The 143,240-nt window shown below is 47.3% G+C and overlaps 3 protein-coding genes across 3 annotated transcripts; 2 read left to right on the forward strand and 1 right to left on the reverse strand.

Moving 5' to 3' along the window:
• Positions 1-22,238: 22,238 nt before the first annotated feature.
• Positions 22,239-27,125, reverse strand: FAM43A (family with sequence similarity 43 member A). Its single transcript, XM_010372986.2, has one exon. The coding sequence runs from the start codon at positions 24,470-24,472 to the stop codon at positions 23,198-23,200; it is 1,275 nt and encodes a 424-aa protein (XP_010371288.1). The 5' UTR covers positions 24,473-27,125; the 3' UTR covers positions 22,239-23,197.
• Positions 27,126-38,896: 11,771 nt separating this feature from the next.
• Positions 38,897-68,940, forward strand: LSG1 (large 60S subunit nuclear export GTPase 1). The gene is made up of 14 exons (XM_010372987.2): positions 38,897-39,066; positions 40,959-41,085; positions 44,492-44,612; positions 44,772-44,858; positions 45,416-45,502; positions 50,165-50,225; positions 51,173-51,349; positions 56,927-57,337; positions 58,845-58,946; positions 59,033-59,176; positions 61,251-61,374; positions 63,808-63,887; positions 65,322-65,495; positions 67,489-68,940. Exons 1-14 carry the CDS (start codon positions 38,968-38,970, stop codon positions 67,666-67,668), a joined length of 1,974 nt encoding a protein of 657 aa, XP_010371289.2. The 5' UTR covers positions 38,897-38,967; the 3' UTR covers positions 67,669-68,940.
• Positions 68,941-72,510: 3,570 nt separating this feature from the next.
• On the forward strand, positions 72,511-112,896 carry TMEM44 (transmembrane protein 44). The gene is made up of 10 exons (XM_010372988.2): positions 72,511-72,910; positions 75,673-75,799; positions 78,263-78,356; positions 80,718-80,884; positions 81,099-81,185; positions 86,125-86,295; positions 87,695-87,841; positions 90,304-90,408; positions 96,111-96,269; positions 111,927-112,896. Exons 1-10 carry the CDS (start codon positions 72,774-72,776, stop codon positions 111,987-111,989), a joined length of 1,257 nt encoding a protein of 418 aa, XP_010371290.2. The 5' UTR covers positions 72,511-72,773; the 3' UTR covers positions 111,990-112,896.
• The last annotated feature ends 30,344 nt before the right edge of the window (positions 112,897-143,240 follow it).

Below are 143,240 nucleotides of genomic sequence, written 5' to 3' on the forward strand. Positions count from 1 at the left end.
ATCGTCACTGAGTATCACTTAAGTTCCCTGCTCTGTGCCAAGATAGCCCCGAAGTAGGGGGATCTCTGCTCACACCATTAGGTTCACCAGAAATGCCTTCCTTACCCCACAGCTACCACAACTATCCCTTACCCAAACCCATCTCACCTGCCTCTGAAGCTTCCTCAGGCAGCTCCAGCTAACACTGCCCTCGGGACCACCCACAGCAGGAGAAGCCTCAGGTATTTTGGCAGGGGTGTGCTGGTCAATGTTTAACAATGTTTAATGTTTTCTCTGCAGAGAAAAGGCCTTTCTTGACCTCTGTGGTGTTAAATACGTCTGCCGCAGCTGGTTTAAAGCTACCAGCACTGCACCTCTAAGAGCAGAATTGGAAAAAGATGCGCACGATCAGTCTCCCAAGCCAATACCAGCTGCTCCAGCGAAGCCCTGCGCTTCTGGCTCCTTCTTTCTCACTGTCCTCGTGACTACTTTGAAATATCCCTGGAACCTGCCCTTTCCGCATTCCCAGCATCTCTCCCTCAGCCCAGGCCTTCATCCCACCTGGACTATCGCAAGAGCCTCTTTCACCTTCTGTCTGCCTCCAGATCCTCCTCACCCCCATCCTTCCTCCACTCCACACAGCAGGAAGTTCCTATACCATCGCCTCAGGGCACCAGGCCCTCTGTCCTCAAAATCCTTCAAAGCCATGGTTTTCAATGGGAAGGTCAAAGTTGTTGGATATACAAGCTCTTAATGACAGACCCTTGTTTATATCTCATCATCACACACACACACACTTGACCCCAGGGGACTCATCTGATTCCTGTAGCCTAAATGCCTTCCCCAGTCTCTAATCCCACTCTTCCCTCTGGGCTCATGGGCACTATCCTCTTCCCTGCTAAGCATTCCTCCCCCCTCCCGCCCCTGCCCATCTCCACATTCCACTGGCGTTTTGCCGAGAGCTCACTCCCCACGGGGAAGCACCGCCGGTCCTGCGCAGCGCTGACCTTCTCTCCTCTCCCTGAGCCACAGGCTCCTTGAGGACAGGACTGTGTGGTGAGTCTCCCATTCTTCAGTGCCTGGCACAGTGTCCTGGCAGTGGGAGAGCCTTTTGGGATTTAGAGAGGGGGAGGGTAGTAAGGAGGTCAGTGGCGTGAGGCCGTGGGAATGGGGCAGGACCAGAGACTTCTCCCACCCTGAAGCCTAGGATAAGGCTCCGGGCAGAGAGGAGTACAGGCTGTGGGGGTGGGGGGGTGGAAAGAGGAGAGCAGGCAATGGAGCCTCTGGAGTGGCTGAAGTTCCCGGGACCACCATGAATGCCCCACCTGTTTTCTCTGTCCCTCTCGCAGGACTGAACGTGCCACCCTCAATAGTTTGGTTCTATGTCTCTTACGTTGCTTTAAATTGGATAATTGTGGGCTCAACACAACCCTGTGGTCACATGTTAAAGGCTCCGGGCCAGGCTCTGACCCCAAGGAACATTCAAACTGAAGCCACTGATCACATGGTCAGTGTCTTAGATTTCAGGTGGCTTCCTTCAAATAACTGCAAAAACATGCCCTTGGCATGTCGGCTCTGCTCCAGTTATTAGGAGAACTGGGCAAGCCTCTTTGTTCTAGTTGGGTTTCCCATCTGAAAAAGACAGTTTGTAACCAGATGATCACCTGTATCTTTGACACTATGACTCTAAGCCAATCCCCCCTCTCTGTGCCTTAATTTCCTCACCTATAAAAGGGAAGTTATAACATCTGCCCACCTCAAAGGGCTGTTTAAGATCAAATGAGATCATGGACGTAAAATTGTTGTTCTAAGCTGTAACTATGAAATATGGGTTATTATTTGTGAAATTCAATTATTGTGTTATAAGTATTTTATAAACATTCCTGGGTGATTTAAGTAGATTGTAACATGATTGTAGGCATCATGGTGAATGCTAATTTAGGAGAAAAGCAAGAATACATTAAAGGCAGGTCCTCCTAAACAGGGACTCTTCCCATGGCTGAGCAAACTCAGAAACCAGACATCTGTGGGGGGAGCTGTGGACAAGCATGGCAGGCCTGGCCTGAATCAATAGTTTCCATGAGTGTGTTGAATTCCCTAAGATCGACACAAAGGATTGGACATTAAAATCCAGGCATGCCTGTTCTACGGCTTGTCCTGAATGTTCAGTCAGCCTTTCAACAGATACGCTGCAGAGAATTAGAGTTACTCACAGCTGTTTGCCTTTCCCAGGTAGAGCATAACTAGGCCACTGTAATACTTAAAAGCCTCTTCTTTCCATCTGTGCTATTGTTATTATTATTCTTCAGCTCTACAAAAATAAGGTCAAGATCCAGAAGTAAGCCAGATCTCACTTTGATCTTTAAGATCATGGCCACACTCTGCCCAGCAGCCTTCATCCTCATGTCTCCAAGCACAATAAATGTCTAATTAGGAAATCTTTCCAGCGTCCTGGAGAATTGGTATACCCGGAGGGACAGGCAGCATGAGGAGTCCAAGTCATGCCATGGCCTTTGCCTGAAAATGATTGCCGACCTTCTCCAAGCTGCCAGTCGAGGAATGGCGTCCCCTGTAACTTTGCTACAAAGGTAAGCAGTGACATAGAGATAGACCAATCGGCAGAGGCGCTTTTGCAGGTGATATAGGACGTGCAGTTTCTATTGGTCATTCTATTTGATGTTTAGAATCACAAGTTACATCCTGAGCAACTCACTTTTTCATCAATGTGCAATGACTTGATCTATACAGGTGAACAGGAACAGACGGCCTATCCACAGGTTACCATCTGTGTTGCAATAACATCAAAACCCTGGTGTCTGAGATAATGAGCAAGAAAGAACCACTTTCTCCTTTTCACCATCCCAAATGCAAGAGTTAGCCTAGGCTTCCTGTCCACTGACCACAGGTCAGGAACATCCTCTGTATATCTAGAAGGGAGCCCATTGGAAAATAGGCATGAAAACAAAGCCCCCGGTGCTTCTGTGAAGGGATTAAATAGTATTATTATTAACAATAATATAGGCCGGGCATGGTGGCTCACACCTGTAATCCCAGCACTTTGGGAGGCTGAGGTGGGTGGATCACGAGGTCAAGAGTTCAAGACCAGCCTGGTCAAGATGGTGAAACCCCATCTCTACTAAAAATACAAAACTTAGCCGAGCACAGTGGCAGGAGCCTGTAATCCCAGCTACTCAGGAGGCTGAGGCAGGAGACTTGCTTGAACTCAGGGGATGGAGGTTGCAGTGAGCCGAGATGGCGCCACTGAACTCCAGCCTGGGTGACAGAGTGAGACTCTGTCTCAAAAAACAAAAATAAAAATAAAAATAATAATAATATGTTGTCATTATTATTATTATTACTGTAAAGTCATTGATATTTGTAAATTAATTTATACAAAAAAGTCCTTTTCTAATGATTGATATATAATCTGCTACTATAGCCACACTAATTGGTAAAACATTGAATTACTTCCATATCTATTAAACAGCCACCTGTTTACCCAAACCTCACTACAGTACTCCTTCTTGTGTCACCCAGCTACCAAGGGTCTCCTCTGGGAGCGCCCACTACACACACCTGTCCAAGATTCAGCAATCAAAGAGTTAACAGCTGGCTAAGCAGGGGCCCCAGGACCTATTGGCCAGTGCCACCGCCAGTGTCCACTCAGACTGGTGGGTGTCCATGCCACGCTGGTCATTCAAGGTTTCACTGCCTCCTCTCCCTGTCTGCACTGACAGGCTGAGGGCAGAACACCCTGCAAAGTTCCTCTGCACCCCGCACTCTGTTCTCCGGCTCTGCACTAGCCTCAGTGTATGAACACAAGTCAGACGGCCCCAGAACAGCCATGGGGCAGACGCCGAGTGCCCTTCTTTAGTTGTGAGGGAGGAGTGGGGAACCTCCTCAGTGACTAGCACTTAGATGTGACCTCCTTCCCCTTGGCTGAGCCCCAAAGCCCCATGTTGGGTGCCTCTTAAAAACCAGAAATAATAACACCTAACAGCCATATGGGCAAGTATTTAACCTGCCGTCTGTATCAGTTTCCCTCTGTTCAATCCAATGGAGAGGGATAACTACCTATCTTAGGCTTAATTAACATCTGGGCCCTGCTGCTGGGAGATTCCCAAACCCAAGTCTCCCTGTAATTGCAAACCTTTATTTCTTTGGGCACTTTGATGACAGCCACATAATAGGAGCTGTGGCCCCAACCCCACCCACTGCTTCATACTCGCCAACTGCCAACCTCCCTCTCCACCTCCGCTGCCTCTCTCTGTTACTCTCCTGTCTACCCGCCCTCCCCCAGGACCGCTTACCCATAACCCCCTCTGCCTTGTGCCATTCTGCAATACGCAGAATCAGGAGACCAGGACTCCAGCCCCAGTTCTGCCTGTTACTCTCCGCCACGGGAAGCCCATACCTTTGGCCCAGCACTTGGTTTCCATACGGTAGGTTCTAAACACTTAGTGGTCGCTTTCCTTTCTACTCCATTTCACCCCTTAACCCCCAGATCTCTCAAATCTGGAAACTGAGTTACTAATACTGCTCTCTGCCTGCCTCGTTGGGTGATTATGAACATCAGGAAAGAAAGCATCTGAGGGCATCTTTTATAAGTTAAAAGGTGCCACATGCACAGGAGAGCAACCTCCTCAGAAGAAAGGTTTGGAGGCCAGACTATGTGGCTCACGCCGGTAATCCCAGTACTTTGGGAGGCCAAGGCAGGCAGATCACCTGAGGTCAGGAGTTCAAGACCAGCCTGGCCAACATGGCAAAACCCCATCTCTATTAAAAATACAAAAAATTAGCTGGTTCGTGGTGGGTGCCTGTAGTCCCACTTACTGAGGCAGGAGAATGTCTTGAACCCTGGAGGTCGAGGTTGCAGTGAGCTGAGATTGCACCACTGCACTCCAGCCTGGGCAACAGAGCGAGACTTCATCCCTCCCCCACAAAAAAAGAAGAAGAAAAGAAGAAGAAAGGCTTGGAGGGCTGGTGGGGTCACTGGCTAGACACAGCCTCCCAGGGTGGCAGTCCCTTGGTGAGGCTACCAGGTGGAGAGTCTGGCCTTTACTAATGCAGGTCTGAAGGAAATACTTGGTCTCCATCTTCAAGATGTTTTGGGGGAAGCAGGAATCCCAGAAAGCAATTAGAAAAGGAAACGGCAGGCTCAGCTGCTGTGTGGTTAGAATCTATCCCTGGCATGCTCCCTAATTCTGCTGAGACCTAACCCAAGCCTGACCTCCAGGCTCCTCCAGGAGGACAGCAATGAAAATTCCTCACATTTGTACACTTTTCCATAAAAGGTGGCTTAGCTGTATGATTTCCTTTGAATTGCACTATGTCGTAAGGTAGTATAATTGCCCCTATTTACAGTTGAGAGCATAGGACCTCAGAGAATCACACTACCTTGTGCAGTGTCACAGGAGAGCCTTGTAGGACGGGGGTGAGCCCAGCCTCTGAGTCTGAATCCTGCACTGCTCCTCCAGCTGCTGGTTAGCCTCCAAGAAAGATGCAGCTTGCTGCTTTTGCTTTCTTTTGTCTTTCCTCCCTTCTTTTTGTTTCTTGATAATGATATCTTTATTTCAAATATTAACAGATTTATTCCTAATGTTATCAGAAAATAATAATTATAATAAAATTACGCTGTATTCCATTAAAACCCATACCCACAAATTTCCCAGATAGTCCTGCTAGGTACCACAAGCCTTTCTAAAAACACCATTTTCAATCGAAATATCTCTAAAAACGCATTATGCAATTCTTTACTTTTTAATCAGGTTATTTTATTGCAAATGTAACACGCTAATAAACAAAATAAAAATCCAAGCCAGGTGCAGTGGCTCATGCCTGTAATCCCAGCACTTTGGGAGGCCGAGGCAGGTGGATCACCTGAGGTCAGGAGTTCGAGACCAGCCTGTCCAACATGGCGAAACCCCCTCTCTACTAAACATGCAAAAAATCAGCTGGGCATGGTGGCGGGTGCCTGTAATCCCAGCTACTCAGGAAGCTGAGGCAGGAGAATCTCTTGAACCTGGGAGGCAGAGCTTGCAGTGAGCCGAGATCGTGCCACTGCACTCCAGCCTAGACTACAAGAGCGAAACTCCATCTCAAAAAAAAAAAACCAAAAAATCCAAATATTACCATATATTATAAAGCAGGTAAACTTCTTGAGAATGGAAACCCAGTATTTCCCCAGGACCCTCATAACTAAAGGCCAGACTTTGGACCAGAGTGGCCCCACCAAGCAACTGTAAAGGTCCACCTGCCCTGCCCACCCTCCAGGCCAGCATGAAGCATTAGCTAGTTCAAGGAAGTGTTTCTGACAGCGGACAGTGGCTCCTCTGTCACGCATCTCAGTGGGGCCATGGCAGGGGGTGGATTCACTTAGGGGCCTCCTAGAGCGTGCAATGAGTACTCACACCTCTATGCAGGTCTCCCTCTTATCTGGAAAGCAGGTGTCTAGGCTCCCTGGCAAAAGGCAGCTGAGGCCTCCGGGAAAGAAGAGCACAGGCAGCTTCCCTAGGGTGGCTGGGTCTGACAAGGAAGTGGAGTGGAAGGCCTGTCATGGCAAAGTTTCTGATCTGCCCTGCACACTGGGAGAAAACGAGACGACCCACTCTGCAGCTCACAGCGCAGAGGGAGGACCGGTGCAACAGCTTGCAGGAAGACAAGTCTCAGAAGAACTTTCCAAGAATCAGAGCTGTCCTTCCAGGGGCTGGGCTGTCCCGGGAGAAAGAGAGATCTGCTCCTAAGGGCCGTAAGAACTGAGGGACCGCCCCTCCTCCCAATGAAAGACAGTCCAGCTCCAGCGTTCCTTCTAGTCTCGAGCTCACGTGATTTTCAACGTGTTTCTGAGAAGTGACTTGGGCTCTGGGCTCCGACCTGTATTTAAAGCAGCCCCTGGGACCATGTGCAAACTGAGTGATGAACACCTACACAAAGCATAAATAAATGATTTCCCCATGACCCTTCCAAAGCCTTCGTCCATATAAACCTGAGCCAGCGGTCATAAAATGGAGAGAGGACAGGAGAGTAGGTACTTTTACCTACTCTTGTTTGGGACAAGATTTGAATCTCCAGGCCTGGCATGGTGGCTCACAGCTGTCATCTCAGCACTTTGGGAGGCTGAGGCTGGAGGATTGTTGGAGCCAAGGAGTTTGAGACCAGCCTGGGCAACACAGTGAGACTTCCATTTCTACAAAAAATAAAAAATAAAAAATTAGCCAGCCATGATTGCACACACCTGTAGTCCCAGCTACTCAGGAGGCTGAGGCAGGAGGATCACCGGAGCTTAGGAGTTCAAGGCTGCAGTGAGCTATGAGCACATCACTGTACTCCAGCCTGAGTGACAGAGCAAGACCCTTTCTAAAAAAAAAAAAAAAATGAATCTCCAGTGTACATGTAGACTTGGATGAGTAGGCCTGCCCTGCTGCAGAGTCTGCACACTTCTCCAAGCCCATTTCTCCATTTCTCTTTCCTTCTGAGCACACAGCTAGACTACATTTCCCAGCTTCCCTTGCAATGACATAAAGCCAGGAATTGAGTTCTGGCCAATGGAACATGGGCAGAAGTTGTGTGTATCCCTTCTGGACCTGGCCCATTAAAATGTTCTAAATGATCATACACGTTCTCTGTCCACTGGAGGACATTCTTTGGCCAGATGCAGATGTCCCAGAGAGAATTCCAAGACCTTAGAATAGAGATAAACACATTTTTTCTGTAAAGGGCCAGATGTAAATATTTTAGGCTTCTGAGCTACACAGTCTTTGTTGCAACTGCTTTCAGAGTGCAAAAGCAGCCATAAATATGTAAGTAAATGAGTGTGATTGTGTTCTAGTAAAACTTCATTTACAAACAGCTGGCATGCCCAATTTGGCCCATGACTCTTGCCCTAGGAGATGGTGGAGCCACAATGTAGAAGGAGCCTGGGTCTCTGAATGAATGCCTGGCAACCAAGAGTATTCACACTGACTCTTGCATAAGTGAAAACTAATCTTTTATTATGTCAAGCCAGTAAGAGTATGAGATTTATTAAAGCAGCTGGTAATCTCTACCCTAGTTAATTATACTCACCATATTCTATTTTTTTTCTGATGGCCAAGTGCGCAGGTCAAGAAATGGACCAATGAGGAAGAAAACTTGCATGTTTTTCTGAAATGGCCTTTAAAAGTACAGGGCTGGAGAGAGGTTGCAGGTAGGAGATTTCCAAAAACACCTCCCCACCACCAAAAAAAATGTTCCGGAGAATGATGCTTCCTCTAGAACCTTAGTCAGGCAGCTTTGTGACTCCAGGCAGAGCCTTTGAGGAGACCCACTTTGATGGTTAAAGAGAATGAGCATCTCCTCTGTGAAGCCCTTTGTAATCACCCCTCCCTCCCTCCCTTGGGTGGGTTGGCTGCCCCTCCACTAGCTTCCCTCAATACTTTACACATAAACTGACCACGCCTTTCTTTATGTTGGATTAGTCTTACACGCTTTGTCCTTTTCTGCTGAATTACAAGCTCCATCAAAGCAAGGACTGCATCTCGTCTCCCTGGGTTCATCCTCCAGTCCCCTACCTTATCCCTTAATCTTACCCCTTCCCCACACTCTCCCACCTCCCTCCAGAACCAGCACGGTGCTTGGTACACAGTGGATACCTTGGAAATGTCCCTTCAGTGAAGGAGAGAACAGAAATGAATGAATGAAGACACGCGCAGGTTGACAAAATTGCCTAGGTTACAGGGAGGTGGCTATATCATTTATCATTTATCATTTATCATCAAACTGGGACACCCTGAGAGTGAAAGGCAACTCTCCTGTAATTATGTGAGAACATCAGGCATAACCCAGGACTGTGCTGAGCAAACGAATCCACAGTCATCACAGCAGTAGGCATCTTTGAACTACGGTCTCCAGCAATACAGAGCATTCCCAAAGGGAATCAGTGGTTTCGATTTGTATAATCACATTTAATATTAAAAACAAACAAAGAAGAAAACTCAGAGCACAATGGAAAGGAAAGGATGACTGATCTGAAGGGTGTTTTGGCAGAGATCTGGGAGGATCAGCATAGCCCTCTCATTGTGCTATATGTTTTCACAGATCATTTCATACCAACGCCAAGCACAACAGGTTGAGTTGACAATACAGCTCATATCCACCCTAGAGCACAGTCCCAGGCATACCCACAGAAACACAGACACACACACACCACCGTTCTAGCAGGATAAGAGGATTCCACTTGTTCTTGTGTATACTCTCTCTGCATATGTCTCCAAGAAAAACCTCAGAACCTCCACATTTCTAGAAAATAATCAGTCTGAAGAATTACTTTAAGAGGATGTGTGTCCATTTCAGGGGCATCTAGCCATCTATTTGAGAGGTAAATGAAATCACAATTGCAAATATCTGTGGAACGTTTTGGGCGGTTGTGCGTGTGTGTGTGCTTGAGTATAGAACACTAATCACACCAGTAATACTGATACAGGCTGATAATCAAATGCTGACTAAAGGAATCCCATTATATGGAACAAATAAAAATGCAGCCAGAGAGCACAGGGCAGCTGCCATGCTCTCCTGCCACAGCTGAGGGAGGAGACTGGGCTGGAGATGGCCATGCAGCCCATGTGGATATTGAGCATTTCGGATGGAAAGTTAGCCCACAATCTTTCCACATGAAGCCTGCCATTCAAATACCCACCTAGTGCTTCCTACTCTTAACAGATTACTTCATTTTTTTCGGGTTTTCCCACCTTGGGCCATGAGATATGTTTCTGAAAACCTTCCTACCCGTGGGCACACTGGCTCCGTGGGCGACCCTCACTGAAGCTCACTCAGCCAGACTGTATTCTTTCCGTGTGATACTCCAGCAGCAACCACTCCTTTCCTGTACCGCACTTTACGAGGCACCTACTGGTCCAACATTTAGATTTTGAGCCTAAACAGCACCTGAGAGAGAGTTTGATTAGGTACTACCATCTCTATTTCACAGAAAGAATTGGTGCCAAAAGGAAGCCTGCCCAAGGTCAAAGAGTTAATATGTGGGAAAACCAGTGTAAGACCTGGGTCTTAAGTGCCTTTCTCCTTAGCTGTACCTTACAGTCTCACCCACAGGAATATTCCTCCCCCGCTCCTCCGCCATCCAGCCCCTAATTCCACATTTGTCAGGTAACGTTGGACACTTGCTAACACCTGGGGCAGAGGAATGGAGTGGCAGATTTATCGTATATGACTGGAATCTGTTTTGATCTCATCAGTGTGGACACCGCCAAAAGGATCTGACCAGCCATGGACTCTGTAAATTTCCTTCATCTGCAACCACTGCTGCAGACACAAGAGAGGGAAAGCCTCATATACCTGGGTGTGTCTGTGCATCTCTTTCAGACAAGCAGCGTGGTTTGGTGCAGACACAAACAGTAGCACCGAATCACATGCTGGTCTTTCGAAGAGATGAGCTCCTCTACTGGAAATCAGGTGGTGAGCACCAGTGAGGGTTCCCCTAGGAATCAGAGCCACTGGGGGCAAGTCGACATACAAAGATGAAGGCAGGTTTCTCCACAGGGGAAGCCTTGGGGGAGGACAGACAGAAGCTGTGGGTAAGGAATTGCTGATGGTTTTGTAGATCTGTAAATGGTACCTGGGAATCATTGGCAAGCCCTGAACTGGAACACAGAACTGAGAGAGTGCTGATGTAGGACCCAGTGTCCCTACCCACCCTTCCTCCTTGAACTCATGTGACCTTGGACACTTCATTTTCTCTTTCTCTGGGCAGGAGTTCAGCTGCAAGATTGGAACCCTTAGGAATGTGGCTTATGTTGTTAGGAGAACATCTACGAAGTGATGAAAAGTACTCCCTGCACTGAAATATTTGCTACTGCCCACTCTGGCCTCCTCCCATCATGGTGCCTAAAAATAGCCTTAATATTTGGCCTTTTAGCTCTCAAAGACTTTTAATATTCAGGAGTCCCCTACTAAACTGTCTGGTCCATGGAAAGGTCATTTAGGCGAGTGACTGGGATATTCACTGTAGACTGAGGAACAATAGCTTGAGGCGGCAAAAGTGGAGACTTGACCAGTGTGAGAACGGGGAGAGACCTGAGCTTCCCACACATACAACTGCCTGGTGTCCCCAGGGCAGTGGGGCTCCCTGCATTGTTGCTGAGTATCTGAAAGAGGGCAGTGTGGCATCTTAGAAAGAGACTGGAGAAAACAAAACCTGGGTTCTAATCCTGGCTCTGTTGTAAGCTTCCTGTGGCACATGCATAAGTCCTTTCCCCTCTCTGGGCCTCAGTTTCCCTATCTAAAATGAAAGGATTGGAACCAAGGGGTGATGAGGTTGTGTCTGGCTCTCAGGATGAAAGAGGGTACAAGATTTTGAAGTGAGCTGGTGAGTCATGATGGGCTAATCCTGGAGCAGAGGGTAGGGAGACTCCCCAATCACCAGCCAAGACCCAACTGTTTTAGAGAAGGAATCCAGGATGGGGATGAGTCCTGGAGTAGGAGGCGCCTGCTGCAGGACAGACAGGGAAGCATTCCCCAGGCCAACAACTCACTCTTCTTCCCAGACTTCCTCAAGTGGGTCTTGGTCTCCCTTGCCAGAAGCCCCAAACACCCGGGGGCCAGATGCTCTCGTGGCCTTTGATCAGATGCTTAGGCTCTGCCAAGTCTCCTCGGACAGTACCTGGGTTGCCTCCATATTAACTTATCCTCACCTTAAAGGATTCAGGGAAAAGAGTGTAGGACTTGGAGTGAGAGGACTTTGAGTTCTGGTCCCAACTTGCTGAGTAATCTTACGCAAGCGATTGCACGTCTCTGAGCCCTAACTTGGCCCTTGGATTCAGTGCCAGTTCCCGTTTCAGGACCCACCATGGCCTCTACGTTTTGAGGTAATGGAAGGGATATCTACCAGGTGGTTCCTGGCTTGGCCAGGGGAATGTCACTTCCAAACCAGACGTTGGTGAAGGTCCAGGAACGTAGGTCCTGAAGACTAGCTCTGTCCTCAGAGCCCGAGACAGTTTCTAGCCCATAGTCAGAGGCTTCTTCTGGTTTGTCCTGCTCCTCACCAGAGCAGAAGCTGGCACCATGTTTCTTGTACAGCCTGAAGAACCTTAAGCCAAATAAACCTCTTTTCTTTATAAATTACCCAGCCTCGCTGGGCATGGTGGCTCATGCCTGTAATCCTAGCACTTTGGGAGGCCAAGGTGGGTGGATCACTTGAGGTCAGGAGTTCAAGACCAGCCTGACCAACATGGTGAAACCCCGTCTCTACGAAAAAAAAAATACAAAATTAGCCGGGCGAGGTGGAGGATGCCTGTATTCCTAGCTACTCGGGAGGCTGAGGCAGGAAAATCACTTGAACCTGGGAGGTGGAAGTTGCGGTGAGCCAAGATCATGCTATTGCACTCTAGCCTGGGCAACAAGAGTGAAACTTTGTCTCTGAATAAATAAATAAATAAATATAAATAAATTAGGAGCACCCAAGATGGCCAAATAGAAACAGCTCCAGCCTCCAGCTCCCAGCCTGAGTGACACAGAAGATGGGTGATTTCTGCATTTTCAACTGAGGTACCAGGTTCATCTCACTGGGGTGTGTTGGACAGTCGGTGCTGGTCAGCGGGTGCAGCCCAACCAGCGAGAGCTGAAGCAGGGCGAGGCATCGCCTCACCTGTGAAGCACAAGGGGGAAGGGAATTCCTTTTCCTAGCCAAGAGAAACTGAGACACACAACACCTGGAAAATTGGGTAACTCCCACCCTAATACTGTGCTTTAACCAAGGGTCTTAGCAAATGGCATACCAGGAGATTATGTCCCACACCTGGCTGGGAGGGTCCCATGCCCACAGCGCCTCCCTCATTGCTAGCACAGCAGTCTGAGATCTAACTGCAAGGTGGCAGCCAGGCTGGGGGAGGGGCACCCGCCATTGCTGAGGCTTAAGTAGGTAAACAAAGCCACCAGGAAGCTCAAATTGGGTGGAGCCCACCGCGGCTCAAGGAGGCCTGCCTGCCTCTGTAGACTCCACCTCTGGGGATAGGGCATAGCTAAACAAAAAGCAGCAGAAACCTCTGCAGATGCAAATGTCCCTGTCTGACAGCTTTGAAGACAGCAGTGGTTCTCCTAGCACGGAGGTTGATATCTGAGAAAGGACAGAGTGCCTGCTCAAGTGGGTCTCTGACCCCTGAGTAGCCTAACTGGGAGACATCCCCCACTAGGTGCAGACCAACACCTCACACCTCACAACTCACACGGCTGGGTACACCTCTGAGACGAAGCTTCCAGAGCAAGAATCAGACAGCAACACACTGTTCAGCAATATGCTATCTTCTGCAGCCTCCGCTGCTGATACCCAGGCAAACAGGGTCTGGAGTGGACCTCAAGCAATCTCCAACAGACCTGCAGCTGAGGGTCCTGACTGTTAGAAGGAAAACTAACAAACAGAAAGGACACCCACACCAAAACCCCATCAGTACGTCACCATCATCAAAGACCAAAGGCAGATAAAACCACAAAGATGGGGAAAAAGCAGTGCAGAAAAGCTGGAAATTCAAAAAATAAGAGCGCATCTCACCCTCCAAAGGAACGCAGCTCATCGCCAGCAACGGAACAAAGCTGGACGGAGAATGACTTTGACGAGTTGAGAGAAGAAGGCTTCAATCGATCAAACTTCCCAGAGCTAAAGGAGGAACTACGTACCCAGCGCAAAGAAACTAAAAACCTTGAAAAAAGAATGGAAGAATGGATAACTAGAATAATCAATGCAGAGAAGACCATAAACGAACTGATAGAGATGAAAATCATGGCACGAGAACTACGTGACAAATGCACAAGCTTCAGTAACCGACTTGATCAACTGGAAGAAAGAGTATCAGTGATTGAAGATCAAATGAGTGAAATGAAGCGAGAAGAGAAGTGTAGAGAAAAAAGAGTAAAAAGAAATGAACAAAGCCTCCAAGAAATATGGGATTATGTGAAAAGACCAAATCTACGTCTGATTGGTGTGCCTGAAAGTGACAGGGAAAATGGAACCAAGTTGGGAAACACTCTGCAGGATATTATCCAGGAGAACTTCACCAATCTAGTAAGGTAGGCCAACATTCAAATTCAGGAAACACAGAGAACGCCACAAAGATACTCCTCGAGAAGAGCAACTCCAAGACACAATTGTCAGATTCACCAAAGTTGAAATGAAGGAAAAAATGCTAAGGGCAGCCAGAGAGAAAGGTCGGCCTACTCACAAAGGGAAGCCCATCAGACTAACAGTGGATCTCTCGGCAGAAACTCTACAAGCCAGAAGAGAGTAGGGGCCAATATTCAACATTATTAAAGAAAAGAATTTTCAACCCAGAATTTCATATCCAGGCAAACTAAGTTTCATAAGTGAAGGAGAAATAAAATTCTTTACAGACAAGCAAATGCTTAGAGATTTTGTCACCACCAGGCCTGCCCTACAAGAGATCCTGAAGGAAGCACTAAACATGGAAAGGAAAACTGGTACCAGCCATTGCAAAAAACATGCCAAAATGTAAAGACCATCAATGCTAGGAAGAAACAGCATCAACTAACGAGCAAAATAACCAGCTAATATCATAATGACAGGATCCAGTTCACATATAACAATATTAACCTTAAATGTAAATGGACTAAATGGTCCAATTAAAAGACACAGACTGGCAAACTGGATAAAGAGTCAGACCCATCTGTTTGCTGTATTCAGGAGACCCATCTCACATGCAGAGACACACATAGGCTCAAAATAAAGGGATGGAGGAAGATCTACCAAGCAAATGGAAAACAAAACAAAGCAGGGGTTGCAATCCTAGTCTCTGATAAAACAGACTTTAAACCATCAAAGATCAAAAGAGACAAAGAAGACCATTACATAATGGCAAAGGGATCAATTCATCAGGAAGAGCTAACTATCCTAAATACATATGCACCCAATACAGGAGCACCCAGATTCATAAAGCACGTCCTTAGAGACTTATAAAGAGACTTAGACTCCCATACAATAATAATGAGAGACTTTGACACCCCACTGTCAACATTAGATCAACGGGACAGAAAGTTAAAAAGGATATCCAGGAATTGAACTCAACTCTGCACCAAGCGGACCTAATAGACATCTACAGAACTCTCCACCCCAAATCAACAGAATATACAATCTTCTCAACACCACATTGCACTTATTCCAAAATTGACCACACAGTTGGAAGTAAAGCACTCCTCAGCAAATGTAAAAGAACAGAAATTATAACAAACTGTCTCTCAGCCCACAGTGCAATTAAACTACAACTCAGGACTAAGAAACTCAATCAAAACCACTCAACTACATGGAAACTGAACAACCTGCTCCTGAATGACTACTGGGTACATAATGAAATGAAGGCAGAAATAAAGATGTTCTTTGAAACCAATGAGAACCAAGATACGATATACCAGAATATCTGGGACACATTTAAAGCAGTGTGTAGAGGGAAATTTATAGCACTAAATGCCCACAAGAGAAAGCAGGAAAGATCTAAAATTGACACCCTAACATCACAATTAAAAGAACTAGAGAAGGCCGGACGCGGTGGCTCAAGCCTGTAATCCCAGCACTTTGGGAGGCCGAGACGGGCGGATCACGAGGTCAGGAGATGGAGACCATCCTGGCTAACACGGTGAAACCCTGTCTCTACTAAAAAATACAAAAAACTAGCTGGGCAACGTGGCGGGCGCCTGTAGTCCAGCTACTTGGGAGGCTGAGGCAGGAGAATGGCGTAAACCCAGGAGGCGGAGCTTGCAGTGAGCTGAGACCCGGCCACTGCACTCCAGCCTGGGTGGCAGAGTGAGACTCCGTCTCAAAAAAAAAAAAAAAAAAAGAACTAGAGAAGCAAGAGCACACACATAAAAGCTAGCAGAAGGCAAGAAATCACTAAGATCAGAGCAGAACTGAAGGAGATAGAGAAACACGAAAAACCCTCCAAAAAATCAATGAATCCAGGAGCTGGTTTTTTGAAAAGATCAACAAAATTGATAGACTGCTAGCAAGACTAATAAAGAAGAAAAGAGAGAAGAATCAAATAGACGCAATAAAAAATGATAAAGGGGATATCACCACCTACCCCACAGAAATACAAACTACCATCAGAGAATACTATAAACACCTCTATGCAAATAAACTAGAAAACCTAGAAGAAATGGATAATTTCCTGGACACTTACACTCTCCCAAGACTAAACCAGGAAGAAGTTGAATCCCTGAATAGACCAATAGCAGGCTCTGAAATTGAGGCAATACTTAATAGCCTACCAATCAAAAAAAGTTCAGCACCAGACAGATACACAGCCGAATTCTACCAGAGGTACAAGGAGGAGCCATTCCTTCTGAAACTATTCCAATCAACAGAAAAAGAGGGAATCCTCCCTAACTCATTTTATGAGGCCAGCATCATCCTGATACCAAAGCCTGGCAGATACACAACAAAAAAAGAGAATTTTACACTAATATACCTGATGAACATCAATGCAAAAATCCTCAATAAAATACTGGCAAACCAAATCCAGCAGCACATCAAAAAGCTTATCCACCATGATCAAGTGGGCTTCATTCCTGGGATGCAAGGTTGGTTCAACATACGCGAATCAATAAACATAATCCAGCATATAAACAGAACCAAAGACAAAAACCACATGATTATCTCAATAGATGCAGAAAAGGCCTTTGACAAAATTCAACAGCCCTTCGTGCTAAAAACTCTCAACAAATTCGGTATTGATGGAACGTACCTCAAAATAATAAGACCTATTTATGACAAACCCACAGCCAATATCATACTGAATGGGCAAAAACTGGAAGCATTCCCTTTGAAAACTGACACAAGACAGGGATGCCCTCTCTCACCACTCCTATTCAACATAGTGTTGGAAGTTCTGGCTAGGGCAATCAGGCAAGAGAAAGAAATAAAGGGTATTCAGTTAGGAAAAGAAGAAGTCAAATTGTCCCTGTTTGCAGATGACATGATTGTATATTTAGAAAACCCCATCATCTCAGCCCAAAATCTCCTTCAGCTGATAAGTAACTTCAGCAAACTCTCAGGATACAAAATCAATGCGCAAAAATCACAAGCATTCTTATACACCAGTAACAGACAAACAGAGAACCAAATCATGAATGAACTTCCATTCACAATTGCTTCAAAGAGAATAAAATACCTAGGAATCCAACTTACAAGGGATGTAAAGGACCTCTTCAAGGAGAACTGCAAACCACTGTTCAGTGAAATAAAAGAGGACACAAACAAATGGAAGGACATAACATGCTCATGGATAGGAAGAATCAATATCATGAAAATGGCCATACTGCCCAAGGTAATTTATAGATTCAATGCCATCCCCATTAAGCTACCAATGACTTTCTTCACAGAATTGGAAAAAAAAAAACTGCTCTAAAGTTCATATGGAACCAAAAAAGACCCCGCATTGCCAAGACAATCCTAAGCAAAAAGAACAAAGCTGGAGGCATCACGCTACCTGACTTCAAACTATACTACAAGGCTACAGTAACCAAAACAGCATGGTACTGGTACCAAAACAGAGATATAGACCAATGGAACAGAACAGAGCCCTCAGGAATAATACCACACATCTACAGCCATCTGATCTTTGACAAACCTGACAAAAACAAGAAATGGGGAAAGGATTCCCTATTTAATAAATGGTGCTGGGAAAATTGGCTAGCCATAAGTAGAAAGCTGAAACTGGATCCTTTCCTTACTCCTTATATGAAAATTAATTCAAGATGGATTAGAGACTTAAATGTTAGACCTAAAACCATAAAAACCCTAGAAGAAAACCTAGGCAATACCATTCAGGACATAGGCATGGGCAAGGACTTCATGTCTAAAACACCAAAAGCAACAGCAACAAAAGTCAAAATTGACAAATGGGATCTAATTAAACTAAAGAGCTTCTGCACAGCAAAAGAAACTACCATCAGAGTGAACAGGCAACCTACAGAATAGGAGAAAATTTTTGCAATCTACTCATCTGACAAAAGGCTAATATCCAGAACCTACAAAGAACTCAAACAAATTTATAAGAAAAAAACAAACAACCCCATCAAAAAGTGGGCAAAGGATATGAATGAACACTTCTCGAAAGAAGACATTCATACAGCCAACAAACACATGAAAAAATGCTCATCACTCACCATCAGAGAAATGCAAATCAAAACCACAATGAGATACCATCTCACACGAGTTAGAATGGCAATCATTAAAAAGTCGGGAAACAACAGGTGCTGGAGAGGATGTGGAGAAATAGGAACACTTTTACACTGTTGGTGGGACTGTAAACTAGTTCAACCATTGTGGAAAACAGTGTGCCGATTCCTCAAGGATCTAAAACTGAAATACCATTTGACCCAGCCATCCCATTACCGGGTATATACCCAAAGGATTATAAATCATGCTGCTATAAAGACACATGCACACGTATGTTTATTGTGGCACTATTCACAATAGCAAAGACTTGGAATCAACCCAAATGTCCATCAGTGACAGACTGGATTAAGAAAATGTGGCACATATACACCATGGAATACTATGCAGCCATAAAAAAGGATGAGTTTGTGTCCTTTGTAGGGACATGGATGCAGCTGGAAACCATCATTCTCAGCAAACTATCGCAAGAACAGAAAACCAAACACCGCATGTTCTCACTCATAGGTGGGAATTGAACAATGAGATCACTTGGACACAGGAAGGGGAACATCACACACTGGGGCCTATTGTGGGGAGGGGGGAGGAAGGAGGGATAGCATTAGGAAATATACTTAATGTAAATGATGAGTTAATGGGTACAGCACACCAATATGGCACATGTATTCATATGTAACAAACCTGCACGTTGTGCACATGTACCCTAGAACTTAAAGTATAATAAAAAAAATAATAATAATGTTTGGATAATAACGGTTAAAAAAATAAATACATTAAAAAAAATAAATATATAAATAACCCAGCCTCAGGTATTCCTTTATAGCAACACTAAATGGACTAAGACAGTGGCTATGTGCAACAAGCCTGGAGCAGAGAGTGCAGAGCGCCCTGGGCCGAGCACCCTCCTGGCTGCCTGGAGCCCTGAGTAGCTTCCCATGTGTCAGCCATGGCTCCTACCCCAGCAGTCCTTGCACATTTCTAGCTCTGTCATGCATCACTCACCAGCAGATGCTGGGACTACTGATGCATACCACACAGAGGAAAGAGTTCTGCTTATTAAATTACTAAATCCTGTTAGAAAAGACGGCAACTTGCTCCTAATAGAATTTGCATGTTTCTCATAATCCTTGGCAACTCCAATGAGATTCTCCAACATGGCACCAGGGGTAGATTCTACCAACCAGTGGTCTCTCTATTCACAGGCAGAACCCTCAAAAACAGTTCTGTCCCCTGGGAGGGCATTGTGCTTTCTTAGTATAACAGAGTCTTTTTAATTTGTTTAAAAGCTGTTCTGCTGACTGTGGGGCAGTGAGAGGTGTTTCTTTAGGGAAACCATGTATGTGCACACACACGTGTGTGTGGAGGGGGTTCTCTGAAGCTGTAATAGTTGCGAGGGTATGAAATACTACTGTTTATTTTATGCCATTTTATTCCTCCCACCTTCCTGCTCACATATGCAACAAATGGTAGAAGTGAACATGGGATGTTTGTGCTGTGAGAAGTGGATGAATGCCTCCTCCCGGACTCACACTGCCTCCCCCGGGCGACTGCACCGCCGGAAGCCACTCTGTTTCTCATGCAGTCAACACTGCATTATTGAACACGGAGCATGACCTAGGCTGGGAAAGGATGTAGAAAGTGTCTCACTGCATGTAAAGTACCATCAGGTTAAGTCATGGAGAAACAAGAGCCTCACTTTGCAAGAAGGAAAAGCTAAATTTGATGAGTAAACCAGACTTCAGGTGTTTTCTGGAAGGTGTATTTTATCTAATGACTTAGCTTTGCTTTTGTTGCTCCATTCTTTTCCCTCTGAGCTCCAAGAGCAAAGTAGTTTTAGGGTCTTTTATTTTCATTCAAAACATCTCTTCTTACTCTAGTGATATCATCCCTGGAAGACTGAGAAGTAAGAAGAGGTGAATCACGTGTCACCTTTGCATCTATTCTAGAATTACATCAGTCAGAGCTCTGGGGTGCAGTGGGGATCGATGCCAAAAAGCAGAGGGGAGGAAGGAGAGATGGGGAGGGCACAGAGGGAGGAGGAAGGGAGCTGGCTCTTTCCAGCCTGCTTATTTTCTTCTTCCTCCTCCTCAGCCTTCAAGCCCCCCTTCCTATTTATAAATCACATAAGAGGAAACGTCAGACTTTAAAGAGATGGCTGCTTTATATTTATTGATGGTGTTGGTTTCAATGCCATTTGCCTGAACTTTTGGACCAATCACCACATGCCTATCAGTCACAGATGAAACCCAACACTGGTATTCTCACAAGACACTTACACTAGATAAGAATGAAGACGCACAGACCCTGCCCTGCCTCCCAAGTATTAGCCATATTAGCTTCACTCTGTCTCACCTCTTCATTGGTTTCAAACAGCAGAGGAACTTGGCTATGCATGGGAATAATTTCAAATGTGAAATATAGTCACACAGGCTAGTGATGGCCCACACAGCCCTCTGCTTATCAGGTGAGCGCACTGGTGCGGAAGGGCTGGGACGGGCGGGTGGGCTGAGACTGGACTTTCCTGACCTCTCCCTAGCTGGGGTTTTTAATGTCATTCAGTGATGTGTATCTGAGGTATCAGGGAGAGGGATCAGGGCTCACAACCAAGCCAAAATATAATAGATTCAAAGGCCTGGACCTTGTCCTAATGCCCTTAAGAAGAGACTGAATTTTTTTTTTTTTTTTTTTTTTTTTGTAATGTTTGTAACGTTTTCCACTCAGCCGGGTGCAGTGGCTGATGCCTGTAATCCCAGCACTTCGGGAGGCTGAGGTGGGCAGATCATCTGAGGTCGGGAGTTCAAGACCAGCCTGACCAACATGGAGAAACCCAGTCTCTACTAAAAATACAAGATTGGCCAGGCGTGGTGGCGCATGCCTGTAATCCCAGCTACTTGGGAGGCTGAGGCAGGAGAATCGCTTGAACCCAGGAGGTGGAGGTTGCGGTGAGCTGAGGTCGCGCCACCGCACTCTAGCCTGGGTGACAAGAGCGAAACTCCATATATATATCTTTTTTTTTCTACTCGCCCCCTTTGCTTTTCTTTCTTAAAGATAGTTCTATGCCTGAACCATTCCCGTTAATTAGGAAGAAAATCTTTCACCCCGCTTTCCTCTATGGTTCAGTGAATTCCAGACTCCTTAGGATTTCTAGGTCTAGCTGCTTGGAACATATTTATGATGAAAACAAAGCAAAGTGGCCTCAGGACACCAGGGAAGGCCAGGAGTGAGATCCATTTCTGCAACACAGGAAGAGAGGCCCGAAAGGGCAAAAGGAAAATATAATTTGCAGAAGGCACAGTTTTGGCAGCATCTTATTACAACTTCCAGCTGATCGGGTGTAGCCAAACTAGAGACATCTGTTTGGAGTTTACAACAGAAACAAAACACACAGAAAGCACGAAAGCGCTGAAACATGCACACCCAGACCGCGCTCTAACAGCTCCTCTCCACCTTGACCTTCGAGCTATCCCCCACTGGGTCACGCTGGGTTGTAGAAGGGAAGGAAATGGGCTCTGCAGCCTGCCCAGCCACCCGCCCACCTGCACCATGACTCACTCACACCAGGATCGGAACTTGTCAACTTTTCTCTCTACTTGGTTTTCCTCCCAGGAAAAACAGAGATGGCCCCACTCCTCAGAGAATTCCTCTTTGGGTTTCTAGTTCATCTTTAAAGCTCCCTGAGCTGTTTGTAATGGAAAAGATAAGGTAGTCTCCTTACGCTTGATTACTAGCATGGCCCACAGAAGGAGGTGGTAAAATCTCGGCAGACCTGGAAGTCACTCCTCCAAAAATAACCTCACAGGTCTGAGAGTGTGATATGGAACTCACTCTGGCCTCTCCAAAAGACCAGAAAAAGACCACACTCCCACAACTTAATTAGTGAAAAATACAGGATAATACATGAAAAGGCTGGTCCCAGACCCAGCACCCGCAGTTATGGAGGTCCAGGAAGGCCCCAGATGGCGCATAAAGTTGACCTTCCTTTCCTAATTCTCTCCAAGCACAAGAAAGGCCAAAGACCGTCCTATGGCGCCATCCCAGGGTTAGACACAGCCTCTCCCACCCCAACGCAGCAGTTCAGACACTCACCTGCTCTGTTCAATTTTCCTCTTTATTCTCTCCCCACTGACGTGCAAACAGAACCAGAACAGTGCTACTTTTAAAAAATAACAAAATGTTTTATACACATTTCTGTATATACAACTGAACAACATTTTACATGTTTCTTTTGCACAGCAAAAGATATAAACATTCAGCTCTGAGAACACAGTTATGTACAGAAAAAAGTCAAAAATACTTCACAACAGTGCAAAAATATTTTACACAGCATCATGGAGTGAGACCTTTTCAGCAAGAGGAAGGGCGTGTGTGTGTTTCTAAAGGAAAACTCCTTTTTAAGATATTAGATGTCTTTAACTGTAAACAAAATGCAACTCTCCTTCATCTCCCCCCACCCCCCAAACAGTTATGTGAGGAATTTGGCAAAATTTCAGGGGTGTGAGTCTGAGGTAAACACCCGGAGTTCTTACACCAGAAAGAACCGAGGGCTAAAGGGTTGCATAAAGCCTCAAACACCTTGAGAGCAAATTCTTTTTTTTTTTTTTTTTTTTTTTTAATGAGATGTCAGTGACAGCGCAGGGCCTCTCCCGGGGGATAGGAGGAGGAAGTGAACCCCTCCTCCTCAGGCCCCAGTGCCCCACAAACAGGAAACTGGCCAGGCACCTACGGCCTGAGACTAGCAACTTCAGCCAGCATTCCCTCACCCGTACCCCAGAGGGCTGCCTCTCTCTCCCTCCTGGCGGGGTTTTCCCCTCTCACATTTCCCCGCATCCCCACGCGCAATAAAGCCAGAAGTGCTGGGGCGGGAGCAGGGGCGGGAGCAGGGGCGGGGAGGTAGGGGGAAACGGTCAGGGGGAACGCTGGGCCTGGGCTCCAAGTGTAGGTATGGGCCCCAAATGCCCCATTTCCCTTTCCTGGGGGCGGGCAAGGGACAGGGAGGTTGTCGGGACCACGGATGGGTAGCCACGTTGGAGCGCCGGCGACGCGCGGAGCTCAGCCCGAGTGGGGCTCGTCTGCACTGGCGCCGCCGTCGGCCTGGCCGGACGAGTCCCCGGCGGTGGCGGAGGTGGCGTCAGGGCCCCCGCCCTCGATGGAGCTCTCGCTGCCCGTGCTGTCGCCCGACAGCAGGCGCGTCACCCGCAAGTCGGCCTGCAGGGTGCGCACGTCGTTGCCGAAGCTGAGCTCGCCCAGGTCGCTAATAAGTTGCGACAGCTCAGCCTTCATGTCGGAGGCGCTGCCCAGCAGCAGAGGCGGCGGCCTGGCCCCTGGGCCCAGGGAGCCCCCGCCGCCCGCTAGCGCCTCCCCACGGCCATTCTCCAGAGTGTCCAACAAGTCCCCGCACTCAAAGTGCATGGCGACCACCAGCGCCCGCTGCGCCTCGGCCTCCTCTGCTGGATCTCCCTCTGCCGCATGGTTCTCCTCTTCCTCCGGGCAGCCCTCAGGGTGCTCCTCTTCCTCTTCTTCCTCCTGCAGCTCCTGCTCCTGTTGTTCACCAAGCAGGTCCTCGGTGATGGAGCCGAGCTTAGGCGCACTGCGGCTGCGCTCCACTGGCGGTTTATAACAGCAGGGTCCGTGCAGGAGCAGCTTGCGCAGCGGTACTAGCGGGATGGTGTGTGCGCCCACCAGCTCCTGCTGCTGGTGACGCGCGTCGTCCCGCCGCTTGAGGCGTTTAAATTCCGCCAGCGCGTTGGCCGACGTCTGGTAGAGCAGCAGGGCCATAGCCTGCGCCTTTTCGGGCTTGGACACCAGCACGGCGTGGCAGCGCAGCATCACGGCCTTGTGCTTCAGCTCGTGCCGGTACACCCAGGCGAAGACCTTGGGCAGCCGCGCGTCCGCCACGCAGTAGGTGACGCGGTGCAGCAGGTAGAGGTGGCCCGGGCGGCGCAGTGCGCGCTCCTCGGCGTGCACCATGCGGATACCCTGCGCACTCACTGTCAGCTTCATCTTGGTGCCCTGACGGCCCGCCTCGCTCTTGCTCCAGATCTTGCCCACAGCAAGGTCGGTGCAGCCGTCGCCGCGCGCCTGGATGGTTGTGGCATTACCCAGGTAGAGCACGGTGTAAGTTGGGTCCTCGCTGGTGATGTGCAGCTTCTTGCGCTTGGAGCGGAACATGCTGCCCACCCGGCTAAGCGCGCCTTCGGGGCACGCCCGTGCCAAAGAGCTGAGCGCCGAGTAGTGCAGGCTCACAGCGTAGCCCTTGGGCTTGGATGCCTGCCGCGGCGGCGCCTCGGCCAGCAGCTCGAACTTGTGCTTCTTCCACGGTAGCATCTCCGGAGGGCGCCCCGGCGCAGCTGGGCGGCGGCGGCGGAGCGCCGGGTGCGAGGCCCACTGAGCCACCGGCCCCGGCCGGGCTCGGCCCGAGCAAGATCGAAGAATAAAACTGGGAGCGGCCCAGTGGTAGGGAGTTGGGGGGGAGGGGAGGAGACAGAGTGCTTAGGAACCCCGGAGGGGGTGGGGGTAAATTTTCTAAAAAAGAAAATATTCAGCTTCGAGTGTGCAAAAAAGGTTGGCGGGGGTAGGGACACGCGCGCACACAGAATTACCCCAGCCTGGGCAAGGGCGAGGGCAAAGAGTCTCAGGCAAGCAACAAAATGCGAGGGAGAGAGAACGAGCGTGGAGTGGAAAATGTCAGGAAAAAAGCTAGAAGCGCGCGTGCAAATAAATAAAGAGAGCCCCGGCAACAGCACCCGGGATGGTGCGAGAATAATGCGGGAACACCTCGGCGAACGTGAAGAGGATCCCCTAACACACACAACCCCCAGGACTGGGGCCAAAACCCGCAGAAACTCTACAGTGACCGTGCCCAGGGGCCGGTGCTCCCCACCTCCGAGGGGTGCTGGAGACGGAGAGCCCCTCAGCTGGGCTGGTCTCAGAGTCAGCAGCTCGCCCAAAGTGTTGTCGGATGCTGGGTCCGGCTGGCCGCGGCTGGCCCCGCGCAGCAGTCCCGCAGGGGCTCACTGCATCTTCGCTCCACCGGGGACTCGCGCTCGGCCCGCTCACTGTCCGGGCTAGTTTGGCCGAGACAGCGCTGGGCTCCGAGGGCAGGGGGAGCGCATGGCCGGGTCCGGGGACCGCCGCTACCTCATTTCTTCCTTCAAGGCGGTGTCCAGCTCCGCTCCCGGGCTCTCCACGGTCTGCTGCCCGCCTTTGCAGCGCGCCCTCTCCGGTGCTGCGAGCGGTGGCCGGCTCGCCTGCCTCACATCCTTGCCGTCCGGGAGGAAGATCTCGGGTAAATATAGGCCGGCGCGAACCATTCGCCGCGCGGGGACAGGGGAGGAGCAGAGAAGAGGATCTGTTTGGGGCTCAGACGCCGGACGGATTCCTGGACTCTTAAAGGGACCGGGTGACAGCCATTGGTCAAGGGAGCGGGGAGACCGGTCCAATCCGACAATTACATCCCAAATTTACCAGCACCTCTTTTGTCTACGGAAATCACTGGGACCTGGGGTTACCCCGCAGCAAAAAGACTTGAATCCTGACACTCCACCCCCAGGCTGAATTGCAACTCGCTGAATACATGTATGTCTAGATCGAAACTTCTGAGGGAGGTGGCAGAAGATGAGACTACAGATTACAATTTCCTGTGCAAAAAGTTTGGGAAAATAGTGGTTTCTTCCTTGTGTGACGGCTTTCTGAGAATGACTGGGTGCTGTTCAGTATTATTTTCAGAATTGTTTTCCATTAAAGAAAAGAGAGATGCACAGAAAACACCAAGGCTTATCTCTCACTATCTTGAGCTCGTATTCACAGGTAAGCAGCAGACAGTGTAAAGTGAGGTGAGTGGTAACATGATTGGGGTGACTACTGTAGAATATCATCAATGAATAAGGCGCTTCCCCATCCGAACCCCAGCAAGACCCGCTCCTGCTGTCGGGCCTCAGGGTAGAGCAATTTTCTGAGATACACACAATTTCTAAGTAATGCTCGTGTGTAGTTAGGACGTAGTTTACTTTGGCAAGCCGGTCGTGCGGTGTCATTATATCATGGACATATTTTGGATGAGAATTCCTAGTAAAAATTCAAATGACATTTTTTATTTGAGTGACAAATAATGCCTGGCCACCCTCCAATGGGAGTGATAATTGCATCAGTATTGCTTTTATCATGTGCCAACTAGACAGTGTAGTTGTCCTCTGACTGGCTTGACCGTAAGCCAGTAACTCGTTTCTGGGCCCTTGAAACAACCTGCTTGCCTCTATGGTATGGTCAGTCAAAGCAAAAAGACTTAGAGCTGGAGTGGGATAAATGTCCGAATGATCCCGCACCAAAACTCCCAGCCTGGTCCTGGAGGAGGACAGTGATCCCTTCTTCCCATCCCAGTCCACTGGGGATCTTTGATGTCTCTGGCTTCCACACCACGTCTTCATGCCAGAGTCACTGCAACCACTCCTGGAAATTCCCTTGGGATATTCCAACAAAATAAAACTGATCCCTGCCCATCCTCTATCTTTGCCAACTTTTGACCTTCCTTTGAACTCTGAGTTTTCTCAAGAGTCACTGGTGCTGAGTTTCCATTTAAGTTACTTTTCTGACTACCTTTTGGTGCCAGGCGCTGAGCTAGGAGCAGACGGGATTCCTGCCTCCTAATCCAATGAAGGTTGTAAACTCTCTACCCAACTCTGGGCTTCCACTGGACTTTGGGTTCTCTGCAAGTACCCTGTATCCCCAGTGTGGTACAAATAGGCACTCAATAACTAGAATTAACGAGCAAGATATGCATGTGGACAAGAAGACAGAGTGGGCTGAACGCTATGAGAAAGACTCAAAGCACTATGAGAAGCTGGAGGAAGAAAGCATTCATCGTGACTAGGAAAATCAGAAAAGGCTTCATGGAGGTAGTGACCTTTGAAAGATGAACAGAATTTATCCAAACACAAAAAGACTGAAGGACTTTCTGGGTATAAAGGGTAGCAAAATTACAGAAGCATGAAAATGCATGCATAAGGCCAGGCACGGTGGCTCATGCCTGTAATCCCAGCATTTTGGGAGGCCATGGTGGGTGGATCACCTGAGGTCAGGAGTTCACGAGCAGCCTGGTCAACATGGCAAAACACTTTCTCTACTAAAAATACAAAAATTAGCCGGGCATGTTAGTGCATGCCTGTAATTCCAGCTACTTGGGAGGTTGAGGCAGGAGTATCCCTTGAACCTGGGAGGCGGAGGTTGCAGTAAGCTGAGATTGCGCCACTGCACTCCAGCCTGGACAACAGAGTGAGAAAGAAAAGAAAAGAAAAAAGAAAAGAAAAGAAAGAGAAGAGAAGAGAAAGGAAAAGAAGGAGCATACACACGTAGTAATTAGGATGGAGCTTGTAACAATGAAAGAAGAAAGCTTCCTGATTGTGTTTTTTGGCTCTCTTAGACGCCAAGGGAAGGAATGGCCTTTTCATGGCTAACTGGCTCCACAGGGTCCTTCGACCAGAGCTATGATGCCTTACTCCTCAGCTGCACTGATGGGTTAATGGAGGGATACCAGACACGCTGTTGGAATGAGGTAGTTAGTACTATAATGAGCCATTTAAGCCACTATTAATTCCTTAAATTTCTGGACTGCTTTGTAGTGGCAATGAAGGAGATAGTACACACTCTAAAGAACAACAAATTCTGGTAAAAACATATCAAATGAGGCTGTGTTAAGTGACCTTTAGTTGGACCATAATCTTGAACTCCACAAAAGCAGACATCATGTTCAAGCAGTGATCATTTCCAAATGGCTCAAAGTTTCAAGGCTCAAGAGGGTTTGGGGAAGAGGAAGAGGGAGCAGTAGCAGGAGCTAAGGCTGGTCTCAGACTCAGCGAGAGGCACCACTTTGCACTTCATGGAATGGCATGGACACCAGTGGCCCACAGAGGCAGGGAGAAGGAGTCCACTGGTGGGCGGGCTCTTCAGCAGCAGCCAGAGTGCCAGTCCCAGCAGCACAGGCCCACAGAGCTGCTCCTGTTGACGAGGCTATGTCACACCTTGACCGCCTTCCTAATAAGCTTGTTTTCAACCTTGGGAGAACAGAAAGGTTCTAGGCCAATGTGAACATCCCGGTGTGAGTCATGCCCTGGAGAAGAACCCGCTGTCCCCTTGTGGCCTGGACCTGTGCCAGCCTCTAGGGCCCGCCTCACCTTATGAAGAAGCTGGCCACCCCACCTGAAACACACATCACAAATAAGGCTGCATTTCTTCAGCTGGGAGAGCTGGCAGCGCCACGTAGGAGTCTACATCACAGATCTGAGACAGGGCAACTCCAGAACAGACCGTCAGCAAACTGGAGCTGGGAAACAGGTGAGAAACTGCAAAGCATACTTTTTTAATGACACTGCCCCATCTACTGGTAGCAGGCAGACATGCTGCTTGGTGGATGGTTTCTCATCAAACCGGATAAGCTAGTGGATGAAACTACACACAACCCGGTCACAGCTGGAAGGAAACGCTGCGATCAGGAGTCCCAGCCCTAAACTTGACATCCAGGAGTCAGCCTTTCATCTCACAGAGGATTTGGACCAGCTTCCTCCCACCTTATGTCTTACATAATGCTCCTTCCTCTCGCCCCCTCTTCCAACATCCCACTCAGTGGACACTGACTTCAGAGATTACACATGACGAATCTGGAATCTTCAATGTCATCTAGTAAATACTTGTGGAGAGTCTCCCGTGGATGTCACATAGTTGCTGGGGATATAGCACTAAAGAGGACAGATAGAGAGGTCTTTGCCTATAGGGGATTTATAGCCTCTGGTGGAGGCAGGCAGGCAGACAGTAAACAAAAAACTAATGAAATAGCAGATAGTGAAAAGTCTCTGGAGAAAAGGAGGCAGTGCTAGGAGTGGAAGGTGGCTCTGGGCAGAGACAGGAATGAGATGAACCTGCAAAGAGATGGGGAAGAGCACGGCAGCCTGTGTGGCCCAGTACACAGTCACCAGCCACAGGTCGCTGCTGACACTTGAACCATAGCTGGCCCAAATTTAGATGCACTACAAGTATGAACTACACACTGGATTTTCAGGACTTAGTAAAACAAAAATAATGCAAAAAATCTTGATAATATTATATTAATTAAATATCGAATGATAGTATTTGGCTATGTTGAGTTAAATAAATTATTAAGATTAATTTTACCTATTTCTCTAGCCTGGTCAACATGGTAAAACCCCGTCTCTACTAAAAACACAAACATTAGCTAGGCATAGTGGTGCATGCCTATAATCCCAGCTATTCAGGAGGCTGAGGCAGGAGAATCGCTTGAACCCGGGAGGCAGAGGTTGCAGTGAGCCAAGATTGTGTCACTGCACTCACGCCTGAGTGACAGAGTGAGACTCTGTCTCAAAAAAAAAAAAAAAAAAAAAAAAACCTTTTTTTTTGCTTCTTTAAGGTGGCTACCAGACACCTTGGTTTTAGTGCAATGAGGCCCGTGGTGGGCTTCTAACCTGCAGTGCTGCGAATTTGTGGTGATTGAGGCCACTACATTCGTGGCAGTTTGTTCCAGCAGCAGTACACCTCCCATCCAGCCTTCTTTTCCCTTGTCCTGACTCTCTTCCCTCTCCCACTCTCTTCAACACGTACCCTAAATCCTCACTAGTTTCCCAAAGCCACCTGCTCCCCCAGAGCTCAGCAGAATTGACCGGGTGCTTCCCCCGCAAAAATGCAGTTAGAGCAACCTCCAGCCCCTGCCAACCTACAAACAGCACGTCCACACCGCAGCCCGCCTTCCTCCTCCAGGCTCCGAAGTCTCTCCTCCCTTCAACCTGCCCCTCTAACACCACCTTCAATACTTACCAAACCAACATCTGACCTTTTCCCTCTTCCCGTTTTAACCTTCAAAGTGGCTTCGCATCAGCCACAGGGTACACTCCCACTCCTCAGTATAACGTGAGAATGTTCAGGTCTGGCACCTGCCTATGTCTCCAGCCTCATTCTTTTCTCCTGGACTCCTAATTTATGAACCAGCTACAGAGAATAGCCTACGCTTCTCCCCATGCTGGTGAGACTGGTTTTTCCCTTCCTGCCATGACTTATGCAGCTCTATCTACTGATATGACCTCCTCCTGCCATTTCTCCCGGCCAAGTCTTACTCATTCTTAGACAGCCAGCTTGGATACCATTTTCTCCAGGTAAACCACCTAGGCCTACTCATCACCTCTCCACACTCCCTTGTGTGTACCCTTACCTCTGCACTTGCCTTGTTATAATACTGTCTTTCTTTAAGTCTTGCTCTGCTGCCCAGGCTGCAGTGCATGATCTTGGCTCACTACAACCTCTACCTGTCAGGTTCAAGCGATTCTCCTGCCTCAGCCTCTTGAGTAGCTAGGATTATAGGCACCCACCACCATGACCGGCTAATTTTTTTTTTTTGAGATGGAGTCTCTCTCTGTTGTCCAGGCTGGAGTGTAATGGCACAATCTCGGCCCACTGCAACCTCTGCCTCCTAGGTTCAAGTGATTCTCCTGCCTCAGCCTCCTGAGTAGCTGGGATTACAGGCACGCACCAGCACATCTGGCTGATTTTTGTATTTTTTTAATAGAGACGAGGTTTCCCCATGTTGGCCAGGCTGGTCTCAAACTCCTGACCCTATGATCTGCCCACGATGGCCTCCCAACATGCTGGGATCACAGGCGCGAGCCACTGCGCCCGGCCTATAGTATCGTCTTTAACTCTCTGCCTCCCCCACTAGACTACAGGCTCCTTATGGCTATTGACTGTATTTTATTCACCCTTTGTATCCCCAACTTCTAGCATAATGCCAGTCACCAAATTAATGTGTGGCAAGTGTTTGTAGAATGAACATTAACCATGTGTTTATTTTCAAAGTCATGGGACCGTCACGAGCACAGACTGTCAGAACTGGAAGAGCCTTGTCTGGAAGGCCCTTCGAGATAATCTAGTCAACCTCCCCTGGCTTTACAAATGAGGAAACTGAGGCCCTGACAGCACAGGTGCATGGCCATGCAGTAATTTAGTGGCCACACCAATATGAGGACCCATGTGGCCTGAATCTCAATCCAGGGCCCTTTCCTGTGGCTAAACGTAAAGCCAAAAGCTTCTAAACACATATATGTAGAACCCACATCTTTCGTTTGCTCCCCCTCAGGAAGAGCTGCTTTGGGGCTCATAGGTTCATTTGATGACCTGAACAGGAGCACAAAGCCAAACATACTTCCCCCTGTGACTTGACTGAGTGGCCACTCGCTGGACCCCTTAATGAAAAGTGCACTTTGCTAATGGCTCTCACTGCCCCCAAAGACGTTAGAGTCAAGCATGACTGTCACAGGACTCCACCAGTGAGACAGCTCTCTGTAGTGGTGGAGATCGCACTTGGGTCTCTGAGAGTCTGGCAGCCCATTTCCCATTGCAGGAGAAATAACTTGTAATCAAACAGTGCCCAGACCAGGGCCCTCTTTAGGAAGGAAGTGGACTTCAAGCATGGAAGGATGGGCAGACTGCTGAAGACAGAGGCAGCAGAGAGTGGTCCAGAGGAAGAAAAGGGCCCATGCAGAAGGTAGTGTTGAACATCCAACAACTGGGCAAGAGGAGGGAATGCAAAAGTACTGAGCTCCCACCGCATGTCAGACACTGTGCTGAGTCAGATCCGTCCAAATATTTCATGCTCCTAAGAGTGTTGTCAGGTCTGTGCTAGTCTCTTCATTTTTCCGGGGGAAAGCACCACGGCTTGGAGAAGTTAAGAAATTTGCCTAAGATCTCCAAAGCCTATGTTCTTTGTGTTTGGGTCAGGCCAGGGCCTGACTCTGATGGCCCTGAATGGCAGGCGGAGGCGTCTCATAAGCTGTGGTGAGTCACTGGAGGCACTAGAGCAGGGACATGCCATGATCAGAGCCAAGGCTCAGGTACACAAGATTGGCCAAGAAAGAATCTTGACCCCCACCCTCCAGCCCTGACTCACCAAGGGTCCCGGAGCACACTGCTGCTCTTCTCTGCCTATTGGGGAGCTGAGCAAATTCTCATTCATTTCTAAGATCACAGGAAAGCTACAGGTATTTCCTACAGCTGCCATAACAGAGTACCATAAATGAGGTGGCTGAAAACAACAACAATGTATCCTCTCACCGTTTTGGAGGTTGGGAGGAGGCAGCATCCTTCCTTGCATCTTACTGGCTTCTGATGGTTGCCTGTCATCCTTGGCATTCCTTGTTTTTTAGACATATCGCTCCAATCTCTGCCTCTGGCCTCTCCTTCTTTGTCTTCTGCATATGCAGCCACATGTTTCTCTTTCTAAAACAGTAGTTACTGGATTAGGGTCCATCTAATCCAGTATGAGCTCATCTTCACTTGGTTACATCTGCAAACACCCTTTTCCAAACCTGGTACAATGAGCAGCTCATGCCTGTAATCCCAGTATTCAGGAGGCCCAGGCAGCAGGGTCATTTGGGCCCAGGAGTTTGAGACCAAGCCTGCACAACACAGCGGAACCTCATCTCAAAAGACCTCTTTCCAAAGAAAGACACATCCGCAAGCGCTGGAGGTTAGGTCTCGCTCTGTGGCCCAGGCTGGAGTGCAGTGGCGCTATCATAGCTCACCACAACCTCAACCTCCTGGGCTCAAGCGATCCCCCCACCTCAGTCTCCTGAGTAGCTGGAAACACAGGTACACATCACCACACCCAGCTAATTTTTTTTTTTTTTTTTTTTTTTTTTTTTTTTACTTTTCTGTAAAGATGGAGTCTCGCTCTGTTGCCCAGGCTGGTCTCAAACTCCTGGGCTCAAGTGATCCTCCCACCTCAGCCTCCCAAAATGCTGGGATTACAGGCATCAGCCACCAGGCCTGAACATGTCTTTTTAAGGGACACCATTAACTCAAAACAGAAGCCATGTTTCCAACAAAGCTCTCTGAAAATAAATAAATATAAAAGACAAAAGATCAAAACAGAGCCCATGGCAGGAAATTGCAGGAGTGAGAGAGGACCAATAGACAAGTCAGAGGTCTATGACCTCTGGAGGTCACCCTGTGACCAAAGCTCCCAGAAATGTTCTCACCATGCCCCTTGCCTTGGAGCCTCTCCTTTCATGGGCTGCCTGCTTGGAACGTTGGACAAGGCCCAGGCAGAAATGCAAGGGCACTAGAAGGAAGCCAACAGTGATGAAACCATGAGCCTTACAAGCGAGCCTTCTCCTCAGTGCCACCAAAGGCAGGGACCAGTCAATATTGGTTTGTCCCCTCTGAAGATGGAAGGAGGAGAAATCATTACCCCTACATGATTAACTTTAAAGCAGAAACCATGGATCTTTCATTCAAACTGATTATTTTTGACATTTCCATTTGTGTTAGTAGTATCTGTGACTAATGATGGCTGAATTTGCTAAATGGTGGCTCATGGTCCCCTCAACTCTCTCGTGACAATGAGGGCAAACGTACTCTTAAATCATGTTACATGGTGAAGCCACCACCCTGCTTTTGCCAACCTAGGCACCCTGTCTGAGACCATCACTGTTCCCTTGCTATTTCAAATACTGGAATGAGGCAAGGGATAGCATAAAGAGGAAGACAACCTACCAGGGTCAGGAGTCTGTTAAGTACCTTAGCAGTTCTTTATTCCAACACCTACTTTGAGGCTTGAACCTGACTTAGAACATCTGACACCTGATTATCTGGCTTTTGCTTGAATACCTCTGGTGGCAGGGAGCTCACTACCTTACTAACCTGTCCAATATATCTTTGAGCCCCTCTGATTGTAAGAAGTTTCCAACAAATTGAACCTAAAATTGTATCCCTGTGATTTCTACCCATTTGTTCTGGTTGTTCTTGCCTTGTGTCTTCCCAGAACAGTCTTCTTTCCTTTCCCTAGGACAGTCCTCCACATAAATGGAAATGATTCCCACATACCCCCAGAGTCTCCCTCCTTAGACTAGTCTCATTTCTATCGCCTTTTCCTCATACAACATAGTTTTGCATTCCAGCACCATCCAGGTTCACATGCATATATTAGTATATTTATTATGGTGATTTAAGGAGACGGACCACTTTTAGAGACAAAATGTAAAATCCTGGTGGTCAGAGGCCCTCTTAATGGAGTACGGTCTACCTGGTGGTACACCTTCATGGCTGTAACATGACCTGGCTCAAGTGAGCTCTTTAACCCTGGCTGAGTCTATTAGGCTGGTTGCCACTAAAGTGTAAGCTCTTCAGGGCAGGGAGTTTGTCTAGTGCTGAATCCTCAGAGTCCTGTGATGAATGAATGAATGAATGAATGAATGAATGAATGAATGAAGAATGAGTGAATGAATGAGTGAATGAATGAATGAGTGAATGAATGAGTGAATGAATGAATGAATGAGTGAGTGAGTGAATGAGTGAATGAATGAGTGAATGAATGGGAGAAACCTAGGACGTTCCACGTGCAGATTTTAGAGTTGGTGATTATTAATTCTACTTTTAGCCTCCTTTATTTTACTTTTCTTAACTGTATTGAGTCTCAACTTCTACAGCTAAAAGTGCAGTAAAATAACAATACCCTTTTTCACTTGACTGTCAAGAGGGAGAAAGTAACTGCAAAGTCATCTGTGAATAAAAGACACTAGCTATTCCATACATAACACGAGTTGAGAAAAAGTTCATGGGTTCAAATACATAGGATCTTGGGGCCTGTGTCACCAAAGCAAGAGGTCACTTTTCCTCTCACAGACAAGAAATCAATATTTGAGCACAGGGACTCAAATTAATCCATATAATAACCACCAATAAATGTCTGCTGACAGCAGCATGCCTATGGTTGACAATATTGTGTTGTATATTTCAAAGTAACTACAAGAGAGGATTTTGAATGTTCTTACTACAAAGAAATGATAAATGAGGTGATGGATATGCTGAATACCCGGATTTGATTATTACATAATGTATACATGTATCAAAACCACCTCATACATACATACAATTATTATATGTCAATTAAAAAGATTTTTAAAAATCTGCTGAATTATGAAACTCATGCGAGAATCCACCCATTTTCAATAGGGATAAACTGAGAATGGCAGATAATCATAAGAGGGTTTCCCTACTGATTCAATTACACTCTACAGAGGCTGCCAGACATCGATTTTCACAACTCTCAGCCTTATGCAAACTGTTTTAATGTCCTTGTAGAAGGAGGTGGTGTATCATATGGGAAAGAAAGAGAGACCAGGCTGCAAGCTCGCCTTGGAACAACTTTTCTGCCACCAACTCATTTTTGGCCAAAGTATGAAAGGAAAAACAAAACAGAAACCAACCCACTCTTTCCTCTCCTTCCTCAGACAGATGTGGAGCCCAGAGGCACAACAGTGTGGACTTGGAGAGCTGAAAGCAACTCCAAAGTTTGTTGCTGGGTGTGGATTTCAGAGCTTGTAACTACATTTGCTCAGACGCGGTAGAAATCAAGCATTATGCAACCCCATGAATAGGGAACACTCCCTGTGTCACTATTTAGAAGCTGGGTGCCAGGCTTCCAATCCCCAAATCAATGCAGCCTCCTCCAGGAGCCAGCTTGTCAGAGGATCCTGGCTTTAATGGAAGTGTTCAGCTATGTGGGGAATCGGGAGGATCTGACCCAGCTTCCAGTCACCAGCCTGGTGGGTGAGAGTTTCCGCTGGCGTGAGAAAGCAGGGAGAGGGGTCCAGCTAGGTAGTGTTGTTCCTGAAGTGTGTGGGTGAAATGGCTTCTGCAGTTGGAGGGCAGGGACCTGGCCTGATTCATCGTGGCAACCCCCTCACTTGGGCAGCAGCCAGCACCTTGCTCCACCCTTCATCACCACCATCATCACTCCCCCACAATCTTACCTCGTTCCTTTTCATCTGGGTCCCATGATCTTGTCTCATCAACACCCTCAATTCCCTTCCTCCTTGTCCTTCTCACTGAACAATTATCCAGCTGGGCTTTCACCTTCATTGCTTCGTTTCTGGGGAAAGAAAATGTGTTCAGCTGTGCCCAACGGTACTCCCACAAATTACTAGGCAGTGACCTTGCAGCATTATCTCATTTGTTACCTCTTCAGGACAGGAATTGTTATTAACCTCATTAACGAGATAAGAAGACAGAGACTCAATCGTCTGTCACTGGTAGATTTTCATAACGTCCTGGAGAAATACAAGAATTATCTATGCTTTTCTTGTCAGCTAGGAGTAGTTGCTGCTAATTAAATCTTTATGACCTTTTGACTCCTCACCACTCCTGATTATCACTTTGGTTTATTTGGTCAAGATTTATTTTTATTTTTATTTTTATTTGAGATGAAGTTTCACTCTTGTTGCCCAGGCTGGAGTGCAGTGGCGCGATCTGGGTTCACTGCAACCTCCACCTCCCAGGTTCAAACAATTCTCCTGCCTCAGCCTCCCAAGTAGCTGGGATTACAGGCACACCAGGCTAATTTTTGTATTTTTAGTAGAGACGGGGTTTCACCATGTTGGCCAGGCTGGTCTCAAACTCCTGACCTCAGGTGACCCACCCGCCTCAGCCTCCCAAAGTGCTGGGATTTCAGGCGTGAGCCACCACACCTGGTCTTATTTGGTCAAGATTTTTTAAGCCCTTAGAAAAGTAACAATGGAAAACCAAAGTGTTCATTTTCTCCAGAGGTGACAAAATCTGAAAAAGGAAACTAGGATGAAGTCCCAAGTTCCTGGTTGAGCTCTAGGAATGCGATGGCGAGTTTCTTTATCTCACCTAGTATTATTATCAAAATGTGAAATCTACCTAATCGTACTTCATCAGTTAGTTTGATCTTTAACCACTTAGCTCTGGAGAGAACGCCAGGAGCTGTCTACTAATTCTACTTCATGGGTTTTCTTCAAATCTTCCTTCTGGAGATTATGTGTAGGATTTTAAAGATAACACTGTTTCTAAATTGGGAAATGGGAGAAATCATGTTCTGATGCATCCCTTTGCTCATCTGTGAGCTCTGCCTTCTCAAAGGCTTGCCAACTACTTCACAGCTTGTCAGCAGTCCCTTCGGCATTTCCCAAAACTCACTTCAATTCAGTAAGAGGGGTAAGGTGTAGCACACAGAGGGCCTGGCAGGGAATTCAGAATGGGTGGGAGTCTGGACCCAGTTTCGCCTGATACTAACTTGCTATGACCTTTAGCCAGTCCACTTCTGTGTCTTCATTTGCACCAGACAAGAGTGGACTACTCTTGCTACTCAAAGTGTAACCCAGGGACCAGTAACATGGGTATCACCTGGAAGCTTGTTAGAGCCACAGGCCTCACCCCAGACCTTATGAATCAGAATCTGCATGTTAACAAGATTCCAGGGGATTTATATGCACATTAAAGTGTGAGAAGCCCTGGGTTAAATGGATTCTTGATCCTATGATTTCTTTTATTTCTTTTTGGCTGTTGTTTTAATTGACAAGTAAAAATTGTATATAACTTATGTTGTACAGCATGTTTTGATAAATGTGTACATTGTGGAATGGCTAAATCAAGCTATGCTAGGTAATATATGCATTACCTTGATCCTATGATTTAAAAATACATATTTGGTTGGGCACGGTGGCTCATACCTGTAATCCTAGCACTTTGGGAGGCCAAGGTGGGCGTTCACCTGAGGTCAGGAGTTCAAGACCAGCATGGCAACATGGCCAAACCCTGTCTCTACTAAAAATACCAAAATTAGCCGGGTGCGGTGGTACGCGTCTGTAATTCCTGCTACTCGGGAGACTGAGGCAGGAGAATCACTTGAACCCGGGAGGCAGAGGTTGCAGTGAGCCGAGATCATGCCAGTGCACTCCAGCCTAGGGGACAGCGAGACTCTGTCTCAAAAAATATAAATAAATAAATAAATAATACATGTTAACAACCCTCACTCCCCGCCCTCCCCAGGGGTGTACAGGCTAGTGACAAGACTTGGGTTTGATTCCTGACACTGCACGCACTTAGTCTATGACTTGCTCAAGCTGCTTCCTCTCTCTAAACATCAAAACAAAGAGATGGTTCTCTGGATCAACGAGAATGTAGTTCACCAGCACACAGCCAATTCTAAGCTGACTTTCTATTATTCCCATTATAGGGAAATCAAACATTCAAGTGAGGAACAGAAGCCCAGGCCTCTAGGAGTGGAGCTGGCTCACTGTTTTCACTTTCATTTTAATTATTTTTAAAAAGGGTAATGAAATTGTAACCAGAACCGTTAAAACATTTTTAAATTTGAAATAAAGCCTAAGTCAATTCCTGTTAACTTTCCTTACAACCTTGCCAAGCTCTGGAAATACTATTCAGCCTCTCATTCCAAATTCACATCCAGGCGAAGACTTTTCTCCCCACTTCGCAGCTGGGGACGGCTAGGTAAACAAAAAGCCGCTGTGCTGGACCTCGGAGAGACCACACCTTGGGACGCCAGCTGAAAACCAGCGCGGGGAACCTCCCCCGTTCCAGCGCCACCGAAACATTCTTCCTCCGAGTCTCCGCGTCCTTCTGACGGAAGCGGCGGGAGGCGGAGCTAGTGCCGCGAATAGGAACCGCCATGTTTTCGAAGTACGCTAGTTTCTCGCCGGACGCTAAAGACCGACGCACAAATCAAGAATGGACCATTCTTTTAATTCAGTCATTTATCCAAACTCGAGACGTTCGTCAGGAAATCTACAGAAAAGTTCCCAGAACCATTTTTTCACTTATATTCTATAATGCTGGCAAGGTGGAGACGTAAAAAGAGCACTTTAGGACAAGTCATTCTGCTTTCCCCTCTCAAGTTTGAGCCTGAACTACTTGGGCTCGCCTATCGTCACTTCCGGGGATCGAGCTGTGAATCCCGGAAACTGCACGCGCGGAGCGGGGAAGCTTGGTCCAGCGGTCGCGTTGCCATGGGCCGGAGGAGAGCGCCGGCCGGTGGGTCGCTGGGACGGGCCCTTATGCGCCATCAGACTCAGCGGAGCCGAAACCGTCGTCACACTGACTCCTGGGTAAGACAGACCATGTCATCTTTCTTATCTTTTCTGTCTAGCCTGAGTGCTGCAAAATTCGGGGTCAAAAGTCAGGTAAGTTTTGCGGGAGGGACGCCTTAGCCTGATTTTGAAGGATGAGTTGGAGTTTCTGCCAAGCTAAGTAGCAGGCCCTCCTCCTGGCAGGGCCCAGAACACAAAGGTAGAAGAAGCTTCAAAGAAGGGTTAGTGTGTTGATGAGGCGTGGAGTGACAATGAAGAGTCTTCAGTGCCAGGTCTTGAGTACGTTTGTGTTTTGCCCAAGAAGCCACTGAAGTGCTTGGAACTTCCAGAGCAGGAAATAGACATAACGTATTTTTGTATTGATTTGTTCAAAGACTGGATCCTCCAGAAGCGATTGGTTACTGCCAGAAATACAGAATAATTCAGATCCTGGCGAAGCACCCCTTAGTGGTTTAGCTCAAAGATAAATCATTCATTTTTCAGGTGTGACAGGACCTAATATTTTACTAGGCTATAGAAGGATCTTTAAAAAAATGAATCAAGTGATTTGACTTGTGTTAATCATTCTAGTCGTTATTTTCACCATTCATTCCCCCAGGAATGAATGAGAACATTTGAGTTCTAGGATCGTGTACTAAAGTTAAGTGTGCCCCTGGAGCTAACTAACGGTGTGCCACCGTCATACCAGCTGACTTTCATCCATGTAGTCCACAGAGTAAACAGCACAGAGTGCTTATCAGTATTCATCAGGTCAGAGTTATGCTGGAGATTAGATTACTGGTAATTTTTATTAGTTTCGAAGAAACTTGTTATTAATGAAGCCTTTTAGGAAATAGAAGGAAGATTGAACATGAATGGTAAACAATTGAATCCGAATTCCTTATTTTTGCTGATTCTATGACCACTTAAACTTTTGGCCTTTAGTATTTATTTTTTCATCATTCAGTCATTCATTTTCAGAGACAGGGTCATGCTCTGTCACCCAGGCTAGAGTGCATCGGTGTGATCATAACTCACCAGCTCACTACAGTCTCCACCTTCTGGGCACAAATGATCCCCCACCTTAATCTCTGAGTAACTGGCATTACAGGTGCACACCATCAGGCCTGGTTGTTTGTTTGTTTGTTTGTTTGTTTTTTGGAGAGACAGGGTCTTGCTGTGTTGCCCAGGCTGATCTCAAACTCCTGGCCTCAAGCAGTCCTCCTGCTTAGCCTCTTGAGGAGCTGGGGTTACAGGCACAAGCCACCACACCTGGCACTTTTTTTTTATTTGTACCTATACTAAGTATATAGCTTAGGGTGATGGTTATCAAACTCTGGGTTGTGTCTGGAAATCAATTTAGTGGTTTGCAACTAGCTTTTTTGTTTTTATTTTTTCCCCAGCAAGATAGAGAAATATCAGAATGTGTTACATGTAATAGGGTGTGGCTTCAGTATTCTTTTGTTTCCATTACTGTACGGAATGGTACTTGAATGCTTGTATCGTTATATGTACATACAGCTTTGGGTCACTATGTAAAATGTATTTCTTATTGTGGGACTATATCAGATAAAGTTTTAACTAATTTTGACTAGCAGAGTCAATCTGGGTTCAAGTTCTACCTCTGCCATTTAGTTTTCGACTATAGGCAAGTTATTTTATCTGTTGAAGCGTTAGTTTCATCATCAGTGAAATGAAAATACAATAAAATTCACCTCAAAAGTTTTTGAAAATTAATGAAATGGTGAAAGGGAACTGCCTATTATGAGGTAAGAGCATGCTCCCTTAAACATTAACTATGAGTAGTATTGATTCTAAAGGGACTACAACCATCCTCAAGACCATGGACTAGTTGCAAGCAAGTTTAGAGCTTATTGGATGCCAAGAGCAGAAGAGAGCAGCTGTGTTTATCACCCTGTGTTTTTTCATAGTTGCACACAAGTGACCTCACTGATGGCTACGATTGGGGTCGTCTTAATCTTCAGTCAGTGACTGAAGAGAGCTCCCTTGATGACTTCCTTGCTACTGCAGAACTTGCAGGAACAGAGTTTGTAGCTGGTAAGTTGTTTATTGCTGAGTGCATGTGACACTGTCACATTTCCATCTGGGGCTGAGGTTTTGTTTTTTGTTTTTGTTTTTGAGACAGAGTCTCGCTCTGTTGCCCAGGCTGAAGTGCAATGGCGCGATCTTGGCTCACTGCAGCTCCGCCTCCTGGGCTCAAGCAATTCACCTGCCTCAGCACCCCGAGTAGCTGGGACTACAGGTAGACGCCGCCACGCCCGGCTAATTTTTGTATTTTTCGTAGAGACGGAGTTTCACCATGTTGGCCAGAATGGTCTTGATCTCCTGACCTCGTGATCCACCCACCTCAGCCTCCCAAAGTGCTGGAATTACAGGTGTGAGCCACCGCGCCCAGCCTGAGTTTTGAACAATGAATAGATGTTAGAAGGACACATGAGATAAGACCTTTTACACAAACAGGCAGAGGACTTGAGCCAAGATGTGAAGCAGCAGCCGACTTTGTTCAGAAAATGGCTAGAAGTTTGACTTTACTGGTGCAGGGGGCGGGATGTGATGAGCACAGGTGCTGAGCAGGTGGACAAGGGCCAGATTCTGGAGAGAACAAAGGTTTAAGGGAAGCTTTAAACAAGTGTGCAACATGATTTCATATTTCATTTTTCAGTGTTTTTTGGGGGGATGTGTGGGTTCCAGCTTTAATGAGCTATATAATTGGCAACTAAAAATTGTATATAGTTACAGTATATAACGTGAGGTTTGGTTTTGTATTATATATGTAGTGAAATGATTACTAAAATCAAGTAATTAACATATCCATCACCTCACATTGTTTTTGTGTGTGTATGTGGTGAGAACAAGATATATACTCTCTTAGCAAATTTCGTATTAAGTAGTAAATACATTATTATCAACTATGGGCACCAGGCTGTACATTAGATCTCCAGAACTTATTCATCCAGCCTCAGTAAAACTTTACTGTTAGACCAATATCCTCCTATTTCCCCCACTCCCTAATCTCAGGTAACCACCATTTTCTCTCTGCTTCTACGAGCTTGACTTTATTCCACATATAAGTGAGATCATACAGTATTTGTCTTTCTGTGTGCCTGGGTTATTTCGCATAGCATAGTGGTTCATTCATATTGTCACAAGTGTCAAGATTTCCTTCTTTTGTAATGCTAAGTAGTATTCCGTTGTATATATACATATACGACGTTTTCTTTCTTCATTCATACATTGATGGGCTTTGAGGTTGGTTCCATATCTTGGCTATTGTGAATAGCGCTGCAGGGAACATGGGAGTGCAGATGTCTAATCAGTACATGAGATTTCATTTTTTAAAAGGTCACTGATGAATTTTAAGGAAGCAAGATGAGTTAGGAGACCGAATCACTTTAGTCTAGCAAGATGAACAGGCCAGAACTGAAATAGAGGTAGTAGAAGAATGGAGAAGATAAGAGGAACAAGAAAACTTAAGGAGCTAGAGTAAACCAGGCTAATGGAGAGGGTAGCATGAGCGAAAACGAGCGAAGGGACGAAGATAAACTGCTGGGTTTCACAGTGAAATACCACTCCACCCACTCGGCTAGCTAAAATAAAGGAGGCCTATAACAGATGTTGGTGAGGATGTGGAGAAATTAGAACCTCATACATTGCTGTGGGAGTATAAAATGGTGTTGCTGTTTTATAAAAAATTTTGGCAGTTCCTCAAAGGGTAAAACATGGAATTACCATCTGATCCAGCAGTCCCACTCCTGGGTGTCTGCCGGAAAGAAATGAAAGCATGTCTACACAAAAACATGGACGTGTGTGTTCATAGCAGCATTATTCCTAATCACCAAAAAATGGAAACACCAAAAAGTCCTAAACAGGCAAGTCTACAGAGAGTAGATCATTTCCACCAGGTACCTGGGGATGGACAGTGACTGCTAATGGGTAAAGGTTTCTGTTTGGGGTGATGAAAATATTCTAAAATGGATTGTGGCGATGGCTGCACAACTCTGTGAATATACTGAAAATCATTGAATTGTATGCTTTAGTGGGTGGATTGTGTAGTATGTGAATCACATCTTAGTAAAGCTATTTTCTTTTTTTTTTTTTTTTGAGATGGAGTCTCTCTCTTGTCACCCAGGCTGGAGTGCACTGGTGTGGTCTCGGCTCACTGTAACCTCCGCCTCCCGGGTTCAACCGATTCTCCTGCCTTAGCCTCCTGAGTAGCTGGGATTACAGGCATGTGCCACCATACCCGGCTAATTTTTGTATTTTTAGTAGAGACGGGGTTTCACCACGTAGGCCAGGCTGGTCTCAAACTCCTGACCTTGTGATCCGCCTGCCTCGCCCTCCCAAAGTGCTGGGATCCGTGAGCCACCGTCCCGGTGCTATTTTCTTCTTAAAGTCATTAGTAATCTCTGCGAGAACAGTTTTAGTGGAGTGATAGAGCCACAGCTGGAATCTAGAGAAACAGGAAGTGGGAGGTGAGGAAGTCAAGGCATGAGCAAGTTGTATTCTTCTGAGATACTTGACTGTGGCAGGGAAAGAGAAGTGTAAGGGTGTGTGTGAGAAGGATCTGGGTTAATGGTAGTATGTTCTTAGGTTATGGGGTGAGACAGTAGAGAGGGAAGTTGGAAAGATTTGTTTTAGCAGTATCTGTTAGAAGTTGACAGTTGCAGGCCGGGTACAGTGGCTCATGCCTGTAACCCCAGCACTTTGGGAGGCCAAGACGGGCGTATCACCTGAGGTCAGTAGTTTGAGACCATCCTGGCCAACATGGCAAAACCCTGTCTCTACTAAAAACAAAAAAATCAGCCGGGCATGGTGGTGTGGGCCTTTAGTCCCAGCTACTCAGGAGTCTGAGTTGGGAGAATTGCTTGAGGTTGCAGTGAACCGAGACTGCACCACTTCACTCCAGCCTAGGTAACAGAGTGAGACCCTGTCTCAAAAAAAAAAAAAAAAACCAGAAAGCAAGTTTACAGTTGCATATCCTATGAGCCAGCACCTCTGCTTCTCAGCACCTACCCCAGAGCAGCAGAATTGCCCGGAGAACTCTTGAAGACAGATTCCTGGCCCTATCCTCTAGACTCTAGAGCGTCTGATTCAGTGAGTGGGGGTTAGAGCTGCTGCATTTACATTTTTAACAAGCTCCCAGATGATGCTGTATTTTAATAATGAAAACTTGGAAACTGAATCTTCAGTAGTAGAGAAAATGTGATATAGCCACCGTATGAAATACTGTGCGGCAGTCAAAAAGAATGTAGTAACTCTGGATAGTTATTTGGTATAAAACTTCATTTGAGAATAATAATTCATCCAAGGCTAGAAGAATCTAATCAAGAAAGCTTAAGTTGTCTTAGGCTCTCATTTTTAGTTTTCTAAGTTTATCAATATGACCAAACACTCTGTATCTACATTGCCTCTTAAGTAATAGTACTTTTCTTTATTTGAACAGAGAAACTTAATATTAAGTTTGTGCCTGCTGAGGCTAGAACTGGACTACTGTCTTTTGAGGAGAGCCAGAGAATTAAGAAGCTCCATGAAGAAAACAAACAGTTCTTGTGTATACCGAGGAGGTGAGCTGAAGAATTTAGAATGCCACAAAACATACAAGGCCGCTGAGTATTCATTTTTTAAATTGCTTCTTTTTCTCAGCTACCATTATTAGATCCAAATTCCCCATCTTATTTTGGTTACTTATATGAGGAATTTTTTTCCTTCTGTGATTGTTTCAGACCAAACTGGAACAAAAATACTACCCCAGAAGAACTCAAACAAGCAGAGAAAGATAACTTTCTAGAATGGAGACGTCAGCTTGTCCGGTGAGTATCATAGACTCTGTGGCAAGTTACCTTGAAATCCCGAGTTCAGACATTTGGTGTGGTTACACCACCGTTTGCATTTTGAAGTTTTGATTCTTTTAAAAAGGAAATGGTAGCATTCTGCTAACAAGTGCAAATGGATGTGTGCAGAAACAAGATTGCTAGGTGCATATGCGTCCTTGCACAGACAGCGAGTCGGTTACTCTGCGCAGCTCCAGGCCTTTTCCTTTCATTCCCTTCTTTGGCCATTGGGCACCCTGGAGTTGATCGCTGCTCGCCTGCACATTTTTCCAGGAAGAGTGTGGGAAAGAAGTGACTTTGTGTGATAGGGAAACTTCCAGGGCATAAATAGCTTCAGGATAAATTTTGAATCTGGTGGAGTATTGTCTAAATAAATAGTATTTTCATGGTGTCTCAGCAGGAAATATATAAAATAATTTGACTCTGGATATTTGCACACCGTACTTATTTTTAATGTAATGAATTTGAGCATTTATACTGCTAAAAATTGTCTATTATAATCTGGCAAAGATATAAACTTCTCATTCTAAAACTAGGCTAGAAGAGGAACAAAAGCTGATATTGACTCCATTTGAACGAAATTTGGACTTTTGGCGCCAGCTCTGGAGAGTCATTGAGAGAAGGTGAATTCATCATTTTCTTTTGTGTAATAAAGACATTGTGGTGAAGTTATATTCGATTTGGATGTTGATATAGGCTTATAGGCTCAGGGTATGAGGAATTAAGCTATGCAGAGGGTTACTGAGAATTACTATAAAAACACAGTATGATACTACCGTATATTTTGTATAGATTTTTTTGTTATTAGATGAATATGTTGATAAGTGTGTGAGAATAATGAACATTTTCTGTAAGATGAATTCTGAAGAACCTACATAGATATTTTAGCAAATGTATATTTAGTTTCTACTGGTAATGTGGAAAATCTGTACGAAAAAGAGTTAAGTTCCTGCCTGCAAAGAGCATCTATGTTATGGGGAGAGGCGGATGTCAAAGCTCATGTCAGTCGACTGTCACCATGTTCAGCTAAATGCTAAGCACAGCACCAGGAACCAGGGGCACACACATGAATGAAATGCAGTTCTTGCACTCGGAGAACTTCATACGTGGGAAAATACAGAGGGCAGTAGAGTTCCTGCTCTGCGGCAGATAGAAAGGCAGTGGGCTGAGTCATAGCAGAGGAAGGAGAGGTTGATAAGTATTGAGGAAATCATGGGGTGGTTTTTATTTTTTTTAATTGGGCTCTGAAAAGAAGAGAATGATTTTGACAAATTGAGAATGAGAGATTTTTATTCTTTTTCGTGTAACACTAAGGAGAATTCCTGATTGTTGGAAGTTGATGAATCACCTGTCTCTAATCTCACTTCTTTGGTGTAGTTAAGAGGTTTTTGTTTTCCTCAAAGAGTTTCTGAATTACTTTCAAGGATGCCATAAATGAACCTTATATTTGAAATGATGTTTTTCAACAAGGACCCTTCAGGCTGGTTTTTGTTTTCTTTGAAATCTATCAAGTGAACCTAGTAAGAAGACTAGGAAACAGAATGCCTTAATTGGGATTCTCAGAAAAGAACCTTATCACATTTAGCATATTGTTATTAAGAAAACAGGCCCAGCCCGGTGGCTCACGCCTGTAATCCCAGCACTTTGGGAGGTCGAGGCGGGTTGATCACTTGAGGTCAAGAGTTCGATACCAGCCTGAGCAACATGGTGAAACCCCGTCCCTACTAAAAATACAAACATTAGCCAAGCTTGGTTACTACTTGGGAAGCTGAGGCAGGAGAATCGCTTGAACCCAGGAGGTGGAGGTTGCAGTGAGCTGAGATCGCACCACTGCACTCCAGCCTGGGTGACAGCAAGACTCCTTCTCAACAAAAAAGAAAGCAATACTTGGACTAAACTTGTAAAAGTCACTTACATTTCTTATTAGGGTGATGACAATTAAAGTCACTTGAATGCCCCCATCCTCTGCCTCTAGGGGTGTAGAAAGGGCTCGTGGGCTGGGATGTGGGGAGGTCACAGAAGCAAGGCAAATCTCTAAGGCGGAAGAAAGGAAAGGCTTTCTGCAGATTATGGTCCATGCAGGCTCCTTTTACTCAGGCTTGAGGAGGGCTTCGGAAGACCCACAGTCATTCTCCTGGGGAACTGCTGTGGAGCAGAGTAGCCTTCTCTTTGATGCCTCCTTGGTAGTTGAGGCTGTGTACTCCTGAGAATGCCCGTTTTCTCATTTCCAAAGAGAAACGGTAACAAGCGTGGAAGTACTGCAGCCCGGACCTTGAGGGCAGCACCCTCCATCTTCACACTTAATTACAGTTTTTGTTTGGTTTTCACATATTGTCCTACTTCCTATGTGATCTATCTTTCTTCTCTGTTCCTTTTCTTTTTCTTCTGGTTTCTGACTTTTACAGAAGAGGCCTTCCTCAGGTGTCTAGTGATGTTTATCTGTCTTTAAGAACAAAGCATTACAAGGCTGGTTGACAGGCCTACCTGTTTAGTGGAATTTGCCAACTGGTGAGCTTCACCGTAAGGTGCGTGAGCAGGGGTCAGTTTTATTTTGTCGGAATACTCCAAGATGTTAAGATCTATAGGTCTTTTCCCCAGAGCCAGTCAGTTTTGTGTGTGGTTTTGTTTTGTTTTGTTTTGTTTTTTGAGACAGAGTTTTGCTCTTGTTGCCCAGGCTGGAGTGCAATGGCGTGATGTCGGCTCACCACAACCTCCGCCTCCCGGGTTCAAGTGATTCTCCTGCCTCAGCCTCCCGAATAACTGGGATTACGGGCATGTGCCACCATGCCCAGCTAATTTTGTATTTTTAGTAGAGATGGGGTTTCTCCACGTTGGTTAGGCTGGTCTCAAACTGACCTCAGGTGATCCACCCGCCTTGGCCTCCCAAAGTGCTGGGATTACAGGCGTGAGCCACTGTGCCTGGTTCCAGTCAGTTTTTAAAAAGAAGAATGATCTCCTGCCAGGAAGGGGCAGGAGGTTGGATAATACAAGGGTGCTGGCCATCTTCACAGTTCAGTATCTTCATAGGCTTACGCTGAATTCCCCTTTTTGCACTTTGGCAGCTCTTTCCCATTTTCCCTGTGCCTGAGGTCCCAGTCCTGGAACTTCTCAAGTTCATTTTCTCCATAATAAACACTCGCCTTCTGCTATTGGGGTGGGGAATGGGGGCTGTGTGGTGGGTTGCAGTTGCCTCACTGAACGGAACAGAGAAGCCCACCTCCGAGCGCACCGTTGAGACGGATTACAGGCACGGGCCGCAGTCTCGGCCTTGAGAGAGAGAGCTGATGCTTCTAATCCTGGGCTTTCTTGGAAGTCTGGGGCACGAACAGGTTTGCTTCTTGTTGGTTTGACATTTGGTTGCTGCTGTTCTTTTTATCCTAATGGGTTTCAGCCTTTGTTTTTGTGGGTTTTGAGAGGGAGCAGAGGTAACCATCTGTGTTCAGGTTAGCAGGAAGCCTCTCTTACACTGTTTCTGTCCTAGTAATTTCCCAAGTGAGCCTGTACATGTTGAAACTTCTAACTTCAGTTTGGATTTCAGTATTATTTGCTGTCTTATTTTTGTTATGTGATTTTCTCCTTTTTTTAAATAAGAGAACATGTTTTCTAACTCAAGGAATATAGGTATATGAAAGTGGATCTGAGTTACATAGAAATATTTCCTTAAAAATGACTGCCGCTCCATCTTTGAATGGGAAATATTTATTGATGTCTTCTCCACAGCAGATGTCTCCTGTTTGGTAACAGGCTGGCTAAGCCATCTGCCTCTTTACTTCTAATAGTAGTTATCAGAAAAGATTAGATGTATAACATGTCATTGAAATGCAGGAAACTGCAGAGGCACTGAGGGCGGAACACTGTCTTCCAGTAAGATAAGGCATTTCCACCGTGCTGCGTAGAGCCCTTCCTGCTCCATGGCTGGTGCTTTGCTCTGATCCTCACTCAGCACATGAAGCAGCTGTCTTGAAATGTCTTTTCTTACTGGTGTTTCTAAACTGGTCGCTCTTCCTACGTGCTCGGTATGTAGACATAATGTTTGTGGACATCGTGGTTTTAGTTGATTGGCTTTGTCCATTTTTTTGTAATCATTTTTTCATTTACTATCAAATACCCAGTTTGAAAGTGCATTATTACCTTAAAGAAGGAAATACTAGAACCAGCTTAACTAGAGAACTTAAAAAACAATTTGTCCAAAATTAGCAAGTCTGTGAGTTCCTTTGTGTCACAGGATTATGCTGACATTTTAACTATTCTAAAAGAAAATGCACTTTTAATTGTCAAAAGAGTGTCCTAATTGGTAACCTTAATTCCTTGGAATTTAGCATATTTGCAAAGTTGCCTCAGAAAAGGCTGATTAACAGAATAAGGGTTTTGGGGAGACTCTGCCATGAGGTAGTCATGCATCTGTAGCTTATTTCCTTCCAGCAGCAGTCACGGTGGGCCTTTATAACATCTAGCTCAGAGGCTGAAGGAAGGGAGGAGCCTCCCAGAGAAGGGAATTTTTTTTCTCCTGGCCGTGCTGGACACCTGTAGTCCCCACTATATTTGTGAGGGATTTGAGGGGCTTGCACCAGCTGCAGTAAGTTGTCTTATTGCTGTGCCTTCTTATATGTGATAGAAGAAGTTGGACTTGCCATTCCTGCTTCAGCTGGGCAACCTAAGTTAGTACGTTCCTATTTTGTCTTTTTGCCATTTAAATACATTGTTGGAATTGGTGGATAATTTTGCCAAAAATTTTGGATAAGTTTGCCAAAAATATGCTTTCTTCCTTGTTATTCCTGGGTTTAAATAAGATACTAGCTTCAATAGTGGCAGCTGTCAGCAACTGATTTACTACTTTTCTTTTGAGGCTTTAACATGAGTGCAGATTAGGGATTGAATATTTAGTAGACTTCACCTTGGAGTGAAGTGTTTGGAATACTCTTTTATCTCACCAGGAGAGTTGAATAGAAGTACGGTGGATGTCTTAGCAATGAAACATCATCCGAACCTCTCTAGGCTGTATGAGAGCAATAGCACGTTATGATTAAGAGCATCACCTCTGGTCCAGGCTGCCTGGGTTCCCATTCTGGCTGTGTTACTTATTAGCTGGTGGCCTTGGGCAAGTGACTTAACTGCCCTGAGCCTTAAGTCACTCGTGTATAAACCGGGAGTAATTATACCTTAAAAATTAATAGATGTCCAGTGCTTAATATACTGCAGGTGTTTGCTACTCTGGCCATTAATGTGTGGTTAGGAAAATCCCTTTCACCTCACACTGATTCGTCTATCTCGTGTTTGTGTTTCAGTGATATCGTGGTCCAGATAGTAGATGCTCGAAACCCACTCCTGTTTAGATGTGAGGATTTGGTAAGTCAAGTTTGACAAAATTCAAACATCAGTCCTTTGAGTAGCTGTGAGAGGACCACATCACTCAGCAGTGACTGTAGGCACACATTCTGCCCGCTCTGGCTTTGTTAATGAGGCCTTCCCTCCTTCCAAGGTCGGGAGCTTGCATGATGCCACTGTTGAGACAGATGTTTTCTCAAACAATGATTTCCATCTGCAGGAAGGCACAGACACGTAAATGAGCTTTCTAGCTTTTAGTTTAGAAGCCACTTAAGGCATTTGCTGGTTTCCCATTTTTCAGGAAAGACCAGTGGAAACAGTATTTTATTTATTTTAGCATATTGCCAGTCACTTCACTTTTTAATTCATCCCATAAAGTTCTCTCTCCTCACACTTTAGTTATGACTCCCTGTGGTATTTTACAAGTGAACTAAGTTTATGAAACACCACAGGTGCTAATAACTAACGTGTGAGACTCCCATGAAATGACGTAATATAGCTTTGGGTTAGTTAACAAAATATTGTATAATATGTGAGGTATTCCTATTTCTTTTTGAGAACCGTAATACATATTATTTGTTTGTTTATTTATTTATTTATTTATTACTATCTTATATATCTAATTTTTTGTAGAGACTTGCCATGTTGCCCAGGCTGGTCTCGAACTCCTGGGCTCAAGCAATCCTCCCTCCTCCGTCTCCCAAAGTGCTGGAATTACAGGCATGAGCCCCCATGCCTGGCCCAGATTATTTTTAAATCTGCTGGTGCATAACAAAAATATTAATGGCGGAACTTCTTTTCAAAGCTTACTGAAAGGATTAGTATAATGCGTCGTGATTAAAACTGTTTAAATTAGGAAATGATTTAAAACTGGGGGCAGTAAAAACTTGTGTTGGGATCTTCAATATGATTAGCCTCATTTTTTAGTTGTTTGAAGAGGTCTTTCTAAATCTCTTTATCTTGCTTAGGAATGTTATGTGAAAGAAATCGATGCCAGTAAGGAGAACGTGATTCTGATCAACAAGGCAGACTTGCTGACTGCTGCGCAGCGGAGGGCCTGGGCCACGTACTTTGACAAAGAAGATGTGAAGGTTATTTTCTGGTCAGCTTTGGCCGGAGCCATTCACCTGAATGCTGACTCTGAGGTAACCTGAGGGACTTTTACAGGTTGGGTTTCCAAGGAGGATTTTGATTTCTCATAATGTGCTTCATTTGTGTTTTGTTTACTCTTACTGGAAATTTGTGGGAATTAGAGTTTTTTCCCCGGTGTGCTGGATTCGGATGACCTACAGAAAGTGAATCACAGTTACTTTCTCTCTGGTTGTCGGACAGTCTGACATCGCCAGTGTTGTTACACACTGATATTAGCTGTATTATTTTTGTATAATTGTATAATTTTTTTAAAGGTTGTAGACAGGAAGTTGTATAGGAAGTTCCACAATGACCCTGTAACTGCTTTTAAGAGAAGTCAGAACACAAGGGTACGACTGAAGGATGTAGTCAGTTCTCAGGACTTGATTAGAGTCTCTTTTGACTTTGTTCTGAAAACAGAAACTAACCCTAAATTAAGATATACCACATTATCTTTTAGCCCATATTTTGCAAAAGTAGTTTGGGCTTTATTTTTACTTTTGAATAAAATAATATCTATAAGAGGGCCAGGCGCCATGGCTCACTCCTGTAATCCCAGCACTTTGGGAAGCCGAGGGGTGTGGATCACCTGAGGTTGGGAGTTTGAAACCAGCCTTACTGACATGGAGAAACCCCATCTCTACTAAAAATACAACATTAGCCGGGCGTGGTGGCGGGTGCCTGTAATCCCAGCTACTCGGGAGGCTGAGGCAGGAGAATTGCTTGAACCTGGGAGGTGGAGCTTGTAGTGAACCGAGATCGCGCCATTACACTTCAGTCTGGGCAACAAGAGCGAAACTCTGTCTCAAAAAAAAAATCATCATCATAATACCAACTATGAAAAGAAATTAGTAATTAGGATCGTAGAGATGGAGAGACTTAAGAAGTACTGTCTTTTTCCCTGTCCTTTTCTCCTCTCTCTGTTTATCAGGCATCTATTGACTGTGGAGTGTGTGTTGAGCTGGGTTATGAATACAGCACCCTCCCCTCCATGAGCTCATTGTATAAACTCTCACCTCTAACTGTGTAAAGGAGTTTCTTCCTCCACCTCCGTATCAAACAGTTGCATATTTCTCTTTGACTACTTTAAGCAACAGGATGCTCGAGACCAGGTAACTCATTTCTTTTTACCTCTGAATGTAGAAAGTTCTTCCATTCAGTGGAACGAAGTCAGCCACCCTACCCTTTGATCTGAGGACTCTTTGTCCCTTTGGTTCTCTCCTGCAGCTGTGCATTTTCAGCTCTCACAGACACCAGCTCCAGGACGCCCATCCTGGGTGCCTGTCTTCTTGCGTCAGGACTGCAGGCAAAACTGGCCACACCTAATTGAATACATTATTCCAGGTGGTGTTTGCCTAGGGCGTATACCAAGCATTCATATTTCTTGTGATCAGGATATTCACATTAATTCAGTTTCTGTTAGTTCATCTCCTTTCAGAAGCTGTTTGCTCTTGGCTCATTGAACCTGTGAGCAACCGAATCCCTCAAATATCAAAAAAATAAAAAAAGACTTACTAAGCAAACCTCATCCCATCTTTACATGGAGAGAAAGATATTTGTTCTGTTTTACTTCAACTTAGAAAAGTACTGTTCCTTTTAAATATGTTGATGGCTTAGTACCAAGGTAGAGTTCATTTTAGAGTGTACAGTTAGCATTTCGTCGCCTTCTAGCTGTGAATTGTCATGTCATTGATAACATCGTTGAACAGGCTAGGACAAGGGATACAACTCTGTGACCTTTTGTGGACTTACTAGCAGCACTCTGTGCCAAGCGTTTTTATGTGAATATAGATGTAGTCACAAGAATATACCGATAATAATTATTACTATAATTAATTAAAACTAACCCATAAAATTAATAAGTTAATAAAAACATAGTCTTTACCAGACACCACCATTCTAAACACTTTATGTATTTTACTCATTTAATCTTCTTGGCAGTAAGTATAGATACTCACCATTGTTAATCTTCTCGGCAGTAAGTGTAGATACTCACCATTGTTAGATAGAAGAATAGTTTGCCCTGTTAAACCATTATTTCTGTTGTTTCCAATCTTTCCTGGAAGTCAGTGTCTTGCTGAAGTTTTAAAATAGATAATTACCATCATACTGCTCTGCCCTAATGCAGTAACCCTACCAAAAATGGGAGAGATGAGTTTCTGCATCTGTGGCCTTCTTGATTTACTAACCAAGCAGTAGATAACAAAGGGAAATGAAATTTTTTGCGTAATCAGTTTTCAGGGAACTCTTACTACCTCCTGTTGATGACTGTCTTATTTTTAGGGCTCACCAGGTCACTTGTGGAATTGTTTTAATGTCAGTGTCTGGCTTAACAGTGTATAGTTTATGGAAGATATTCTTTCCTCCTTTTTAAGACTTAGGCACCATTTGCTTCTCCCAAGTTTTCTGGACTCTTTCTGCTGTTGTCTATGATTTCTCAGGTTGTGAAGTCTTACTTGTAACTCGTTACTAATATCTGTAATTTGGGTATCAAATTACAGAAATACTAGAAGTAGCTTGATATTCACTGTTTTCACTGTTTTCTTGCCTGAAAGGTTGGTTCATCTTCTACAGTTGTTCAATTTCAGTTGTTTGAAAAATGTGAATGTTCTGAAAAAATGTGACGTTTTTCAAAAGGCACAGCCCAATTCTGAGTTGAGTATCTCTGGTTTCCTTCGGTCACCTTGGAATTGCACTGTGCTCCCCAAAAGATTGACTTTTTCCTTCTTGCTTTTAATTTTTAACATAATTATGGCAAAGTCCTTTGATTGTCTTTAGTCCTTTTCCTGAAGCTGAACTGCTCCCCGCTGTAGTTTTTCTACTGCACATTCATGTTCAGTTCACATTCTCATTTTCATGCTACTTTCATGTTTGAAAATGACCCAAAAGAGCCCACAGTGAGGACGCTGACTTCTTTATGTTCACTGCTCATTTACCATAGAAATTGCTTCCGCTTCTGTATTTCTGTCATAAGCCCGGTTTCTTTTTGATTTGCCAGGCTTGATAGTGAAATCATACCTATTTTTCTTGACATTTTGTTTTCTTTCTGCTTTCTTGAGATTTAAGATACATGTTTGGCTGGGTTCATTGTGTCCCCTTCTGTGACTGTTAATTATTCTAACCAAATTACTTGGAAATGATACAAGATTTCCATTACTTTGAAGTCCCAACAAATTCACCCTTATTTCTGCTTTGTTGTCAAGAGGGATTCAGAAGAATTAACACACCCATGAGTAGTAAATGATTTTTACCTTTTGCTTTCCAAAGGGAATCTGTCATCACTAAATAATTTCCACACGTGGAGTTGAGTTTTGCTGCCGCATTTCACACACGGTGATCTGTGTGTGCTCCACGGTGCTTTGACTTCTAAAAGCAATTCTGAGAGAATAGCAGATTTTTTTAAACATGCCAACCACCGTCTTTAAAAATACAAATGTAAAATGAACTGCAAATGGCAAAGTCTGCCCTTGCTTTGTGCAGAGAAGAGTATGTTAAATGTGTTCTTGTTCCTGAGACGTGCTTCGTTTTATTGTGCAGCCCATTGCAAAATAATGTACTGCCAAAGAGTTCAGTTTAACATAAGCTTTTCCCCTTGCTGTCTTTGAAGAGTTTTGTTGTTGTTGTTCTTGTTTTCTTTTGTTTTTGTAGAGACCCAGTCTTGCTGTGTTGCCCAGACTGGTTTTGAATTCCTGGCCTTGAGCCATCAGCTACCTCAGCTACCCAAGTGCTGAGATTACAGGTGTGAGCCATCGCACCCGGCCTAAAGAATTATTTTAAATTATAAAAGTAATACATGTTCTTTATACAGAGTTCAAATAGTATAGAAACATATAAAGTAAAAAGTGAAGGGAAGGTCCAATTCTCCTCCCCTCCAAGAGGGCGCCACCCTCGATGGTTGTCTGTCATGGCACTGAAAGGCTTTCATTGTCTCCTCCCTATATTCACCTTTCCATCTCCGTCGAACTTCGCTTGTCTCCTGCCTATATTCACCTTTCCATCTCCGTCGAACTTCGCTTGTCTCCTGCCTATATTCACCTTTCCATCTCCGTCGGAATTCGCTTGTCTCCTGCCTATATTCACCTTTCCATCTCCGTCGGAATTCGCTTGTCTCCTGCCTATATTCACCTTTCCATCTCCGTCGGAATTCGCTTGTCTCCTGCCTATATTCACCTTTCCATCTCCGTCGGAATTCGCTTGTCTCCTGCCTATATTCACCTTTCCATCTCCGTCGGAATTCGCTTGTCTCCTGCCTATATTCACCTTTCCATCTCCGTCGGAATTCGCTTGTCTCCTGCCTATATTCACCTTTCCATCTCCGTCGGAATTCGCTTGTCTCCTGCCTATATTCACCTTTCCATCTCCGTCGCACTTCGCTTGTCTCCTGCCTATATTCACCTTTCCATCTCCGTCGCACTTCGCTTGTCTCCTGCCTATATTCACCTTTCCATCTCCGTCGCACTTCGCTTGTCTCCTGCCTATATTCACCTTTCCATCTCCGTCGCACTTCGCTTGTCTCCTGCCTATATTCACCTTTCCATCTCCGTCGCACTTCGCTTGTCTCCTGCCTATATTCACCTTTCCATCTCCGTCGCACTTCGCTTGTCTCCTGCCTATATTCACCTTTCCATCTCCGTCGCACTTCGCTTGTCTCCTGCCTATATTCACCTTTCCATCTCCGTCGCACTTCGCTTGTCTCCTGCCTATATTCACCTTTCCATCTCCGTCGCACTTCGCTTGTCTCCTGCCTATATTCACCTTTCCATCTCCGTCGCACTTCGCTTGTCTCCTGCCTATATTCACCTTTCCATCTCCGTCGCACTTCGCTTGTCTCCTGCCTATATTCACCTTTCCATCTCCGTCAGAATTCGCTTGTCTCCTGCCTATATTCACCTTTCCATCTCCGTCGCACTTCGCTTGTCTCCTGCCTATATTCACCTTTCCATCTCCGTCGAAATTCGCTTGTCTCCTGCCTATATTCACCTTTCCATCTCCGTCGGAATTCGCTTGTCTCCTGCCTATATTCACCTTTCCATCTCCGTCGGAATTCGCTTGTCTCCTGCCTATATTCACCTTTCCATCTCCGTCGAAATTTGCTTGTCTCCTGCCTATATTCACCTTTCCATCTCCGTCGAAATTTGCTTGTCTCCTGCCTATATTCACCTTTCCATCTCCGTCGAACTTTGCTTGTCCTCTGTTCATCTTTTTTTTTTTTTTGAGACAGAGCCTTGTCTGTCGCCCAGGCTGGAGTGCAATGGCACCATCTCGGCTCATTGCAACCTCTTCCTCTCAGATTCAAGCAGTTGTCCTGCCTCAGCCTCCCGAGTAGCTGGGATTACAGGTGTGCACTACCACACCTGGCTAATTTTTGCATTTTTAGTGGAGCCAGGGTTTTACCATGTTGGCCAGGCTGGTCTCAAACTCCTGACCTCAAATTATCTGTGCACCTCAGCCTCCCAAAGTGCTGGGATTATAGGTGTGAGCCACCATGCCCAGCCGTCCTCTGTCCATCTTACATAATCAACTTATTAAGTATTTTGACTAGAGTAGAAACTGCAGTTATGTATTTCTGAGCGTTTCTATTATTTTATCAGGAAGAGGCAAGCAAAGATGATAGACAAAGCAACACAACTGAGTTTGAACACTCCAGTTTTGACGAGGCTGAAATTTCTCACAGTGAGACCGAACATCTCCCAGCCAGGCATTCTCCTTCACTTAGTGAAAATCCCACAACTGATGAAGATGACAGTGAGTATGAGGACTGTCCAGAGGAGGAGGAAGATGACTGGCAGACATGCTCAGAAGACGGTCCCGAGGAAGAGGACTGTGGCCAGGACTGGAAGGAAAGCTCTGCTGCAGATTCTGAGGCTCAGAGCAGGAAAACCCCACAGAAGAGGCAGATACACAATTTTAGCCATCTAGTATCCAAGCAGGAGTTACTAGAGCTCTTCAAGGAACTACATACCGGGAGAAAGGTGAAAGATGGGCAACTTACGATCGGACTGGTAAGATGACATATGTCATAACATTGTTGCCGCATGATTGTCTTTAATCCCCATTTTTTCAGTAGCTACACGACCCCAGAGACTAACCAGGCTTCCGGCATCATAGGGAACATTGCCCTCTTGTTGCCCACTGGCATCACGGGATTAGGCAGTAGGATAGACAGGGCCCAACTCAAAGGAATCAACTTCCTCAAGGCTTATATTGTAACATACCTATTCACATTAAATGTATTCTCCAGTCTCCTTTCAGTTCAGCTTTTTCTGCCGTGTGAAGTACCGAGAGAGCAGAATGAGAGAGATGTTAAGGTTGTCTTCAGACTTCAGCCCAGTGTTCTTTGGGCACCCTGTGATCCTTGCCAGCTTACGCTGTAAATGTTCAGATGCTTAATAGGGAGAATCCCAGCATCTTGGGGCTGGACAAAATATGACAAATGCATTGGTTGCATAAACACCGCATAGTAGATAGGGGAAATTAGGTCACATCCCCAGCTTTATATACGCTAATTCCAGACGTGGCTGGCTGCGGAAGTGCGCAAACTCTGAGGGGCTACAGCATGGCTCTAGATGGCCCCATCCTTAGCTAAGGAGATGTGAGATGTTAGAGAAGGTATTTATTATACAGATCTATCCAGAATATAACAGTGAGGGAAAGGAGATCATGGCACGTTTAACATCTTCTAGCTTTTCAGTTACATGCTCAGTATAGCTAATCCTAATTAGTTTTGAGCCCCCTTCTCTCCTGCCCCAACCCCCTGCCCCAAAATGCCTGTTTAAAATGACTAAAGTAGATTACCATCTTATAGTGTAGTTAAAAGAGCTGTCTGTGGAATCAGACAGACCTAGGTGAAATTCCCAATTCAGCACTAGAACTTGTTAGGAACACTGGGGAAATTGCTTATAATGCCTCTAAGCTTTAAAGCTTCATTCTTTATATTGTTGCTAAAAATTCGTATCAGAAAGTTCAGCTTCTCTACATGTGTTCTCACATTTATGGAAAAACTGAGCATCCTCCCTCATTTTCTGAATTTCTTACTCTAGAAATTCTGCAAACACTTATTGATCACCTGCCACATGCCAGACATTCTGCTTGGCTTTAAGTAAAAATGACTGAAAATTAAAAATAATTGTGTGTTGTGATTATTCAAATGTCCATCCGATCAGCCTCACCCAGTGTGGAAGATGTGATGGAAACCGCTGTCTGTAGATGGGGCAGTGAGGGAAGGCTGGGGACAAGGGGATGAAATTTTCTGTAGCATCTGCTGTTAACAGCAAAACCTATAAAATTAAAATGTACATAGCCTGACCATTTGTCACTGGAGACATGTCTGAATAAATATACCCACACCACAGGAGAAAAAAGATGTCTCAGCAAATACAGAGAGCATGGATTTCAAATAATTTTCAAAGTAACCAGACGCTTAATGCTAGTCTTGCCATCATCTATGTCATATCTTTGAGTCTTCTGATGTACTGTTTTACTATTTGGTAACTTCTGAGTCTCTTCTAGGTGGGCTACCCTAATGTTGGTAAGAGTTCAACAATCAATACCATCATGGGCAACAAGAAAGTATCTGTGTCTGCCACACCTGGTCACACGAAGCACTTTCAGGTATTTTTGTGGTTCCTTGCCACTCGTGTGCAGCTGTTTCTTCCTTTCATCTGTTGTGTACCCAGCTCAAAACTCTTGTCTTCCAGACTCTCTACGTGGAGCCTGGTCTCTGCCTGTGTGACTGTCCTGGCTTGGTGATGCCGTCTTTCGTGTCTACCAAGGCCGAAATGACTTGCAGCGGAATCCTCCCAATTGATCAGATGAGAGATCATGTTCCACCTGTATCATTAATATCCTTTCTGCTTTGGAAACACTCTAGTTATTACGTGCATATTAGGGCTTCAGGTTTAATGTGGGCATTCGAGGGATTCTGATTTGATGAAGAATTGAAAATACTAGTGATCTGCACAAGTTTAAACTGTGAGAGAGCATGAGAACTTCCAAATCAGAACCTGATTTCCTGATTTCCGCAGTGTAGCCTTGAAGAAATGGGAGAATCCAGGTTTCAGATACTCGGTTCCAAGTTGCAAACCTATTTAACATGCCATGTAACCATGTGAGTGACCTTGGAAAACTTGCTTAACCTTCCCAAATACTTCCTTTTTCTCTAAGTGGGGGAAAAGCATCTATCTCACGGTTGATTATATTTAATCAATATAGCTAACATATATTGAATACTTGCTATGTGCTTTTCTAAACCCTAACCAAATATCTTTTAATCCTCAAAAAGCAACCCTTAAGGCAGATACTGCTGTTATTCCCGTTTCCTCAAACTTGAGGAGACTGAGGCACAGAGAAGTTAAATAATTTATCTAAGCTCTTACAGCTAGTAAGCAGTAAATTAGGAACTCTGCTACCTCAGCAGCATAATGAATTAACTTACGTAAAGCATCTAAGACAATGCCCGGCATGAAAAAAGGACTCAAAGATGGATTTGTTAAGAACTATGCAGGGGCCAGGTGTGGTGATTCATGCCTGTAACCCCAACACTTGGGGAGGTCGTGGTGGGCGGATCACTTGAGGCCAGGTATTTGAGACCAGCCTGGCCAACATGGCAAAACCCTGTCTCTACTAAAAATACAAAAATTAGCTGGGCGTGGTGGTGCACACCTGTAGTCCCAGCTACTCAGGAGGCTGAAGCATGAGAATTTCTTGAACCTGGGAGGCGGAGGTTGCAGTGAGCTGAGGTGGTGCCACTCTACCCTCCAGCCTCGGCGCCAAAGTGAGACTCTTGAAGAAAAAAGAAAACGAAAGAAAAAAAAACTGCTCAAGGTCTGAGATTTTACTGTACTTACAAGCTAGCAAGTTAGCCTGTTACTGTTCTGTAGATACTAGCAGAAAACAGGAGACTTCATGAAATTGGCACACTAATCCGCTGGCTTGTAAGTAGGGTAAAATTTCCTTCATAACTACACTTAAGGCCACAGCTTATTCATAGATACATATGTATGAAAAAGTATATATAGCTTTTTTTATTTTTGAGATGGAGTCTCACTCTGTTACCCAGGCTAGAGTGTAGTGGTGCGATCTCGGCTCTCTGCAACCTCCACCTCCTGGGTTCCAGCAATTCTCCTGTCTCAGCCTCCTGAGTAGCTGGGATTGCAGGTGTGCACCACCACACCCAGGTAATTTTCTGTTGTTGTTCAGTGGAGATGGGGTTTCACCATGCTGACAGGCTGCTCTCAAACTCTTGACCTCAAATAATCGCCTGCCTTGACCTCCCAAAGTGCTGGGATTACAGGCGTGAGCCCGGCCTTTTAAGTTTCTCAGTAAATTAATAGTGAGACATGAATTATTTATTGCAGGTAGCCTTAGGTTAGGTACTGTGGAAGATAGGGCATAAATAGAGATGGCTACTGCCCTATACAAAGCATCAATTTGTTAGGGACACGTGAGGTATGTATGTGAATAACTGTAACTGTAGTACAAGTAGAATATTGTTAGTGGCTTAAGGAAAATTCAGACAAACTATGAGAGATTAGACAAAGGAGGAAAAGTAATCCTGCATAATTGTAGACATTAGAAACAGACTCCCCTTGCTTTATCTCTACATTAGAATCACAAATGCGTAATCTCCTTTTCAGTTTAAAAATGTGTCATCTTTAAAGTCAGTTTCAGAGATATTTTAAATTATTATTTTAAAAGAATTCATATGGAAGAGTCGTGGGAGCTTAAGGCCTTGTTTAAAAGGAAAAAAAAAACAACTGAGTCTTTTAAAATTAATCGATAACCATACTCTTCCTTTGGAGAGGAGAAAGAGTGTTCATCATACAAGTGATGAAGTGCCATGCTCTTAGAGGCATGTTTCATGTGCCTTGGGGAGGAGGGAGTCAGTTCAAGAGAGTGGATTCCCTGACAAGCTACGTTTGCCAGAATATTCCAAGACATGTTTTAGAAGCTACCTATGGCATTAACATCATAAAGCCTAGAGAAGATGAAGATCCCCACCGACCTCCAACATCAGAAGAACTGTTAACAGCTTATGGATGTAAGTTGTGATTCATTAGAAAACGTGAACAAAAACAAGAGTATAGCTAATGAATAGAAATAAGAATAGTAATGGTACTAGAAATGTTATTCTGCAAATACATAAATTTGTCATATTTTTTTAGCATTTTTCAAGTCATCTTCCAGGGTTAATGTTTTTGTCTCTGCGGGCCTTGCCTACGAAGTAACCTACAGTGCAAAAAGCTTTTAGGACATTTGCTGCTTTGATGGTACCCACGTGCAGGCACAGGGGTTCTCATCGGAGGCTGTGTTGGCTCTTTCTGGAGTCTTCTCCCAAACAAGAAGAAAGGGGATGTGTGGAAGAAAATGAATACGTGCACCACAGCGAGACAGGAGAGTTAGGAGGGGAGCACCAGAAGGGAGACCCCTCAGAGACGGGGACAGAGTGGAGCTTGGTTAGGACAGGGGCACAAAGCATCCTCCTTCCTCTCCCATCAGCCCCTGTAAACTTATTTGACATTAAAATGAGACCACAGCTCTCCCACCTCCATGTTTTGTCCCAGTTCCACATGAGGACCTATGATTTCTTGCCTTAAATGTAAACTTTAAAGGTGGCCTGAAGAACCTTGTGTCTACCTAAAAAAAAAAAAAAAAAAGCAGCGTGAGAAACATTTCTGTGCGTGTATGGCTTGCCTTGAAGGGGATTGCCACTGGCTGGGAAGGAGTTCAGCTTATTCGAATATTTACTGGCAGAGAAAGGTGGAAGGTGATTTGATAGGAATCACACTTAAACCTTGAACTTAGAGACTCTAAAGAGGATAAATACTAAACACTTGTGGTAAGACTATTCTAATTAGAGTCATAGAACAAGAAAAGACCTTAGAGATTACCTCACCTCCTAGCCCCTGCTTTTAAGAAGAAGAATCTGAACCCAGAGCCCAAGCTGACCCAAGGTGAGGTGGCTGGTCAGTGGAATAGCCTGGGTGAGATCTCCCTCTAGGATGTTAGCCTGGAAAATGCAGAAAGGTGGACTTCCACCAAACTTTCAGTCTGATTGTACTTCCGATAAAACTGAAAATAATGTGAGTCTTTTAAGATGTTTCATCTAATGCTGCCTGATAAAATCAGAGTAAGGAAAAAGCCAGTCTGTAAAAACAAATGACCACACGTACAGTTGCTAAGTTCACTATCTGCAAGTCCATATAGAAGAAAATCTCGACAGTAAATGTTCAAAGATATTGCCAGATTACTCTCATTTTACTTTGTATTTCTTTAAATACTAGTGAAGTTGAGCATCTTTCCAAATGTTTTGTGACTATTTATATTTCTTCTGGGAATCACATTTTCCTATATATGGTTCTGTCTTAATGATTTGTAGAAGTTCGTTGTTGTATGTGCTACACATTTTTTTCCAACATTAATTATGGTTTCTTTGGCCCCCAAAGAAGTTGACAATTTTAATAGACTATATTTTTCCTTTTTGGTTTGACTGGGTTTGGTGTTTTACTTGGGAAGGTCTTCTGCATCCCAAAAAGATAAAACTATCTTCCTGTAATATTTACTTTTTTAACATTTAGATTTTTAATCTGCCTAAATTTATTTTTGTGTATCATGTGAATCAGGATTCTAACTGTTTTCTTCTAAACTGGAAAAGCCAGTCGACAGCTAGTATGTGAGGGGCTGAGTTTGGAACGCAGCCTGTCTGCTGAAGCCATATTCTTAACACTGTGTTTTGCTGCCTTCTGACTGAGTTAGTATTAAAGGGATCTTACTGGGGAAAAAGTGGGGGTACATCATTCAATAAGAAAACTTCATCTGTTGCTTTCTGTTTTGCAAGTAGTATTGACAGTGTAGCATTCTCCTACAGGTAGCCTCCATGAATAAATGTTTAAAATAAAGAGGCTGGGCGTGGTGGCTCACGCCTGCAATCCCAGCACTTTGGGAGGCCAAGGCAGGCAGATCACCTGAGGTCAGGAGATCAAGACTAGCCTGACCAACATGGTGAAACCCCGTCTCTACTAAAAATACAAAAATTAGCTGGGCATGGTGGCGGGCATCTGTAATCCCAGCTCCTTGGGAGTCTGAGGCACCAGAATCGCTTGAACCCGGGAGGTGGAGGTTGCAGGGAGCCAAGACTGTGACACTGCACTCCAGCCTGGGCAACAGAACGAGACTCTGTCTCAACAAAAAAATAAAATAAAGAGGTAGAAGAAATAACTGGAGCAGAGAGAAATCAAATTTGTCTTTCATAGCATGGTGCTAGGTGGTTGCTAAGATATCAGATACAAGTAAATATTCTCCTGGATGATCTGGTGTTTTTAATGCTAAACAATACATATTCTACAATGATACCTAATTTGTTTAAAGCTAGGAGTAAGAATGCATAGTTAGTAATAGAAGCTACATCACCTCAGTTGCCTTTGTTGTGATATTCTGTCATCTAAGATTTTGCAGAATTCTTTTCTCTTTACAGATATGCGGGGATTCATGACAGCGCATGGCCAGCCAGATCAGCCTCGGTCTGCGCGCTACATCCTGAAGGACTATGTCAACGTAAGTGCACCCTGCCTCATACTGTCCGATACCCACGTCTTTTCCCCAGTCTGTGTTCTTAGAGAATGGCAACCTGTTCAATCATAAAGGAAATACTTTTTCACTGAAACTGGAGTTGTGATCTTGAGGTAGGGTAGTTAACATTATATGGATTATAGAGATTACAAAAGATGGAGATCTCTGAACACCTATTATGAGTGAAAATCACCAATTTATGCATCTGGTTTTTTTGTCTCCTACAGCCCTTTGCTTGTTATGATTGCAACTATTGTCACAGTCTTCTTCATAGTATAGCTGTTTATATGCCTATCTCTATATTTGTCTAGTAACGATAATAACAGCTAACATTTTTTCAAAGGTAACCCTGCTAGAAATAGTTCTGTTTTACGTGCGTCTTCTCAGTGAAAATACGTAACAAGTCTGTGAGATTATTATTTCTCCTTTTCAAATGAGAACATGCTATTTGGGGGTTTCCCCATAGTAAAATGGATATGAACAGGGCCTATCTCATGAGATTATTATGGGAAATAAATGAAAACTATGTGTGTGTGTGTGTGTGTGTGTGGCACTAAGCTCAATGCCTGGCACATAATGAGCCCCCGGTAATAGTTATCAAGTTTCTTTCCACAAATAAGCATTACAGGGCCCTGTTAATAACCAGTTGTGAGGATTTGGCTTTATTTCCTCCTCTTCTCAAGACCACATCAGTGGAGCTTTTGGAGCATAGTGGCAACCGTCTATGGGCTCTGCCTTCAGTTCAGGAGGAAAGCAGTTCATACTATTGGTATGGATAAGTCATGTATTCATTTACCATTTACTGTGGAGGATGTAAAGATGAGGTAAAAATTGTCACAGGCTTCAGATCATTTATGATGGAAAGAGGCAGACTTGCCCCCAGGGAGCAACCCCACCTACAGGAGTCGAGGAACTCTCCTGACTGTAATAGTCTACCCGGCATTACCGCGAACTCTCCTGACTGTAATAGTCTACCTGGCATTACCGCGAACTCTCCTGACTGTCATAGCCTACCCGGCATTACCGCGAACTCTCCTGACTATATATAATAGTCTACCCCGACATTACCGTGAGTCGTAACTGCCCAGTTGTGTCTTGAGTTTTGTTTTGGAAAATATTCACCATAAGTATAACCACGTCAGTATACTGAAGAATACTTAAGTGGGAATGCAAACGAGAAAAGAAGAAAGAAATTTCATCCTAGTCTGGGGCACCATGGGAAGAGTTAGGTCTTTAGAACACTTTGACCATTGATGTGTTAGAAAAAGGACTCTTCAGCTGCAGTAGACCAAAGCTCCACTCAGCTAACTTAACCAGAAGGCGGAGAGCTCCATCAGAGTGTGACTGGGTGGGGATGTCTCCTCTGAGGCCACAGATGGCTCTTAGGATGCACTGTCGTCATTCATGCTGTCTTTGTAGGGTAAGCTGCTGTACTGCCATCCTCCTCCTGGAAGAGATCCTGTAACTTTTCAGCATCAACACCAGCGACTCCTAGAGAACAAAATGAATGGTGATGAAATAAAAATGCAGCCAGGCAGAAATAAAAAAGTAAAGCAGATTGAAAATATCGTTGACAAAACTTTTTTCCATCAAGTAAGTTTTAAAACTTTTCTTAAACTTCTGATCCAACACTCTTTATAACAGCTTTATTGAGTATCACATGCCATAAACACATTTTAATAACCCCAAAAAGGGTTTAATAACCCCCAAAAGAAACCTTATTTATTAGCAGTTACTCCCTGTTCCCCTTTTCCCCCCAGCCCCTGCCAACCAATAATCAATCTTTATTATAGATTTGCCCGTTCTAGATGTTTCTTGTGACTGGAATCATACTGTGTGCTCTTTGCGACAGGCTTCTTCCACTTAGCATGGTATCTTAGAGATTCATCCATGTTGTAGCATGTGTCAGTGTTCCATTCCTTTTTATTACCGAATGGCGTTTTAGTGTCTAGCTGTGCCACGTTGTATCTATCCATCCATGTTGTAGCACGGGTCAGTATTCCATTCCTTTTTATTACCGAATGGCCTTTTAGTGTGTAGCTGCGCCACGTTGTATCTGTGTATCATCTGATGGACGTCTGGGTTGTTTCCGCTTTTTGGCTACTGTGAATAATGGTGTAATGAACACTTGTGCACAAGTTTTTGTGGAGACGTGGATTTCATTTCTCTTGAGTATATACCTAGGCATGGGCTTGCTGGGTCAGACTGTAACTCCGTGTTTAACATTGGAGGTTTAACTCTCCGAAAGTGGCTGTGCTGTTTCACATTACACCCATGATGTGTGAGGTTTCTCATTTTCTCCTCATCCTTGTCAACGTTTATTATTTCCAGTCTTTTTCTATTTTAGCCATCCTAATACCTGGGAAGTGTATTGTATTGTAGTTTTGATTGGTATTTCCCTAATGACTGGTGGTGCTGAGCATCTTTTTCTGTGCTCATTGGCACATGTATATTTTCTGTAGAGAAATGTCTTTTATTAGGTTGTAAGAGTTCTTTATATATTCTGGATACCAGTCCCTTATCAGATTTATGATTTACAAATATTTGCACCCATTTAGTCAGTTGTCTTTTCTCTGAGCCAACACACTTGGTGATAGAAAGTGCTAAAGAAACAGACTTCAAAAATGTGTTCTGCACTTTAAAATATTGATAACTTTAGTTGCTTGTGTCACAGCTACAATTTATAGGCAGTATTTTAAAGGTCAAATCTACATGCAAAAGAGGTAAATCATATAGTTGTACCCAATGTAGTTTAAAAATGTTTTTAAGTGACTACTATAGCAAAAACAGGACAGGGGTTAGGAGGGGGTGATCAGCTGTACCCAGAGAATGTTTTTGTATTCATCCCATGCTTTATCTGCGTGCCTCACACAATGAGCCTGTGATGCAGGCCAAGCAAATATTGTTCCCTGAGGACACTGGCACTGGAAGAGACTGAGTTACCCAAGGGCGCTTGCTTTAAATTGCAAAGCTGGGGCAAAACTTAGATGTTTGTAGCTCCTAGTTTGAATTATTTCCTAGTTGGTACGTACCAGTATTTGGAAGAAAATTTACCAATATGCAAAAAGATGACAAGTTTCTTCTTGGGCGTACAGCTGTCATACAGAACATTTAATTTGAAATTTTAAATGTTTATGGGTTTCTACAGGCTATAATTCATACGTCTCAACCGTAGCCTCTAGAGTAATACTTTACTACTACAAGTAACTTGCAAATCAGAGTGTGCTAATTTTTCTTTTTACTAAGTAAACTTAAAACTTGTTTAGAGTCCATTTCTAATATGGTTGAAGCAGGTTTAGTTTTTCTATTAAGACAAATTTCCAGAAAACAGCTAGTATTGAGTCTAGTTGTAGATGGCATTTGAAAGTATGGGACTAAATAAAGCTGATGAGGGAATAAGGAGGGAGAAGAGATGAAATGAAGACAGAATGCTGGTGGGAGAAAGAGGACCAGTGAAAGGGAGGGGGGGAAATTTACTGAGTGACTGACTCCTTTTTATCTTGAAGTGATCCACTGACAGTACCGTGCATATCCCTTAAAGGATAGCCTGCTGACATCTCAGATAATGTTTTCTCTTACTTCCTAGGAGAATGTGAGGGCTTTGACCAAAGGAGTCCAGGCTGTGATGGGTTACAAGCCCGGGAGTGGTGTAGTGACTGCAGCCACTGTGAGCTCTGAGAACGGGGCGGGGAAGCCCTGGAAAAAACATGGCAACAGAAATAAAAAAGAAAAAAGTCGCAGACTCTACAAGCACCTGGATATGTGAGGCTGGGCTGCATTGTGCAGATGGAAAAGAGCAGAAGCTGCCTGTTGCCTGTGGAACTGTCGCAAGACACTGGCACTGTAGAACGGGCCCTGCTCTTGCGGAGCACAGCTGCACCCAGCAGTCTCCGTGTCAAGACTGAGGGCCTCCTGGAAACACCAACTCTGACGACAAGGAGTCATCTGGGAGCCCTAGAAACCTCCTCCTGGCCAGGCGCAGTGGCTCATGCACCAACACGGTGAAACCCCATCAGTACTACAAATACAAAACAATTAGCCGGGCGCGGTGGTGGGCACCTGTGGTCCCATCTACTCGGGAGGCTGAGGCAGGAGAATCGCTTGAACCCAGGAGGCAGAGTTTGCAGTGAACGGAGATTGCGCCACTGCACTCCAGCTTGGGCGACAGAGTGAGACTGTATCACAAGAAAAAGAATTGCAAGGGATGGTTCATGAGACACATTTGGGACAAAGGTGAAACAGAAACTCCCCATTCTGAGTGTCCTAGTTGGGTTCCTCCGACTCTAAACAAGGGACTTGGGTTCAGTTAGTGCGCAGCGGGGGCTCACTTCCACTGAGGAACGTGTAGAATGTACTCACCGGGTGACAGGGAAGCTGCGGTATTTACTACCTAGCCCTCATCTTCTCTGTTATTCCACTTATTTAAAATGTCCAGAATAGGCAAATCTCCTTATAGAGAAAGTAGACTCGTGGTTGCTTAGGGATGGGAGGAATGGGAAGGTTGAGGCCTTCCTTTTGCAGTGATAAAAATGTCCTAAAATTGATTGTAGCAATGGTCACACAACTCTGTGAATATGCTTAAGACCATTGAATTACACACTTTACATTGGTGAATTGTATGGTATGTAAATTAAATAACATAGTTACAAAATATAATCAAAAGCATGAAAGCACTCTTGATATGGTTTGGATCTGTGTCCTCCCCAAGTCTCATGTGGAAATGTAAGCCCCCTGGTGGGAGGTGGGGCCTGGTGGGAGGTGATTGGATTTTGGGGCAGAGTCCTCACCAATGGTTGAGCACCACCCCCTCGGTGCTGTTCTCCGTGATATGGAGTCTTCGGCACATCTGATTGCTTCGAAGTGTGTGGCACCTCCCCTCGGTCTCCCTCCTGCTCTGGCCATAGAAGATGTGCCTGCTTCTCCTTTGCCGTCTAACATGATTGTAAGTTTCCTGAGGTCTCCCTAGGAAGCAAAAGCTGCTGTGCTTCCTATGTAATCTATAGGACAGTGAGCCAATTTAACATCTTTTCTTTATAAATTACCGTCTCTGGTATTTCTGTTTTTCTTTTTTTCTGAGACGGAGTCTCACTCTGTTGCCCAGGCTGGAGTGCAGTCGTGTGATCTCGGCTCACCAGAACCTCCCTCTCCCGGATTCAAGCAACGTGCCCTCCCAAAAGAGAAAGCTGTTGAGCTGCTGGCCTGTCTCCCCCAGGTGGCTGGGATTTACGGTCACCATTGGCTGCCCACTCCCGTAGCACCGCCCAGGCCGCTGCAGCCCTTCCTTCAGAAGGACGGTGCCTGAGGTCCTGCCACCTCTGCCAACAGGAAATGCCTTTGAGCAGTCACATCACTGCCTAGCGTCCAGGAGGACAAGTGCTCCGGTCCTCTTGTTAGTTTTTCTTTTTGGCTAACTCTGAACCATGGCCAAAAACATTCTCTTTAGCTCCTGGGCAGCTGCTGGACCGCTGAGGAGCCTGGTTAAGGAACTGATTCATTTCCTGAAGGCCGAGCACGTGCAGAGCCCTGTGGAAAGTACAGGGAGAACCTGGGCAGGGTTCTGATGACCCGGAGGGAGGTGGTTAGAAGATACCGTCCAAAGTGTTCGCTGCAGGATGAAGTCCCAACTCCCTCACGACTGAACGCTGACCATCTCACCTCCCTGCTGTGGCCGCTGCCCTGCCTCTGCTATTTGCCTTTCTCCCTATACCATCTCTTGCCGCTTCCAAGGGCCTCTGCAGAGCTGCGGCCATGGCCTTGTTGCCAAAAGCAAACATTCTCCAGCGTTATTTATTGAAAACCTTCCCCCACACATGCCCACCCACAATGCGGGGTGTCATCAATGTACTTTAAACATGCCCCTGCTGTAGTGCATGTCATATTTTTATGGCTTGTTTAAAAATCAGCATATCCGGCCAGGCATGGTGGCTTACACCTGTAATCCTAGCACTTTGGGAGGCCGAGGTGGGTGGATCACTTGAGGTCAGGAGTTCAAGACCAGCCTGGCCAACATGATGAAACCCCGTCTCTACTTTTTAATGGCCAAAAAAAGTAGCTTACTTTTAATGGCCAAAACCGCAATTACTTTTGCACCAAAGTACTTTTATTTTTTGTTTTTTTGAGACAGAGTCTTGCTCTCTTGCCCAGGCTGGAGTGCAGTGACGTGATCTCGGCTCACTGCAACCTCCGCCTCCTAGGTGCGAGAGATTCTCCTGCCTCCGCCTCCCAAGTAGCTGGGATTATAGGTGCCCGCCACCACACCTGGCTAATTTTTGTATTTTTAGTAGAGACAGGGTTTCATCATGTTGCCCAGGATGGTCTGGAACCCCTGACCTCAAGTGATCCACCCGCCTCAGCCTCCCAAAGTGCTGGGATTACAGGCGTCAGCCACTGCTTCCAGCCTGCACCAAAGTACTTTTGATAGTACACAAAACCACAATTACCTTTGCACCAATATAATATCAAATTAGTGATTAGGTTTAATTTCTCCTGAGTGGTTACAACTTTGTTTTGTTCTGAGAGACTAGGGTCTCAAAAATATAGGGGTCCCTATGTTGTCTAGGCTGGTCTCCAACTCCTGGGCTCCACTGATCCTCCCACCTTGGCCTCCCAGAGTACTAGCATTACAGGCATGAGCCTCCTTACCAGGCCAGATCTTAACTTTGAAAACACAATGTACCACTAAAATAGTGCAGCCACTTTGGAAAATAGTCTGGCAATTCCTCAAAACATTAAACACAGTTACCATAGACCCCAGCAAGGACACTCCTAGGTACATACCCAAAAGAACGTGAAACCTGTGTCCACACAAAAACTGTATACAAATGTTCAGAGCAGCATTATTCATAATAGCCCAAAGGTGAAAGCAACCCAGATGTCCAGCTGATGAATGGATCAACGAAATGTGGTATAAAAATACTCATACAATGTATTATGAGCCATAAGCAGGAATGAAGTATTGATACATGCAGCAACATGAAGGAACCTTGAAAGCATGCTAAGTGAAAGTCACAGAAAGGTCACATGGTGGATGATTACACTGATGTGGAGTATCCAAAACGGGCAAATCCTTAGAGAAAGAAGGTAGATTTGCGATTCCTGGGCTGGTAGTGTTGAGGGGAGTGGAGAGTAACTGCCGGTGGGCAGGGTTTATTTTTGGGTGGGGGTGATGAAAATGTTCTAAAAGTAGACAATGATGTTGGTTGCACAACGCTATGCATACAGTAAAAACTGCTGAATTGTACGTTTTATTTTTTGTTTTGTTTTGAGATGGAGTCTTGCTCTGTCGTCCAGGCTGGAGTGCAGTGGCGCCATCTCAGCTCAGAGCAATCTCCACCTCCCGGGTTCAAGTGATTCTCCTGCCTCAGTCTCCGAGTAGCTGGGATTACAGGCACACGCCACCACGCCCGGCTAACTTTTGTATTTTTAGTAGAGATGAGGTTTCACATGTTGGCCAGGCCAGTCTTAAACTCCTGACCTCAAGTGATCCGCCCACCTCAGCCTCCCAAAGTGCAGGGACTACAGGTGTGAGCCACCGTGCCTGGCCAGAATTGTACATTTTAAAAGGACTATGTTGGCTGGACATGGTGACTCATGCCTGTAATCACTTTAAGAGGCTGAGGCGGGTGGATCATGAGGTCAGGAGTTCAAGACCGGCTTGGCCAACATGATGAAACCCCGTCTCTACTAAAAACACAAAAAGTAGTCAGGTGTGGTGGCACGTGCCTGTAGTCCCAGCTACCTGGGAGGTTGAGGCAGGAGAATTGCTTGAACCTGGGAGGTGGAGGTTGCAATGAGCCAAGACCGGCCATTGCACTCCAGCCTGGGCAACAGAGTGAGACTCTGTCTCAAAAAAAAAAAAAAAAAAGATTATGTTTATGGCATATAAATAATATCTCAATAAAGCTGCAGTTTTGTATTTTTTTTAAATTATAAAAAGATGATTTTTTCTCAAATCTGCACCTTCTGCAGAAATATTTTTTTCAAGTCATGTTTTGCTTTAAACAAAGTTACTAAGATCAATAAGGAGATTTTAAAATTACAATGATCGTTTGCTCTCAAGAAAAACAGCCCTGTGTGCTTGAACTGTGAGGCGTGTGGCTGGACAGGAGGCGGCCCGTTCCAGAGATAACAAGCTCCTTGGCTGCCAGGGCTGTGGGTTAGGATGCCATCCAGAAGCCGGGCCTGGGCGACTGCCTGGGGGCGGAGGGTGGTACTGACAGCTTCAGAAAGGAGAGTGAGACGCAGATGTGGGGGTATTGGTTCTCCCGCACGTTTGTTTCCTCCTTCCTGGACTTGCACCCCGCCTCCCCTTTTTACTGCGCCCTGTCCGGGATCAGGACCAGGCCCCCTTCACCTTGGGATCCCAGCACCCATGGGCTTCAGCAGCGCACCTAATTGCTGATGGCTCAGGAAATGTGCGGAATATGCAGGAAGGGACGCCGTGCCTTACAGCGACCGGCAGAGACTCGGCCCTCCCCGAGCCCAGCCGCCCGCCCCGCTCCGGCCAGGATGTTGGAGGTGGGTGACCGCGAAGAGTCGGCGGCGAGCGGGCGCCGCCGGGGGCCCGGGGGCGGGGGCCGCAGTCTTTGTGCCCAGGCAGCTCCCGGCTCCCGCCGCTGGGGGGCGGCCTCCGCCCCGCCGACCCCCGACAATAGCGCAGGGGTGGGGAGCGCGCGGTCCCGGAAACTTTTCTCCGGCGCCTTCGCCGCCGCCGCCCGCGCCCGGGAGCGCGCCTTTCTCTGGCCGCGGTCGGTGCGCTCGGCCGGAGCCGCCGTGGCGGAACGGAACCCAGAGAAGGCGGCGCTCGGGGCTGCCCGCGGCGAGGGAGGCTGCGCCCAGTCACCGGCCCCGCGGAGAGCGCCCAGCCGCGCCATGGGGGAGGCGCCCAGCCCCGCGCCCGCGCTCTGGGACTGGGACTACCTGGACCGCTGCTTCGCCCGCCACCGCGTCTGCATCTCCTTCGGCCTGTGGATCTGCGCCTCCTCCTGCTGGATCGCCGCCCACACGCTGTAATGGGCCGGGGGTCGGGGGGCTGTCGGGAGGGGAAACGGGCGCCACGCCCCTGCTGCTCCCTCTCGGAAACCTAGAGGGGGCCGCGGAAAGGGGGATGAAGGAGATGGCGGAGTCATAGGATCCAATGGAACATTGCTGTGTAGACTGAAGTGGGATCCTTCTTTCCAGATCCCACGCGCAGGGAAGCTGGGCTGAAAGCCAAAGGGAGGAGGCTGGGTAGTGCAGCGGATGGGGCCCCAAGGATACCGCGAGCATGAGTGCCGTTGTCAGCCCTTCCCCATTGACTCGCGGTGTGACCTGGGCAAGCTCCAGAACCTCTCTGGGCCTCCTATGACTGGTGATAATAGGATGATGGGAGGATTCAATGAATCAGTACCGTTAAAGCACTTAGTAAATGCTCATTAAACATCATTTGTATTGCTCCAGCTAGGCCACCAACTCTTAAGGGACCTTGGCAAGTCCCTTGATGTTTCTGGCCTCAGTTTACCCAAAGTCCTCTTAGGCGGGAACGGGCGTGATGATGATCCAGCTGGCCTGTCTTTGCCCTGGCCTGTCCAGCACCTGGACTGGTTTGTCCAGATGCCCACGTTAGCCTAAGTTCTAAGAGTGAATCTCCAGGTCCTCAGCCGCTCTGTCCTAGGCATGGAAATCCACTAGCAGTGCCCAGGATGGTGCCGCCCAAGCATTCCCTGGCAGGGGAGAAAGGACCAGCACCCCTGGGAGAGGTTAGAACTGTCTCCCCGTAGGCGCTCAGTGGATATTCTCGTAAGGCATTTGGTCGTATTGCAGAGACTCTGCAGCCCCACTACCCAGTGACTAGAATACAAATACAAAGACGTCTAGAACATTGACTATGGATCCAGTGGTGCATTCATTAACTTTCAATCCCTGCCTCAGAATATCAGCACCAGGAGGTAGGTACTGTTACCCCCACTTTCAGTAGGGAACCCTGAGGTTCTGAGAGGTTAAATAACTTGTCTGAGCGAAAAGAAAGAACCAAAACCCCAGATCCCACTGGAAAGGGGCAGGCTGGTAAAAGAGATTAAACTGGCCAGATCAGAGGCTGGAAACTAACAAGGCACTGGACACGCATTATCCATTTGTTCCTCACAGCCGTCCTCAGACCAGCACTGTTAGGCACTTTGCCAACCTTGTGGGGCTTAAGAGCGAGCCTCTGCTTCTCACCCTGCCTGGGATCTGGACATACCCATTTGTTTTCAGGGCCTTGCCATCCCTGAATCTCCCCCCTCCAGTTTCTCTTTGGAGAATGTGTGTTCGGTGTGGTGTGTGGGCTGGGTTAAGGTCAGCTGGAACCCTAGCCCCAAGAGCCTGGGAAGTGGCTGAGAACAGGGTGCGGAGCAAAGGCCCTGCGTGTGAAGCCAGAAAACCACCATTAACTCACCTTCTCACCAGACACCTCAGTTTTGTCCTCTCAGATGGGAGGGTTGATATAAATTATTTCTAATTTGGGTCCGCCTCTGGGAGTCTCCAACTTAAGAATCTTCACTCCTTGGTCATGAATTGGTTTTAGGAGCCCAGGGCCCAGATTAAAGTTGGTGTTGCCACTGTGAGCTTCAGGCTTGGGCCAGCAGGTCAGGAAATGTTTAGAAAGCAGGCTTCTGTCCTCATCCACCATTCCCAAGGACAGGCGCTCAGAATCCACCAAATAGTTCTAAGGATGTGGAACGAGTACCATCCTCCGGTGAACCGCAGTGAAGCCGGAGCTGCTGCCCTGCCTCAGTGTCTCCAGCGAAATGTAGCAAGGAGGCATGTACGACAACATGTTTCAGAGGCCCTACCAGTGACGCTGATAGAAACGGCCAGCCCCTTCCTGCCCTTCTGTGCATCTTCTCCGTGGATATGGACTGGGGAGGGACTGTAAGGGGAGAAGCGACAGTGGGGGCACTGAGGGAGGGACAGCCCAAAGTGCCAAAAGGACTCTCTGTGTAAAGAACATGGACACAGGCCAGCAGAAGCCAGCCTGCCCCACTTCACAGATGGTTTAGAAGAATTTCACTTTAATTTATTTCAGAGAAACAAGTTGTCTTTTTAATTAGGCAATTAACTCTGCTCTGCAGTTGTCTGCAGTGGTTGGGTTACTTTTTTTTTTTTTTTTTGAGACGGAGTCTCGCTTTGTCGCCCAGGCTGGAGTACAGTGGCACCATCTCGGCTCACTGCAAGCTCTGCCTCCTGGGTTCAAGCAATTCTCCTGCCTCAGCCTCCCAAGTAGCTGGGATTATAGGCTCTCACCACCACGCCTGGCTAATTTTTGTATTTTTAGTAGAGACAGGGTTTCACCATGTTGGCCAGGATGGTCTAGAACTCCTGACCTCAGATGATCCTCCCGCCTCGGCCTCCCAGAGTGCAGGCGTGAGCCACCGTACCCAGCCTGAGTTACTTTTATAACCCTCCTGTTTCCTTTTCAAAAAATAAAACACGGTGGCTACTGTTTCAGTGCTAAGTGGGGGCCATCAAATGGCGCCGCCCTGATTTGGAGTTGGAAAGTAATTCCTTTTCATTCAAAGAGGCGGTGTCTTCACATCTCATGAGGTCTAGCTCCTGCCGTGGGTGTCTGGACAGGCGGTTCTGGAGTCTTCTGAATGTTTCCCATCTGTTAACTGGGTTCAAAAACACCTCCTAACTACCCCGGGGAGAAAGCACTGCCTGAGGGTGCAGGGTCACAGTTCCCTTTGCAGATGCACGAGTGTGGGTCCAAACTCACGGTTCCTGTGTTCTGTTCACACCCCTGTCACCCCAGGCTTCTCTATCTGAGATGTGCAAAGAAATCCAGACAGGACCAGTCGGCGCTGTGTGCTGCGTGCTGCCTCCTGACCAGTCTGTGTGACACTGTCGGGGCTGTTCTCGCCAGACAGCTCACAATCCAGGTATGTGGGGCCGACAGCTGACAGTGGCTTGGGCCAGCACTAAGAGAGGCCTGGCCTTTCTCTCTGCTGCAGAAGGTGGCTTCTGTCTTGTTGCTTCAACATGTATAGCATAGTGTCACCTCAGAACCTTGCTGTTCTTCCTGCCCCCTCAGAGGCTCTTGTTCCCGATATCCACTTGGCTCCCTGCTTAGTCCTTCAAGTCTTTGCTCGAAAGTCACTTCGCATAGCCGGGAGCGGTGGCTCACACTGTAATCCCAGCACTTTGGGAGACTGAGGTGGGCGAATCACTTGAGGTCAGGAGTTTGAGACCAGCCTGGCCAACATGGTGAAACCCCATCTCTACTAAAAATACAAAAATTAGCCAGATGTGGTGCACACCTATAATCCCAGCTACTTGGGAGGCTGAGGCAGGGAGAATCACTTGAACCTGGGAGGCGGAGGTTGCAGTGAGCCGAGATCACCCCACTGCACTATGGCCTGGGCGACAGAGCGAGACTCTGTCTTGAAAAACAAACAAGCAAAAAAAATGTCACCTTCTCAATAAGACCTCCCCTGCTTATAATGGTGACCCACCTCTTTCACCAGTGTTCTGGATTCCCTTATTCTAATCTGTTTTTTTTTCTATAGCTTAATCCCTAATACACCATATACTTTACCTGTGTGTATTCCTTTTTTTTTTGAGACAGAGTCTTGCTCTGTCACCCAGGCTGGAATGCAGTGGTGTGGTCTTGGCTCACTGTAGCCTCCATCTCCTGGGTTCAAGCAATTCTCCTGCCTCAGCCTCCCGAGTAACTGGGATTACAGGCGCCCACCACCACACCGGCTAATTTTTTGTATTTTTAATAGAGACGGGGTTTCACCATGTTGCCCAGGTTGGTCTCAAACTCCTGGGCTCAGGAATCTGCCTGCCTTGGACTCCCAACGTGCTAGGATTACAGGCCTGAGCCACCACGCCTGACCTGTTAATTACTTCTTGTATATGAACTCCCATTAGAATGTCAGCTCTACAAGGGCGAGGATTTGTTCACTGCTGTATCCCCATCACTTAAAACAGCACCTGGCACCTAGTAGGTGCCCAATAAATAGTAATTTATAGCTTTAACCCAGCCCCAGCTTATGTAGGGGTGGCTGAGTCCTTTCCTAGGTAGTGGTGTAGGCTTTGGGGCAAGTGAGAAGTAGTCTCAAGTTCCCTAAAAGCCCAGGCCCTCAACAAGCCTGTGCAGAAGGCTCCTATCCCAAAACACCTTTCCCCCAGAAAACCTGTTGTGCCCCCCTGTGGAGGCACCTCATGAGATTGGTCTTGGCCTTATGCCCATCCAGGTAGAAATGAAGGAAAGCAGCTCAGTGGGCAGAGCACAGATTTGGAGCATTCTAGACCCTGCTTCGAGCAGTGTTGTCTCAAAAGCAAATCACCTTTCATTTTCGATGCCCATTCTCATTAGCTAATAGAATACAATAGGGCCAGCTGGGCGCAGTGGCTCACACCTGCAATCCCAGCGCTTTGGGAGGGTGAGGCGGGCAGATCGCCTGAGGTCAGGAGACCAGCCTGACCAACATGGAGAAACCTAGCTGGGCATGGTGGCGCACGCCTGTAATCCCATCTACTCAGTAGGCTGAGGCAGGAGAATCGTTTGAACCCGGGAGGCAGAGGTTGCAGTAAGCCGAGATCATGCCACTGCACTCCAGCCTGGACAACAGCAAGACTTCATCTCAGAAAAAAAAAAAAAAAAAAAGAATACGATAAGTCCCAGCTCAAGTCCAATAATAATATTCATTAAAAACTTAACTACATACTTGGCAGTACAGACCTTTTGGTATTGACTCCTGGAATACCAGCATCCTATGACGTGAGTGTCCTCATTATTTCTGTTCTACAGACGTGGAGACTGAAGCATAGAGAGGTTAAGGGTCACCCATCTAGTAAGTAGCAGTGCCAAGATTCCGAGACTCAAACACCACAATGCAAGTTCTTCACCGCCGACTCTACCGTCAGAGTAGCTGGTGCCTTTAGAAGTCGTTTGCTTTCCCCAGACACTGGTCTAAACACTGCCCATGTACTGTCTCAAGTCCTGACAGTCTTTGACGGAGGCACTGTTAGTGTGCTTGTTTTGCAGATGAGGAAACTGAGGGCCAGAGAAGCTCAGTGGGCCAAAGGTACACAGCAGAGACTGCCTCATGCAGTGGGACGTGTGTGGAATAGAGCTGGGGGGCTGGGCTCTTATCCCAACCCTGCTGGTGGGCATCTGCCTACCTTGGGTTCAGTCATATAAACACCTCATCTCCTCATCAGCCAAGTGGAGATGATAGTGGACTTTTCTGGGGTTGGCGGGAGGTGTCCCTGGAGGAACACACGTGGAGACACCGCATCAGTGTAACCCATGTGATACAGGGTCCCGGATGACAGACGCTGTAAGGGCTGAGAAAAGATGCTTGAATGCCAAGACTGTTCCCGTTTGCTCCCAGGTTTTCACTGGTGCCTACCTAGCAGCTGTTGACTTAGTGAACTTTATGTTCATTCTCTTCCCAGTCTGTGGATCCAAATTCAAGTCTAATTCAGGTGAGTGTGTGGCTGTCTTTTCCTGTCTTTATTCACCCATTCATGCATCAGCATGCCGAATGCCTATCCCTTATCACTCCCTGAGTGGGTCCCAGCCAGGCACAAACAAAGGAGAAGGGCCAGATGTGGTGGCTCATGCCTGTAATCCCAGCACTGTGGGAGGCTGAGGCGGGCAGATCGCGAGGTCAGGAGATCGAGACCATCCTGGCCAACATGGTAAAACCCCGTCTCTACTAAAAATAGAAAAATTAGCCAGGCGTGATGGCAGGCGCCTGTAGTCCCAGCTACTTGGGAACCTGAGGCAAGAGAATCGCTTGAACCCGGGAGGCAGAGGTTGCAGTGAGCTGAGATCGCACCACTGCACTCCAGCCGGGGTGACAGAGCGAGACTCCGTCTCAAAAGAAAAGCAAAAATAACACCCCCCCAAAAAAAGAAGGAGAGGGTCCTTCTTTTAGGCTGCCAGCTACTTTTTAAAATGTTTGTAGAGATAGGGTCTTGCTATGTCGCCCAGGCTGGCCTCAAACTTTTGGCCTCAAGCAATCTTCCCAACTCAGCCTCCCAAAGTGCTGGGATTACAGGCATGAGCCACGGCACCACGTGGTTCATCCCTCTTTTTTTTTTTTTTTTTTTTTGAGATGGAGTTTTGCTCTTGTCGCCCTGCGTTAGGGCTGCCAGCTTGGGGGTATGTGCACACTGTGGGCAGCCAGAGGGAGGGAAGGGCTGCCAGTGTCAAGCACGTGGCACTAGAGCTGGGGCCACAGGCAGGGCACTCCAGGCACACAGCGGCATGAGCAAAGGCTAGGAGGAGGCGTGGAGCAGGGCTTGGGCATGAATAGGGATAGCTTAGCCTGCAGGTTTGGGGTGGTCAGGCGAAGCTTCACAGCTACTGGAAGTGGGTGGCAGGAATGGGCACGGGCCACCACAGGCACGGCAGGGGTTGGAAATGGCTGGGCCAGGGTGAGTGGCCCCAGGTATCTGTGGCTGGGGCTTCTTGAGAAGGGTCAGCCATGACCTTGGGCCCTTGTTCAAAAAGGGGATGAGGGACTGGGTGTGGTGGCTCACCCCTGTAATCCCAGTGCTTTGAGAAGCCAAGACAGGCAGATCATTTTGAGGTCAGGAGTTCAAGACCAGCCCGGCCAACATGATGAAACCCTGTCCCGACTAAAAAAATACAAAAATTAGCTGGACGTGGTGGCATGCACCTGTGATCCCAGCTACTTGGGAGGCTGAGGCAGGAGAATCGTGTAAACCCGGGAACTGGAGGTTGCAGATTGCACCACTGCACTCCAACGTGGGCAACAAGAGCAAAACTCCGTCTCAAAAAAAAAAAGAGGGGATGAACCATGTGGTGCCGTGGCTCACACCTGTAATCCCAGCACTTTGGGAGGCTGAGTTGGGAAGACTGCTTGAGGCCAAAAGTTTGAGGCCAGCCTGGGCGACATAGCAAGATGCTATCTCTACAAACATTTTAAAAAGCAGCTGGGTGTGATGGTACATTGCCTGTGGTCCCAGCTCCTTGGGAAGCTGAGGTGGGAGGATCACTTGAGTCCAGGAGGTGGAGGCTGCAGTGCGTGGTGATTGCGCCACTGCACTCCGGCCTGGGTGACAGAGCGAGACCCTGTCTCGAAAATAAATCAGTAAATCCAAGGGGGCTGCGTCAGTGTGTAGTGTAGCGCGCCCTCAGCGGCTCAGTGCTCCCCAGAAGAGAAACGCTCTTTTTAGAGTTTCTCAGGAGAGAGCTGGGCAGTGGCTTCCACCTGGAATCCCAGCCACTCATGAGGCCAACGTGGGAGATCGCTTGAGCCCAGGAGTTCAAGTCCAGCCTGGGCAAAGACCTCATCTCTAAAAGAAAAAATAAACAGAATTGCTCAGAGGAGTGCCTATCTTACACTTCAAGGACAAAGACACCGCTCATTGCTGTTTGCCCTGCGCACAGTTCCCGCTGGTGCCGTCACTGATTCACTGGTCGATGCTTTTACCACGCTTATACCAGTTCTGATCTGTGGAGACTGGAGAAACCACCAGGGGATGGTGCCTTATGCTTAGGAGCTCTAGTCCAGAAGAGGCACTGCTGTCTACATGCAGATGCATATGAGAGAAGATAATGTCATCTCTGCCTAAGGAAGGAGAACAGCACGTTATGGGGGCGGGGTGTGCAATCAATTGGTGGTGGAGAGGAAGGGGCTCCTTGAAGAGGTGGCACAACTACAGAGCCCTGAAGGGTGGGGAGGAGCTGGCCTGCAGAATAACTTGGGAACTCGTTTTGGCATCGTGTGGGGAGCTGACACCAGTTCTTCCCACGCAGCTATCTGACAAGGTCTAGGTTCCAGGAGCCCTGTGGGATTTTGGTGTCTATTGCAGATTGGGAAGCCCGAGAGAGGAAGAGGAGGCGGCAGCTCAGGGCCAGTGTGTTTGCCCTGGCCCTGCCGCTGAGCCTGGGCCCATGCTGGGCTCTCTGGGTTGCTGTCCCAAAGGCTTCAGCCACCATCCGGGGGCCACAGCGGAGGCTGCTGGCGAGCCTGCTGCAGGTGAGGCTGGGCCGCCCTGGGGAGGACTCCGGGTACTGCATGTCCTGCCAAATGCCTGGGGTGGGATGAGGCGGGGGCTAGGGGACTGGGGTTAAGCCTTCCTTTGTTGGAAGAAACCTCTGAAAGCAGAAAAGGAATCCTGAGCTTTGTCTGCTTCTTGGGGCACATGGCCAGTCTCTGCAGAGTGCTAATGGTGGATCACCTGTTCTTGCAGGAAAACACTGAGATCCTCGGCTACCTGCTGGGTAGCATGGCCGCCTTTGGCTCCTGGGCTTCTCAGATCCCCCCTCTCTCCAGAATTGTGAGGCTGGGGTGGGGCTGGGACTGTGGGTCACATGGCAGGTCTCAGGGCACCTGGGAGCGTCCTGAGAGGGTCACGGGACGGGAGTGTGGTGTCACCGTGGGTGCATGCACGCGGACTCAGCTTTTTCTGAAGAGCGTTAGTGTGTATGGCAGCAAGGAGGGGATGTGTGTGGAGAGGGGCAGTCAGCCCAGGGCGTCCTGAGGACGGCGGGAGCCTCTCGGGGAAAGTCCTTGTGTTCTTTCCCATTTCCTGTAGGAAATGAAAAGCAGGCTGTGAGGAAACAGCCCCCGAGGCTGGCTAAACCCACGAGAGAATGAGATTTGAGAGACTCCAGGCAGTCAGGTATGAGGTTCTGTGTAGATCAAGAGTGTCTTAGGCCAGGCGCAGTGGCTCACGCCTGTAATCCCAGCACTTTGGGAGGCCGAGGCGGGTGGATCACTTGAGGTCAGGAGTTTGAGACCAGCCTGACCAACACGGTAAAACCCTGTCTCGACTAAAATACAAAAATTAGCCAGGCATGGTGGTGCATGCTTGTAATCCCAGCTACTCTGGAGGCTGAGGCAGGAGAATCACTTGAACCCAGGAGGCAGAGGTTGCAGTGAGCCGAGATCGTGCCATTGCACTCCAGCCTGGGCAACAAGAGCAAAACTCCATCTCAAAAAAAAAGAGTGTCTTATTGGCAGGCATTCTCCAGGCATCCACATTGAGGGAGGCCCTGTGTCAGCCAGTCCTGTGGGGGATAAGGTGTGCCCAGGGGCGAGCGCTTGCCCTCCAGGAGCTCACAGTCTCATGGAAGACACAGGAACGTGAAACAGCATCTCCTAACGCTTCGAGAAAGATAGAAACAAATGTTTGGGGTGTCAGAGAGAGAGAGAGGGCTCCTACGTTCTTCCAATGAGCAAGGGCGAAAACTGTTTACACTGCCAGCCTGTGGGGTGGTGGGAGACGTCATGTTGCCTCAGGAGGGAACGTGAATTTGAGGACACAGGCTGGGGAAAGGCCATCGGCAGAGGAGAGCACACAGGAAAAGCCCCCATGCGTGAAAGCGCCTGAGAAACTGTGAGACACTGTGGACGTGTGACGGCTGCTCTGCCAAGTTTTCTCTGCAGACGACTCTGAGACAGCTGTTCCTGTCTCACTGACGGAACAGTGGGTAAACCCAGCACCATGACATGTCATAGGCCCATTTAGTCTAAAAAGAATCGGCTGAGTGCAGTGGCTCATGCCTGTAATCCCAGCACTTTGAGAGGCCGAGGTGGGTGGATCACTTGAGGTCAGGAATTCAAGACCAGCCTGACCAGCATGGTGAAACCCCGTCTCTATTAAAAGTACAAAAATTAGCCAGGCGTGGTGGCGGGTGCGTGTAATCCCAGCTACTCTGGAGGCTGAGGCAGGGAGAATCACTTGAACCCAGGAGGTGGAGGTTGCAGTGAGCCGAGATCGCGCCATTGCACTCTAGCCTAGGTGACTGAGCAATACTCCATCTCAAAAAAAAAAAAAAAAAATTACTTGCCCAAGAGTGTCTTGGTTGAATAGCAGCTCCAGGGATACAGCATTCAGCACTGGAGGGTAGTTCGTGGTGGTTGGTGAAGTCAGTGAAGCTGCTTTCTGTGCTGTGACTGCCAGAAGCCTCGCGGGGCCTGGGCCTCATCAGCGGGTGTCCTGTCTTTAGATTAATGGAGGGGAGAGTGGCGAGCACTGGGCTCAGCTCAACAGCCCACCGGGGTGGCTCTCCAGGGTAGTGCCAGAGCTGAGAGACCAGGTTGCATGAAGGCCTTTGAAGAAGCTGGCACTGTGCCCTGACCGCTGGTAGTAGCTCCTTAGGGCTGTCATAACAAAGTGCCACTAACTTTCAAAAACAGAAATTTATTGTCTCAGTGCCAGAGGTCAGAAGTCTGAGATCAAGGTGCCGGCAGGGCCATGCTCCTTCTGCAGGCGCTAGGGAAGGATCTGTTCCAGGCCTCAATCCTCTCCCAGGTTTGGGTAGCTCCTTGGGTTCAAGTGATTCTTCTGCCTCAGCTTCCCGCGTAGCTGGGACTACAGGAGTGCACCACCATGCCCAGCTAATTTTTGTATTTTTAGTAGAGACTGGGTTTCTCCATGTTGGCCAGGCTGGTCTCAAACTCCCGACCTCAGGTGGTCCACCTGCCTCGGCCTCCCAAGTGCTGGGATTACAGGTGGGAGCCACCACGCCCGGCCCCTTCCTGTTGAGTAAAAGGAAGAACTTCAGGGTAAGACACTGCACAGTGCCTGGCATCTGGAGAGCCGCCAGCATTACCCCTGCCTTAGGAGGTGTCAGCTCCCCATCACTACAAGGTATTGAAGCCTGAGGGCCCCAGGCAGGACAAGAGAGTGAAATTGCACTAGGGACTCCGGAAAGGAAACATGCTGTATTTCTAGGTAAGGAGCTGCTGCCGCCTCTCAGTGACTCTGGTTCCAGGAAGAAGAGCCCAGAGCTAGGGTACCCTTCGTAGGGAGAAACCCAGCAGGGTTTGGGGTGTTCTGGGAAGCCAGGTCAGCATGGCTTCAGACCCTGGCTCTCCCAGAAGCTGCTCCTAATTTGGCCATGGTGAGGTTGCCAAGGAGAAAATGGCTAGGTCACTTTGGTGGCAACGTTCCCATTGCTCCAGGAGTGAGTCCTTGAGTGGGCCAAGGGGTATGAAATACCCACAGATGAGTGAAGCGTTGTGCTGACACCAGGAGTCCTGGCAGCTGCAGAGACCATCTGAGGCCTGTCCTGCCTCCAGCCCTTACGTGGATGTGCCAGGCAGCCCAGGCTGGGGCGTGCCTCCGGCCTCTGTCCTGTCTGTAGGCAAGGCCTGCCTAGGCTGGAGAGGGACTGCCACGTCTCGTCCAGTCACAATCCAGTTCCGTTCTTCAAGCAGTGGTTAAGCACCTACTGTATGTCTGGCACTGCAGGTAAATAGAGCTCTCCATTTTTCTCAGGGTCGACCCCAGGACTGACCCTGGGAAAAGACTGCTTTGGAGGACAGTGGTCACTGTCACTGGCTTAGCACGGGAATGAGGGCAGAGGGCTCCCCAGCGCGGTTCATCCTGAGCAGCAGCGAGAGCAAGGCCCAGCCCCACTCTGCCCGCCACCTCCCCCTGGCCGTCACTGTCCTCTCTAACATGGTGGTGGGTGCTTAGGTCGGGGGTGGGGGCGCCAAGCACCTCTAGCCATAGCAGTGCTGCTTCCTGTGTGAGGTAGAAAGGGCCGAAGGGAAAGGGCGTCGTCTCCACCCTCAGCCTCTGGGCGCAGTGGGCCAGGGCTCACCCTCCCAGCTGCTGCTCCCTGGCGAAGCATGCACTGTGCTCTCTCCCCTACGCAGTCTTTTGGGGGCGGGCCAGACACAGGGGGGCCTGGGGACAAACGAGGGGACGCAGATTATTTTTAAGAGTTAAATTTAAAGTGGGGCAAAATTGGCCAAAATGTGCTTTTTCTCTGGAATTTTTCTCATTCCCTAGCCAAGGTCTATATATCTGTAAATACGGTCATCAAATGAACATAGGTAATGAGCATCTAATGAGTTTACATATGTATTACATACAAACTAAATTTTATATGTATTATATATAAACTGAGTTATATATATATAAACTAAATTATATATAAACTTTATATATAGTCTAATTTATATAAAACTAAATTATGTAAAAACTATAATTTATATATGAGCTCATCTAATGAATTATAATTTATAATATGTGAATTAAAATTATAATGAATTATAATTATAATATGTGAATTATAATTATAATATGTGAATTAAAAACTCTAATGAATTTAATATATAAACTGTTTACAATTTTAATTCATATATTTAAATATATAAGTATATAATCAGAAATATATGGTGTTTGTGTATATACATATTCATATATATAGAGTGACTTTCTGCATATAAAGGCTACTTACATATAAATATAAATAGTGCATATTTCCTTTTGTTGAACCAGTATTTTTATTACGTATTTTTCAGAAATGTCCTCTTGGCTTTAAAATTTCCAGAATATCATCTCTCATTTTTTGGATCTTCCCCATGTGACCTGGGTCAGAATCAGCGATCCCAGGGAGAGAAGGGCCAGGTCTCAGCTCTTCTGATTCGGTCTCTGTGTCAGGCTGTTCTTGCATTGCCTCAGGCTGGGTCACTTGTAAAGATGTAATTGGCTCACGGTTTTGCAGGCACCCAATCCCTGACGCCTGCATCTGCTGGGCTTCTGGGGAGGCCTCAGGGAGCTTTTACTCATGGCTGAAGGCAAAGTGTGAACAGGCAGAGAGAGCGCAAGAGGGTGGAAGGGAAGGTGCCACACACACGTTTTTAAACAGCCAGATCTCAGGAGAACTCACTCTCGCGAGGCCAGCACCCAGGGGATGGTGCCAAACCATTCATGAGAAATCCACCTCATGATCCAACCTCCTCCCACCAGGCCCCACCTCCAACACTGGGGATTACAACTCAACGTGAGATCTGGGGGGACGAATGTCCAAACCATCCCAGTCTCCCTCACGTTCTCCCAGCGGACATTGGGGAGCCGCTGCCCAGTGTCAGGTGCTGGGGCCCTGGGATGGCGAGGACCCCCACCCAGCCCTCAGGAGCCCTCTGACTGTATAAAGGGCTGAGTCATGATCAATCAAAGGTACTCTGCTGGAGGGATGTGTTAGGGCTCAGAAAAGGGAGTTGCTTGCTCCCCTTAGGGTTGAATTGGTAAGGGGAGGTTTCCCAGAGTTAAGTTTAAGTCAGGTTCTGAGGGATGAGTAGGAGTCTGATAGGCAGAAAAAGTAACTCGAGCAAAAGCTGGAAGTCTAACAGAAGCATTGCCCTGGGGGACTGGCTGCAGGCAGAGGGCTGGCCCAGCAACCTGCTGTGCCACTGAGGGCCCTGGGTCTTGTGATCTGCTGCTCCTCCCTGCCTAGCCCCTCCCTCTCTCTGCCCAGTGCCGGGGGAAGACATTTCCTTCCATCCACCTGTGGACTCGGCTCCTCTCGGCCCTGGCTGGCCTCCTCTATGCCTCGGCCATTGTGGCCCACGACCGGCAGCCTGAGTACCTGCTGCGGGCCACACCCTGGTTCCTGACCTCCCTCGGCCGCGCGGCGCTGGACCTCGCTGTATCCACCCTAGGCCTGGGGAGTTCCCTGCTTGCAGCCGGAGGAGGCCTGTGTCTCCTCCCCTCACTGCCCCGCTCCCACGCTCCTTTTCTCTTGCTAGATGGAACTCTCCCAGCAGTCAGGGAGTGGTTTGAAGCTTGGGGCCGGCAAATGCAAATGCAATTATTTGTAGTTTTATGTTTCTTTCTTTCTTTTTTTTTTTTGAGATGGAGTCTCACTGTGTTGCCCAGGCTGGAGTGCAGTGACGTGATCTTGCCTCACTGCAACCTTCACCTTCCAAGTTCAAGCAATTCTCCTGCCTCAGCCTCCCGAGTAGCTGGGACTGCAGGTGCATGCCACCACATCTGGCTAATTTTTGTATTTTTAGTGGAGACTGAAAATTTTTGTATTTTTAGATGCTGACTGTGGATAATGGCTATGGCGTGTTGGTGGTGGGGTGTATGAAGGCAAGGCAGGGCCACACCCTCTCTGCAGGCGCTAGAGGGATCTTTGCTTGCCTTTTCCAGCTGCTAGTGGAGTTGCAGGAGCTGCTAGTGGCTCCTGGTGTCCCTTGGCACATGGCAGCATCGTTTTCATTTCTGCCTCGGCCTTCACATGGCCTTCTTCCCTTGGTGTATCTTCGTGTGTCTCCTCTTCTTATAGGGACCCCAGCTGTTGGAGTTAGGGCGCAGTCCAATCCACTATGACTTCATTGTCTAATGATATCAGCAAGGACCCTACTTCCGAATAAGGTCACAGTCTGGGCCAGGTGCAGCAGCTCACACGTGTAATCCCAGCACTGTGGGAGGCCGAGACGGGAGGATCACCTGAGGTCAGGAGTTGGAGACTAGCCTGGCCAACATGGTGAAACCCCACCTCTACTAAAAATATAAAAATTACCCGGGCATAATGGCAGGTGCCTGTAATCCCAGCTACTTGGGACGCTGTGGCAAGAGAATCACTTGAACTGAGGAGGCAGGGGTTGCAGTGAGCCAAGATCATACCACCGCACTCCTGCCTGGGTGACAGAGCAAGACTCTGTCTCAAAAAAAAAAAGGGGGGTCACATTCAGAGGTGGATCTGAATTTTCAGGGATGCTATCCAACCGACCGCATGTATTGTCACTGTAAGCCAGGCCTGTCAAGAAAGATGTTTTACAAAATGCTTTTGTTTCGCAAATATTTACCAAGTCCTTGTTAGGGACAGGGTCACATTGGATGCTGGGCCCTCGTGGGGACATGGGGACAGGAATATCCACCCTAGCCCTGTCTTCAGATGAGCTCCTCTCTGTCCCAGGCAAGATAATACCAGGGAGGGAGGAGAGTAGGTGAGTGGGGAGGGAGGTGGCAGCATGGTGTGAAGGGGTGAAGGGCTGCGCTAGGCTGCTAGAATATTCCTACCTTAACTTCCACCATCTCAGATTATTTTCCTTTCGTGTGTGATGAAGAGCAAGATGAGACAGGCCTTAGGATTTGCCACTGAATCCAGAGAGAGCCCTGACACCCAAGCGCTTTTGACCTGTGCAGAGAAAGAGGAGGAAAACCCGGAGGCGAGAAACGAGGACAAGGTCTCTCTGGCTGGAAAACTCCGGTCCCGCAACAGTATCTTGAGAAACAGCAGGATACTGCGGACGTGTGAAAGCTGCCTGCCGAGTGTTCTCTGCAGGCGACTCAGACAGCTGTCCTGTCTCGCTGACGGAACAGTGGCCAAACCTAACACATGACATGTAACGGGCCCATCCTGTTTACTGGCATGGAGTGGACAGGGGCAGTGAGCCTCCATGAGGGCCGGGGCTTGGGAATTCCGGAAGTCCTTCCCTGCTTGCCCAGTTGGTCACTTTATTTTTATTTTTTTTTAATCGATTGATTGATTGATTGATTGATTGAGATGGAGTCTTGCTCTGTTGCCCAGGCTGGAGTGCAATAGCACAATCTCAGCTCACTGCAACCTCTGCCTCCCAGGTTCAAGTGATTCTCCCGCCTTAGCCTCCCAAGTTGCTGGGATTACAGGCACGTGCCACCACGCCTAGCTAATTTTTTGTATTTTTAGTAGAGACGAATGGGGTTTCACCATGTTGGCCAGGCTGGTCTCGAACTCCTGACCTCAGGTGATCCGCCCACCTTCGCCTTCCAAAGTGCTGGGATTACAGGCGTGAGCCATGGTGCCTGGCCCAGCTGGTCACTTTAAAAACCTGCTGTTTATGTTCAAAGCTAAGGGAACCTCGGATGCCACAGGATCCTCCAGTTTCCCAATTACACAAATGTTTTGAAGTGTTTTTGATCACTTAAAGACTTAATAAATATAACAATGTAGATGAAATAGTCAAATGCCACTTGATGCTTTTGAAGAATTTACTTACTGGTATATAAGTTCACATGCTACATACCTGCATCATTTTTCAATAATGTGATTTTCATCCGGGTGCAGTGGCTCACTCCTGTAATCCCAGCACTTTGGGTGGCCAAGGCAGGTGGATTGCTTGAGCTCAGGAGCACAAGACCAGCCTGGACAACAGGGTGAAACCCCGTCTCTACCAAAAATACAAAAAAAAGTTGGCCGGGTGTGGTGGTGCGCACCTGTAGTCCCAGCTACTTAGGAGGTGCGGCAGGAGGATCTCTTGATCCTGGAGGCAGAGGTTGCAGTGAGCCAAGATGGTGCCACTGCACTCCAACCTGAGCTACAGAGTGAGACCCTATCTCAAAAACATACATTATGTGATTTTCACTCCTATTTCTTCAAAACCTGTATTCCCACTTTCACAAGCATCTTTAACATCCGTGTCGTTCCCACCACCTAACACAGGGCTCCAGAGCCTGTCAGCACACCCAGCTACGTGATCCCGCCTTTGGGGATCGGCTTGTGATGCTGCCTCTAAAAACTCCTCTCAAGCCAGAAGGACCCATTTGCTATCTGTGGTCATTGCAGTGTAACTACTTATTCTGTTCCTTGTTTTTGTTTTGTTTTGTTTTGTTTTGTTTTGTTTTTTTAGTTGATAATGCTAGAGAGCTGATCTTTAAAAGTGTTGTTTTGGGGGTCAGGTGCAGTGGCTCACGCCTGTAATCCCAGCACTTTGGGAGGCCGAGGCGGGCAGATCACAAGGTCAGGAGTTTGAGATCAGCCTGACCAACGTGGTGAAACCCCGTCTCTACTAAAAATACAAAAATTAGCTGGGTGTGGTGGCGGGCACCTGTATTTTTAGTAGAGACAGGTCACCATGTTGACCAGGCTGTTCTCTATCTCCTAACCTCAGGTGATCGGCCTGCCTCGGCCTCCCAGAGTGCTGGGATTACAGGCTTTAGCCACCGTGCCCGGCGCAATCTGTATTGTAGCAAGCCCACAGGGTGCTTCTGATGTGCACCAAGGTTAGAGGACCACAGCTTTGCAAAAGCACTTATTTGGCACCTATTGCAGTGGTTCCCAAACTTTGCCACGTGTCAGAATGACCTGGGGAGCGTTTAAACTATCCACTTCCCAGTTACATCTCGTACCAATGAAATCAGAATGTCTGGAAGTGGGAAGTAAACACTCGTGGTTTTGTTTGTACGATAGGGTCTCACTCTGTCACCTAGGCTGGAACGCAGTGCCTCCATCACAGCTTACTCCAGATCGCTGCTCAGCTGGGGAGCTTCAAAAGCAGAAGAGGCCGGGAGTGGCGGCTCACGCCTGTCATCCCAGCACTTCGGGAGCCCAGCACTTCGGGAGGATCACTCCTGGATCCCTTGAGTGCAGGACTTCAAGACCAACCTGGCAACACAGTGAAACTGGTCTCTACAAAAAAAAATAATAATAATAGATTCCTAATTGATTCTACTGTGCTGCAAAATTTGGGAAATACTGAATTACTGTGACCTGAAAGAGAAAGATAAGACACATAGGAAGCCGAAAGTGAGATGTGCTGTAAAAACAAAAACAAAAAGAGAGAGAGAGAAAATACCACGGGGACCCTTTTGAATAAAATGTGACCTTGTTTTTAGAAAATGCCTCCTGACTGAGAATTCTCCTTTCTGTCTCCCTGCCTTTACTTGCAAGAATTCGGATTGGGTGCCTATCACCACACTGTCACACTGCAAGTCACTGAGGACAATGACAGCAATCAGTCGCTACATGGAGCTGACCATTGAGCCTGTGCAGCAGGTGAGTGGCCATCAGTCACGGCCAGGTGTCCGAGAGGGTGGGAAGCAGTCATGGAAGGCTTCCTGGAGGAGGTGATGCTTTAGCTGAGGGATGGGCAGGAGAAAACAGACAAGCAGGTAAAAAAGAAGGAGCTCTCCAAGGTTGCAATGGAGGGGCAGATGTAGGAGAGTGTTAGAGAGAAAAATATTTTCCCTGTACCCTCATAACTGATGAAACACAGAGTAACAAGAGAGAAAAACAAACAAAAACAACTTTAATTACTCGTACATGGAAATTTACAAAGAAAAATGTGGCTCAAGGAGGTGGCCAGATGATGGAGGCACCCCCATCATACCATATTAGGCTACCATATATACATACCATATTAGGCTAACTCAAGAAAAAGAGGTTTGGGGTTCTGGGGTGGGAGGTAAGGTGAGGGAGGACCTGTGTGGGAAATAAGGGTTGTCTTGCTATGCAAGTGAGAGTCTGTCAGGTGTCAAGATTTGTCTCTGGAAGTAGCTCTCTTCCTGGTGCAGAAATATCTTTACAAATGGAAATTTCCTTTATAAATATAAATTTCCTTTATGAAGGGAAAATGTATCCTCTATTTTCAGGCAGTTAGGGGAGGTTAATAGCTTCTGCTTCTGCTGGTTTTCAAATCCCTTTAGGTCTAAGGAATCCATCTGCTAAAGAGGCATATTTCGGGGTGGTGTATGCTGGTGCCCTTCAGGAGTGAGGGGAGATGAAAGGGCTGGAGGAGGCAGGGGTCGGGTCATTTAGACATGGAGTCTTATCTTTTTTTTTTGAGTCAGAGTCTCACTCTGTTGCCAGGTTGGAGTACAGTGGCACAATCTTGGCTCACTGCAACCTCCGCCCCGCCAGGTTCAAGTGATTCTCCTACCTCAGCCTCCCGAGAAACTGGGATTACAGGCGTGTGCCACCACGTCTGGCTAATTTTTGTATTTTTAGTAGAAACGGGGTTTCACCGTGTTGGCCAGGCTGGTCTGGATCTCTTGACCTCATGATCTGCTGGCCTCGGCCTCCCAAAGTGCCGGGACTACAAGTGTCAGCCACCGTGCCCAGCCGTGTCTATCATCTTGAGGGTGATGGGAGTCAGGAGGCTTGAGTACTGGAGACTCAGGGTCAGGTGTGCATTTTAGAGCCATCCCGGGAAGTTGCAGGTGGCCTGGGGGGAAGGAGAGCAGCAGCCGAGCAGTGGGTCAGGGCCAGTCGGAAGCCCGAGGAAGAGGAAGTGTGACCTAAATGGAGGTTGGAGCAGATGGAGAAGCAGAGATGGAGTTGAGCGAGTTGGGAAGTGGAGCGTTGGAGGGGTGAGGAGGTGCAGGTGAGGGAGGGAGGGCTCCGGATGACTCCCTGAGTTCTGGCCTACACGGGGGGTCCTCAGGAGGAGGAAGATTGGTAAAGAGGTGACGAGAAGTTCCCCCCATGTCCCACTTTCCCCCCAAGACTGTCTTGTCGAGGTCACCGATGACTTCCAAGCTGCTAAATCCACCATCATTCCATTCTGAGATTCCACGCATCCGGCCACCAGCTGCTCCTGGCATCTGTGGCCCCCGCTCTTTTGTGTCTCCTGCCACCCTCACAGGCTCTTCTTTCCCCTTGGCCTCTGCTGGCTCCTTCGGGTAAACTTGACTGTAAAGAGGGAGTCCAACGCCCTGTCCCAGGCAGGCTCCCTGCTCCTCGTGGGCCCTGCAGTCCCACAGTCCCCTCACTCTGCACAGCAGTTCTTGCTAACCCCCACCCGGTTCGTGTCTCCGTCCTTTCCCCTCCCCTCAGTTCCCATCTCAGCTGCCCAGCTGCCCATTCAGCTGTCACCATATGGCGTCTCACACTTACCTCGTCCAATGCCCAGACCAGCTCCTCTCCCCATCTTCCTCATCTTAGTAAATGACACAGTCTATGCAGTGGTTCAAGCCCAGAATTCCTCTCTTTCCCTGGCCACACTCCCATGCCCATCTATTCCTTTTGAGAGTCCTATAAATGCTTTCTTATTTGAACTAGGTCTTGAGTCCAGTGGCCTCCTGGCTATCATCCTCTCCACTTCTTCTGTGGTCCTGCCCTGCCCATCTCTGACGAGCCCCAGAAAGATCATTCACAAATGTAAATTACATCTTGCTCCTGCTGTGTTTAAAACACTCCTCTGGGCCAGGGCTCTTGGTGGCCCACACCTGTAATCCTAATACTTTGGGAACGTGAGATAGGAGTATCACTTGAGGCCAGGAGTTCGAGACCAGCCTGGACCACATAGCAAGACCCCATCTCTTGCGTCCTGTTCACTCCTGTCTCCTGCACAGAGTTTCTCTCCATTCCTCTGCCCAGAATGCTCTCCCTCCCGATTCTTCACACGGCTGCCTCTTTCTTGTCTTTCCAGCTTCAGTGTAAATGTCTTCTTCTCCAAAGCTCTTCCCCAACCATCCAGTCTGAAGTAGGACCCCTCTGTCCTACTACTCTATTTTATTACCTATTGAAATTCTCTACAAAGCACTTACCACAATCTTTTGCTTTGGTTTGTCTGTGTCCTGCTGAGATGTAAACTGTATCTCCTGTCTCACTGACTCCTGGTGCCTGTAATCTTGCAGTCCTGGGCTCTCAGTAAAGGTGTGTTTTGAATACATGGTCCGGTGGTGAGGGCCCCTGCCAGGCTGCCCAGACACACTGGTGCTCGGAGAGAGTCTGGGCCTGAGAGAGAGGTTTTGCTTTTTGCTGTTGTTGTTCCTTGTATCCTGGGTGCGCAGAACCTTGTGTGTGACCTAAGCGAAGTTCAGAGAGATTCAGAGCATGCCTTTGTAGCTAAGAGCCCGCTTCAGCCATTAAACTGTCCTTCCAAAGGGAGGGAGGATGTAGGGTGTGCGGGGAACCCTTGGGGAGACACGGGAGTTCCTGCAGCATCTGGCCAAAGCTTTGCTGGAAAGTTCTACATCATGGAACTTCCAAAGGAGAAGAGTGTAAAAGTTGTATTCACTTTAACCCGTCCAGTAGCTTAGTCTTGAGGGGATTCTTGTTGGGGAACAGATTGCATGAAAGAAGAGTGTGTTCCACCTTCATTCTCTCCCACTGAAGCCCACAAGCGCATCCTTGGGCTTCCACCCAGCTGCTTCCTTCTGTGTCCGTCAGAGGGCAAGAGGGAGCCCCAAGCCCCACTGTCCAGCCGGGCTGGCAGGTGCCTCCCTCAGCGCTAGGGGCACCCCTCCCATCACAGCCTAGCTACTGAGGGTCAAGGACCTGCCAGGCTCTGAGTAAACAATAGCAGCCAACACTTACATGGTAGTTACGGGCTAGAGTACTGGTCTAAGTGCTTTACACAGATTAACTTCCCCCACAGCCGAGCCCTGAGGACTGTACCCATTTTACAGATAAGGAAACTGGGGGTTGGAGCGGTTAAGTGACCCGCTCGAGGTCACACAGCTTGTCGGTGATAGAACCGGATTCAGACCTGTGTCTACCTGAGTTTGTGCCATTGACCTCTATGCTGTACAGCCTTTTACTTGGCATAATGGCTGACACCAAGTAAACACTTGATAAACGGCGATTTATTATTAATAAAATAATACTATTTACCATGTAAGTGTTAATAAAAATGAACCTAACAACCGGATGAGGAAGTGTCCTCGTGTGTTTTACATTGCCATAAAGGAACACCCGAGGCTGGGTAGTTCAGAAAGAAAAGAGGTTTGTGTGGCTCATGGTTCTGCATGTTTGCATGGCGCCAGCATCTGCATCGGTGAGGCCTCGGGCTGCCTCCACTCATGGGGAAGGCAAAAGGGAGCAGGCTCCACATGGTAGGAGAGAGAGGAAGGGGTGCCAGGCTCTTCCTAACAAGCAGTTCTTACAGAACAGAGTGAGAACTCACCCACCAGAAGAGTTCTTCCCCCAGGATCCAGATGCCTCCCACCAGGCCCCACCTCCAACACTGGGGTCACATTTCAACGTGACAAACCACATCCAAACCATAGCAGAGAGATACTATTATTATTTCTATTTTCTTTTTCTTTTTCTTTTTTTTTTTTGAGGCAGAGTCTTGTTCTGTCACCCAGGCTGGAGTGCAGTGGCATGATCTCAGCTCACTGTGACCCACACCTCCCGTGTTCAAGAGATTCTTTTTTTTTTTTTTTTTGAGACGGAGTCTCGCTCTGTCGCCCAGGCTGGAGTGCTGTGGCCAGATCTCAGCTCACTGCAAGCTCCGCCTCCCGGGTTCACGCCATTCTCCTGCCTCAGCCTCCCGAGTAGCTGGGACTACAGGCGCCCGCCACCTCGCCCGGCTAATTTTTTATAGTTTTTAGTAGAGATGGGGTTTCACCGTGTTAGCCAGGATGGTCTCGATCTCCTGACCTCGTGATCCACCCATCTCGGCCTCCCAAAGTGCTGGGATTACCCGTGCTGTTCTCGTGACAGTGAATTAGTCTCAGGAGATCTGATGGTTTTATAAAAGAGGAGCTCCCCTACACAAGCTCTCTCTTTGCCTGCTGCCATCCATGTAAGACATGACATGCTCCCCCTTGCCTTCTGCCATGATTGTGAGGCCTTCCCAGCCATGTGGAACTGTAAGTCTCATTAAACCTCTTTTTCTTCCCAGTCTCAGGTATGTCTTTATCAGCAGCATGAAAACGAACTAATACATTAGATCACATGGTTAATTAGTGGAAGATGCTGGTCGAGAAAGCAGGTTGTTTGCCCTGTCACGTGTCAGTGGAATGACATGAATCCTGTAGGACTTCAAAAGTTCAGCTGGTGGAGCTTTGTAGGTCTCTGGGGGAGCCCCCATGAGCCCATGGGGGAAGCTTTGTTCTGAGATAGATAGATAGATGATAGATAGATGATAGATAGATAGATAGATAGATAGATAGATAGATAGATAGATAGATAGATAGATGGATGGATGGATAGATAGATAGGTAGATAGATAGATGATAGATGATAGATAGATAGATGATAGATAGATGATAGATGATAGATAGATAGATACATACATACATACATAGATACATAGATACACAGATAGATACGTAGATAGATACATAGATAGATACATAGATACATAGAAAATCTCACAAGTTTCTTTCTACCTTAAACCTTTCTAATTCATCCCAACTCACTTTCATCCCCTGCTGGTGGGCATGGGGAAAGCCTCTATGGGGTGCGTTTTTAGCAGTAGCTATACAGATTTCAAACGTACATACTCTCTTTAACCCAGCAATTCCACCTCTAGGAATGTATCCTTTACTCTGAAATCTTGGATGTACAGTGTAATTTACTGCAGTCAGTACTGATTGCAAAAGCAAGAGCCTGGAAACACATGAAACACCCGTTAGTAGGGGATGGGTTAAATAGACTGGGAACACCTAAAATGCTTCCAGAAAGCTCCCAAATCTTCTGATACAGAACTCTCTAAGGCATAGTGTTAGGTGAAAAAAAGCAGGGTGCTTCAGAGAATAGAATGTGTGCTACCATTTTGGAAATCGGGGGAAATATGGGTCTGCATTCGATTGTGTATGTCCAGCGTATCTGGAGGGATACACAAGACACTGGGCACTGGCTGTCCCTGGGGAGAACTGGGTGGCCGGGACAGGCGAGCACAGGGAGATGCTGCGCTGCACACTCTTTTGTACATTTTGAACACTGAAGTATGTGAATGCTTTGACAATTCAACCATCAAAACTAAACTACGTGTCCTTGCCTGCCCTTTCTCATACACCTTGCAGGCAGGCTGCAGTGCCACCAGGCTGCCAGGTGACGGACAGACAAGCGCTGGAGATGCGTTGCTGCAGGAGCCCCCATCGTACCCTCCCGTTCAGGTCATCCGGGCCCGAGTGTCTTCCAGCAGCTCCTCTGAGGTCTCCTCTGTCAACTCCGACCTGGAGGTACATGGCTGTTGCCTGCTGGGTGGGTGCGTGGGTGCCGTTGTTCACTGACACTCGCTGGGTGCTCCTTGGGGCTTGCACAGCTGTTCTCATCTTAGCTACGTTAACCTCACACCTGCTGAATAATGAATGAGGCCGGGCACAGTGGCTCACGCCTGTAATTCCAGCACTTGGGGAGGCTGAGGCAGGTGGATCATCTGAGGTCAGGAGTTCGAGACCAGCCTGGGCAACATGGCGAAACCCCATCTTTACTAAAAATACAAAAATTAGCCAGGCGTAGTGGCAGGCACCTGTAATCCCAGCTACCCAGGAGGCCAAGGCAGGAGAATCTCTTGAACCTGGGAAGCAGAGGTTGTAGTGAGCCGAGATCGCACCATTGCACTTCAGTCTGGGCAACAGAACGAGACTCTGTCTCAAAAAAAAAGAAAAAAAAAAGAATGAACTTCCACGGGGCTCCTACAGTCTGTGTCAGTACTGACAAGGGGTTTCCACGGTCACATTAGTAGCAGGGACACTGCATATTAAGAGTCCGGTCTTCACAGATCACTTGCATGATAAATGAATGAGTAATAAATTTTTAAAAGTCTCGATGGGCTGGGCGAAATGGCTCACACCTGTAATCCCAACACTTTGGGAGGCTGAAGCAGGTGGATCATGAGGTCAGGAGATCGAGACCATCCTGGCTAACACAGTGAAACCCCATCTCTACTAAAAATGCAAAAAATGAGCCTGGCGTGGTGGTGGATGCCTATAGTCCCAGCTACTTGGGAGGCTGAGGCAGGACAATGGCGTGAACCCGGGAGGCGGAGCCGAGATCGTGCCACTGCACTCCAGCCTGGGCAACAGAGCAAGACTCCGTCTCAAAAAAAAAAAAAAAGTCTCGGTGTTGGCTGGGTGTGATGGCTCACACCTGTAATCCCGACACTTTGAGAGGCTGCGGCAGGCAGATCACCTGAGGTCAGGAGTTGGAGAACAGCTTGGCCAACATGGCGAAACTCTGTCTCTACTAAAAATACAAAAATTCGCCAGGCGTGGTGGCTCACACCTGTAATCCCAGCTACTCAGGAGGCTGAGGCAGGAGAATCACTTGAACCCAGGAGGCGGAAATTGCAGTAAGCCAAGATCACACCACTGCGCTCCAGCTTAGCCAACAGAGCGAGACTCCGTCTAAAAAAAAAAAAGTCTCAGTGCTTCTCAAACTAATTTGCCCATGGGAGCTTTTCTCCCCGCTAAGGAGCACCAGCCACATCCTGCTGTGTAGCGCTGCCATACACAAGTGGGCCCTGTGGTGGGCACCATGGCTGATACTGTATAAACTTTACCTCATTTTGAGTTTTTATGTCTGTGAATAAAACACACGTCACAGCTTGGATCACACACACAGGCATAACTCTCAAGTCTGAGCTGTTCTCTCTCGGTCCACAGCTGTGATTCCCATCCCCGTTCAGTGACGAGGCTTCCGTTTGTCGGTGGAAAATGAGAACCACAAGGATGATGTAGTGGCCGCCTGTGTGTCTGTAGACAGTTGCCAGCTGTCTTTTGGTGGGGGGAGAGGACTGTCTTCTGTTTTCAGTTTGTGTCCTCCCAGCTGTTTTGGTGTTAAATGCTGTTTTAGGAAAGAATGGTAATAGGAAGCAGTAGTTGGTGTTGAGTTTTTGGTTTGGGGTTTAATTGGCCTTATTTGGCAAAATAATCAATTAGCCATTGTACGTCCCCTAGATTGGTTGAACTTAAACTGGCCCTTGAAATCTGAAACTCAGATCCACTGACTGGGATAAAGTCTGGACTCCTCAGGGTGGCAGTCCAGGCCTTTCATAGCCTGCCCGGCCTCACACGCCCTCCGTCACCGGGAGCACTGCCTGGCCACGGACTCTTTTCTGGCCCTGTTGCCACAGGTCAGAATCTGACCCAGAGACTAACGGCTCCTTCCTCTTGAGTTCCCTGAGCATATACCTTTTTTTTTTTTTTTTTTTTTTTTGAGACAGAGTTCTCGCTCTGTCACCCAGGCTGGAGTGCAGTGGCGTGGTCTCAGCTCACTGCAACCTCTGCCTCCTGGGTTCAAGAGATTCTCGGGCCTCAGCCTCCCCAGTAGCTGGGATTACAGGTGCCTGCCACCCTGCCCAGCTAATTTTTGTATTTTTAGTAGAGATGGCGTTTCACCATGTTGGCCAGGCTGGTCTTGAACTCCTGACCTCAGGTGATCCACCCACCTTGGCCTCCCAAAGTGCTGGGATTACAGGCGTGAGCCACTGCGCCCGGCCTAGAGCACACACCTTTCTGACACCACTTCCACTGCTGGCCGTGTACCCTGGGAGCCACGGTGGCCTGGGCTACCTTTGCATCTCTCTGTCCCTGCATCCTGCAGCACAGCCGGCCCCTGAGGGCTGGGTTTGAGTTAGGGACTCTGCATCCTTTAGGTTCATGTCATTCTGTGTTGTGTGGTTCTCGGATCCGGTCTCAGAATTTGTAGGACACCCAAAACACGTGGCTGGCAGCCTGGAGCCAGCAGTCTTGGCAGAGATCTAAGCCTAAAGGGGACCGGAGTGAGCATGATGGCAGAGTGCGTTCAGTGAGCAGGCACAGTGAAGTTGGTGACTCAGGGGTGGCGACAGGGAGGGAGAAGGAATATTTGTTCTGTGGAAACAAGGTCCACTCTTGCCACCCACCCTCAGTTGAGGTAAGGACTGCACGGTGAACTTGAAAATTTCAGAAATTTGTCCTTGTAGCTGGTTTGGGCTGTTTTCTTGTTTTGCGGTCTTTGTTCTTTCTCTACTCTTATTTCTCTCTTTTCTAGAAATCTATTGTTAAAAATATGTAAATTCCAGCCGGGCACAGTGGCTCACGCCTGTAATCCCAGCACTTTTTGTGAGGCCAAGTCAGGTGGATCACCTGAGGTCAGAAGTTCGAGACCAGCCTGGCGAACGTGGCGAAGCTCTATCTCTACTAAAAATATAAAAATTAGCCGGGCGTGGCTGGGCCGGGTGGCTCATGCCTGTAATCCCAGCACTTTCGGAGGCCGAGGTGGGCGGATCACCTGAGGTCAGGAGTTCAGGACGAGTCTGACCAACATGGAGAAACCCCACCTTTACCAAAAGTACAAAATTAGCCAGGCGTGGTGGCGCATGCCTGTAATCCCAGCTACTCGGGAGGCTGAGGCAGGAGAATCGCTTGAACCCAGGAGGCGGAGGTTTTGGTGAGCCGAGATCATGCCATTGCACTCCAGCCTGGGCAACGATCGAAATTCCGTCTCAAAAAAAAAAGTAAATTCCAAGAAGACAGGGTCACATACTTAAATTAAGCAAGTGGAAATGAATGCTTTTGCCATGTAAAAGGAATATATTTTTAGAAGTGCAGCTGCAGCCTCCCTCCCCGTAACCACCACCCACTTTCCACCACAGTCTTCCTCCTTCATGCCCTAAAACATACAGATAATACAAATGACAAAGCTGCTGAGGTCCTGTAAAGAGATTGCTTAATACCAAACTAAACATAGATAACAGCAGGTCAAACAGGATTGTAAAGTTTCCAATATAGACTGAATATAGACTTACTAATAAATGAGTAAGAAATCTTTTTTCAGGTTTGTGATCCTCTGGGCCTTCTGGTAATCTATAGTTTCTGTTCTTCTTTTTTTTTCTTTTTGAGACGGAGTCTTGCTCTGTCTCCAGGCTGGAGTGCAGTGGCACTATCTCGGCTCACTGCAAGCTCCGCCTCCCAGGTTCAAGCAATTCCCCTGCCTCAACCTCCTGAGTATCTGGGACTATAGGCATGCACCACCATGCCCGGCTAATTTTTTTTTATATTTTAGTAGAGATGGGGTTTCACCATGTTGGCCAAGATGGTCACGATCTCCTGACCTCGTGACCCGCCTACCTCAGCCTCCCAAAGTGCTGGGATTACAGGCGTGAGCCACCGCGCCTGGCCTATTTTCTGTCCTTAAAAGTAATAAATGTTTCTGGGCTGGGCATGGTGGCTCACGCCTGTAATCCCAGCACTTTAGGAGGCCGAGACAGGCTGAGATGGGCAGATAGCCTGAGCTCGGGAGTTCAAGATCAGCCTGGACAACATGGTGAAACCCCGTCTCTACTAAAAATACAAACCCTGTCTCTACCAAAAATAAAAATAAAAAATTAGCTGGATGTAGTGGTACAAGCCCATAGTCCCAGCTACTTGGGAGACTGAGGTGGGAGGATTGCTTGAGCCCAGAAGGCGGAGGTTGCAGTGAGCCCAGATTGTGCCACTGCACTCCAGCCTGGGCATCAGAGTGAGACCCTGTCTGAAAACAAAAACAAAACAAAAATAAATGTTTTGGTAGAAAATTTGGAAAATGGACTGGGCTTGGTGGCTCACACCTGTAATCCCAGCACTTTGGGAGGCTGAGGCGGGTGGATTACCTGAGGTCAGGAGTTCGAGACCAGCCTAGCCAACATGGGAAAACCCCGTTTCGACTAAAAATACAAAAATTAGCCACGTGCGGTGGCACATGCCTGTAATCCCAGCTACTGGGAAGGCTGAGACAGGAGAATCGCTTGAACTCGGGAAGCGGAGGTTGCAGTGAGCCGAGATTGTGCCATTGTACTCCAGCCTGGACAACAAGAGCAAAACTCCGTCTCAAAAAAAAGAAAAAAAAACAAACAAAAAACAAAACAAAAATTAGCCAGGCACAGTGGCACGCACCTGTAATCCCAGCTACTCAGGAGGCTGAGGCAGGAGAATCGCCTGAACCTGGGAGGTGGAGGTTGCAGTGAGCCAAGATGAAGCCACTGCACCCCAACCTGGACAACAGAACGAGACTCTGTCTCAAAAAAAAAAAAAGAAAAGGAAAATTTAAAAAAAATTGGAAAGTGTAAAAAATGTGAAGAAGAAAATTAAAATTAACCCCCAAGCCTACCAACCAATGACCGCCTCCCACGTGGTGGGGCTGTTCCGGTCTGACATGCCCCCTATTTGCTTGAAGCAATATTCCTTGAAGATCCTGGTTCGTTTGCGGCTGAAGGCGGGCGAGGCGGTGTCTTTGAGCAGATGGAGTGTCACACCACACTTCACCTGGCTGTTGGGTCACTCGTGCAGCACACATTTTCTGCCAGTGGGAATTGGAAGGAAACGTCCGTGAGGGACCGATAGATGGGCCCCAGCCCACCACATAGGGTGACAGGCACTTGGTAAACCAGTCACAGTGGAGAGTATGGTTCTCTGCCTCACTCTTGCAGACCGTACTCTGGAGGGACGTAGCATACAGATTGAAGTCAGGGCCTTACGTCCTCACTTCCTCTGGTTCGTGACTTCTTCTGCTCCCAAGAGAATTGCGTAAATCAAATATTTCATGGCGTTGGGCTCAGACCACCCAGGGCGTCTGTCTCCACTCTTGGACTGCCCTGGCCTGGCTGCCAAGGTGGGCTGCCGTTCCCTCAGCCACCTCCCGTTGTCTGTCTGTCACTGACCAGCTCGGCTTCTGTGTGATCCCTTTGGTTGATGAGTGAATGCTCTCTGACTCCCACTGTCGGGGTCTGTGGGCCTGGGAGCCACTCTGTGTCTTTAAGGTGACGTGTTTCCCTTATCTATGGTCCTTTGTGATTTGGTAACTTAACTCTGGGATGGGGTGGTGGTTTGATGTCCAAGTTCTTGGGGCATGGACTGTTTTGAATACTTCTTGCAGTACGCTAGAGGAAGTGGAGAAATGAGTGGTTTCAACACTCCATGGTACCCACAGCACTCCAGTTCATAAAGTGTTTTAAATCCATTACCAGAAAAGCGGTGCTCATTGCGAATAGTGACTGTGCTAGGCACGGTGTGGGCTCTCCTTTCCAAGCACCGTTTGCCTTAACAGCCTGAGTCAGGAGACTGGGACTAGGTAAGTTTAAGTCACTTACCTGATAAAACATAATAATGGTGATAAGAAGAAGTGGCAGAACTAGGGTTTGAACCTAGTTCCGTCTGCTCTGAAGCCTCTCTTATTAACCACCACACTCCACTGCCTTGGCAGAGACTGGTACCCAGGGAGGTGTGCAGGAGCATGTTTATTATCCATTATTCCCATTTTACAGATGAGAACATGGACCCTCTGCCAGGTGTCTTTTCACTCAGCTGTGCTCTGACTCTGTTGTCAAGGAGTGCCAGAACAGGAGACAGCTGAGACAGACAGGACCCTGGGCATGTGGGGCTCGCATGGAAGGAGAACTTGGCTGCACTGGTCAGAGTACCAGACGAATCGTGTGAGAGCCTTAGTGTGAACAGTAACCGTGTAGAGAGGTCTTTTTCCTGGGCTGTGCAGATTTCTGTACCTCTCCATAGGAGACGGCATACTCCACGGAGACTGTGAATCCATTCATTCATTCATTCACCAGCCCACCCATTCAATACAAAGTCAGCCTCACTCCTGGCAAAGCCATCCGAAGGGCACAATGAACCGGTGGTGAATAAGGGTTCCTGAGCTCAGAGTCCCATGCCTGGGGTCTACATGTAGGTGACAGAGGCCCAGAGAGAGCAGGACTTATGGGAGTGACCATAAGTCACTCCTATAAGTGACTTTCTGGGACAGTCAGAACCTATATCATAAAAGCAGGCTTGACTTCCCCCAGCATTGAAGCCGCAAAGGACATCACATTTCACTCTTCTTTTTACCTAAATGGGTCAGGAGTATGTGTGACAGCAGGGAAGGAACTAAACACTTATGCTGTGAAAGGCCTGAAGTTTGCTGCTCCTGTAGATTTAATTTTTTTTTTTTTTTTTTTTTTTGAGAAAGAGTCACCTAGGTTGGAGTGCAATGGCATGATCTCGGCTCAGTGCAACGTCCACCTCCCAGGTCCAAGTGGTTCCCCTGCTTTAGCCTCCCGAGTAGCTGGGATTACAGGCACGCGCCACCACAGCTGGCTAATTTTTTGTATTTTTAGTAGAGACGGGGTTTCACCATGTTGGCCAGGCTGGTCGTGAACTCCTGACCTCAGGTGATCCGCCTGCCTCAGCCTCCCAAAGTGCTGGGATTACAGGTGTGAGCCACCGTGCCCAGCCTCCTGTGCCTTTTAAAGGCTTCCTTTTCTTTCTTTCTTTTTCTTTCGCTTCTGGGATTCAAGAAAAGGTTCAGTCCACCTTTGTGACAAAAGTACATTGACAGCATCTAGTCATTTTTTCCCTTCTGTGCTTCCCAGCATTGCCAGAGACTGGGTATAAGCTTTATAGGAATTCTGCAAGGACGCTGTTTCTGTCATTGGAACAAAGTCTGCATAGTGAAGAACGCCTGTGACTGCAGCCAGTGCAGTCCTGTGTGGGTGTGCGTGTGCATGCGGGTGTGTGCACGCATGCCCAGTGTGGGTGTACCTGGATGGACTATGAGAACAGTGCCAAATGCCAGATTGCTCTGTCTGAAGAGGGCCAAGTCCCAGGCCCGTGTGTCCCTGTTGATTCTGCGCCTAAGGCCCTTGATAACCCAACTGCTTATTCTCTCCCTCAACTTTCTGGCACCAGCAGATCAGGGTATATTCCCCTGGATGTCTGCCCTTTTTAAAGCCAAATCATTCATTCTGGAGAAAAAGTATGCATGATATAGATGCTGCACTGGGCCCCAAAGAGAAACAGGCTGTGCCGGGGAAAGAACCTTGACCCAGGAGTCAGATGCACATAGGGGCTTTTGAGACAGAGTCTTGCAACCTCTGCAACCTCCACCTCCTGGGTTCAAGTGATTCTCCTGCCTCAGCCTCCCAAGTAGCTGAGATTACAGGCATGCACCACCACGCCCGGCCAATTTTGTATTTTTAGTAGAGATGGGGTTTCTCCATGTTGGTCAGGCTGGTCTTGAACTCCCGACCTCAGGTGATCTGCCCGCCTCAGCCTCCCAAAGTGCTGGGCGTGAGCCGCCACACCCAGCACTGAGTCAGTTCTTACACACAGAAAGGCTTCCATCAGGAAAATGGAAAAGTAAACCACCAGCAGAATGTGTGAATGAATCTTGTAGCGCAGCAGTGCAGGCTGCCGTCTGCCCAGATACCACTCTGGAAGACTTCTGTACTCTTAGTCTCTAGATGCATTTCCAATCTGTCTGCCCCAAGTCCAGGTAAGAGCCTCGTTACTTCCACCTGGACTGGTGCAAGAGCTCCTGATTCCGGTGCAGGAGTGCTCTGCCCTCTTTCATTTCTGTCCTGCAGGGAATACAGCAGGATTTTCCAACACTCGACCCCAGCCCACTGCCTCCCTGCTTGAGGCCTCCTGGGCTCCTTGCTGCTTACAGTTTAAGCCCAGGCTCCTAAGCCTGCGCTCCAGGACACCTCCCGATCTGTGCCATCTTTGCAGGTCCTTCCCCATGCACCCGGCCAGCTCTCTCTTCTCTGGGTTTCTCTGCCTATCTGTCTTCTCCTACCTTTCACTGTCCTGTCTAAATCCCCCTTCCTCCAGGAAGCCTTTCATGATCCTGAGGGCTGTCAGATGTAGCAGGTAAGAAATACAGACCATTGGCCGGGTGCAGTGGTTCACACCTGTAATCCCAGCACTTTGGGAGGCTGAGGCGGGTGGATCACAAGGTGAGGAGTTTGAGACCAGCCTGACCAACATGGTGAAACCCCATCTCTACTAAAAATACAAGAAATTAGCCAGGCCTGGTGGTGCGTGCCTGTAGTCCCAGCTACTCAGGAGGCTGAGGCAGGAGAATCACTTGAACCTGGGAGGTGGAGGTTACAGTGAGCTGAGATCACATCATTGTACTCAAGCCTGGGTGACAGAGTGAGACTCCGTCTCAAAAAAAAAAAAAAAGAGAAAGAGAGAACTGAAGCTGGTAAATGTCTGACCAGTCTTAAAACTTTATAATCCATCCCAAGTCCAGCACCATCTCACCTCCCCAAGACTGCGGAGACGTCACTTCTCCCCAAATGTAAGAGTAAAAAGTTGGACAAATGGTTTCTGAGGCCCCATCCAGCTTCCACAGTCTAAAATGTAAGCCTAGAAAGTGACCCTATTTCTTCAGTAACTTAGACACATCCTAAACTCTTCGGAATTAAAGAAACATGAATACATGCTACATAGACAAAGGCTATAGGATGCTTCCGGATTTCAGAAGCATAGAAAAGTGTGCTTTTTAGATATGAGGCAAATTAAAATGCCGTATGCAGTGGTTTGAGGCGGTGATAGAATCATGTTTCTGAAGATGATTTTAAGGGCAAGTGGAAATGCTCATTGTATGTTAAAGGAGAAAAGCCATTGGCTTTTATTATATTATACATAATACCTACATGTTTCAGAGGGCTGTTTAATCTTTGTAGAGGCCTTCTAAGGATAGAATTATGGTAGATCTTTGTTTTTTGAAAAATGTTCTATAATGAACACATTTGCTCTTGAAACAGGGAAAAGACTATGTAATTTTATTTATTTTTAGTCTGGGGGGTTGAGGAGAGGCTCAGTTACAAAGATTTGGGTTAATTGTACTCCTTAGGCACACTATCATTAGCGGTTTATAAAGTAACTTTTAAAATATTGACTATTCCCACTAGAGGGCACTCTTCTCAAATTTTAGATTGCCTGTAACGCTGAAGATTTAAGGTTTGTAAAGAATTTTCAAGGTTTCATTTCAACAGAGTTGGGGGACTCGAGCCTATTTATTTGTTTGCTTGTTTGCTTGGCTTTTAATAAACTTTTTCACTAAGTTAACTTTTTCACCCTCCTTTGTATCATCGACATTTCTGTCTTTTGCAGAGTGTGTGGAACCATCAATTTAGTAATCTGTATCCCTTCCAATCAATCTTTTTTTTTTTCAGTTTATGTTCCCTCAGCAGGATATTATTAAAAGATGAATGCTAAGGAATTATCACTAATTTTGTTAGGTATAATAATGGCATCGTGCTTAGTTTTTGTTTTTTTTAAGTCATTATCTATGAGATACATTTTGAAATATTTGTGGATGAAATGATTTATGCCTGGGTGGATGCAGTGGCTCACGTCTGTCATCCCAGCACTTTGGAGGTGGAGGCAGGCTGATCACTTGAGGTCAGGAGTTCGAGACCAGCCTGGCCAACATGGTGAAACCCCATCTCTACGAAAAATACAAAATTAGCTGGGCATGGTCGTGGGTGCCTGTAATCCCAGCTACTCCGGAGGCTGAGGCAAGAGAATTGCTTGAACCTGGGAGGCGGAGGTTGCAGTGAGCCGAGATTGTGCCATTGAACTCCAGCCTGCGACAAGAGTGAAACTCCATCATAGATAGATAGATAGATAGATAGATAGATAGATAGATAGATAGATAGATAGACAGACAGACAGATAGAAAATTAGGCCAGGTGCCGTGGCTCATGCCTATAATCCCAGCACTTTGGGTGGTCATGGTGGGAGGATTCCTTGAGCTCAGGAGTTCAAGACCAGCCTGGCCACCATAGGGAGACCTCATCTCTACTAAAAAATAAAATAAAAATCAGCCAGGCATGGTAGTACACACCTGTAGTCCCAGCTACTCAGGAGGCTGAGGCAGGAGGATCAGTTGAGCCCAGGAGATGGAGGCAGCAGTGAGCTATGACCACACCACTGCACTCCAGCCTGGGCCACAGAGCAAGCCCCTGTCTTAAACAATTAAATAATTTTTTTAAAATGAAAAACATAAGGAGTTGAACATGCTTTGTTTTAATGTGATAATAACCCTAAATCCTGTGGGCCATTCGGACTGCCTGCTATCTAATTTAATAGACTTTCCCACATCAGTGTAACAGATATTCATAGATTCTTAGCTCATGTCAGAAACACACATTTCCCAGGCTGCAGGAGGTGATGGAGTAGCAAGGGCAGACGTGATGCCTGCCCTGCAAGAACTTGAGTCAGACATATTTGAGGTTTGGAGTGGAACCAGCCATGCAGTAAACGCTGACTACAAATGAATCTTGGCAAGGCAGGAATTTTATTGGCATCTCAGTTTTATGGGTTGGAGTTGAATCATCTCAGCCATGTGGTTAATAAATGGGACATTTATTATTACTGCTGCTCCTCCTAATAATAATTTCTACTAATAATAATTTTTAAATCTTGATAGATTGTATTTTTTCCCAGGATGTGCAGCCCTTTGTAATTATCATAACTATCTCATTGATCATTTAACTAAATTGTAACTGCTGGTAGCTGCTGCCTTCCTGCTTGCTGAAGTCACCTGTTCCTTTGCCCCCAACCATCTAAGGGCCTGTCTCCGGACTCTCTGAGCAGACAGGGGCTGGCCCTGAGCTCCGCTCTGCTGTGTGATGGTGGCAAAATCTGTCCAACGCTTTTTCTGTCTCTCTTTTTATTCTGCAGCAGAAGTATTGGGAGGCCCTAAACTGGGAGCAGGTATGGACAATCATGCTCTTTCTCTTCCAGGAGGGACTTCCTATGGCTTGACTTCAGTTCCTGTTCTTGTTAGACCTCCTTAGATGGCTGGACCCGTGACACATTCCTTTAGTAAAAAAAAAAAGAATGTCAGGCCAGGCGCGGTGGCTCACGCCTGTCATCCCAGCACTTAGAGAGGCCGAGGTGGGCGGATCACCTGAGGTCAGGAGTTCAAGACCAGCCTGGCCAACATGGTGAAACCCTGTCTCTACAAAAAATACAAAATTAGCCAGGCGTGGCGTCGCATACCTGTAATCCCAGCTACTCAGGAGGCTGTGGCAACTGAATCGCTTGAACCTGGGAGGTGGAGGTTGCAGTGAGCCGAGATCACGCCATTGCACCCCAGCCTGGGCAACAGGAACGAAACTCTATCTAAAAAAAAAGCCAAAATGAGAGGCAAGACTGAGAATCAGTGGGATTTTCAGGGCTCTGTCAGTTCAGAGTTCTTTCTGCTTTGGGGGTATTCAGGTAAGCCCAAGTAATAGGGACCAAGAAGATATGTAACCCAGTGAAGAAACATGGTCTGGAACAACAGTAGTAGTGGCAGGCATGGCTGCAGTAGCTGTTGCAATAAACATTTCCAGACATTGTCATTCTGGGACCCTGGGCAGCCGGCTGCTGTCTCCATGCCACCCTTGCCTCCAAGTGACAGGTGGGCATGTTTTGTGACAACTCCCTGTGCCTGTCATCTCCCAGGATTGTTTCTGATATGAAAATGGATCTTTGGCCGGGCGCGGTGGCTCAAGCCTGTAATCCCAGCACTTTGGGAGGCCGAGACGGGCGGATCACGAGGTCAGGAGATCGAGACCATCCTGGCTAACACTGTGAAACCCCGTCTCTACTAAAAAATACAAAAAAAACTAGCCGGGCGAGGTGGCGGGCGCCTGTAGTCCCAGCTACTTGGGAGGCTGAGGCAGGAGAATGGCGTAAACCCGGGAGGCGGAGCTTGCAGTGAGCTGAGATCCGGCCACTGCACTCCAGCCCGAGCGACAGAGCGAGACTCCGTCTCAAAAAAAAAAAAAAAAGAAAATGGATCTTTTGCTCAGATTCTCTTCATGCCTGGTTTCCAGCAATAATTTTATTATAAAATGAAGTTTTAGACCAGGCACGGTGGCTCACGCCTGTAATCCCAGCATTTTGGAAGGCTGAGGGGGGCGGATCACCTGAGGTCAGAAGTTGGAGACCAGTCTGGCCAACACGGCGAGATCCCCATCTCTACTAAAAATACAAAAATTAGCTGGGTGTGGTGGTGCGTACCTGTGGTCCCAGCTACTCAGGGTACTAAGGCAGGAGACTCACTTGAACCCAGGAGGCAGAGGTTGCAGTGAGCCGAGATCATGCCTCCAGCCTGGGTGATGGAGTGAGACTGTCTCAAAGTAAGTAAGTAAATAAATAATGAAATGAAGTTTTAAAACACATTATTCTAGAGAGTCGGAAAATATAGATTCTAAATGTTTTCTAAGATTTGTACCATTTTATTTTTACTTATTTATTTTTATTTTATTTTATTTTTGAGACAGAATTTCACTCTTGTCGCCCAGGCTGGAGGGCAATGGCATGCTCTCGGCTCACTGCAACCTCCACCTCCCGGGTTCAAGCGATTCTCCTGCCTCAGCCTCCCGAGTGGCTAGGATTACAGGCGCCTGCTACCACTGTGGTAATTTTTTGTATTTTTAGTAGATATGGGGTTTTGCCATGTTGGCCAGGCTGGTCTCGAACTCCTGACCTCAGGTGATCCACCTCGGCCTCCCAAAGTGTTGGGATTACAAGTGTGAGCCACCGCGCCCAGCCTATTTATTTCTTGAGATGGAGTTTCACTCTTGTTGCCCAGGCTGGAGTGCAATCGCACAATCTCAGCTCACTGCAACCTCTGCCTCCCAGGTCCAAGTGATTCTCTTGCCTCAGCCCCCCAAGTAGCTGGGATTAGAGGCGCCTGCCATTACACTTGGCTGATTTTTGTATTTTTAGTAGAGATGGGGTTTCACCATGTTGGCCAGGCTAGTCTCGAACTTCTGACCTGAGGTGATCTGCCCGCCTTGGCCTCCCAAAGTGCTGGGATTACAGGCGTGAGCCGCCGCGCCCGGCCTGCACTAGTTTGAAGAGCTCACTTGATCAAAGCGATAGGTTTCTGTTTGCCGGCAGCTGAGCTGGTCAGGGTTGGCAAGAAGAATTCTTAGCAGCCATTTAAGAAGCTAGAGCAGTGGTTCTCAATCATCAGGGCATCGAAGAATCACCCTAGGAGCTTGTAAAAATGCCAGACCTTAGGTCTCAACCTCCCACCCAGGGGCTAGGGTGGGCCCCGGCATCAGTGTTTTTAGCCAGCACAGCCTGGGTGCTTCTGGTGTGGCTGGTCAAGAACACACTCTGAGAACAATGACCTTGGTCTCAGGCCTCTGCTTAGAAACAGTTTTCATCAAAGAGCACGCTGGCCATCCTCAGAGAACAGAACAGGCCCCACTTCTTTCACTGGGCAGGTGGGTCACGTAGGCTGAGGGGCCTAGTGAGCTCTTTGATTTGGGATCTGATAATGTCAGAAAGGAATCTGGTTAAAGGGGTCCAGCCAAGTCTGCGACCGCAAGTTAATGAGATGTTCACACTGGAGGTGGCTGGCACAGCCCCAGACAGGTACAGGGGATAAGCTGCCCAAATGCAATCACTGCAGGGACACTGAGAATCAGGTGGTCTTTTTAACATGATGGCTTTTAAAGTCGCCAAGTATTAGTACTCGATTATCAGTAAATCACTCACAAACTGGGCTCTTTATTTCTGTCCAAAACAAAGTCACAATGTGTGTTTTATCATTGGCATGGCATGGCCATTATGTCGGGGGCTCACGGAGCCTTCAGGATCTTATCTGGGACCTCTAAGGATGGGAATGTTTGATTCAGCTTGAGTTTGAGCAGCTGTTCGAGCATCTTTCTTGGAGGGTACCATGTCCATGCCTGGGTCTATCATCTCGTCCAAACAGATCATCTGCCCAGGCAGACACATCCTGTGTCACCTTTGCTTCTTGTTTCCTGGTACTGTCAAATGTGACCCTGTGCCTCAGAATCATCATAGACGCTCAGAAATGGGAGAGATCTTCTTATTTAGTTGCCGATCCAATACCACAGCATACACATGGGGAAACTGAGGCCTCCAAAACAGAGGTAAATTAGTGACAGGAGGAAGACTTCAGCCCAATCCCTACTTGCCTCCATGGCTGGAACTTCAAAGGTAACACTAAGGATCCCCGTGGGCTCTTATCCATCATCTTAGAACAACAAGAGGGCTTCTCTGACAGCTTCGTCAATGCTTCTGTGCCCACTTGTTTTAAGCCTTCACTCATTCCTGCACATTTCAACTTCCCAAACTCATCTGAGTCGGTGATGAAATATTCACTGCCAGTGCCCCCCACTCTGAATTGGGTGTTAAGTGATGACAAGTCTACTGAGCCTCAGGTTTAGAGGAAACACCATGTAGGAGGCAGGAGTGAACCTTTGCTCTGTTCCTGTGGAGCTCATCACCTACCTGAGACAACAAGGCAGATGTCCACATAAACGCCAGGGCTGTCCGTGCTCAGGGGCAAATCCGTGGAATAGGTAGTACAAAGAGAGGCAAGTGAGCGCCCAATGGGCTAACACAGTCAGGAAGGCTTCCTGGAGGAAGAGGTATTTACCTGGCCCATAAAGAATAGGTTGAAGCTAGGCATGGTGGCTCAAGTCTGTAAGCTGAGCACATTGGGAGGCTGAGGCAGGAGGACTGCTTAGGTCCAGGAGTTCAAGATCAGCCTGGGCAACATTGCAAGACTTTACTAAAATTAAAAACTTAGCCAGGCATTGTGGTACACAACGGTAGTCACAGGTACTTGGGAGGCTGAAGCAGGAGGATTGCTTGAGTCTAGTAGTTTGAGGCAGCAGTGAGCTATGATTGCACCATTGTACTCCAGCCTGGGCGACACAGCAAGACCCTGTCTTAAAAAAGTAAAAAAGGATTAAGTTTGCTTGGTTTTTTTCCAGGAATGAGGTAGGCATGGAGTCAGGACAAGAAGAACGTGACTCAGTCTCACTAGATAAGGACTTGGTAGAGGCAAAGAATAGTGGAGAAGGAGGGTGGGAAGGAAGGTGGAGCTGTTATGTGGAGGGCGGTTGTTCATTAGTTCCTTGATTTGAAGTTATGCTTGCCTCCTCAGGTCCTAGAAACACAGGCCTGGGCAACTTGGCCTTACCCTTTTGTCCTTGTCTGTGCCTGGATCATGAGAACCAGAACTGGAGCTATTGTTTGGGTCGGGGGTCATAACAGATGAGAAGCAGCGATCTGTTCCACCCAGGTGCTCTTCGTATCTTTTCTCCACAGTGGGACCCTGAAGATGTGAACCTTGAAGGCAGCAAAGACAAGGTGGAGCTGCTCGGATCCTAGGTGCACCGGGACTCTGGGAGGACCGCACACCTGAGTGATGATGATTAACGCCTTCTGGAGCCGGCTCTTCAGCTCCGAGCCCAGGGTCAGGAGTTTGTTGAGTAACACAGCAGGAATCAATCCGCACTGACACCGTGGCAGGAACTGAAGCTGCCCTGGAAAGTGAGGAACCAGGAGCCATCACTGAGTGTGGCTGGTCTACGTGTGGCTGGTCTACGTGGAGCTACGACTTTGGGAACTGCGGACAGACCTGGATAGGCCCAGTGTTTGTTCTGAAGATTACAAGTTCACAGACAGCTCTTGCTTTGTAAAGATAATCCAAAGGACATTAGACCCGCTTTTCCTTTTTCCCTTTATTCCCTTGAGAGTCAGCCATAAACAGAATACCTGCTAGGTTCCAGGAATGAGTTCACCTAACAAATAGCGAATGTGTTTGGTTGGATCTCAGCAGAGCTCATTCTGCAAGACCTGGCTGAGCCAGATGAGAGGGGTGGGGCCTGTGCTGGGGAGCCTTGGGTCACACACAGGAACCAAGACCTGGCTTCTGCCCCCATCACCCACTTGAGTTATCTGCTGAAAGTTATAGATAGGACTGCGTGGCCAGCCAAGTGTTTGTGAGATCACTGACACTGCAAAAACAAAGCAAACTGCTCCGGGTACCAGGACTTCCTCCAACCTAGCAAGGTGTGTGCTGAGGTGGGGTTTGCAGGTGAGGGGTCTGTATGCTTCAGGAACTAAGTAAATGCTTGCAGAGGATAAGAGGCGTGATGGGAGGTGTTCAAGCACAGCAATCCCATTTGGGGGTTATTTTGATACTGCGATGAATGAGGGGAAGGGCGCACAGAATGGGGCTAAGGTGGGAGCAAAGATGGGTGAATAAATTTTTTAAATAAATTCAAGTATGTCACTGTGGAGTGCAGTGGTGAGCATGAATCCCTGCACAGGCACAGAAGTCAGCCACTAGAGGAACTGGAGAAATGCCAAGCAACACAGTTTTGCTCCGGGCTGGCCCACAGCCGCCTATGTAACTCGGCTACAGGAGCCCAGTTTCTCCTGAGGGGTAGGGCAAGTTCCAGCAGCATGAAGGGGGTCCCTTGGGGAAGCAGCTTGGCTCTGCAGGTCTCTGCATAGATCCTAATCCCCCGGGTGACCTCTGAACTACAAGTGATCTTAAAGCCACCTTATTTATCTCCTTTATCTAAACTGTGTTGGTCCCTGGTTGTCCTGGAAAGTTTGCTGAAGTCAGCTTTGCTTTGTGATGTTAACCACGGAAGCTGTACTTCCAGGGAAGAGGAAGATTTGAAGGGAGGCCCAGGATGCAGGGAGAAAAGAGTGTTCAAAGAGATGAAACAGTACAGAAGGCTGGATGCAGGGAAAAGTGGGAGCTAGCAAGAAAGAATCGGAGATGGCCAGAATGGATGATGCAGTGTGGGCTGTAGGGGTGGCAAAGAGGCTGAAAAGGAACCAGACTGTGGAGGCTGGTGAGTCAGTGCTTGGTTCTGTGGCCAACTGGTAGTCATGGAAGATACCAGAGTAGGAAAGTGACTGACTTGCCTCAGGAAGGCCACAACTGATTGGTGAGGTTTTCATCCCTGTGGCTACAACCTTCCAGGAAGCAGAAATATCGTCATGGGTGCAGAATGATCATGGGAACAGGTTTCATCTAGAGCACTGAGTGGTAACAGCAGGGCAGAAGAGCATATCTTTAGAAGGCGGAAGGCATGGGGACAGGATGACCTCTGGAGTCTGCCTTTAGCACATCCTCTGTCTTGAGGGAGCTCTGGATCATGCTCCCTAGGGCAGCAAAAATTGGTTGGATCCAGGTGAAAGTGGCCATTCATCCAAGAACATCAAATGATCTTGGCCAGGGGCAGTGGCTCACGCCTGTAATCCCAGCACTTTGGTAAGCTGAGGCAGGCGGGTTACTTGAGGACAGGACTTCAAGACCAGCCTGGCCAACATGGTGAAACCCCATCTCTACTAAAAATACAAGAAATTAGCCAAGCGTGGCGGCTCGCACCTGTAGTCCCAGCTACTCGGGAGGCTGAGGCACAAGAATTGCTTGAACCCAGCGGGTGAAGGTTGCAGTGAGCCGAGATCGCACCACTGCACTCCAGCCTAGGCAACATAACAAGACTGTCGCAAAAAACAACAAAAACCCTGCTGACTTGAGTAACACAAACTACCTAAGGTCCGGCTATTACCTGTCTCCCTAGATTCCATTAGCCCAGCCTCCTCCCTTCACAAACTGGTTCCTGTCATCATGGTCCCAGCTTGTCTTAGGGTGTCTCAAGCCTCTTCATCCACAGTGACCTACCAAACTGGGAATTTTGGAAGCGAGGTTTGGCTTCACTGTTCAACGAGAATCTTCCTGTGTGCAAAGCTCTAGAACACTGGAGCCTTTGTGAGGAGGTGCCAATTAAAATGCCTTTCTCCTAGTAGGAGGGAGCCTCTGTTGCAGCTTTTGTTTCCAGTCGTTAGAACAAGAGGGCAGTGGGAGCAACTTGCCCTGATGACCCAGTGAGCCGTGCAAGCGCTTACCTACGTGGGGGCGGGGCTTGGGAACAAACGATGTCATCATCGGCTCACTCATCTGGAGACCTGTAATATCGTCTGGTTGTGCTGCCTATCATCTGTGTGGCTTGGGGCATGTTACCTAACCTCTGTGAACTCCTTAGGTAGACTAAGAATAATACCAATCTAGAAAGCCTGTGGTGAAGACTAAGTGAACTAACATGTATGAAAAGGCAAACATAATACCTATTCAATGTAGACTTTGAAGAGGGATTAGTTCCCCAGGCTTTCTGCGCAGATGTACTGTAAGACAGTAACCAAATCATCAGACCAACAGATGGAAGAGATTTCAGAGGCTTGAATTCCCTTCAACACAACCCCAATTAGTGATTATCCCGTCCCTACTTAAGTTCTCTGAAAAAAAAAAGGATTTCAGTTGCCAAAGTCTTTATCATTTAGCAAGAGCTCTGCTAAGATGATGATTATTATTTTTAGACGGAGTTTCACTCGTTGCCCTGGAGTGCATTGGCGCGATCTCAGCTCACTGCAACCTCCGCCTCCCAGGTTCAAGTGATTCTCTTACCTCAGCCTCCCAAGTAGCTGGGATTACAGGCTCCTGCCACCATGCCCAGCTAATTTTTGTATTTTTAGTGGAGACGGGGTTTTGTCATGTTGGCCAGGCTGGTCTGGAACTTCTGATCTCAGGTGATGCACCTGCCTCAGCCTCCCAAAGTGCTGGGATTACAGGCATGAGCCATTGCACCTGGCTAAGATTTTCTTAAAAGCCTGTCTAGATCCTAAAGAACCAATCCCCTTATCTCCCTCCCTCAGTATGACGAAGAGGTTTATGAGCATCATTTGAAGACACATTCATATTGTGTTTCTTTCAAAGGGGTATGAGCTCCTAGAATAAGAAGAGGCATTGGGCCAAGCAGCATGGCTGGGCTCCAGCTCCCAGGTGTGATTCAGTGTGATCTTTGTCATTTCCCTTTCTGTGTCACAGTTTCCTCATCTGTAAAATGAAACTTGGGCCTGATTTTTTTCATTTTTTTCTCTTTTATGAATGTGCCAATTTGTTTCCCACAGAATACTGACATCTTTATAAACTCTCAAGAAAGAGACATTACAAAGACAAATTTCAGGTATACTTTGAAAATAGGCTTCATTATATAACATATACTTCTTTCTGTCTGGATTTTACTATCCACTTAAAAACCTGCATTAATCACTAAGGAAAAGGCTAGAGGAGACTCTTCTATCTCCAGAATAATTTTGCAACAATTCCAAGATTCTCTGCACTTCTTTTTCTGTCCCTTAATTGGCCTCCTCCACATTTTCCAACTATGCAGGTATTGGCTCTACTCTCTTCGACTTTACATTGTTTTCGATACTTTTGCAAGGAGACTCTGCCTTGAATGAACCCAAGATATGGTGCAATGTTGAGGAAGATCTCCAAGGTTACACATGCCTGCACGATGGCCCAAAGGTATCATCAGGTGAAAGGGACGACCTTAGAGATGAAAGAAGTTAGAGGAATGGTGCTACATTAAATGACTTAGCATTAGAAAGCATCTACTTTGCTGCTTCTTTCACCAACCCTGAAAGCCAAATAAGGCACTGGGCATTGAGGACTTCTTTTGAGCAGAACACGTGATTACACAGTTATTCTTCAAGAGTCTCTTAATCTGTCGCCTGGAGAACTCTGCACACTGTCCCAATTCCGTCTGATTTTTCCATCAGCTGCCAGTGTTCGTAGCAGAGGGCTCGGGTCTTCTCGTCCTCTCCTCAGGGTCTGGCAGCTGTCACTACCGTGCAGTCGGTCCAGTTCCCAGAGTCGGGGGCGCTGCCTTTCCCATTTCAGTTGCCAGGAGGCTCATCCACGATCGTGCCAGAAGGGCAGCGAGTGGTCTCCTCGAACTACGGGGGAGAGAGGAGCCACTGTTGGCACGGGCCAGACTGAACGCCGGCTCCCACTGCCTACCTCCTCGGAGCTGCAGCCGCCGACATCTTGCGCCCTATCGCCAGCACCGCTGGGGCGCTTCGGCAAGAAGGGAATAGCGGTTCCGCGCGTGCGCACTCCGCAGCCACCGCCTCCCGCGAGGAGCGAGAGTCCCGCGGCCCCGCCCCGCCGAACCCGCGGCCGCAGGCCGGGGTATGTGGCCGCAGCCCGCGGCGACTCAGCCGGGAAAGAACAGCTGAGGGCGGCTCCGTAGTTCAGTTTTGGTTTGTTTGTTTGAGACAGTCTCTCTGTCGCCCAGGCTGGAATGCGGCGGCGCGGTCTCTGCCCCCTGCAGCCTCCGCCTCCCGGATTCAAGCGATTCTCCAGCGACTGGATAGCTGGGACTACAGGCGCGCGCCACGACGCTTGGCTAATTTTTGTATTTTTAGTGGGGATGGTGTTTCACTATGTTGGTCAGGCTGGTCTCGAACTCCTGACCTCGTGATCTGCCGCCTCGGCCTCCCAAAGTGCTGGGATTACAGGCATGAGCCACCACTCCTGCCGGGAAATTACTTTTAAAACAGATCTATTTGTATGAGATGTTTTCACAAAACTACTTAGAATAGCAAAAACAAACAAAAAAAAAGAATAAAAAAAAGAAGAAAAGAATGGTGACAAAGTTCCCAAACCCCACTGTTGGGCAGAATTAAAATACTTTTAAAAAAAAAAAAAAATTATTTTTTTTTTGAGATGGAGTCTCTGTTGCCCAAGCTGGAGTGCAGTGGTGCCATCTCGGCTCATTGCAACCTCTGCCTCCTGGGTTCAGGCGATTCTCCTGCCTCAGCTTCCCGAGTAGCTGGGACAACGGGCATGTGCACCGCCATGACCGGCTAAATTTTGTATGTTTAGTGGAGACGGGGTTTGCCATATTGGCCAGACTGGTCTTGAACTCTTGAGCCCAAGTGATCTGCCCTCCTCAGCCTCCCAAAGTGCTAGGACTACAGGCATGAGCCACCACACCCGGCCCAAACATTATGCTTTAATGAAGACATGATATTTTGCCATTAAACCTAAAATATCATAGAACCATGGATTGAGGAACAGACATGAATTACCTTGAAATCATCTACTGCAGTGCCTGAGTGGCTTTTGCCTGTTCTCAAAGCATGAATTCCCAGTTCTCACACAGTAAAAAAAAATTATGAAAGATAATGTCAGCTAATAGGCCGGGCACAGTGGCTCACGCCTGTAATCCCAGTACTTTGGGAGGCCAAGTGGGGGCAGATTACCTGAGGTCAGGAGTTTGAGACCAGCCCGGCCAACATGGTGAAAACCATCTCTACTAAAAATACAAAAATTAGCCACACTCCTGTAATCCCAGCTACTCGGGAGGCTAAGGCAGGAGAATTGCTTGAATCTGGAAGGCGGAGGTTGCAGTGATCACTGCATTCCAGCCTAGGCGACAGAGCAAAACTCCGTCTCAAAAAAAAAAAAGAGAATGTCAACTAATAAAAGTAGAACACAAGAGAGCTTGAGCCACCATTCGCAATTATAAGAAAAATTTCCATAGATCAGAAAAGTCTTAGAAGTCGTTAGATTCTGTTGTAAAGGGATTATGTGGATTTTTATAGTAGATGTTTCCTGACTGTGGAAGCACTTAAATACATCTCAAGAGAACAGTTCTAGTTTAAAAGAGTCTGCAGGCCGGGCGTGGTGGCTCAAGCCTGTAATCCCAGCACTTTGGGAGGCCGAGGCGGGCGGATCACCTGAGGTTGGAGTTTGAGACCAGCCTGACCAACATGGAGAAACCCTGTCTCTAGTAAAAATACAGAATTAGCTGGGTGTGGTGGTGCATGCCTGTAATCCCAACTACTCAGGAGGCTGAGGCAGGAGAATTGCTTAAAGCCAGGAGGCAGAGGTTGCGGTGAGCCGAGATCACACTATTGCACTCTAGCCTGGGCAACAAGAGTGAAACTCCGTCTCAAAAACAAAAAAGGGCCAGGCACAGTGGCTCATGCCTGTAATCCCAGCACTTTGGGAGGCTGAGGCGGGTGGATCACCTGAGGTCAGCAGTGTAGTTCGAGACCAGCCTGGCCAACATGATGAAACCCCTTCTCTACTAAAAATACAAAAATTAGCCGAGTGCGGTGGTGGGCGCCTGTAGTCTCAGCTACTTGGGAGACTGAGGTAGGAGAATTTCTTGAACCCAGAAGTCAGAGGCTGCAGTGAGCCGAGATTGCACCACTGCACCCCAGTCTGGACAACAGAGTGAGACTCTGTCTCAAAAAAAAAAAAAAGTCTCCCAGTCGGCCCCATCACGAGATGGGGTCTCCACACATCACCACTGTTGCCAGCAGAGGACCCTGAAATTCGAGGGCTTTGCAAGGAAAGCGCTGGTTACTGGAGACTGCTCTTCAAGCAGCTTCCCAAATGTGGCTGGATTCTGAGCTGACTAACTGTCGTGTGATTTCAGGCCACAAAGGGTGGATAATATCCAGTTTGTCTGGTACTGAGAAAAAAATAGGGCCTATATCTTAGACAGCCCCGATAAGGTGCCTCCATGGATATGAGTAATGGTCAGACCCAGGGGATGACCCAGGACTCAGAAAGCTGGACAATGGAAAGTCTGGGGCACTGTGACAAGGAAATTCTTCCCCTGAATTGCCTTTTCCTATTGAGATAAGATAGTACACAATAAAGCGCCAGGCTCAGAAGTGCTGCTGCCAATCCCAGCCAGAGCAGCCAGCACTCAGCCCTGAGCTGAAGCACATCAGTGCCTGGGGCTGTCCGCACCTGTGTGGTCTCCAGAAGGCCAGCTCTGGTGGGGGCAAGTCCTGACTCCCACCACTCACCAGCTGTGGGACTCCAATTCTTGTTCATAAACAAAAGAAAGAAAGAAAAAAGTGTACTCCTCTTCTACCTGCTTTACTCTGTGTTGGCTCCAAAAACTAAAAACCATGCTGGGCACAGTGGGTCACGCCTGTAATCCCAGCACTTTGGGAGGCTGAGGTGGGCGGATCACCTGAGGTGATCAAGACCAGCCTGGCCAACATGGTGACACCCCGTCTCTACTAAAAATACAAAAATTAGCCGGGCATGGTGGCAGGTCCCTGTAATCCCAGCTACTCTGGAGGCTGAGGCAGGAGAATCACTTGAACCCAGGAGGTGGAGGTTGCAGTGAGCTGAGATCGCGCCACTGCACTCCAGCTGGGCAACAAGAGTAACACACACACACGCAGAACACACACACACACGCAGAAAAAAAACTAAAAGCAAACCATGAAAGGGCCTTTCCACTCCCAAATGCTATAAAGGTATCAGGTTATTATTACTTCCTCAGTATGAAGCAGTTAGTTTTGTAGATTCTCCCTCTTTTTTTTCTTTTTTAAGACAGAGGGTCTGGCTATGTTGCCCAGCTGTTCTCAAACTCCTGGCTCAACGATCCTCCCAGCTTAGCTGGCCTAGTAGCTGGGACTACAGGCACGTGCCACCCAACCCAGGTGCATCCCCTGTTTTAGGTCTAGTTCCATATTTCTTTAAAAGTCATCAGGATGTCTTTTAGGTCCTGAGTACATTTTTATTATGAGATTGTATAAGTAAAGTCCTTTGAACTTCTGAGGAGACAGGATTGAGATACCTTAGATGCTCCACTGTCTCCTGAGTGAGCAGAGTAGCAGAGGCTGTTACCCTTTTAATAGCACCTTAACTGGGAAGTAGACCCCTGTAGGCAAGCAGTGACTCACAGACACTGTCACGAATGAGTCAGCGTCCCAGCCGGGCAGGGGCTGGCAGCCTCCTACTTCAAGGGGTGGGAAGCAAGGCCTAGGCTCAGTGCTGGATATTGGTCTTGTCACATTAGGGGTGGCAGCAAAGAGCCCACAGAGTGGAAAGAAGCTGATGCCTTTGGATTGGTCTTCAAGGGGAGAGGATTGAGCTAACGGGCATGTGATACAGAGAAAGGCTGTAAGTTAGGGTAAGGGAGAGCTTTCATGTGGCCCTGTCTGAGCTGCAGTGGTTGCAGGAGTCATTATTCCCTGTTACTGGAGTAATTCCAATACAGCTTCACCCCACCTATAAAGATGTTTTGGGCCGGGCATGGTGGCTCACACCTGTAATCCAAGCACTTTGGGAGGCCAAAGTGGGTGGATCATTTCGGGCCAGGAGTTTGAGACCAGCTTGGCCAAGATGATGAAACCCCATCTCTACTAAAAATACAAAAATTAGCCGGGTATCGTGGTGCACGCCTGTAATCCCAACTACTTGGGAGGCTGAGGCAGGAGAATTGATTGAACCCAGGAGGCGGAGGCTGCAGTGAGCCAAGATGACACCACTGCACTCTACCATGGGAGACAGAGCAAAATTCCATCTCAAAAAAAGAAAAGATAGTTTGGGGAAGCTGTTACCATTGACCAGAGAGTTGGATAAGATAGCATATCAGGGCTTTTTCAATGTTAAAAATCTGAGCTATGGGGCTGGTGTGGTGGCTCATGCCTGTAATCCCAGCACTTTGGGAGGCTGAGGCAGGCGGATCACGAGGTCAAGAGATCGAGACCATCCTAGCTACCACAGTGAAACCCCGTCTCTACCAAAAATACAAAAAAAAAAAATTAGCCGGATGTGGTGGCGGGCGCCTGTAATCCCAGCTACTTGGGAGGCTGAGGCAGGAGAATGGCGTGAACCTGGGAGGCGAAGCTTGCAGTGAGCCGAGATCACACCACTGCACTCCAGCCTCGGTGACACAGCAAGACTCTGTCTCAAAAAAAAAAAAAGAAATCTGAGCTATTTTTGCCTCACAATGAACTTGCATTAACCCACCTTCTGCCTAGTAGCCACAATCTGAGCTTTTTTTTTTTTAATTTTTTAGAGAGAGAGGGTCTTGCTCTGTTGCCCAGGCTGGATTACAGTGGTGCAATCATAGCTCACTATAACCTCAAACTGCTGGGCTCAATTGATGCTCCTGTCTCAGTCTCCCAAGTAGCTAGGACTATAGAGGTGCATACCACAACACCTGGCTAACTTTTAATATATATATTTTTAAGTGGAGGCTCACTCTGTCACCCAGGCTGGAGTGCAGTGGCACAATCTCAGCTCACTGCAACTTCCACCTCTGGGGTTCAATCGATTCTCCTGCCTCAGCCTCCTAAGTAGTTGGGACTACAGATGCTCGCCACCACGCCTGGCTAATTTTTGTGGTTTTAGTAGAGACGGGATTTCACTATGTTGGCCAAGCTGGTCTCGAACTCCTGACCTCAGGTGATCCACCCACCTCGGCCTCCCAAAGTGCTGGGATTACACGCGTGAGCCACCGTGCCTGGCAACTTTTAATTTTTTGTACAGATCGGGGTTTCACTATGTTGCTAAGGCTGGTTTTGAATTCCTGGCCTCAAGGGCTCCTCCTGCCTTGGCCTCCCAAAGTGTTGGGATTACAGGCGTGAGCCACTGCACCTGGCTCTTTTGGAGCTTTAGCCTCCTCAGCTGCAAAATGGGATTATTAATATCTACTCTAGTTATCTCACAGGGTTGTAATAAGGATCAACAATGATAATAAAAGATTCCTGGTAAAATCATGCATGTTGTTCTCACGTTTCTCTCAGTATCTGTGATCCACAGGTAGAGGGGTGACCGGGTGAGTACCTGGACCAGCTGTCCCATGGGTCAGAGTAAAGATCCCATTTACTCATGGGGTTGGCATTAAATCACATTTCACTGGCCATCCCCCAAACATGGTTACTGCTTTACCCTTTGACTTCTCTGTTCCTCTGCCTTCACTCCTCCCATCTTCCTTTCCCTTATGGTCATTGGACTGACACTTTCTGATGGGTTACTATGTCCAAGAAACCCTGCTGGGGCCAGGGGAACATGGGAATAACTTCCAGTGCTTGTCTGCAAGGGCATCTCAGCCCTGTAGGGAAAGCACAGTGCCCAGGAGGAGAGGCCAGGAGGAGATGGAGGCCAGACAGGGGAAGTGTTCACAAGAAGACATGGCTTCATGGGCCTGGCTTTTAAGACCAGGTGAAGATTCTCCAAGTAGAAAAGGCAGGGGGGAGGGTAAGAACAGAGTGCCTGGGTGTTTGCTTGTCTGTTTCAGGCCTCACCCAGCTCCTTCCTTGGCACATTCTCTTGCCTGTTGAGCAATGTCCGCTGTGTGACAGGAGAGGAGTTCTGCTCAGGTCTCGCATGCAGCTTCTTTCTAAGCAAGAGAATGTGAAAATTAGAAGTTGTTGTTGGAAATGAAACCACCATTGCAAAACTGTAAGTGAGACAGTGAAAGAGACTTGACCTAACCAAGTCCATCTTGCTTCTAATCTCCAGGCTGTCCTTGTTCATTCCTGGGCAAAGATGAACTAACTTTGGGATTAACTTGGTTTATACATTAAAACAAAGACGACAGCAGCCCTTTCCCAAAACAAACCTCCTTCTTGCCTGGGAACCAGACTGTCTTTGTAGGACTAACAAATTAGCCAGGAGATTAGAAATCATGGTTCAGGAGTCATGGGGCTGGAGGCTACAAGATTCTGACCCTCCCTAAACTGCTCCTAAGGTCAGTGCTCGAGATATTTTGCAGATTCTGCCCTTGACAGGTCATCTGGCACCACCTGGATGGATGAACTGGCTCATCTGATCTTGTGGCCCCAACCCAGGAACTGACTCAGCGCAAGAGGACAGCTCCGAGTCCCTATGATTTCATTCCTGACCAATCAGCACTCCCGGCTCACTGGCTTCCCCCACCCACCAAGTTGTCCTTAAAAACTCTGCTCCCCAAATGCTCGGGCAGACTGATTTGAGTAATAATACAACCTCGGTCTCCCGCACAGCTGGCTCTGCGTGGATTACTCTTTCTCTACTGCAATTCCCCTGTCTTGATAAATAGGCTCTGCCTAGGCAGCGGGCAAGGTGAAACAGTGCTGCCTGCTCACTGGGGCCATGCATATGACTGTGAGATAACGCAGTGATTTTCAACCCCGGTTGTACATCAGAATCACCTGTGGTTTGTTTTTGGTTTTGATTTAGTTCAGATTTCCTGGCCCCACTCTTCATGTATTCTGGTTCAATGGATCTGGGATGAGGCCCCCATAATCGGTATGATTTGCTTTCACAAATTTAGAGGGAGAAATAATGGCACAGAATCTTTGTTCTTCCAGTTCTGCACTCAGGAGGGCACATGTTTTATTGCAGGATGCCCAGAATCCCCTATTGAAACTTTCACCTACCCTGAGTTTTCTGAGAACCCTAATGGCTTATTAAGTTCTAAAAAGTGAAGGAGCTGACCGGGCACAGTGGCTCACGCCTGTAATCCCAGCACTTTGGGAGGCTGAGGCAGGCGGATCACCTGAGGTCAGGAGTTCATGACCAGCCTGGCCAACATGGTGACCCCCATCGCTACTAAAAATACAAAAATTAGCCGGACATGGTGGCAGGTGCTTGTAATCCCAGCTACTCGAGAGACTGAGGCAGGAGAATCGCTTGAACCTGGGAGGCAGAGGTTGCAGTGAGCCGAGATTGTGCCACTCACTCCAGTCTGGGTGACAGAGCGAGACTCTTTCTCAAAAAAAAAAAAAAGCAAAAGAGCTGCCATGGAATTAGTCTGAATTAGTCTGGCTTCCACTCCCAGAGGGGAGAGAATGGATGGTAAGCAGTTGCCTGGTTTTCTTCCCTGTGCCTCATTTTCCTTATCTGTGAAGTATTCCCCACCTCGTAAGATTGCGGTGGAGGCTGACGGAGCACAGAGGCCATGACAGGACACAGTAAGTGCTCAGTTAATGACGGCTATTGCCATGAAGGCAGCAAGGCCTCCTGGCTAGAGGTGTGGGCTCCAGAGCCAGACCGCCTGGGTTCACAGACTGGCACAGACTGGCAGCCACTCTAATTGTGTAGCCTTCATGCCTCCATTGCCTTCTCTCCGCAATGGGTATAATAATGACTTCCTCACAGAACTGTCATTAAGTGAATTAGTAAGTGTAAAGCACGTTGATCAGTGCTGGGCAAGTAACACCAAATAACTAGCAGCAGTTATGGTTCCCTGTGCTGTGATCTCTCACTGCCTCATGGTGTCACTGTCGGTCACTGGTCCTGCCCCGTCCTTAGCTTGTACCCTCCAGCTGCTCCTAGCAGCCTCGCAGGGCAGCTGCGAGCCTTCAAGCAGAGACCACCTCCCCCTACCTCTTGCTAATCCGGGCCAAGGAATCCCTACTTGGGCTCCTAAGTTCACCTATACAGCCTCCTCCTGGGACACCAGCTGGCTCTGGAATGCTGTGTCAGACCCCGTTCCCTCACCAGCACAGCCAGCCAGGACCTCCACGCTCTTGCCCGCTCCTCCCCAGAGATCCACCCCAGGGTCTGCAGCTTTTCTTTGGCCACCTTGGAGCCTAAGGGTCTGAGAGCACCCCTTTCTCCAAACACTGAAGCGATTCTTCTAAAGGAAATGACCACAGTAAGTCCTGGGATTCCCAGTCCCCATTCTGTTCAGATGGCTGCCCTCTGTGCCTCCAAGTGACTTAGCTGGGAGATTTCCTCACCAGGTGTCAACATTACACTTCTGGTGATGCCACTGCCTGGGGTTCCAGAGTCATTTGTTTGCTTCCTTAGAGAAGCAGGGCGGGGAAAGCCCGCATGTCTAATCTCTGCTGGGAAGCATATTATGTATAACTTTAAAAACCCCCAGGCATGATTCCAACATGCAGCCAAGGTAGAGAATCACTGAGGTAGGAAGACTGAGACCTAATGGTTATTAAAACACCTGCACAAGTGGGAGGCTGTGAGTTGATTCCCTCCAGGCTGCCATCCCTCAGAACATTTTGATTCTAGAACACTGGCGCTAAGTCAATGGTTAGAGATCAGCTGGCTCAATGATTCTCGGGTTCAGTGGGCGGCAGAATCGCCGGTGTGGTCTGTTTCTCATAAGCTCCTCAGGTCTCAGCTCCTGATCGGTGACGCTGATTCGGTCGGATGGGGGTGGAGGAGTGGGAGGAATCCCAGATCGCAGTGAGATGTGTGGTGAGGAACCCTGGGCAGGGAGGGGGTGGGCAAGGTGGGCGAAGGGCTGCCTGCACAGTCGTGCCTAAGCAGGGAGTTATGAGAAGCAAGGGCAGCGTCTCGGAGGGGCTCAGAGGTGAGGGAATTATCCTCAGAAACTGGAAAAAGTCTGCAGTTGTCAAAGTTAATTGCCAAATCTCTCTCCAAATAATATATCCCCTGACTATCAGGGCCTATTTTCAGATGGAAGAAAATGTGTGTCCGAAGCAGGAATCCCCAGATCAGAACCCTCTCTGGGAGCGGAGGTGAACCCTTGGGAGTGGAAGCTGGGAAGACAATTGCTGCCGACGGTCAGTGAGGAAAGCCTTGGGCTCCAATGACCTCATGCCTCTTTTCTGTCGCCGGTGACAGGACACTCCCTTCCCCTCTGCCCACCTCCACCCACAGGCATATCAGACAGATGACCACATGGGAGCACGGGAAAAGTGTTCCCCGTCGATAACACAGTCTCACGTGCTGCTGCCGCCGCCGCTGTCCGACCTCATCCCCCAAATGTCCCGTGACGTCGGGCTGAGCAAGGCAGGGTGAGGTCACCCCAGAGCTCGTGCTCTTTGTCCCTGGAGACCCAGGAATTTTTGAAAAGTTGCATAAGAGCAAACGCCTGGTCATGCCTTGAATTCTTTGTGTGAAACCTTTAGCTCCGGCAGCCAAGTCTCATTTGTCCCCTAATTCACGGTGTGTGACTTTGTTTTCTCAGCGGTGTTCACCAGGAGAGGGTAAAGAATACTCCCTTATCTCCCCAGAGGGGTCAGCGAGGCAGCCTGATCAGCCGTGAAGCAGGGAGGAGCTGGATCAAACTAGGCTCAAAAGCCACCAGTTCCAGAGCCCACACCTCAGAAGGGATCTTCCCCCACGGGGACAGTGCATTCCGGCAGGGGTGGCCCTGAGGGGTCTGCTTACACCTAAAGTGGTTGTGAGTCCTTCAGAGTTAGTGATAAAGAGCCCAGAGCCTGAGATCACCAAAAACAGCCCTTTCCCTCCCACAATCGTGCTCTCCAGCCTCTGACCCTCCCCAGTCTTCTCAGGCCTCCTACTTGACTAAATATTTGGGAAGCGAAACAATAGCCTCACTAAAGCGGTGGTGGGCAATTACTGGAAAATCACGTGATTGTCCGAATTGAACCAATTTGTCAAAGACCATTTTCCTTTCACTCATCACCTCCCCCACACCCCACGATAAGATAGGGTCCCTGGAGCACAATAATCCTTTCCTGAGATACAATTTAGAGGCTCCTGAGAAAAGAAACAAAAGTGAGGCTAATTTTGGCTTTTCTGAGACTAAAGGAAAGCACACAGGCAGGCCCTGTCCTGCTCGAGGAAGCCAGGGTGGGCCTCATTTCATCCCTCCAGGGTATCTGCTCGGTCACTGGGGGATTTGGAGAACAATGCAAGGGCAGCGAGGGGGAGCTGGGAACCAAGTCCTGGCCCTGGCCACAGTGACCGAAGCCTTGCCTAGGCTCTGAAGAGATCTCTACCACAACAGCCATGGCTTCAGACTTCAACATTCTTTTAACTGCAAATTTCTCACCGCCCTTCCCAGCCAAATTATTTTTTATTTTTTTATTTTTATTTTTTTGAGACGGAGTCTCGCTCTTGTCGCTCAGGCTGGAGTGCAATGGCGCAATCTCGGCTCACTGCCACCTCTGCCTCCCACGTTCAAGCGATTCTCCTGCTTCAGCAGGAGAATCTCCCTAGTAGCTGGGATTACAGGTGCCCACCACCACGCCTGGCTAAAAGTTTCCCCATAAACTTTTCACCTACTGGTGTTTTGGAGTTTGATGATATTTACTCATTCTTTCTGTGTGTGCTTAATAACTCTGCGTCAAGCCCAAAGAGGCAGGTATTATTATCTACAGATGAAACTACAGACTGAAAGGTTGACACTTGTCCAGGTCACACAGTGTGATAATAGCAGAGGCTGCGTCATGGAAACAGATGTCCTGTTTTCCTGGAAGAAAACGTTTTCACTCTGCTTTCCACCATGACTTAGCTGTTGGGAAGCAGCAGGCCTCACTTCTGGTGAACTCCACTGGGCATGGGGGCACACCTGTCCGAGGTGGCGCCTGCCCTCTCATCATCCCAGGAAGGAGAAGAGACAGTACGTTCTAGACAACACTTCCTCTCTCATGGGCCAGCTCTGTCTGTGCTTCGGGCCCTTCAGTCTCACTCCCACGTCTCCCAAGCCCTTTCATATCTTGTCCGCTGGTTTTCCCTGCCCTTGTGTTCCAGCTCGAGCTGCCTCAGGCATCCCCAGCTGCACTCCTCCATCCAGAAAGTCAAAGAGGCAGGAGAGCTTTCACCAGAGGGTGGAGGAGGTGATGAGAAGGAAAAATGTTAGGCTTCCCGTTGTCCTGGGGGTCAGTGAGACAGCTGCAGGGATGCTCCAGCATTTCACTGTAGTGTGACAAAGTGGAAACTCCTGCTGGTTCATGCCAAGCATTTCACATCACAACACATGCATGCTTGTGGCTTTCTGTTGACAAAGGGGAGGCAGACTATTTTTATCCAAATCCACGATGTCATGTAGACTTCTTTTTAGCTTTGCTCAGTGGAGAAGCATTTCCGAAGCCCCGTGGTGGTTTCACTACCCCTTTGCAGTCTGCTCGCAATCTGTTTGCGGTCACAGACAATCTGCTTCTGGAAGCCATGCGTCTAGTAGATGGGTGGCAACCGGAGTGTCCAGTTTAGCCACAGTTCATTGTATGGCCATGCTTTGAGGGTGCAGCGGATGCTTCTCTCTTGGGAAATGATAAACTCCACCCTGTGGAAGGTTATTTGGGCTGATGGAAAATCTAACAGACCGCTTGGCTGGAACAAGCAGGACAGTGAAACCCCTCAGTCAGGCCTGAGCCTTTACCAGTTGCCTGCCCTTCAACTTTCTGTCAATATCATCCAAATTTCTCTTCCTTCGAAGCTGAATTTGTTGATACGACAAAAAATAATATATATATATATATATATATATATATATATTTTTTTTTTTTTTTTTTGAGACAAGATCTTGCTCTGTCGCCCAGGCTGGGGTGCAGTGGCACTATCTCAGCTCATTGCAACCTTTGCTTCCCAGGCTCAAGTGATTCTCCTGCCTCAGCCTCCTGAGTAGCAGGCGTTTGCCACCACGCCCAGCTAGTTTTTGTCTTTTTAGTAGAGACAGGTTTTTGCCATGTTGACCAGGCTGGTCTTGAACTCCTGACTGTGTATATATATATAATATATATATATTTTATATATTATATTATATATTATAATATATATTATATTTTTATAATTTTTTATTTAAAAATTTTATTTTATTTTAATTATTTTTTATTTTGATGTATTTTATATATTATATATACATTATCTTTTATATATTTTTTATATATTATGTATATTATATTATATTATATTATAGATATAGATATATAATTTTTAAAACAGAGTTTCACTCTGTCACCCAGGCTGGACTGCAGTAGTGCGACCTTGGCTCACTGCAACCTTTGCCTCCTGGGTTCAACCAATTCTTGTGCCTCAGACTCCCGAGTAGCTGGGATTACAGGTGTGCATCATGACTAAATCCAGACTAAATCCACCACAACTACATTTTTGTATTTTTTAGTAGAGATGGGTTTTCGCCATGTTGGTCAGGCTGGTCTCGAACTCCTGACCTCAAGACATCCACCAGTCTCAGCCTCCCAAAGTACTGGGATTACAGGTGTGAGCCACTGTGCCTGGCCCCATTTTTTTCTTTCCGTTTTTTTTTTTTTAAGACAAGTTCTGGTTCTGTCGCCCAGACTGGACTGCAGTGACACCATCTGGACTCACTGCAAACTCCGCCCCCCAGGCTCAAGCCGTCCTCCCACCTCAGCCTCCTGCGCCACCACACCCAGCTAATTTTTGTATTTTTTGTAGAGTCAGGGTTTCTCATGTTGCTCAGGCTGGTCTCGAACTTATGAGCTCAAGCCATTCACCTGCCTTGGCCTTCCAAAGTGCTGTGATTATAGGCGTGAACTACCACACCTGGCCTTTACAGCCTTATTTTAACCTAAGCGCCTCTAAACTATATCTCCAAATGCAGTCACTCGAGTACAAGGTGTTATTAAGCTTCAACAACTGAGTTTTGGAGTACACGATTCAGCTCACAGCACGGCCTGGATCGTCTTTCACGTAGTCTCTCTGCCTTCGGCCTTTCCTTCCTTGAAACCAGCCTCCACAGAGCAATCGACGGGCCTACAGCACATTTGTGATCATGTGCATGCATCCTCTGCTGAAAGGCTTTCCACCTTCTACAGGGGACATTGTGATGGTCAATTTTGTTTTGTTTTTTTTTTTTGAGATGAAGTTTTGCTCTTGTTGCCCAGGCTGGAGTGCAATGGCGCAATCTCGGCTCACTGAAACCTCTGCCTCCCAGGTTCAAGCGATTCTCCTGACTCAGCCTCCTGAGTAGCTGGGATTACAAGGATGCACCACCACGCCTGGCTAATTTTGTATTTTTAGTAGAGATGGGGTTGCTCCATGTTGGTCAGACTGGTCTCGAACTCCCGACCTCAGTTGATCTGCCTGCCTCAGCCTCCCAAAGTGCTGGGATTACAGGCATGAGCCCCCGCGCCTGGTGTGATAGTCAATTTTATGTGTCAACTTGGCTAGGCTACAGTCCCATTATTCAATCAAACACAAAGCTAGGCATTGCGTGCAGGTGTTTTATAGATGCGATCAAAGTCCATAATCAGTTGACTTTAAGGGAGATTATCCTAGATAATCTCAATGGGCTTGGTTCAATCAGACCTTGAAAGGCCTTCGGAGCAGAGCTGAGGATTCTCTGAATAAATTTCATCTGTGGGCAGTGTGGCGTTTGGTAATGCCTAAGAAAGTCATACCCTGCTTTTTCTGGTCTGCCCTACAGACATCAGATTTGCCTACCCAGTCCCCACAATCACACAGGCCAATTCCTTGCAATAAATCTCATAACATTTATCTCCTAGTCGTCTTTGTCTTGGTTATAGTCTGGCTAACACAGGCTTTGGTTCTGAAAGTGGTTCTAGAAGAATAGAATCTTAAAAATGAGTATTTATTTATTTATATTTTAAGACAGGGCAAAACCCCATCTCTACTAAAATTACAAAGATTAGTCGGGTGTGGTGGCACACGCCTGTAATCTCAGCTACTCGGGAGGCTGAGGCAGAAGAGTCGCTTGAACCTGGGAGGCAGAGGCTGCAGTGAGCCGAGATCACACTGCACTCCATACACTGCACTCCAGCCTGGGTGACAGAGCGAGACTCTGTCTCAAAAAAAAAAAAAAAGGTGGGGACAGAAAAGGATGAGTTCAGGGCTTCAGATTCCTAGCTCATGTTTTGCATAAATGATCTGAAAGCTTCTCTTTCCGCCCTGAGAAAAATGCTTATCTCCTGTGGTTACAGGACTGAGATTTCTGAAAACAAAATCCAGGGTCTCATCCTCCAAGTAGCTAAATTCCAATGTAAATTCAATTCTCAATCTTGCAGGATCTTTTGTTCAAGCAGGGGCATTGATTGGGAAGGAATGGGATACTGCTAATTGGAATTGGGATGTATAGGCAGATCCTGATGACGTTGGGATCATCAAACCCCTAAATTCTGCCAAGTCTTCTTTGCCAAAAGTAGCCTTTCCCGTCTGAGCAGATTGGCCACACTCTGCTGGAATAAACCGCATAGGCCTCTTCTAAGTTGCCTTGCAAGGTTCTGCTGATTCTCAGGACCTACCCGTGCCATTCCTTAGTTTCTCAACCTATAACGAGACTCAAGTCCCAGCAGGCCCCAAAGGGTAAGGTATAAAGTATGATCCATGAGGAGATATATTATATTCCAAAATCCTGCATGATTTTTCCAATTTCTATAAATAGAAATCTGGGGGAATGTGTATAGATGGATCTTGAAACTCTAGAATTGCCAGGTGTGCTGATGCCTTTAGTCCCAGAAGGTTGAGGCAGGAGGATTTCTCAAGCCTAGTTCACTTGAGGCCAGGAGTTCAAGACCAGCCTGGGAGACATAGTGAGATTCCCCAGCTATACAAAAAACAAAACAAAAACCGAGCAGGTTTTCTAGTGACTCAGTTAGTGGGCCCACGTGAGAATATGTTGCCTCCAAAATCCAAAGAGATAAACTAGGTGTTGTGTCTCGTTTTTGGTTGCAGGAGGGGCCAGATACAACAATTTTTTTTTTTTTTTTTTTTTGAGACGGAGTCTCACTCTGTTGCCCAGGCTGGAGTGCAGTGGTGTGATCTCGGCTCACTGCAAGCTCTGCCTCCCAGGTTCAAGTGATTCTCCTGCCTCAGCCTCCCGATTAGCTGCGACTCAGGCATCCACAACCACACCCGGCTAATTTTTTTGTATTTTTAGTAGAGACAGGGTTTCACTATGTTAGCCAGGATGGTCTCCATCTTCTGACCTCGTGATCTGCCCACCTTGGCCTCCCAAAGTGCTGGGATTACAGGGGTGAGCCACTGTACCCAACCTGAATGCAATGATTTATCTTTCAACTTAAAAGGGATATCTTGACACCATTGGATCCCCTATTTCTCATTGGGGAGTTTCCTATGATCAGTTGGCTGAGAAAGAGAAAAGGGTCCTACATGATGTAGATGTAGGGCACTAGGATTTCATCTGTGAACAGCCACTGTACTCCATCTTTGGCGTCATAGTGAGGCCACCATCTCTAAAAAGCAAAAACCAAAAACTAGAATCAAGGGGGAAGGAATGGAATATAAAGTTGAATCAGACAAAACTTATCAATATGAACCCACTAAAGAGCGATTCCAGATTCAATTTTTTCAACTGAGGGATCAGAAAAGCCTTTAACAGTAGTTGGTTGGCTAAAGCATGAACCCAAGGGTGGCCTACACCAAATAAAGTTAATGCCAGAACTGCTTCGATATACTGTAGAGGAAGCTATCCAAAGACTTAGGGAGACTGGAATGTTAGAACAGATTTATCAAGTAAGACTTGCTGACCAACTCTGGGAGGGTCAACTGCACATCATTTTCACCATGACAATGAGAAAAAAAAATTGTGAAGGGATCCTCAGCATCCTTGAAGAGTTCTGTAGACACTCTTGTCTCTGTGTGTGTGTGTATATATATACATATATATTAGCTGGGATATATACATATATATACACATATATATATATATATATATATATATATATATATATATATGCTGGGACTACAGGCGTGTGCCACTACATCCGGCTAAATTTTTGTATTTTTTGTAGAGATGGGGTTTCACCATGTTAGCCAGGATGGTCTCAATCTCCTTACTCTCTCTCTATATATAGAGAAAGACAAGTAGAATCACCAAACTGGGGTCCCTAAAGCAATGGGGATGATGAGATCCTGGAGTGGCAGGAACCAAATGGCACCACTTAATTACCAAAGAAAAGGTGAGCCTGGTTACCATAATGGACTGGTGAGCCCAAGCAATAATCAGAATAGACTGACTCACAGAGACCTGTGGCATTAACCAGTTGATCGTGGTCTCTGTCTTAGTACATTTTCTGTTGCTTACAATAGGACACCTGAAACTGGGTACTTTACAAAGAACTGAAATTTATTTCTTACTATTCTGGAGGCTGGGAAGTCCAGGGACATGACCTGACGTCTGCTGAGGGCTTCCTTTCTGGTAGGAATTCTCCGCAGAGTCCTGAGGTGGTACAGAAAATCACAGGGCAAGAGAGCTAAGCACACTAACATGCTAGCTTAGGTCTCTCTTCCTCTTCTTATAAAGCCACCAGTTCCACTCCTAATATAACCCATGACTCTGTTAACCTAAGAATCCATTAACCCATGAATGAATTAATCCATTCATGAGCTCTCATGACCTCATCTTCTCTTAAAGGGCCCCCCCTCTCAATACTGCCATATTGGGGATTAAGTTTCTACATGAGTTTTGGAGGGGACATTCAAACCAGAGCAGTCCCTTTGGGGAAAACTGTGAGAAGGAACAGCAGTATAAAAGTTCAGTAGTGTAGCAGGGTCCTAACTGAAGGGGACCTGGACTCTACTTCATTCAAGGGATTCTGGGTCTACAAACAGGCCCAAGTCTGGGAATTGATGGAGAGGCCACGACTCTTTGTTTTGGTGATTTGAGACACACTCTGTTCACTTGACCTAGAACTCTTCTACAGATCAAGTAGGAATATAGTAGACTGCCCACCTATTTCCTTTGTAGGGATACCATGACCAACTAGCCAACACCCTAGGCGTGGGCTGGGAGAGGAAAGCTGAGAAGGTAATGTAGCAGGAATAGGAGCCATAGGCATTTGGATCATTTCCTTATGCAACTTATGTCTGCAGGGCCTGCTCAAGTCTGATCTTATGCATGTCATTTCTATTTGGTAATGGAGTACGGTTGTACATGCTCAAATTTATGGATTGATGGGTCAGACAACACCCAGTTCATGACGGGCAGTTCGGGTCACATGGTAAATTGGTGGCTCATAGTTAGGTGTTCAATCTTCTATTAAGGCTCAGTAGCAAGCCAAAAGCTGTTTCTCAGTAGGAGAATAGTTATCTGCAGAGGACGGCAGGATTTTGTTCCAAAATCCTAAGAATCTGTACTGTGATTCATGTATAAGGGCTTACCAAAGGCTCCAAACAGCATCCCTATCTGCTACTTCAAGCACCATTAGATCTGCTAGATCACAGGGCTCAGGGGACAAAGTAGATTGCAAGGCAGTGTGGACCTGTTGTAATCTGCTTTTCCGGGCTGCACTCAAAACTAGCAGCTTGTACTGGGTGCAATGGCTCATGACTGTGATCCCAACATTTTGGGAAGTTGAGGTAGGAGGATCACTTGAGGCCAGGAGTTCAAGACCAGCCTGGGCAATATAGTGAGATCTCCAGCTATACAGAAAACAAAACAATAGCAATAAAAACCCAGCAGCTTTTCTAGTGACTCAGTTAGTGGACGCAAGTGAGAAATATGTTGCCTCCAAAATACAAATAGATAAACTAGTTGTTGCGTCTCTTTTTTGGCTGCAGGAGGGGCCAGATGCAACAAGTTACCCTTCAACTTAGAAGGGAGATCTTGACATCACTGGATCCCCTATGCCTCATTGGTAAGTTTCCTATGATCAGCTGGCTGAGAAAGATAAAATGATTCTACATGATATACAGGCCATCACCTGAAAGTGGAGAGCTGCAGAGTTACAGCTCATTTCTGGGATATTCCCAGATGGCAGAGCTTCAAGCAGAGCACCTTGGTTGTACATTTTGCCTGGAAAAAGAAATGGCTGGAGGCAAGTATCCATATTGATTTATGGGCTCTCTTAGTTCAGGTTGCTGTAACAGAAATACCACAGGACAGCAGGCCTGAACAACAAACATTTATTTTTATGTATTTCTGGTTTTTTGAGACAGAGTTTTGCTCTTGTTGTGCAGGCTGGAGTGCAGTGGTACAATCTCGGCTCACCACAACCTCCGTCTCCCGGGTTCAAGTGATTCTCCTGTCTCAGCCTCCTGAGTAGCTGGGATTACAGGTGCACACCATCCTGCCCAGCTAATTTTTGTCTTTCTATTAGAGATGGGGTTTCACCACGTTGGCCACGCTGTTCTCAAACTGCTGACCTCAGGTGATCTGCCCGCCTCGGCCTCCTGAAGTGCTGGGATTACAGGCGTGAGCCACCGCACACAGCCGAACAACAACTTACTTCTCACAGTTCTGGAGGCTGGAAAGTCCAAGATCCAGGTGCTGGCAGTTTTGGCACCTGGTGAATGCAGTCTCCTGGTTTGCACACGGCCATCTTTTTGCAGCTTCTCCCATGGTGGGAGAGAGCAGAGAGGAAGCAGGGTCTTTATGTCTCTTTTCCTAAGGAGTGCTGATCCTTTCCATGCAGGCTCCGCCCTCACTGCTTCCTAATACCATCACATCAGGGGTTAGAATCTCAACGTATAAATGTTGGGGAGATACAAACCTTTAATCCATAACATGGGCTATCACCAGTGGTTTGGCTGGATGGCCAGAGACTTGAGGGAACATAATTGGAAAGTTGGTGACAAGGTCTGAAGAAGGAGTAAGCAGAGAGACCTCTCTGAATAGGCAAAAAAAAAAAAAAAAAAAAAAAAAAGTGAAGATGTTTATGTTCCACTTGATTGTTCGCCAAATGGTAACCTCAGCAGAGAGAGAATTTAATAATAGGTGGATGAGATGGCCCACTTTATGGATACCAGCCAGCCTCCTTCCCCAGCCAGTTCTCTCATTGCCCACTGGGCTCATGAATAAAGTGGATCTGGTAGCAGGGATGGAGGCTAAGTGTGGGTGCAGCAGCATCAGCTTCCACTCACCAAGGCTGACCTGGCTGCAGCCAGTGCTGAGTGTCCAGCCTGCTGGCAGTGGAGACCAACACTGAGACCCTGAGAGGACCCCAGGGTTATCAGACAGCTACCTGGTGGCAAATTGATGACACTGAACCATTTCCATCATGGAAGGGCCAGTTATTCTTACCAGAATAGCTACTCACTCTGGATACAGGTTTGCCTTTCCTGTACACAATGCTTCTGCTAAAACGACCCTCCATGGATTTATAGCACGCCTTGTCCACCATCATGACATTTCACACAATACTTCTGATCACAGAACTCAATTCATAGCAACTGAAGTGTGGCAATGAGCCCCAGCTTATGGAACTCAGAGTCTTACCATGTTCCCCAGATCCTCAAGCAACTGGTTTGATAAAGTGGTAGATTGCTTTTGTTTCTTTTTAAATTACAGACAGGGTTTCACTACGTTGTCCAGGCTGGTCTCAAACTCCTGGGCTCAAAAGAGGAGTTACAGCTGGGAGCCACTGTACCCGGCCAGAATGAGCTTTTGAAGACTCAATTACAGTACCAGCCAGGTGGCAACACCTCGTGGACACTGTCCTCTAGGAGGCTGGATAGGCTCTAAATGAGTGTCTAATACATGCTATTGTTTCTTCCATAGCCAGAATTCACGAGTCCAGGATTCAAGGGGTGGAAATGGGAGTGACCCCACTCACCGTTGCCCGTAATGATCCACTAGCAAAATGTCTGTCTGCTTTCCTTGTGACCTTAGGTTCTGCTGGTCTAGAGTCTTAGACTTAAAGGGAGGAATGCTTCCACCAGGAAACGCAGCAATGATTCCGCCGAATTGGAATTAAGACTCAACCTCAACCACTTGAGGCTCCTCATGCCTCTGTATGAACAGGCAAAAAGGGGGTTTACTTTCCTAAGCAAAGAATACGGACATTTCTAAAAAGTTTGTTTAGAAGGGCACATTTTCTAGCAGTCCTTCTTGTAAGAAACAGAAAGAAGAAATAAGCATATATGTGGGATGAGTCCCTCCCAAAGTTCCAAGATAAGTATTTGAGGAATGTGATGGTCTTTTTATGTGTTAACTGGGTTAGGCCACTTTCCCCAGTTATTACTCAAACACGAATCTAGATGTTGCTGTGAAGGTACCATATTTTACAGATGTGACTAAAGCCCATAATCATTGACTTTAGGTAAGAACAGTTATCCTAAATCATCAGATAATTCAAATAGGCGAAGAGTTTTTTGTTTTTGTTTTTCTTTTCAGATAGAGTTTCACTCTGTCACCCAGGCTGGAGTACAGTGGCACAATCACAGCTCACTGCAGCCTCCACCTCTCGGGCCCAGGTGATCCCCTGCCTCAGGCTCCCCAGTGGCTGGGACTACTGGTGCGTGCCACGCCAGGCTAATTTTTTTTTTTTTTTTTTTTGAGATAGAGTCTCGCTCTGTCACCCAGGCTGGAGTGCAGTGGCACGATCTCGGCTCACCGCAAGCTCTGCCTCCTGGGTTCACGCCATTCTCCTGCCTCAGCCTCCCAAGTAGCTGGGACTACAAGGGCCCGCCACCATGCCCAGCTAATTGTTTGCATTTTTTTAGTAGAGACGGGGTTTTGCCTTGTTAGCCAGGATGGTCTCGATCTCCTGACCTCGTGATCCGACCGCCTCAGCCTCCCAAAGTGCTGGGATTACAGGCGTGAGCCACTGGGTGAAAGATCTTAAGAGCAGGGCTGAGGTTTCCCTGAGGAAAGAGAAATTCCACCTGAGAGCTTGCCTGTCCTTCCTGATGGCCTGCCCTGGGGCTTTCAGACTTTCCTAGCCATCCCCCACCATTGCATAAACCAATTCCTTGCACGGAATCCCTTCCTATATCAGCATACATATCCTACTTGCTCTGTTTCTGTAGTTGAACCATGGCTGGTGCAAACACAAAAACCTTTCTCTTTAAAGCCTCTCCCATTTCATACCTTCCCATCCACGGTAGGAACCCAAGAATTAGGCAGGAACATGTGGGCATAATTTCCCCAAGTTAATGGAAAAGCACATTGTGGTGTAGACCTAGGGTTGAGAAGGCAGAGGGACCTCTGTTCTACAAGGGGAAAGATGAAAGCTGTGTTGACAAAAGGAGCGTGAAGTACGTATGCAGCCCCTTTGAAAGTTAACTAATCCTTGAGGTGCAAGATGGGTCTAATTGTTTTCCTAACATATTTGGGGGAGAGCAAACTGCACTCTGAAATGGGAGTCCCTTTTACCCTGAATGTGCTTTTTGTCCACTCTTGGATCTCAGAGCTACCTCTTCTCTGTACCCAGTGGCAGAAAGTGAGGACAGCAGAGAGAGATGCTGGAGGCTGCACAATTTGTAGGGACAAGAGAGAAATAGGGCCAGGAGATTTCTGATAAGAGTGTTGGTGACAGAGAAACGGGGTTGGGAGATGCAGGGACGCCACTAGGGCTACAGAAGAAAGGGGGTACGAGAAGGGAGAAAGGCCAGTGTCGGAAAAGGAAGGGGCAGCCACACGGTTGTAGGGCAGCTCAGTGAGGCCCAGACTTGTGCTCAGGACAAAAGGACAAAGTCTCAGACAAGGGACACAACGCCTCACCTTCCACACTTCCAACTCTCTAGGGTTCACGGTCATCATTGGAGCTTGGAGTACCTATCTGCTTACTCTTGTTCAGGTGCTGAAGTCTAAAATAGGAAAGGACTTGTCACAAGATGGCACTCAAGGCGAAGAAGGAAGCTCCTGCCCCTCCTCAAGCCAAAGCCAAAGCCAAAGTGAAGGCTTTGAGGGCCAAGAAGGCAGTGCTGAGAGGTGTCCACAGGACAAAGCCTCCCGTGCACCTGCCCATTCTCCAGAGACCATGTCATCCACCTCTGGTGGCCCAAGACACTGCGACTCCAGAGGTAGCCCAAATGTTCTTGGAAGAGTTGCCCCCAGAAGAAACAAGCTTGACCACTATGCCAGCCTCAAGTTTCCACTGACCCTGAGGTGACTGCGGGGCTAAGGTCTCTGGAGAACGGGCAGGTGCGTGGGAGGCTTTGTGGTTCTCCTCCCGGAACAAAGAGTATAAAGGGGCCACTGGTGGCCGGGCATGGTGGCTCATGCCTGTAATTCCAGCACTTTGGGAGGCCGAGGAGAGGGGAATCACTTGAGGTCACGAGTTCAAGACCAGCCTGGCCAACATGGTGAAACTCTGTCTTTACTAAAAATACAAAACTAGCCGGGCGTGGTGGCGGGCGCCTGTAGTCCCAGTTACGCAGGAGGCTGAGGCAGGAGAATCGCTTGAATCTGGGAGGCAGAGGTTGCAGTGAGCCGAGATCGTGCCATAGCACCCCAGCCTGGCAACAGAGCGAGACTCCATCTCCAAAAAAAAAAAAAAAAAAAAGAGGTGGGGGGCATTGATGCTGCTGGAGAAGCAGCCATGAAGACAGAAGGCAACACACTGTGTACACTGTGGATTGTTAAAGCCAACAAGAACCAGATGGAGCAGGCTGTGAAGGAGCCAAGGCCAACACTGAGCCGACCTGATGGAGAGAAGAAGGGAAGGAGCTCCATGACACCGATGTGGCCAAGGCCAACACTGAGTCGACCTGATGGAGAGAAGAAGACATGTGTCCACTGGCTTCTAATGACCATGCTTTGGAAGTTGCCAACAAAATTGGGATCATCTCATCTGAGTCTGGCTGGCTAATTCTAAAGATATATATGTATCTTTTCACCAGAAAAAATACAAATAAAATAAAATAGAAAAGGGAAAACCCCCTTCTCCAAGATCAGGGGATTTGAAACACCTTCTCTGAGGTTGCCAAGGGTGCAGGGAAGGGCACAAAAGAAAAGCGTCCTTTGCAAAGTGATCCAGAGAGCAGTAAATGGAAGTTACGAGGTTACAGATTTCAGCTCTGCTAAGAAACACCTTTTGTTTGTTTGTTTGTTTGTTTGTTTTGAGATGGAGTCTCTCTCTCTGTCGCCCAGGCTGGAGTGCAGTGGCGCAATCTCGGCTCACTGCAAGCTCCGCCTCCCGGATTCAAGCGATTCTCCTGCCTCAGCCTCCTGAGTAGCTGGGACTACAGGCGCCCGCCACCATGCCCAGCTAATGTTTTTTGTATTTTTAGTAGAGATGGGGTTTCACCGTGTTAGCCAGGATGGTCTCAATCTCCTGACCTCGTGATCTGCCCGCCTCAGCCTCCCAAAGTGCTGGGATTACAGGCGTGAGCCACTGCGTCTGGCCAAGAAACACCTTTTAAATGCTCATTACAAATAAAGAGAAATGGGCTACCTCGGGAGGGAGGGAGTTTCTTGTCCCCGTAGGTGTTAGTTGACACAGGGTGACCACCTAGCAAGGGTGGCCTGGGAAGGATTCAAGCAGTGGCCTCTAAGGCCCTAGTCAACAATATACTTTTCTATTTATTGAAAGACTTCGATATGGAGATAACTTTAAGAATATTTGGCACTAGGACTATAAAATATGCTATTATAAGCTCAGAATTAAAACTCATCATAGGCAGGCAGAGCTGGACAGGATTTTTTTTTTTCTTTTAGAACGATGTCTCGCTATATTGCCCAGGCAGGTCTTGAACTCCTGGGCTCAAGCTATCCTCCCGCCTCTGCCTCCCTAAGAGCTGTGATTACAGGTGTGAGCCACCGCATCCAGCCAGGACAGGATCTTCAAAATAATCTTGTCTAATGTCCCTCTTACCCTCCCCTCCAATTTCATATAAGTGAGAAAATACCCAGAAAGAAATGACTAACTCCAGATGACACAGCTGAAAAGTAGATGTGGGTTAGAACCTGGAACTGGCAACCATGTTCCGTCCATTTCTTAACATCTTCTTTTCGAGTGTCTTTATCGAAGCTGCCCAGCAATATCTGGAAACTCACCAGGAAAAAAAAATGGAAACAATTAAACCTTGACAAATGACAGCTTCTTCAGATATGGTTTAAACACAAAGAACTATAAGGAACTCAACTGCTCAAACTCCTTGATAACATCAAGGAAAAGGAGTCATTTCACATAAATCTCAGAGATGATGTCATCGAAACATACAAGTAGCTAGTGGCAGTTACAGCTCATCCTGAAGGAAATGATTCTTATAAATAGTTTTGATCTGGAGATACCATTTGGCGTCTTAGAATTGTACTCTTGAAATGGGAAGGCCTACCGCAGAGGCTATTGGATCCAGGGTGTGCTGGCCGCGCGGTGTCAGCAGGGTCAATGCCACTCTCCACTTGGCTTCTATCAGACTTTGATAAGATAAACATGCTTACTGTGAAACTTCAAATAGTACAGAGAAGTATAAAAAAGACTTACCAGAAATCTCACTGCCCAGAGTTAACCACTGCGAGCATTTTGATGACTGTCATTCCGTTTTCTCCAGGCACATGTTTACACTCACACATCCATATTTTGGCAAAATTGGGACCAGAGTACAAATGCAGTTTGTCATATTCTTCTTTACACTAAACTATTTATTTATTTATTTTTGAGACAGTTTCGCTCTTGTTGCTCAGGCTGGAGTGCAATGGCACAATCTTGGCTCACTGCAACCTCCGCCTCCTGGGTTCAAGCGATTCTCCTGACTCAGTCTCCTGAGCAGCTGGGATTACAGGTGTGCGCCACCACACCCAGATAATTTTTGTACTTTTAGTAGAGATGGGGTTTCACCATGTTGGCCATGCTGGTCTCGAACTCCTGACCTCAAGTGATCCACCTGCCTTGGCCTCCCAAAGTGCTGGGATTACATGCATGAGCCACTGCACTTGGCCCTACACTAAATCATTTTTATAGCTTCACAATTTCATTTTAATGGCTGCATAGTAGACCACTGTATGACGAGAACTTCATATAGTCAACCACACTCTGATTGATTGATCCATTAGGTGTTCTCAGTTTTTTACTAACTTGGAGGGTTAGTTCCTGCTTTAAGGAAAGAGCTCATCTTGGCCACCCTTGGGAATGTGAATTGACTTTGGAAACTAAAAGCACTTTGCTTCCTCCAAAGTAGTAAGTGTTTGGGGGTGATTGTGGGGCTAAGATCTCTGGAGGATGGGCAGGTGGGCGGGAGGCTTTGTGGTTCTCCCCTAGGATAAAAGAGTATAAAGGGGCCATTGGTGCTGCTGGAGAAGCTGCCATACTCCAGGGGAAGGCCTTAAGGATACGTCAGTGCCTGGAGCCCATCCTGACCCTGGCTGACTTCCAGGTCGGCTTGCAAATCTGCCCCGGCTAACCTACCTCTGGAAAGAGCCAGAATTGAGGACTGGACCAGCTCCTGGTCCAAGGTCCAGCTTACCCAGGCCAGTTGCTGCTCTGCAAGCAGAACTCCACTTGTGCTTCCAGCAAGAGGCATGGCTGCCTCATACTCACCAATGAAGGCCAAAGCTTTACCCACTTCTGGGCTTTGGCAGATTACCAAGCCAACTGCTCGTCCGTCATCAACCCTTCCTCTCCACGTCTAGTGAGAGACAACACCATCAGTGAATTCCCCCGGGGCTGTGTAACTTGGAGACTGAGGGGCTCTGGCACCCAAACTCTGGGGACACCCTGGGATACCAAAGTACCACCACCAATACCTCCAGCTGAGGTACTGGGGTATTGAGGGGAGGTGACAATGCCACAGTGAATACCTTTTTGACGTATGTCTTTACATATGGATCCAATTATCTCCTTCATATAAACTCCTTTAAGCGGCATTGCTGCGTCTGTGGGAAAATGCGGAACAAATCTTGCCGCAATGCTGGCTAGTGCCTGGGAAGGGCCAGCTGGCCCGCTGCTGAGAACCTTCACGGGGCAGCAACTTGTGACAGATGTAGCCACTGTTCAGTCCGGCCTTGTAGGTTCAGCACCCCACAGTCAATGGGACTTCCAAGGCTGACCCGCTCAGAGGAGACTGGAGGGGACAGAGCAGAATGCCAAGGAGGAGTTTATAATGAAATGTATAAATGCTGGGGGAAGCAGGAGTTTGAGTCAGCCTGACCAGCCTGCTCTCTTTTGTTATGGAAATCGGCATGGGAAGCCAAAATCACAATCAGAAGGCTAATGGTAAGCCTAGAATCCAGGAAGGGGAGTTAGTTTGGTGACCTGAATGATGGCTGGATGCATCGTCCATCCCGCCACTAGGGTAACATATACCCTTCAGGCGACAGTGGCGGCAAAGGAAAGTCAGGTGAGTTGTAAGTCAGAAACTGCTCTGTGGCTAAAGTGAACCCTTAGTCATTCTCCTGCAGAGCCCTTCTTCTATCTGGCAGTACTCTGTGCGCTTGGGGACTCACAGCTTTTCTTGCAGATAGAGAGGGTAAAAAATCACACCATAGGCTGGGCTCGGTGGCTCACACCTGTAATCCCAGCACTTTGGGAGGCTGAGGTGGGTGGATCATGAGGTCAAGAGATGGAGACCATCCTGGCCAACATGGTGAAACCCCATCTCTGCTAAAAATAAAATAAAATAAAATAAAATAAAATAAAATAAAATAAAAGCCAGGTGTGGTGGCAGGC

Source organism: Rhinopithecus roxellana, chromosome 1, assembly GCF_007565055.1.
Source record: "Rhinopithecus roxellana isolate Shanxi Qingling chromosome 1, ASM756505v1, whole genome shotgun sequence".
In the NCBI taxonomy this organism is placed as follows: domain Eukaryota; kingdom Metazoa; phylum Chordata; class Mammalia; order Primates; family Cercopithecidae; genus Rhinopithecus; species Rhinopithecus roxellana.

Excerpts from the sequence above, each read along its gene's own strand:
- FAM43A (XM_010372986.2), bottom strand. The coding sequence starts at position 24,472 with ATGCTACCGTGGAAGAAGCACAAGTTCGAGCTGCTGGCCGAGGCGCCG.
- LSG1 (XM_010372987.2), top strand. The coding sequence starts at position 38,968 with ATGGGCCGGAGGAGAGCGCCGGCCGGTGGGTCGCTGGGACGGGCCCTT. Across the intron at positions 57,338-58,844 it reads GGCAACTTACGATCGGACTG|GTGGGCTACCCTAATGTTGG; the intron begins GTAAGATGACAT and ends AGTCTCTTCTAG. Across the intron at positions 65,496-67,488 it reads ACAAAACTTTTTTCCATCAA|GAGAATGTGAGGGCTTTGAC; the intron begins GTAAGTTTTAAA and ends CTTACTTCCTAG.
- TMEM44 (XM_010372988.2), top strand. The coding sequence starts at position 72,774 with ATGGGGGAGGCGCCCAGCCCCGCGCCCGCGCTCTGGGACTGGGACTAC. Across the intron at positions 75,800-78,262 it reads CCAGACAGCTCACAATCCAG|GTTTTCACTGGTGCCTACCT; the intron begins GTATGTGGGGCC and ends GTTTGCTCCCAG. Across the intron at positions 80,885-81,098 it reads TGCTGGCGAGCCTGCTGCAG|GAAAACACTGAGATCCTCGG; the intron begins GTGAGGCTGGGC and ends CTGTTCTTGCAG.